This window comes from Orbicella faveolata, unplaced genomic scaffold, assembly GCF_042242905.1.
Source record: "Orbicella faveolata isolate gen_17 unplaced genomic scaffold, um_ofav_v1 contig_27, whole genome shotgun sequence".
Taxonomy (NCBI): domain Eukaryota; kingdom Metazoa; phylum Cnidaria; class Anthozoa; order Scleractinia; family Merulinidae; genus Orbicella; species Orbicella faveolata.
In genome coordinates this window covers 7,037,661-7,159,556 of record NW_028301555.1, presented here as the reverse complement: position 1 = coordinate 7,159,556, position 121,896 = coordinate 7,037,661, and the positions used below count along the sequence as shown (strand labels likewise).

At 39.5% G+C, this 121,896-nt stretch overlaps 9 protein-coding genes and 5 pseudogenes across 16 annotated transcripts; 4 read left to right on the top strand and 10 right to left on the bottom strand.

Moving 5' to 3' along the window:
• Positions 1-717: 717 nt before the first annotated feature.
• On the top strand, positions 718-23,293 carry LOC110049492 (uncharacterized). Of its 2 annotated transcripts, XM_089296580.1 has the most exons (28): positions 718-835; positions 2,530-2,718; positions 4,922-4,972; positions 6,907-6,954; positions 7,523-7,582; positions 8,070-8,138; positions 8,502-8,573; positions 8,790-8,920; positions 9,215-9,260; positions 9,600-9,615; positions 10,661-10,711; positions 11,500-11,566; positions 11,681-11,721; positions 12,096-12,163; positions 12,829-12,910; positions 13,378-14,289; positions 14,622-14,723; positions 15,250-15,273; positions 15,769-15,793; positions 16,414-16,463; positions 17,141-17,201; positions 17,579-17,707; positions 17,892-17,979; positions 18,990-19,089; positions 19,682-19,775; positions 20,857-20,923; positions 21,237-21,303; positions 21,936-23,293. In XM_089296580.1, exons 2-28 carry the CDS (start codon positions 2,659-2,661, stop codon positions 22,802-22,804), a joined length of 3,450 nt encoding a protein of 1,149 aa, XP_089152706.1. In that variant the 5' UTR covers positions 718-835; positions 2,530-2,658; the 3' UTR covers positions 22,805-23,293. The 2 variants fall into 2 exon arrangements, with proteins under 2 accessions (XP_089152706.1, XP_020610945.2); XM_020755286.2 differs by lacking the exon at positions 10,661-10,711 and having other exon boundaries at positions 719-835.
• A 1,479-nt stretch (positions 23,294-24,772) lies between these two features.
• Positions 24,773-35,804, bottom strand: LOC110049498 (hyccin-like). Of its 2 annotated transcripts, XM_020755292.2 has the most exons (12): positions 35,671-35,804; positions 34,374-34,478; positions 33,762-33,896; positions 33,357-33,401; positions 32,880-32,960; positions 32,066-32,193; positions 31,640-31,735; positions 30,663-30,821; positions 30,009-30,096; positions 29,828-29,920; positions 29,081-29,237; positions 24,773-25,482 (listed from the first exon to the last, which is right to left on the bottom strand). In XM_020755292.2, the coding sequence occupies exons 1-12, from the start codon at positions 35,701-35,703 to the stop codon at positions 25,094-25,096; spliced, it is 1,509 nt and encodes a 502-aa protein (XP_020610951.2). In that variant the 5' UTR covers positions 35,704-35,804; the 3' UTR covers positions 24,773-25,093. The 2 variants fall into 2 exon arrangements, with proteins under 2 accessions (XP_020610951.2, XP_020610952.2); XM_020755293.2 differs by lacking the exon at positions 29,828-29,920.
• Positions 35,805-35,965: 161 nt separating this feature from the next.
• LOC110049499 (large ribosomal subunit protein uL10m-like) lies at positions 35,966-39,679 on the top strand. Its single transcript, XM_020755294.2, has 2 exons — positions 35,966-36,178; positions 37,527-39,679. The coding sequence occupies exons 1-2, from the start codon at positions 35,966-35,968 to the stop codon at positions 38,037-38,039; spliced, it is 726 nt and encodes a 241-aa protein (XP_020610953.2). The 3' UTR covers positions 38,040-39,679.
• A 1,300-nt stretch (positions 39,680-40,979) lies between these two features.
• LOC110049530 (cyclic GMP-AMP synthase-like) lies at positions 40,980-45,864 on the top strand. 3 transcript variants are annotated; one of them, XM_020755331.2, is made up of 4 exons: positions 40,980-42,144; positions 42,421-42,473; positions 43,960-44,021; positions 44,613-45,864. In XM_020755331.2, the coding sequence occupies exons 3-4, from the start codon at positions 43,990-43,992 to the stop codon at positions 45,769-45,771; spliced, it is 1,191 nt and encodes a 396-aa protein (XP_020610990.2). In that variant the 5' UTR covers positions 40,980-42,144; positions 42,421-42,473; positions 43,960-43,989; the 3' UTR covers positions 45,772-45,864. The 3 variants fall into 3 exon arrangements, with proteins under 3 accessions (XP_020610990.2, XP_020610989.2, XP_089152710.1); XM_020755330.2 differs by having other exon boundaries at positions 40,981-42,098; XM_089296584.1 differs by lacking the exon at positions 42,421-42,473 and having other exon boundaries at positions 40,981-42,098.
• A 684-nt stretch (positions 45,865-46,548) lies between these two features.
• Positions 46,549-56,734, bottom strand: LOC110049481 (vesicular inhibitory amino acid transporter-like). 2 transcript variants are annotated; one of them, XM_089296583.1, is made up of 2 exons: positions 56,023-56,734; positions 46,549-48,751 (listed from the first exon to the last, which is right to left on the bottom strand). In XM_089296583.1, the coding sequence occupies exon 2, from the start codon at positions 48,664-48,666 to the stop codon at positions 47,344-47,346; it is 1,323 nt and encodes a 440-aa protein (XP_089152709.1). In that variant the 5' UTR covers positions 48,667-48,751; positions 56,023-56,734; the 3' UTR covers positions 46,549-47,343. The 2 variants fall into 2 exon arrangements, with proteins under 2 accessions (XP_089152709.1, XP_089152708.1); XM_089296582.1 differs by lacking the exon at positions 56,023-56,734 and adding an exon at positions 55,157-55,229.
• A 3,501-nt stretch (positions 56,735-60,235) lies between these two features.
• LOC110049533 (uncharacterized) lies at positions 60,236-61,631 on the bottom strand. The gene has a single exon (XM_089297156.1). It carries the CDS (start codon positions 61,564-61,566, stop codon positions 60,991-60,993), a length of 576 nt encoding a protein of 191 aa, XP_089153282.1. The 5' UTR covers positions 61,567-61,631; the 3' UTR covers positions 60,236-60,990.
• Positions 61,632-67,875: 6,244 nt separating this feature from the next.
• LOC149107411 (tetratricopeptide repeat protein 28-like) lies at positions 67,876-72,384 on the bottom strand. The gene is made up of 3 exons (XM_089297198.1): positions 72,286-72,384; positions 68,939-71,077; positions 67,876-68,430 (listed from the first exon to the last, which is right to left on the bottom strand). Exon 2 carries the CDS (start codon positions 71,051-71,053, stop codon positions 68,951-68,953), a length of 2,103 nt encoding a protein of 700 aa, XP_089153324.1. The 5' UTR covers positions 71,054-71,077; positions 72,286-72,384; the 3' UTR covers positions 67,876-68,430; positions 68,939-68,950.
• An 11,452-nt stretch (positions 72,385-83,836) lies between these two features.
• LOC149107410 (uncharacterized) lies at positions 83,837-88,182 on the top strand. Its single transcript, XM_089296425.1, has 2 exons — positions 83,837-86,176; positions 87,506-88,182. The coding sequence occupies exons 1-2, from the start codon at positions 84,560-84,562 to the stop codon at positions 87,554-87,556; spliced, it is 1,668 nt and encodes a 555-aa protein (XP_089152551.1). The 5' UTR covers positions 83,837-84,559; the 3' UTR covers positions 87,557-88,182.
• Positions 88,183-99,223: 11,041 nt separating this feature from the next.
• Positions 99,224-106,536, bottom strand: LOC110049539 (cyclic GMP-AMP synthase-like receptor 3 pseudogene; annotated as a pseudogene). The gene is made up of 2 exons (XR_016209470.1): positions 106,420-106,536; positions 99,224-100,552 (listed from the first exon to the last, which is right to left on the bottom strand). The product of XR_016209470.1 is annotated as a cyclic GMP-AMP synthase-like receptor 3 pseudogene (transcript).
• Positions 101,063-105,872, bottom strand: LOC149107409 (uncharacterized). Its single transcript, XM_089296910.1, has 2 exons — positions 105,546-105,872; positions 101,063-103,007 (listed from the first exon to the last, which is right to left on the bottom strand). The coding sequence occupies exons 1-2, from the start codon at positions 105,700-105,702 to the stop codon at positions 102,700-102,702; spliced, it is 465 nt and encodes a 154-aa protein (XP_089153036.1). The 5' UTR covers positions 105,703-105,872; the 3' UTR covers positions 101,063-102,699.
• Positions 106,537-110,547: 4,011 nt separating the features above from the next.
• On the bottom strand, positions 110,548-112,417 carry LOC149107408 (cyclic GMP-AMP synthase-like receptor 3 pseudogene; annotated as a pseudogene).
• Positions 112,418-112,509: 92 nt separating this feature from the next.
• LOC110049483 (cyclic GMP-AMP synthase-like receptor 3 pseudogene) lies at positions 112,510-114,768 on the bottom strand (annotated as a pseudogene).
• Positions 114,769-116,207: 1,439 nt separating this feature from the next.
• On the bottom strand, positions 116,208-119,008 carry LOC149107407 (cyclic GMP-AMP synthase-like receptor 3 pseudogene; annotated as a pseudogene). The gene is made up of 2 exons (XR_016209542.1): positions 118,886-119,008; positions 116,208-117,783 (listed from the first exon to the last, which is right to left on the bottom strand). The product of XR_016209542.1 is annotated as a cyclic GMP-AMP synthase-like receptor 3 pseudogene (transcript).
• A 1,381-nt stretch (positions 119,009-120,389) lies between these two features.
• LOC149107406 (cyclic GMP-AMP synthase-like receptor 3) overlaps positions 120,390-121,896 on the bottom strand; it is a 4,063-nt pseudogene continuing 2,556 nt past the window's right edge.

The following is a 121,896-nucleotide window of genomic DNA, read 5'->3' as shown; positions in this document are numbered from 1 at the left end:
TACTAGCAAAAGAAGTACCTCTAGCCAATGAGAGGGCTTGACTCTGCTCCCAAACAACAACGATATCCGGCTAAAGTTGAAATGCACTGATGAGTGAAGGAAAAAGCGCGAACGGAAGTACAAAGTGCAAGATCAGAGTAAATATGTATAATCTCGATTTTTCGTACCTGCATATACTATTCACGGTTTTCACCACTCTTCACAAGACATCTAACACGCTAACACGCTTAGTAAAACTGCGTTGTAGCTAAGAGATATCGTATATCTTTCAGCGAAAGCCCCTCTAGATTAAGAACATATCCTGTAGGGTGGAGTTAGGTTTTCGGTCATTCAGCTCTGAGAGGGGATCTCTGTTTCACCCTGTTATGACACTCTTCCCGTGGTATGTTTTGTTCTGGTTAAATCCTTTTAACATAATCCAACCGATTTATTATTATATGAATTTCAATTCTAACATGGGGTGACGCTCCGTTACAGCAGTTTAATGGGTCGTCAGGCAACGTTTACTCTGCGAGACAGAGATTCTTTCTCTTTCTGCTCGGTGGAAGACGAGAGACAGAGAAGAGAATCTCTGTCCCGCAGGGTAGGCAACGTTTCTCTCTACCGAGAGAGGTAGAATGGTGTCACACCCCACCCCCATCCCCCCACGGGAAAGAAGCTCACGCGAGATGTAAAAAATTGATTGATAACTTGATGCGTCTGTCTTAAACCAAAACTCCTTTTAAGTCTACAAGAATTTGTTCTTTCGTAATTGAATCCAACCGCAACTGAAGGCACTAACCTTTAAACTCAGCTAACTCCTCAGTCTCACTGTGGACTTCGGTATATGAGCGAGGTAAGTCTGTTCAAATGCTTCACATGTTCTGCAAGCATGCACATACAAAATACATTTAATGAACTTATACAAATTCAACAACTTTTGGCTCAATTTCTGAGCAGAACATTCTAATTCTTCGCGCTTTTAAATCAATATCACTGATCTTTCCCCTTTTACACTCGTCTTGTTGTTTTACCAACTTCCAAGAATAGAAAGTTGAAAACTCGTTTTCTGTTCACCGGTCATCACGCGGAAAATCACGGCGGCTTGCTATGCTTGTCATTTTAATAGATGATCTGCTTATCAATCCCTTACTTACTGTTTAGAACACTCAGATAAGCTAAATTACTACGACAACTAACTCGAAGCGATAAGACTTGAAATATCAGACATATCACAGACATGAATCAGTGATTATTAACTGGAGAGGAACAATTTTTAAATCTGCGTCATTCTGATCTTTATAACCCAGGACGGGGAACAACAAAGCCATGATCAGCTCTTCCTCTCGGGCGTGTTTAAAACACGACATGGAGAAATGAAGAGATGGCACTTAACTATGTGGGACACGTTAAACCCATACAATTTTTGAAAGCTAACCACCTTCAAGTCAGTGATATTTAGGCTAACTGGAGCGCTATTTAGGCTAACCGGAGTGCTATTTAGGCTAACCGGAGCGCTACTTAGGCTAAACGGGAGCGCTATTCAGGCTAACCGGGAGCTCTATTTAGGCTAACTGGAGCGCTATTTAGTCGAATCTAGGCTAACCATAGTACCATTTCGTAATTTCGTGATTCCGTGTTTTAAATACACCCCTTCCTTTCCATAGTTTCGTTTCGTGTTCCTCAAAACGAAACATTTTTTTTTTATCATTACTATTATTTACTTTTTGTTCCGGTTAGCGTTACTATGCTGAATGGATCAGTAATATTACATTTTACATGTATTATGTCTGTTTACAAAGCACTCAAGAAATGCTTCTTAATTTTAAAAATTCAAGCGTTGTTTGGTGATCCGAACAACGCTTTGTAATTTGCAATTGTAAGAATTATAATTTTGTAAATGGCAGTCATGGGGATATTATATAGCGGATTATGTCAAAGAAAACGTGACCTGGGTAACTCAAACTTGTAACATTTCTACCAATGTGCTAGGTCAACACGGGTCCGCCAGGACGTATCGTATAAATCGTTAAAGCCGGTGAGACAGCAAGCGGAAAAACTCCCACTTCCGTTCGCAAGGAAGTCGAAGACCAGGGCCAAGTCACATTTTTCGTTTCTTGTAATCCATAAACACTCACTGATATAACACTAAGCGTCGTTTTCTAGTGCTATGAAACAGAAGCATTTTAAAAGTCAGGCAAACTTCAATTTCTCTGGGGTAAAATGCTCTTAAAAATTTCATACCGTTATTTCTTGCTTAAGATACATTTATGGAAAGAATTTATCTTGTTACTCCAGAACTGAGTGAAGGATCAATCTTACCTTCTTACCTGTGGAGAATTTTCATTCTCCCTCCATATTTGTTTGGGTGCTCAGCTGAACGGCCAGCTGACTCAGCTGACTAGTTTCCAATCTCCCAGCGGCCGTAAAACGACTGGTTCTAAAAAGGGGGTTGTTTTTCCAATCATGTAAAAATGTTTTGTCACTTTTTTAATTTACAGCCTGGCTTTTTGATTACAATAAAGGCTAGCCATTATTTGCCTTTTATAGGGTCTGATTAAATATTGTCTATACTTCTGTAAATTACGATGACAACCGGAAGTTGAACCTCGCTGAAACGGAAGCGGATGAACGAAAGGCGGAGCCCATATATGGAATGACCTTTGCATAAATTATCATATGATGTTCGTAAACATGGCTGAAACAGCGGAAGAATGTCCAACTTCATCAGAAAATGAGGTAAATTGTCAATCGTTTCCTTTCACAGCAACTTATTGCTACCGATTTATGTTTATGTCTCTGGATTAAGTCTTGAACGTTCCCTGTTGTCCTTCCTTGGATTCAGACATTTGTTTGTAGTGCGAATTTACATGAAAAATTCATCTGGTTGAAAACGCGCCGCATAACGCCGCGTGAAGATGTACGATGAGTGCCAAGTTTGTTGTACTTTTTGAACCAGATGAAAGTCGTAGTGTGTTTATTGCTATCTTGTTATAGTTACCCATGTTTAAAATACGTTTCCATGTAATTTTGATGTGATAAAACTGTACCTTGATAAGCTTTGTTTTTCATAGTCTTAAGTTAGTTTTAGGTTTTGGTACATCAACGCGTATTTAGCATCTTGCGCACTGAAATTACAATCCCCAATTGAAAGTTTTGTCTAGGAGCTTCTTGTTGGCAGGAAAATGGTTTATTTCGTGTAGAAAGCTCAAATTTAATTATATATATTTGAGGAAGACAATATTAAGAGAGCTTTCGTGTTGCAACCATATATACTCCATGTCGGGAGTCAATTCAATCGATAAGAACTAATTAGTGAGGAACTTTAGACTGTACCTTCTGTTCTATTGTTCAACGAAGCGTCCTTTCCAAACCCATTGTTCGTTGTGTCATGTTTTAATAATGTTTATTGTGGGCCTGATTTTTCACATCTTTGTTTATATTTTACGTTTGCGACGAAACACGGTTTGCTATAGTAAACATTGGTATAAGATCGAATTATAAATCAAATATTGTCGACCATTTCATGTAAGTGTATTAATATCAGTATTTGTTTGGGATGTAAGCTCATAGAATGATCTATTTGAAGTCGCATACAAGCGATAATTTTAAGCGTTTTAAATCACAGCACCATATCTACCTGGGTAAACCATGTTTGACATAATCAATGTTAATCGCCTTTGAAATATTAAATGTTTTTAAAGTAGTTAACTGTACATGAAATGTTAACTTTAAGATTTGTGGTAGTATAATTTTGCTACACGTAAACAGCTAATGATTACAGGCCCCTCTACTCAATTTTTTATGTCAAATTTTGCTATCAATATTGCTAATATGACAACCTGCACTGAGACTTTTAGTATCGGCATTTAAGGAATTTGCATATTATTGCTATTATTTCATAACGTGTTGTGCTATATGTAGTCTATTTATCTAATTGTTGTAGTAAGACTTCTGTTATACCGCTATTGGAAATAACAAAATTCCTGATGATTGATGGTGCCATATTTTTTTCAAGCAGTTATGTCTTATATGTGGTGAAAATCTTGAGAAATTTTTGAAATCAAATAATCTGCTACTCCTTGCCTGACATGGTTGAAAGTTCCTGAAAGTTCTTGAAAGTTCAAGACATAGGCAATTGCATGAAAGTTTTAAATAAAAATCTACTTAAACATGGTATGTTCCCAAATGGTCCTTCTAATAGCACAAAGTTCTAAGTAATGACTCATTGAAAAAAGTCTGTATTTAGAACATTGATAGTCCTTGTAAAGTCGACCTTGAATTGTTCCCAAAAGAGGTTATGAACCCTTGATATGGCCTTTACTAGTCTTAGAGATATTGTTTAGTTGACTGGTGTTAAAATTAGTTCAAGACTTCAAGGTTATCAGAACAAAATAGCTATAGATGTATATGAAACTAAATAAATATGGTTAAATTTGGAAATACAGTTGACTATAAAAAGAAGCGAGAAAACTGAACTACATTTTGGTATCATCTTGGCACCATTATCAAGTGAAGAACTCAATTGAACAGATAATTTATACCAAAAGTAAAGGTGTGAAAAAGAATAAACTAATTGAGACTAAAAATAGAAATAAAAATAACTGTTCAGTGTCGATCCAATCCAATCAATTCACGCCTTTACTTTTAGAATAAATTATCTTTTCTTTGCATTCTTCACTTGATAATGGTGTCAAGATGACACCAGATATGAAACTGAAAGTAATAAAATGAATAAGAAGAACTATTTTGAAAAGACTGGTTTTTGAGCAAAAACCCACACTACTATTCCTTAGATTTTGATCGTGAATTTACCAGGACTTTTGAGAAAGGGGCCCTGGGTGTAAAATAAGTTAATAAATGTGTGTACACCACTGCATCCCCCCCGACTTAACATGTACTTTTGCTTCTATAAATGATTTAGTTTTTACTCTGTTTTTAGACTTCAGGCTTGTCAGGTTCCATTGAATCCATAGACTTCTCCTGTATCCATGTAAGTACGGTACAGCTTTTCTGTTATTTAAAAAAAATGCACAGATAGTGACCGATTATTAAGGGTTCCGTGTACTTACAAAAAGCTTTGAGCCACAATGAGCTAGCTTGTGTCCAGGCACCCATGCCACTCAAACAGATCAAGCAAATACTTAACAGTTATTGGACGGTGTTGAGCAAAATATCCTGATCTGTCAGTGGTAAGCGGTTTCAATCAGTTATTTGCCAAAGCTGAAGGCTGATGGAAATAATTAATCTGCGAGACACTGACAAATCAGTATATTTTGCGATACCTGAGTTCAATAATTGTTTCATCATTCGATGATCACCAAGTTTGTTTTCATATTTAAATCATTTGTGCATTCTTCACTTGATAATGGTGTCAAGATGACACCAGATATGAAACTGAAAGTAATAAAATGATTAAGAAGAACTATTTTGAAAAGACTGGTTTTTGAGCAAAAACCCACACTACTATTCCTTAGATTTTGATCTTAAAATATAGCTTCGGGTCTGTGAATTTACCGGGACTTTTGAGAAAGGGGCCCTGGGTGTAAAATAAGTTAATAAATGTGTGTACACCACTGCATCCCCCCCCCCCCCCCCAACTTAACATGTACTTTTGCTACTATAAATGAGTTAGTTTTTACTCTGTTTTTAGACAGATCAAGTAAATACTTAACAGTTATTGGACAATGTTGAGGAAAATATCCTGATCTGTCAGTGGTAAGCAGTTTCAATCAGTCATTTGCCAAAGCTGAAGGCTGATGGAAATAATTAATCTGCAAGACACTGACAAATCAGTATATTTTGCGATACCTGAGTTCAATAATTGTTTCATCATTTGATGATCACCAAGTTTGTTTTCATATTTAAATCACTCTCTGACAAATCAGGGAAGTGATCTGCCATTTTTCATACAAGTGCATGGTTATAATTATACATGAGCAGAATTTTTTTTTTTTCAGCAAAACACATTTAAAAGGGTACCATGCATGAGTGGACCATTTTTTGTAGGCATTTATTTGCAGGTCACATGGTGGGCTCTTGGCCAAAAGGAAGAAAAATGTATCAAATGATAAATATTAGATAAAAAAATATGGCTAAAAATTTGAACTGGCTAGAGGACAACCAGCTGGCTATTTACCATGCTAAGCATGACTGAGCATGAGCGAAACCATACTGGTTTCTACTGTTCTATAAAATAACTGAATCAGATATACTATGTGTGCTCTCATTGGTCGATAGGTGTGTTTAGATGAGAGTATGAAACAGTGTTGTGACGTTTTAGATTCGCTTGTATTTTTGGGAAATATTTTATAAAAGCAATAGAGTACTTTGTCTTTGGTACATAGCTTCATCTAAACACTCAGGGGATTGGGAGAATTCAAGACTTCTCTAGAATCATCTAGAATTCTCCCAACCCCCCTCGTGTTTAGACGAGGCTATATAACCACAGAAAAAGTGCTCTTAAACTTATGCTTACAGTGAAATAGAAATTAGTCTCAGATTTTTCAGAATGACTCAGAAACCCAGGAAAGGGGATTTTAGGGAGTTAGAATCCAAAATATTTCCTAAAGGAGCATCACTCCAGGACCAGACTTTTAAAGCCAGAATTTGAAAAGTGGCTATCTAAAATGTGCTATAGGGCCTGCTCAAATGAACAATTTATAAGGCAATATTTGAAAATGAAGCATTTTTTGTTATCTGACTAAACGCCTACCCAGGACACACTAGAAACATTCATGTTCATTGCTCATTGATTTCGGATGTCGGCCACCATTTATCCTAGATTTGCATGTGTGAGGAGTTGAACAAGGGACTACCAAGAACAAATCCATCTAGTGGCAGAATGTGTAGTACTCATACAGTTGTATGAGCATTCAGTTTTTTTTATTTAGACTTGAAATGAATTGTTGGAATTTTTGGTTTCAGTGGGGATACCTGAACTGCATGTGCTTGAATGATCTGAAGAAAATAAAGGTGAGAGTAGAAATTCATGGCTTAAATGTTTCCGGTGACACATTCGAATTCACTACTTGTGTAAAGTGCTGTACAGTTGGATTCTAACAGCCAACATCCCTGCCCCCAAAATGTTATTTGAGTCTTCATCTCTTACTTGCCCTTTTAATGAACCCTATTCAGGGGTTACCTCTATCAAGCAGATGCCTCCTCAAAAGAAAAAAAAATAAATTTATTGTCCATTGGTAATAATAATTACATTGTCTTTTCGTTAAAACCCTCTATTAAGAAGATGCCAGACTCAATTTACTCTGGCAGTATTGGATTGTGTTCTTGAAAATCACTTGAACTGTGAGCAATTAATATTTTTGGTAATTTTTTTTGGTGACTATAGAAAAAAATGTTCTTCATGTAGATTAATAAGCCTTTTTTTACAGTGTATAAATGCTTAATACTCTTGCTAATATGAAGATTGAGCCCTCATTCAGTCTATGAGTACTAAAAAAATGTACAAAAAAATGTCAAATGTTCAATGTTTGAGTGTACTCGCTGTAACATGTCTGACTCATTTGTAACTTTAATTTGCTAGGACAACGTGTGGCAAACATATTGGGTTGACTTGTGTGGGTCAACACTCAGACTCTACAGGGTAAGATAATGTAGTGGAATGCCTCTCTATTGCTTTGTCTGCATTTCCTGTCCTAAATCTGTAAGCCTTTCTGAATAAACCTTAACAGGGCTCCAAGCTCAAATTTTTCGGAAGAGATCACCTTTTGGTGACCTCTTTCTGTAATAAAAATGTTCTCCACTGGGACAAAGTGCAGGACACTTCATGTCACTTTTGTTTGTAACTGATTGTTGTTGTTTTTAAACAGTCTTAATTGCTATTCAGGAAAGTCAATATAAGTAAAAAGAAACAGAGACAAAAAAGAGACAAGCATACAAAAATTGTGGTTGAATTGTTTGGCCTATAATGATTATACTAAACAAACCTTGTTGATGAATAACTTGTCTTTTGTACAGCAGTTAGTCTGACACCAAATTGGTGACCAGTGCAGCACAAAAGGCACAAAATGGTCACAACTTGGAGTACTGTCTAATTCTGGTCTGACTACCATTACTTGCTCTTTCAACAGGACTTGTCTCTACCTGGAAATTCAGGTGAACATCTACCCCCTTCAAGTCTCGTTGGACCTACAAATGAGGTATGCTAATTTCATAAATTAAAAGCAAGCACACACCTGATACAAGTTAAGTATTTAACAGAACAGCTATTTAAAGACAATTAGACAGTCCTTTCCCACCATCCCACCTCCATAAGCACGTAAAGGACATGACACCTACGTGTACCACAGTACCACTTGTAAGAGGATAGACTACATGCCTGCCACGTCTCTTGCAAGTGGGTACCTTCCAACATCAGGGAGGTGCCACAAGCAGAAGTCTGTAGGTGGACACCACTTGTGCTGTACTTTATACTGTAAACTTCCAAAAATAATGACCCTTTACTTTCAGAATTAGCAGCCTTTGGGGCTTGATGATGATGTTATTTATCTGCTGAAATTTAGAATGAAAAGAAAGAAGCTTTCATCATCTTAAAAAAAGGCACAGAAGTATCAATTGTGGAACCTGGATCTGAGGTGAGGCTACAAGTACATGTACATAATTTAAGTTTGTAAATTAATTTTAAAAAAATCATTTGTCAGTTGACATTATAGTAGTATACAGTACAGTGTATGTAAGTGATCAAGGTTCAGAATCCAAAACACAGACTCTGCCGACCCCTTTTTCCTTGCCCAATTTGCAGTCAGTTTATTTTATTGCAGTTACATATGATTATTTTGTCTTCTCTCTAGCCGTACAAGTCTCGGAAAACAAGATTCAGTGTGAACAGAAAACATGTATTCAGAGTTTCCTTTGCTAGCCGAGGAACAAATTCACCATCTTACCTGTTTCAGGCCCCCTCTGTAGGCAGCATGTATCGATGGTATGTTTTTATAGTCAGTAGCTGTTGTGACTGGGTTGAGTCCATCCTAAGATAAAAACTTTTTCTTCTCTACCATTTGATGTTGGAACTTAAAAAGTACATGTAATCAGCAGCTATACAAAAGATGGGGTGCCTCAACTTTTGCATAATTTTGATTACTGTTGCAAACTCCTGTTTCATGTAGTTTATAAAATAATATTTATGAACAATTAATATTTTTGTCAGATTGCACCTTGAGCTGTTCAAAACAAATTTATTGTAAGGTTTAATATTTATTTATTGGTTGATCAACAGGATTAGTAAAATTGAAGAGGGTGTTGACAAGGCCGACAAACCGCAGGTACATCTAAGTAAGCATTGCATCCAGCCTCATAGGTCTGCAATGTGTGCATAGGGCATGTTTATCTACATTTATAAGCCTTATTGGCTTTCCTGGGCTTCCTTGCCTTATTCATTGATGGTTTGATAGTTTGATAGTTCTTTGTTAGCATAGGCTTGCAAACAGAGATATTCATATATTACGATAAAATTTTATGCTTCACTGTACATTTAATTTTGATCCTTTTATTTCATTCCTATAAATTATATGCATGTTATAAAAATCATTGTTGCTGCTGATGTAAATTTCCTTCTGTATTCTCTCTTTTAACCCTGCCTGGATGGATGACTGCCAACACAGAATGAATCTGCAACAGGTATATTTGTATCTTGAATAATGTGAAAAAGTGCACTGCTTAAGTTACCACATTAGTGTCATTGAAGGTAGCAATTTTTTACATTCATGCACAGAGCCCACAAAAAGTGCCTTCCAATTGTGACAAGTAGATTTTCCTTTGGAGCAAGTGACTTTTCATGTCCACCTGCATGACGGATGGACAGAGGCCCAGAAAAGTCATTTGCCAATTAAGTCAAAAACAGGCATGGGCTTATCCTGGGCAACCAAAATTTGAGAGTGAGTTGTCTAATGGGCAAGCTCAAATTCCAATTATTTTTTAAGCCTTGCATGTATAAAGCAGACCCTTTTCAGTGTTGGTACTTAATTCTATATCTTGTGCAATCTCCATTTTAAAACAGAACTGCACCCTTAATTAAGAGATCTGGGTAGAGAGTCTTAATTGGGAATGACGACATGCATCATCATCACCATCAGTCCTCATCATGCCATCGGATGCATAAGGCCTTAGTTAACATGCGTGCAGTGTGATACTGTATATTCACAAACTAAAGCATTTGGTTAATAACTTTCAAACCAAATCGAGCCTGGTCTTACCCCATGGCATCAAGCCCTTTTTACATATTTTCCCACCCAGCCATCTTACTGTATTCTGTCGAGTTAAGTATGTACTCATATGCTGTGCCTTACGTGCTTTCTGTAGCAAAATTGCATTATTATTGTCATATTAATACATGCATTTCAAGATAACTTTGTACAGTATGTCATTTACTTGTAAATGCTGTATTGAACCTCTTGTAAATGCTTTATGACAACTTTAACTCTTTAAATTACAGGTAGAGGTCCTATGTCAGAATTCATTTAAATAAAATAACAGTTATCATAACTGATTATTGTCGTTGACTCTGAGTTGCAGAACAATCAATAATATTATTGTTACTTAACACTTTTTACTACAGTACATTAATTTGTTTTTAAGACAAGAGCTTCATTTAAACAGAATGAATAATGATTTTTAAACAATTTTGAGTAAATTTAATTCTCTGATTGTTCATTTTTGTTTGTAGTTGTTTCGGCTCTAACTTCTGCGCTAACCTATTTGAAGGGCTTTTCACTAAGTAAGTTGCTTTTGTCAGAGTAATAAGGATCTTGCAATTAATTTTTAATTTTGTTAACACGCTGTTAACAAAAATGTCATCTACTAGTGTTGAGTTTTGTTGTCAATCAAAAGAGTTTGCAGATTCAGTCTTTCGAATTTAGTTAAACTAGCAAAGTTTGCACCCTTAACCTTCTAAATCGGTTGTTAATTTGCTTAACATGAATATCTCTAACCAGAATGTGTTTTACATTAACATGCCATTTGAAATTACTGTGATAAAATTAATCTAATAAACTAACTCGTAGCAATGTTACTGACTGGGCACTTATAAATTTGAGCAGGTGTTATGCATCCACATTTTATATCTTTAATGGCACCATCTTAGGTTCTTTGCTCTAGAAGCTCCTTGTTAGCAGAATCTACTTTCTCAGTGGGTAACTTCAAGGTCGAGCGTTTAACCAAGAAAGGCTACAGAAACTTTGGTGACCACTAGTAAAAGAGATGCCTTAAAATGTACATTCTGTTTTGTCAGTAAGCAAATACATAAGTTGCATATTTTCACGAAGTTTGATGGGGTCCACCTCATGTACATGTCATGTCGCCGTATTGTGGCCATTACGGCCTGTCTACAGCTATTTTGCCACCATTGCTTTACCCTTGAGAATGTAGGTCTTGTAATCAGGGACGTTACTTTTATCTAGTTTCCTTGGCGTTGTGTGACAGTCAAAGTAACGCAACACAGCAGCCAGGGCAACGTCTGTGTGCGGTTAACCAAGTATGTTTTTTTGTGTCACAATCTCTTTTCAGAGAAAAGATTAAAAGAAGCGAAGTTGCTTTCTATGGAGCAACGAAGACTACACATTGCTCCCAAACAGTAAGTTATTTAGATAAAGAAAAAAAGCCAGTCGATCTTAAAAAGAAAAGCATTCTTTATTGCATAGACGCTTGGGAAATCTGGATGCATAATTGTCTTTGCTTTTCGTTTCAGGAGGTACCTTGATAAAGATGATATTGACTCCGGAATGGAAGGTAAAGTATTAATTATCTACCTGCAGTGCAGATGATAACTGGAGGGGTAGGGTAGTGAGTGTGTGTTATGGGAATGAGTGGGGCATAATTCGTATACAAAATCACCTGCAGTGGACGCAAGTGCGAGGTTTAAATTATGGCAACAACAAATGAGCGATGTTTGTGAAGTTTTTCAATTGAAGGCACATGTACATGATCCTTAAAACAAGAGAAATAACAATTTTACTGCAAATTAGTTCTCTGTCAGTTAGTGTCCTGTTTTTTGTTGTTGTTGTTGTTGTTGTTGTTGTTGTTTTGAAACTGGGAATTTACTTTGTTTGTGATCAATGATAAATGTAAATGCGTGGCGTCAAATAGTAGTTTTCGTTTTTTAGGTGATGTAGAAGAAGCTTACGAGATCACCAAACAAAATGCTGAAAATCCTCATGTGGATATCTTAAAGGTTTGTAGGCTGTCTTCAATCTCACTGTAACTGTTTTTCTGGCCGTGGAAGTTTTCAAAAAAGCGAAATTTTGAAAATGCAGGGATTAATCTTTCAATTTATGGATTAAGAACTCGATCAACTTTACTGAGAAATTATAGAAAGCAACTTCGTTTCGGAAAGAAGACATTCCAGTGAAATCCCGAATAAAACTTTGAAAATGTGAGCTTTCCATTTTCACTTTTGTCCGTGTTTCAATCGTTTTGATACATAACGTGCTTTGTTACACCCGCCCCCCTCCCCCCCCCCCCCCCCCAATTCAAATACGTTATCCGATTGGAGAAGAACGTATCAACGTGTCATAGGTCAAAGCTCACAAACTCCCTGGGGAAAAAACAACTTGAACTTTGGACTCGCACGTGATCAGGTCGTGCACCTTGAAACCGCCACAATTTTGTGTGCCAGCCGGCGTCAAGCAAATCATTTTTTCGTACAGTTTTCTCTATTTTTGAGTCGGGAGGTACAACGAAACACTTAATGACTGGCCTCAAGGGAAACAGTGAGTTTTGTTTCCCCTCCCCACTCTCGGGGAGCAGAACTCACTGTTTCCCCTAGGGCCAATCATTAAGTGTTTAATAACAGCCTGTCGAGAAATGTTTAAAACGTTTTCGAACTTTTCATCTTAGAAACGACTGCAAGACATGCAAGACCTCGTTCAACAGTTGGAGATGGAGGAGGAAGCGTTCTTAGGCACAAAGGATGCGAACTGTAAGTAACTGAGACTTCAAGATCTTAGGCTAACTTCTGAAGGACTTGCATCCCATCCAGGGGGTCCAGGGGGGGAGTGGCTAATACCCTAGTCACCTCTCGGGCCAGTAAGGTTCGAAAAGTCTTTATTTTTTTTTTTTTTGCGCCTTTCTGGGTGTGGCAAAGGTAAAAAGGTAAAGCCTGCATAGGAGCCAAGTGGCCCATCAGGCCAGCGTTTATCTCTGGTTCTATGTACCATTATGCGACTAGAAGTATTTCTACTCCCCCTTGGTGGGGTGCTAGTCAATCGCAGGGTTACCCCGTAGGTTACACCCCTCTCCCCCCCCCCCCCCCCTAATTCTAGCATTAAATTCGGCAGTACTCAGTTATACAGCTGGGTAGAGAGAGGCACTGTGAGAGTTAAGTGTCTTGTCTAAGGCACTGACCTATAACTAACTGGTTTCTTTTCCGTTTCAATTTTATTTTAGTGGTGAGACGGTGTGAGTTCCAGTCAACAACGAACAAAGACTACTGTCTCGTTCCCGGTTACCCTCGGACACTAATCCCTAAAGGAACTGAACTAACAATACTTGGACAATTTTCAAACAATCGCTGGAGATGCTACGTTGAGCGTCCGAGAAAAACATCGACGAGACTCACAAACGGACAGCATTCAGGATCCTCCTCTGAAGTTGGGAGTATTTCATCGCTTGATACAACGGAAGATGAAAGCCGTACGGATAATGATATTCTAATCGGAAGTGTTCCCAACAGTTTACTCGTGGAGTTAAGCAATCTTGCTGCTTCAAAACTCAAATTCGAAGACGGAACACCCGTAGCTTCCCCTGGGGATACCCCACAATTATCCCCTCTTCCCACACCCCCGCTGTCCCCGTATTCTCCCCATAAAAACGAGCGGGATTTACTTCCGAATGAACGAAGTTCTTTACGACGATCGATAGCGAGTGAAAATCTAAGTGAGCAGGACGTCTGGGAACAATTTTGCATTCCCTCCCCTCCCTCGTCGCCCGTGACGTCGCGATCAACCTCCCCCTCCCTTTCCTTGTCGTGTTCCTTAGGGGGATCGTTAGAAGATCTCGATGTGGAGAATACAGTAAGTAATGAGAATGCAAGACCTGAGGAGAGTGAAAATTATCCTGAAGTTGCTCTTAGACAGAGGAATGATGGAGGGAGAAACGAACTGAATTTCAGAAGTCATAGAGAAGCTATTCTAATGGACGATGACATACCAGAGACTTACATAGGAAGCGAGTCAGAGGATGATAGAATGGTTACGGTTAATGACGAAGTTCCGCCTCATGAAACTGTGGAATTCGAGAACTTTGAACAAGAACCGGTGAAAATGCGAGTCAAGAAGAAGCATTCAAAACTAGATGCTGGTAGGTTGATGTTAAGTTAAGAAAATTTCTAGCGATCTTTTACGGCTTGAACAGTACTACAGCAAAGGACTGCTTAATAGCTTTCATTTGAATGGTCACACACTAGGGTCTCATACACAGATTTAAAAGTTAGAACTACCTTGTACAGCATAATAAACGGTACCACGTGAAAGTACTGCTCAATAGTTAATTTTGTTGGTCACACTAGGGTTTCATCCACAGACTTTAAAGTTAGAACCGCACCTCACAGAGCATAATTACGGATACCACATGAAGGACCTAATTAAATGCAATAGGAAGTTATTAAATTTATTCTCACCTTCAATTTTCAGACAGTGAATCACTTGGCGGGCAGCAACCAAATTACGCTTTTTTGATAACAAAGAAGTTACGGCAGCGAGGAATTAGCCTAATTGTGGGTTCATCTAGTTCAGGTGAGAAGAAATTAGCTGCTTTTGTTCTGCTGTAGTCAACATTGTTTACTAAAAGTCTCGCGTTTTCAAACTTCACCATGTTGTAATCCTGTTCCATGTTCGCCATAGCTAATTGTGCTCGCTTGTACAGGGCTCCTGTCTTTTCCTGACAATTGTCTACCTGAATTTAATATTTCTCTGGGTCAATGCGAAGGTCCCTTTTGTAAAGAAGACGAGGTCCAAGGGGTCACTTCTTTTGATGAGGCCGGGGTTTCATTAAGGGCCCGGCACCGGGGCAAATTGACCGGCTGTAAGGATGATTTTGCTCACCTGGCTTGACCATCTAGAGGAACGTTTTTTGTATATAAAGGAGCCCAGTTCAAATAGTTGTGCCCGCCAGTGAAAACCAGTTTCCCTCCTGCTGAAAGCGCTAATGAAACCCCTGAGAGACAGGAGAGGAGTGTCTCGAACTAAATTTTTTGTGCTAGGAAATAATGTTACGTCTGTCCATATTGATAATTAAATTTCTTTTATATTTCATCCACAGAAGATGAAGGCGATGACGATAATGGTAATTCTTATTTTTTGGTTTTGTGGTCTTTTTTTTTTTTCTGGTGGTGTATCGCTTACTTCCGATTTTCTGGTAGACAAAGTTTTGGCTTCTTTCTGTAAGCTCTTTTATAAGTTTTCAGGCAAGCAAAGAACAAACAAGCTCCGGTAGAATTATTCGTCGGCGTTTGAGTTCTTTTCCTTCCAGGCTTATGCATTTAACGATGTTGTGCCAATTGTTATTCAAGCCCTAAACAATCTCGTTGTTATGACTTCATTTTACTACGTTGTAATACACCATAGAAGAAACGTGCTTTGCTTCACGATTTGTTCGAGGACTACGCTGATTTTAATCTATTTCAACGACGTTTTTTGGACCTAAATTACATTCTGAAATAAAATGGGACCTGTAAATTAGGTCTAACCCCGGTTTTAAAAACTTCTCTCTACATTTTTCACTGATGGTGCGCCATCCTTTAACAAGCTTCTTTGACAGTTGTTAATCTTTTCTTTTTAGGTCATCCTACAAAATTAACGCGAAGGTAAGTTGACGGCAATTTTTATATTACAAAAGGACAGATTTTTGGCAAATTAGTGTAGTTAAAAGTGATGTAATAATTGGTGATTTTGACCGGTATTTACACATTTTAACGCAGAGTCGTGTTATCATGGGGTGGTGAAAAGTTAACTGAACTTCAACCATGAAAACGGAAACCAAAAGTTGCGACAAGATTTTCGTGAGCCTGCCTCATGATGACTCTATGATGGCCTTGTCGTCGCAATAAATCGTATAACAACTTTGAACGATAGCGTTCGAGATGGTTTAAGTTATATTTCTGTGACGCAACTTGTGATACAGAGTGGTTTTCAATTGAGTGTCGTAAAACCAAAACCAAAGTAATTACTTTAGGCAATTACAAAGGACACAGACAATACATCAAAACTCGAAGTAATTACAGGTAGCTGACGCAAAGCGCGGGAAAATGCATGCGAACGCGTCATAATTGGTTTTGGTTGTACTTCTCATTGGATGAAAAAGTGGCGCGAGTTTTTTAGGCCAATCGTGTGGCGTAGAAAGTGCAAAACCATTTACTTTTCGACACTCAAATGAAAACCGCTCTAATTGAATAATGTTTGTTTTACTACTGGAAATCTTTTTCAGGCGGTTGGACGCTGAATTCGCGCAGTTCGAAGGAGAGGGAACAGAACAGGGTATTAAAAAAAGTCAGCCTTGTGTTAATAGTTCTTGCAAAATGTTATTCCCTTCTTTGTTCTTATCACTATCAACAGTCAAAATCTACAATTACGATTTCTCAACGTTATAAGTGGTAAATGAATTTCTAATCGTCGTTTGTAATCCGTGTCAATCTTCTCCATCCTGAACCATCCTTGTTCCGTTATGGATTATTATTATTATCTATTTGGTGTTTTTCCATCTTACTTATGTCATTTTGAGGTTTCCTTCAATTAAAAGAAATTTTTACGTGGCCAAAACAACTCAAATTATTATATGGCCAGCTCCGTGAGCGGGAAAGATGAATCAAATCCTGTGCTGTGATTGGCTATCCGAGCGGGCAAGATGGAGCTATCTTGCCCGCTCGGGACTACCCGCTGTGTCTCGCAAGAAAAATTTCCGCGAAAGCGATGTAGTAAATCCTTCATTGACCAAGCTCGTTCGGTCAAGATGACTGGATATTGGCCTCGTTCTTTTTTTGCGTGTTTATGGACCTCGTCTCCGTCTCGGTCCATAAACACGCGAAAAAAGAATTTGGCCAACATCCAGCCATCTTGACCTCACACTTGGTCAATAACCCATATATACCGTCACTGAGCTCATTTCACTTGCAGCGGATTATGAAGTTTTGTGGTTGTTTTGTTTGTTGCTGCAGGTATTCGGCCGCACTCTGCATTCGCGCCAACGATAAGAGCGGGAATCAGCTTGAGAACAGGGTTTGTAAATTGAATTTCATTCCTTAAAGCCCCGAGAGGGCAAAAATTAAAGTCGCGCCCACTTACATGTACTTGCTTAGATGATAACATAGTTTGCTTGCCTTAATACTGACAGTCACTGTTGCAGAGAAAGTGTAAGAAAGAGTCGCGCCCTGTAGTCTGAGAAAAGCGCGGGAAAAGTAAAGCGTGGATTTGTAGCTGATTTGTCATAACTGCGTTCTCTTAACTCTGATTGGCTAGAATATTTCGCAAGACCATCGCGCTTTGCAAACGCCAGAATACCAGGAGAACTGATCATTTCAATGTAGCGTTCTATAGAAATTCAGCTGTTTTTTACTTGGTGTGTTTTTTACTAAGTGGCCTCTTTTTAATCACAGGGTTCAAAATTTTGTCCCTCGCAAGTCCACGAAGGACGAGATTCTTCGAGACTACTCGTCACCTCTCGAGAAACCACCGATAATTCGCTCGAACACGTGCACCACAATAGAGACGCTAGGAGACTGGAGGTTAGTCTAACAATTCCACGTGAACATCACGTGCATTGTGCATAACTGAAAAGAATAGTTATACATTGGGGAGAACATCGTGGAATGAACCTTGATGGATGGGAAGGGAAGGGTGGGGAGTAGACATACGAACGTTTATTTCTCATTTATCATATTTTTCTCTGTGTTTTGTTGATTTGCATAGCTCAACAGAGAACGCACCGCCCATTAATCAACGCCGAACACTTCAATTAAGTAAAGACCAAGCAGCCGGATTCGGTTTCACCCTGCAGGTAACGAAATGACAACAATCTTGAGGAATTATAATATTTAACTTACTGCGCCTTTCATGAACATGCGGACTCTAAAATTCAAAGCTCAACCGACAAATCCGTTTTCCGCTACCGTCAATCAAATGTTCGGCGGCGGCTCCTCCCAGCTTCCGACTACTGCCGAGCGCGCGGTAATCAAATCGTTGAGCACAGTTCAGACAAGGAAACAGTGCTCGACAGTAGTCGGAAGCTGGGGGGAGCCACCGAACATTTGATTGACGGTAGCGGAAAACGCATTTGTTGGTTGAGCTTTGAATTTTAGAGTCCGTATGTTATCGAAAGGCGCAGTAAAAGCTTTTGAGTTTGAGACGTTTCTTCGGCACACATTTCATCGGTTTGTAAGTAGCACAGTTTTGGTGTGTCAGGCAATTATCGATGAATGAAACTGAAAACTCGATTGCCAAAATGCTGAGAATTCAAGCTGGTAAAGATGATATGTTTTTACAGTAGAACCCCGTTAATCCGGACACCAACGGACCACACAAATCTGGCCATATTAACGGGGTGGCCGTAAGAAAGGGTTACTTCAAGTAAGAAAATGACTGACTGAGCTTTTGTTCGGGCCAGAAAAAAAGTGGCCGTAATAACGGGGTGGCCGTAAGGTGGGGTTCCATTCAAAAAGTCGTCCAAAAATTCTTTCACGACCGTAAAATATTATGTCGCAGATGAATGTTGGTCTGTTTTCCCTTATTTCTCTTTTGACACTCTCTTATTCCGTCCTTCGTTACAATCCGATAATTTGTCGTTTGCTCATGACAGGTTAACTTTGCTTCTCGAAAACAGATCAAAAATTATTGTACCTCAGGCAAACAAGATCTGTAAATTACAACCTGCATGTTTTGAACTTTTCAGAAAATTAGCTTCTTAGGGGCAAATCTTGATGGATTTTATTTCAAGAGATATGAGGAGAGCAATCAGATTTTATGATTGAACTTGTGTACGAATTGCGGACCTATGTTTGTTTGTTGCAGACCTATGGGATCGTTCAACAGGAAGGTCAGGTGGAGTACATGACTTTTGTTCTAAGCGTAGAGGAAGACGGGCCTGGCTACATGGCAGGACTAAGGCCAGGTAAGTCCTCCACTCGTGTGATACCTAAAAGCTTCGCTCTTCAAGCCTATAACATCCTTGAATTCAACATTCCAACATTGTCATCTTCCCTTTAGCCAGGTGCGCTCTTATTCCAGCTATCCCTCCCCCTCCAGTTGTAACACCTTGTTTATCCCAAATACTGTTATGACCTCCTCCCCCTCCCCCCTCCGTTTTCTATATTTTCTTCACTTGGTATTTTGTAGCTCGCAAAATGGGAATGCGGAAGTCGGAGGTCTGAGAAGGAGAACTTTTGACTTGAGGGCACAGAATGATGGGGGCAGCTGGAGTAAGGGGAGGCTGGGGGAAACATGACTGGGGAAAACTGGAGAAAGATGGGAGTAGGATAACGGCAACATAGAGAGAGTCGGAGCGAGGTGAAGCTTGTTTGAAGGAAACATGGAATATTTAGAGGTAGAGAGGGAGAAGGTTCTTGGGGTCGGGGATCGGGGGTCGGGCGGTAGTGTTGCGACCCACTCTTCTCGTTTTTTAACGTTATTTTCCTTGGATGGGTTTTCATTTCTCGAGTTTCTCTTTGTTTTGTTCTGTTAAGTCATGTAATTGTTACTCGCAGGAGATATTATTCTGGAGGTTGACGGCACGAACGTGGAAGGGGAGGATCATAAATCGGTGGTCACGAGGATTCATGAGGCTTCTGTAGCGGTCAGGTAGATCGACTAACAACTTCTCCGTGCAATATTAATACACTCCCAAGCAGATAGCTGATGAGAATAAAAATAATCATCAACTAGAGGATATTGCTTTGATGTTTTACTAAATTCTCAGAACTAAAAATAAATGAGATGTATGGAAATGTGTAAGGAGAATTGAGATTTCGACAATGGGTCTGAAACTGTCAGAAGAACGAAAGTTATTATTCTTATGGGTCATGTAGCAGCTGTCGTGAGGTCTCACATGAATGGCTCGCTACCCTTTGAGAGAACAGTAGAACAAACAACAGAAACAATGCACCTGGCCCTAAAACAATAACAGCTATACACTATGACGACAAATAGAATTACAAGCTTATGAGAGCTACTACACTTCCGATTCTTATTCGGTGGTACAGGTGCCGTACTTTGATATTCGAAATCTGGTCCTCGAGGAATTTCCTCGTGACGAAAAAGTTGACAAAAATTAGTACTGGTACTCAAATAGACCGCGAGCAGTCTCTCTTTGCCTCAAAAACGTGGGGAAGACAAAACAAGTAACGCAAAACAAGTAAGCGTGCGAGCGTGGCTGTGAGCGTGACGTACGAGCGGCACTAGTAGCGCGGGCGTCGGAAGAGTCACGCTCGCACGCTTTTCTGTTTTGCCTTCTTCCCCACAGTTTTCGAAGAAAAGAGAGGCAGCTCGCAGCCTAGTAATCAAATGGTGGCGAGTAAAATTGGGAAATAATTTCACTAGTATGCTATTTGATTACACTTACACAATCGTGGGTGTTTGACTTGTTTATTGTATTGAGAAATTTCGCGTCAAATATTACCATGGCAATTTCGTAATTTCACAAATTAACGCTGAAATTTTGCACCAAAATTAAGGAGTAATTTGTCACTTATGATATTATTGAGAGAACCTGCATGTCGTCCATGGAGGGATAAGTTCATTCATGTAACAGAAAACGGAGAGTGTACCGCCGGCAGTCCACTAGATTGGTGAAATCTTTACCTACCGTGCCATTGATTCAATATATGTGTTAATCAAGACATGCAATCACTGATTTCTTGTTTCGTTTAATTTATCTGTCCAGACTTGTCGTAGTGTTTGTCGACGCGCTTCGAAAAATGAAGTTGAACACCAGGTTAAAGCTGCTTCAGGTAAAAACTTCATTGTTTGCTTGTTGTTAGGACCTCAATCTTTGTAATTACTTGATTGGCTGAGAGCAGTCCCAATTTATCGTTAATGTTTAATTTGCAACGCAGTGCAAATTAACGCGCGCGCTTTCGTGATTTTCTCAGTCATATAAAAAATGAGTAATCGTATGAAAGCTAGAGCAATTAACTTCTTGTGTTATTTGAAAATTCTTTCAGATTGCACGAGCCTTTTGAGAGAATTTTCACTTGCACTGTAAATTCTTAATTACACTCGCATTCATATGCATACGATTACCTATACTTATATTTCCAACAGGCTGAGCTTGCAGACAAAGAACATCTATTTGAAGAGTTATCCAAGACAGAAGAGGATATAATGAAAGGTTTGTGAAGTTTTGACTTTTCTGTCCTAGAACAACAATTTGCACTATTTCATTTTATTGTAAAATAATAATAATAATAATAATTCTCCGATGATCTACGAAGCGCGCAAGTCGTTCTTTTAAAATTGAAACATCTCCTGTTTAGGCCAGGGATGGAGTATCTTGGAAACATAAGCCAGATTTTTTTCTAATTTGTCGTTCAAAATCCATCTATATCCTTGCCAATCTTTACCATCCTTGATCCTGTTTGGATTAGTTTTGTCCTTTTGATGTTTTCCTACGTCGCTAAGCTATTATTTGGCGATTTACTTCAAGTTTAAGAAATAAGGAACCTCGAAAAGAAATTTATACAATTGTTTTGGGAGAATTAGTTGTCTTTTCGACTATATGAAGGCTTCGTTTTTAACTCGAGAATTGTGTGAATGCACAAAAGCGAGTTATGGTGATAAAGGTGCAAAATGCACTCGCTCTCTTGGTTGCTCGATCAGTCGTTATTCAAATGAGGTGAAGTCGAAGTTGGGTTTAGAATTTCTGATCATTACTTGTTACTTACATTCTGCAAAGAAGTTCGAGAATAATTTAGGATTTTTTTTCAGCTATCAAACCAAGGCTTTTTATTTCTTTCTCGACAGGAAAAGGAGTTGATTCTTTTGACGTCTCTTTACTGGAACTACCACGTGATAGAACTAGTTCTTACCTCTACACAACAGAATTAACAAGCTCGTTCAGTAAAAAATCTCCAAATGTTCATGACAGTCTCTTCCAATACCGCCAACCAGTGCAGGATAAGGGTGATCGACGTAGGTCTCTGCCTGATCAAGCGGAGCTTGGCAAACAAGGAATCTCTTTGACCACGGGTTCTGAAATTTTACAGAAGTTCTCCTCGCCAGACTTGAGCGCTCAGCGTTCCAAACCGAGCAACAAGCTGTTGAAAAGTTTCCGAAAGAAAAAACCGTCCGAAGAAAGCTCCAAGTTTTACGTTGAAATTGACTTGGATGATCGCAACTCGGGCAGAGACGAAGAAACCGGAAGTGAGTATTCGGCTTCCAGTGTATTCGAGCCAGCGATAACCGCCGCTGAACCGACATCAGCGACGAGAACGACGCTCGAACCCAAGACATTACAACGAGAAGCTCCGACAACAAACAACAGGAAATCTTTTAATGGAAAGCCAAATTCTCTTTTACGTGGTGACGAGCAGGACAATTCCAATACTCTTCGGGGGTCTTCGGAAAATCCCGGTTTAACGAATGGCAGCCGAGTTGCCCCGGGAGTCGCCGAGACTAGGAGACGTTTAGAAAAATCGTCCTCATCGAAATCACTGCCCCTAAAATATCCGAAACCGGTAAAGGATCAGTCTCGCGGAAGCACTTTAGACTCTAATGCTCTTCACAGGCCTGATTTACAAAACGCTCGCATGTCGCCCCGACCAGCATCTTATTTGAAAGCTATGGATTCAGCCGGAGATAAACCTCTTATTCCAAAAGAAAGGAAAAAATGACTTGAAGTGGAATGTAGAGTAGCAGATTCTTGCTAAGCGCGATGACGACGTAGCTGCCGTAACAGCGTTTGGAACGCTCGTCACATACGTGTTTGGAGAACATGAGTCGGAATCTCTTCGGGAATAGTCCGAATATTTACGATAATTTACCGAATGCGACTCCGGGATCTACCTTTTGGTCTACTGGAAGAGCGAGCTTTTTAGAAGGGCTAGTTTTTATACAAATATCCTCCGGAATTTTCGAGGTCGCTGCACCCGTAGTTGGGTGAACTGTGCTCGAGTTGTACCGGAAGAATTGTTATCTAATTTTATAGTAAATGAAAGTTCCAAAGTTTTGTACGTCGAATGGTACAAATTTGTAATAATGAAGTTCAAAGAACTTGTGAGCAATGAAAATGCGATGAAATAGAACAACGGTGAGGCAAATAATTAATAGAAAATATAGAATTACCTGAAATACATATCAGAATAAAAATTATCCAAACAGGATTTGAAGTGGGATTTTTTTTCCTCTTGTAATTTCAAATTGTTGTACTGTTAACATTTGGCCCGGGTCAAACTTCCACGCATCGTCGTGTCGAACTTAATGGTATAAGTTTGAACATAGTTAATACACGGGAATGGTTATGAAAGCCGACAAAGTTCTTTGTTGTATGTTTTTGTTCGTTTTTTTTTTTTTTTGGTCTTGACCGTGCACAAAACACAATAGTTTTTACTATTGACTGAGGCACTAACCAATAGAAACGTTTTGGTTGACGTAATTCGGCTTCATAACCATTCCCCTCTATTAACTATGGTTTGACTTTAGTGTGACTAGTTCGACAGTTGATTCAAACGCCGCGCTTTATTCGTGTTGAACTTAGTTGTAGTTCGACATTTGGTTATTCTATTGAGCGTAATTCAGTGGTACTTGTATCTCGGCTCCATTCTCTTCCAGAACCACTGCATTCTGATCTGATTCTGATTGATGAAAAATCCAATTAAGGTCATCCGTATGCATTGATTTCGGGCACAGGTGTAGCTCGACGTCACGAGACGATCTTGTGATCATAGAAGGTAAAAAAAAAGTCAACAAGCCATTACGTGCAATATACAATTTAAAGTGGCAGAACGTGTTAAACTTTCACTGCTCGAAAAGTTAAGAACACTTTTCGATAAATCGCGAAACAATTTGGCAACAAAAACAACGTTAAATTTTAGTGGGCCGTGTACAAGCTGTATACAGCAGAATACGGTCCGCTATTAAAATTGACCAATCACAGCATGCGTAGTAACTGAGAGATATAGTAATCGCTTACTTTCCACTTCCAAATTTAGAATCAAGCATTTAAAAGTTTTGCTTACTGAGTGGCAAGAATTTCCGTTAACTTTAAAGGCCATCTCCAGGAGAGGTTTCGTTTCTTTTTCTTATCACTCGACCGAACATGTTCTTCCGAAGAGTAAAACAATAGTTTGTGATTTAATTTATTTCTTTGATGTCTAAATCTGCCCTCATAACGACGTCTTCACTGGAAGAATGGCAATGACAAAATGATGATCAGACGGGAAAATTATGTTCATAACACGCAAGAGATCTCCTGGGCAATAAAGTAGGCCAATTTTCGCGCCAAAACCACGGCCGCTGCACCACGCGCGTCATGTTTTCTATTCGGTTGTCACATCAAATTTGTCATCCTTAAAGCAATTTTATTAGCTGTTAAAATTGGACGGTTCTTTAATCAGATTTGCCACAGGGAAAGGAAAGGATAACATTAAAGGTAAGATAAAAGAAACTTTAATCTGGAACAGTTCATTCTCAAAGTTTTCAAACCAAAAACTCATGATAGGCAAGTGCAAGACTGACCACAAACTTAACAAGCGCGAGACGTAGAAACATTTCACTAACATTTTGACTCTAGGAAAATCTTCCTCTAGTGCAAGAAGTGCACCAAAAGGGTATTTAAAATGTAACAATTCACTCGGCTATACTTCACATAAGGTCACACTTTATTCTGAAGGATTTGACTTAATATTATACACCAATGTTATCATAAGTATGTGTACATCCAATAATTTTATAAAACATACTTTTAATACCTCTGTATTGGTTACAATGTATACGAAAGCTTTAGTTAAGAAACCCACGCAGTGGCAAACTTGAAATTAAATTTTCTACGGATTACATTCTTTTTTTTTTCATTTAATGTTCAAAAATTTGGTGGTAATTTTGACATTGACATTTTCGATATTGAACGGAAAAATTATGTTTTAACACTATTGGTGAACGAATGATCTTAAGGAGAAAACGTCTTATAATTTGTGATCAAAAACCTCGTCGCTGAAACTTGTCGCGAGTAACTCGACATCTTCGGATTTCTCCGACGGTACATTGACCTCCGACAAAACAACTCGTGGTGATTCGGAGGAGTTCGGCCTCGTCGACCCTTGTATGGGTTGAAGTTCAATATGCTCCTTCGTCGACAAGAAAGGCAGCTTGAAATGCCCCAGGCTGGGGGCCTTCTTGTGCGACTTGCTCGCTTCTTTAGCAGAGTGATCTGAAGAAGAACTGGCTTTCCTTGAATGAACTTCGACTTCAATATCTTCCGTGTCCACAGCATCGTCCTTTGGAAATTCATATTTGAAGCGCCGAGTTACCTCCATTCCACTTGTGTTCAAAGCCAGTATTTTTCCACGAGTCACTAAAATAAACAACGTATATACACAGAGGTTATATTAATCTAGCTTGCTCGGTCCGTATCAGGGAAATGCCTATTCGCCTAGTTCCCTTTTAGCAAGTTTCTGGTTCAAGCTATTTCAAAAATAAATGAATTCGCTATTCTCGGTAAACGCGCGAGGCGACGTCAAAAGTAAAAGAACTTTCGGAAAGTAAGGATATTTTAACGACTTCCCTAGCAACCGAACCAATATTGTTAGTCAATTCTTTTGAACAATGTTTCATAGAAAGAAGTCACCACAGTAAAACTATCTTTCTGGCAATGGCAATCAATTGGAACGTTCCTTGCAACACTAATGCTATTTGCTATTATAAAATAACTGAGCTACTACGCGCGCTCTCATTGGTCGATAGGTGTGTTTAGATGAGAGAATGTAAACATGGTTGTGACGTTTTAGATTCGCGCGTATTTTTGAGAATTATTTTAAAAAAGCAATAGAGCTCATTTTCCGTGTTTACACAGCCTCATCTGAACACTCGGAGGGTTGGAAGAATTCTCGAAAGTTATGCAATTTGCATAACTGTCTCGAATTCTCCCAACCTTCGTGTTTAGTATTAAAATTCACGCTTTAGACAACTCGCGCAGACTGAATTAATTGTCAATTTGACATTTGTAATTGAGTAAGCACTTATCAGTTTCTTTCAAAAATTTCGAGCTCTTTTAATTCAAGAAACCGTAAATGCCCTCCTTTTAGTCTTAGGAATTTTGTTTATTCATTTGTTTCTAAATGTTCTTTCAAAACTTCGGAGAAACGAGGAAACGTTGGAATTTTGTCGACCACACCAAGCCACTGCAAACCAATGGCTGATAGTATGCAATGGTTCACCCAATCAGATTACAGCATTTGTATTAGTATACTAGTAGAATTCTATCAATTGAACTTAGGCATGTAATACTATTACATACACTAACTGGTCAAATTTAGGCTGGGAGTTTCCTAGAGCCAAACTTTCTCAATTTCTTGCAAAATCTCGCCATTAAAAACTCTACTAGTTTTCAACATGTCAAATTGGTCTCGAGGTCAACGCTGGAAAAAAAACTACCATCACAACATCGCCTCTATAATTCCTTTTGGAATGATGCCTTGGAGGGAATCTGGAGTTTAAGCTCCATTCCCTGCGCTTTCTCAAATCCGGTCGACGTTCCTCCTCTTCGGGAAAGGAGCGCGGGTTCTTTTCAATAACAGCGGCTGGTAATAACCCTAGAGTTCTGTTATATATCTAAAGAAGACACCTCGTAATTTTTTGCTTGCTGTTTGTCTACGAGTTTTTTCTTTTGTTTTTTTGTTTGTTTGTTTGTTTGGTTTATTTTTTTACAACTTGATCAAAAAGTCACACCCCACAATTTTACTTAAACGAACAGGGTTTTTTTTTTTACATTATTTTTATTTTACGTTATTTAAATACCACGTACTAAGCACAGACAATTGTAGAATTTACATTACTTTATTTGATACTCAACAATTTATTTACAAAGTTTCACAAACTACATGAACAGTGATTAAATGATTATATTTCACTCCTACAAGCAACATCTTTAAATTACATTTTTCAGAGCAGCAAAACTGTCTTTTCATTAAGAAACGAGATACGTCTTGCGAGAAAGAAGATCGACTCACTCTCACAAGAAACACGATCAGAGTGGACTCTTACTGACTTTGGGCGGAATTATTTTTTCCAGTGCAATTTATATTAAAGAAATACATACAGAGTTTTTCATGTCTAGTCACTATTTCCAACCATGCTGAACCTTTCTACCATTGAACATGTACCTACTACCTACATGAATTAATTGTAGTCATTATATTCACATTATTTTTTAACTTGAGTAGTTTTTTTTTTTGTGAAGCACTTTTATCATGAGTTCCCGGCTCAGGAGAATGGGCAACCACTCCATGTGTCACAATGTTAAATAAATTATTACTATAATAATTATTACTATTGCAATTATTTGCTGTAGATAACGTCCAGGAGAGTTTACCTACGTTCAAAAATTCCTCCAATTTTGAAAGTCTCACTAAGCTTTGCCTGACAGGTCATAGAAGTATTATGTTGTCTTTGTTTTAAATTATTTACATTTTACATAAGTTACACCGAACAGATTCTCTTGCCTTTTTTGACTTAACATTCAATAGTAACTCCACACATCAAATAAATAATTGAATGATTAAATAATATATTTTTATTATCACACACTAGTTTTTATCAGGTTTAATCCAACTCTAAAGTTCTTTTTAGACCAAGTGTTATTAGAATATGTAGTTTTATTTTAAAATAATTTAGTTCAACACTTAACTTAATGCAATCTATTCAAACAGTGTTTTGTAGAAAGCATGGATGTACATGTTCATTCATTTCGTGAATATTGCATTATTTCAAATTTCAACAATAACAAAATAGTCATCTAATCCACAGCAAGAAACCAGAAGTTCCTCCTGTGAAACTAAGTCCAGCAATTACCCAACGTATATACACTCAGATGTGATATATCAAAAGCAAGAGTTAATGTTTCATCACATTCGCAAACAACGAGATGACAGTTGAAGCAATATATGAAACATGAAGACTGTGTTTTGTTTGACAACATTTCCAAACACTGAGAAGAGGGTTGAAAATATGACGCATAACATCTTATTTTCAACTCTCTTCTTGGTGTTTGGAAATGTGGTCAAACACGGTCTTTCGTGTTTGATATTATCTTCTCGATTGAGACTAAAACTAAGGAGAAAAAAAAGAATCAATATCGTAAAAATCTATGTTAGTAATACATATTAACACCAGATATCCAGACACCAGCACGGTCTTGATTTCCTTTGCTTAAACTTGATGAATTATTAATGAGTTTGAGAAAAAAAGATGATCAACTTCAAGATGTTTGAAAATTATGAAACACTGTCTCGAGTTTTTTTATATATCGTCTCAAATGCAAAGGAGAAAACTAAGAAACAAAATTGCTTTTATTCAATTCTAATTTGAACCATTGTCACCGCTATGATCTTGAAGCCTCTTTTTAAAACTTGATGAATTACAAATGAATTTGAGACATTTTTATTCCAAGTTTCATACAAAACTGGAATTTGCAAACAAAATATTTATGTATATATTCCACACAAGTGAATAGCGCTCAGATTCATGCATTCTGATTGGTTCACTCAGAGGTGATAAGCAAAGTACAGTATCATTCACTTCTGGGCAAAGATTTTGAGATTTCCACCCTTTTGTCGATTAATTGTCAAAAAATAGTTAAAAGCACTTTTTTGGCCAGCTAGTTATTCAGCTTGTGTGGTATATTATTCACCTCAGTGTCTGTGAAAGTGGTGGATATTCACCTTGCCTCTTTGTGGCTCAGTAAATTTCAACCAGTATCCACCTTCACTTTGGTGAATGATTGTTTAAATATTGCTTTTGAATACTAAATCATAACCATGTGTTAAGGTATTTAACATTAGAATGATCAAATGCATCAACAGTATCAGTGTAGATTTCACTAGCATTATCACCCTCATCAGCACCAATAGCTTCCAGACAAGACTCATAGGAATCCCCATCTGAGCAATATATACCTGGTGCTTCTGGTACAGTGCCGCTGACTGAGGGCACAGTCTTACTGCTGATGGGTTGGGCAGCCTGTGTATCTGACAAGTACATCTCCAGCCCTAGGGGACCATCCCTGGGGAGGCCATCTGTTTGATCCATTGAATGTTTAATGGCATCAGTCAGCTAAAAATAGCAATGTAACATGATAACATGCAGAGATTCCAGTAGTGTTATGGCTGCATTCGCATCTATAATCATTCAGAGATTTCTTTTTGCAACAGGGTTTGAAAATGTTAGTAACAAGATTAGGTTCACAAGTAGGTACAGATCACAATTTCAGGAGAAGCAATATATCAAACATGAAAGAACATGACTGACCACATTTCCAAACACTAACGCGATAGACGAAAATACAACAAGTAGCAGAATATATTTGAGGTCCTCTGAGGTGAACATTTGGAAATGTGGTCAAACAAGGTCTTGAGTATTTGATATATCTTCTCAACTGAAACTTAAACTAAGGAAAAAACAAAAAAATAATTGTAAAAATTTAAGCTAATTAAGATCAGATATCCAAACACTGTCACAGTCACAATTTCCGCTGTTTAAAGTTGATGAATTACGAATATTAATGAGTTTGAGAACGGGATATGAAATATAGACGGTGGGTGGGAGAGGGGGGGGGGGGGGGTTGGAGGAGGGAAGAAAGGAAGTCACTGTCAAGACACAAATTAGCAGGTGTTACAAGATGATTGTCTTCAAGTATAGATTACCATGATTGTAAGGTTGTAATGCAGTACATTTTTATTATAACTTGCTTTCATCAGCAGTTCACTTGTATGTAATTTTAAGTGAGCTTTCAGCTGCTGTAAAAAAATAAAATATACCAAAATATAAATGTGTCTGACCTCTGAAATGGGATCAATATAAAAACAATGAGTTCTAGACCCTCACCAGATGAGCAGGAGCCAACAGACTGTGTGATGCACGCCAGTGGAGATCCTCCAGAGCCTTGGTAGCAAGAGTCCTTTGACCATTGTACCTATAGCAATATTATATATAATAATTATATTTGTGACCAAATGACGTTGCAAATAATTATCTTTTGCCAAATTCTTCAAATATGCGATTGTTTTCTGGCACTTTTTGAGTATCCACTTGACACTAAATGACATGCCCATGGTTTTTGGACAGTTTACATATAACGCCTGACTATGTCTTGAGGAAATACTGCTGACTAGAGGCAGTTTTGAAAGTGCAACATTGTTGAACAACTTGAATTTGTACAGTAGTTTGTGATTCCCAGATCATGCATAACTGTCAGCATTTTACCATTGAGGCTATGATTGTTGCTGGGAACTTATGAAAAGATGTTTTCCAATTTTCAGAGGGCTCAACCAGTATGGAATCCTGTTGAGGACCCAGATAAATTTCTTTGTTCCACACTCGTGACATGTAAGCTGGACATTTTATTTTTCACCATTTTTCACACTGAAAAAGACATGTTGCTGCAACATGCATCCTATATGCACACAGTGAAGGAGCTTGTTTAAGCTGCACAGCCCAGCAACAGATCCCCTAGTATGTGCCGACCTCAAAGTAACTTACATCAGGAAATATATTCCATATGTCATCTCCTGAATTAGCTCTGTGCTTAGTGTTATCCTGGGATGGTTCACCAATCTTGACAGCTCGTCACTTGAGAAATGAGATTCTATTTCTTCTTTACTCCGTTGGCAAAGTTTGTAAAAGCCACATTTTGCCAGCCTGTTTGGAAATAGGTTTAAAGTGTTGTGCCAGAAAATATCAATCAACCCCTCCCATGGAGGTTTTTTGGTTTGACTTCCACCAATCCCCATTGAAACTCCAGTTTTCATTCATACTCTCCATAATTTTAAAATTTTGGCTTTTGAGACCTCCTTCCCCCTTGAAATTTTAACTAACTTCCTTAGGGGTGGGTCTTTTTTATTTGACATTTAACTTTGCCTAACTAAAATACTTGGGGTGGGTAGGATTATTTTTAAGAACCACAAAACCAACAAAAAATTTTCAAAAAATTTCAAGTGTCATTCTGTGCAAAACTTTGAATTTTAATTAACATTTGTTGATTGTATATTATTATCATTCTAATAGCATTATTTGACTTCATCTATAAACTTGAAAGTTTGCAACATCTTATACAGCATAATAAACACGAAAATACTGCCTAATAGCTTTCATTTAACAGTTTGATCCACTGAATTAAAAGTTAGACTTGAACTTGTTTAACAAGTTTCACACTAAACTTGAGGTTTCTCTCTGTTAGTGAAAGGTCTAAAATTTGGCTAGCTTGAATCATGCTATCTCAAACTCTCAAGGAAGATGAAAAAAAGTTTGGGATAACAAGAGTTCAAGATAGCCGATAGTTAAATGACTGAAAAGTATAATTCAAGGGCAAATAATTTGAAACAATCTGAGATAGTGGGGAGATAACCGAATTCAAGATAACAAGGTTCTACTACAGGTACAATTATTTTTTAAAGTACATTTGGGTGTTCAAAGCAAACTGAGTTACTGACGATCAATAGAAAAGTATGATGGGATACCTTAATGCCATGATGCAAAAGCTGTGATGAGAGGCCTCTGGCATGTAGACAATGTTTGAGTTATACTGGTGCAGAATGACACTAAGCACAGAAAGCCTATTAAAAACATGAAATTCACAAGTAATCAAAAAAGCCTGGTAAGTAATCAAAATTATCGTTCATTAGATTTTACCTTACCTCATCATCGTACCGTAAAATCTCATGTTAAAGCCCCCTCCCCCCTCACAGTTATAAGCCCCCCTGGATATAAGCCTTCTATTTGCTAACAAAGATATTATTCCGGATATAAGCCCCCCTGGATATGAGCCCATCTAATGTATAAGTGTGTTTCCTCTTGCAGCGATAAATTGGCTTGCTCTCAGCCAATCACGACAGTGAAGTAATTTTCTTTCAAAATTCTCTCAGGCAGCAGTGCAATGTCCTGACCTGTGTGTAGCAGTTATTCTATTGAGTTGTTTTCCAGGTCCTGGTAAAGTCACAATTGTCTCACTCTGCTCATGTCGACTCAGTGCTGTCTCAGTTAGTGTTGATGAAGTTGTGGAACTCTGGTAGGGCTAAAAAAGGAGTGCGGCATTGGTTACTATTATAATGTAAGAAATAAATAAATTCAGTTTAATTCTCAAAAATTCATGTACACTGTAGGCCCCTGAAAACTATGCCTCTATTTTCATGGATGCCAAAAGCTGGTCAATAAAATTAATATTCCAAAATACTGTAAGACCAACCCAACCCCTCAAATAAATAAATGACCGTAGAATTTGAAATCAAACAAAACATTGCAGCTGTAACTGTCAACCAGAAATTACCTTGTACATTCGCACTTTGGTTAACGGTCATGTTTTGCTATGCCTTAAACTTTGTTTTAAAAAATGAATTACATTTGCTTGCGAATAAAGTAACTGTATAATGTAACTTTCTGTCAAAGATTGTCAGTAGATGTCAGGTAATTAACTTAAGGTCACGTGTGTGGCGGCATAAGAGGATGAATCACAAGACGATACCTATTTTAATCTATAGCAACCATCTGCGTCACTTATGGCTTGCTGGTGAACAAACTCTGTTTTTGGTTTTTCACTAATCAAAGGTTTATAACAATACTTACAAAACTAGCAATGCTTTACTAAATAAATAACACCCTATGTCAACTGAGGTCAAGTGAGGTCACATTGTCCAGGCTTTGATACAGTCAAACTTACACTACTGTGCACTAAAGTCAACAGCAAACTTTAACAAACTGTACCTCATGGTAAATTGACGGTCTTGAAAGTGACGGCAACCTAAATGACTTGATCTTCTGCTCTCCTTTTTCATTTACTACTTCCTGTAATTGTCAAATAACAAAATGTTGATGAAAAGTTAACTGTCTACAGTGTGTTAAAAACTGTTTTACAGGACGGTGCTGTGTCTTGACTGTCAAGCTGCATTGGAGTAATTGTGTTATTATTTTAGGTGACAGTGAACTAAGAAAATGATGAAATTTAACTTCTAAAACAGACCCTAGGACAGGCAAAAACTTATAGTAACTACGGAAACATGATTTTGAAATGGATGTAAACATCAATGGCATTTAATTGCCAGTTTTACATCAGTACAACTTTTAATTTAAAGTTCCATGCAAATAAATATAAATTTACCACAGATCATTTTTAGCGCAAGCCTGTGGTTGAATTAAAATATTTCAAATTATAATTATGTTATATATAGCACACAAACTTACAGCATTGTAAATAGCCAATAGTAGAGCCTCAAGCTTGCCATAAACCTATTGTAAATATATGTAAAAAAAAAAATTCATATCAAATTTACAAATGCAATACTTCCAAGTATGTTTTTATACTCAATAAAAAAATCACTGGCAGCACGTCATTATAATCATCAATCAACACTTTTTGTAATAATATTTTCAAACCTTAGTTCATGAGACATGTTCCAAACATGAAACTATGACAGTAAAACTGTCCCATGTTAGTTCTGGACCATGTTAGTTCTGGACTGACAATTGTTCCGTGTTACCATTAAAAAATAAAATTCCCTGACTTTCACAACACACACACAGTTAAAATTTTCCCTTTTTCCCACTTTATTTGCTTGTAACAAACTAAGTTAAAAAGGCTTTTTTTACCAGCTCATCCCTTCTTGTTGTGGCTGACAAGTAAGTCCATATTAACACTGGAACAAATTGAAGAACAAAAAGCTGTCCTCCACTTCCACTTTGACGATGCAACTCAAATAGACTGTTATAAACTGGATTACTCAACTGCAAATGAAAATATTGAGTTCTTATTAACCCCATGGGAGGTCTATATTTTGGAAATCTTGACCAAGGTCATGAGTATGCAGCCAATGCTGAGGTCAAGATTCTCCCATACAGTTTGCACAATATGTCTTGTAAGAGCACAACAAAGCTATGAGACAAGTTAAACAGTCAAAATTAATATTGTCTCTTGTAGTAGCACCTTATTGAAGTTATGACACTTCAAGGCCAGCTACAAAAAAATATACAGTAGGACCCCACCTTACGGCCTCCCTGCAGTTAATACGGCCACCTTGTTAGTATTGCCACTTTATTCTGGCCCAAACAAATGCTTAGTCAATCATTTTCTTATAATTTACAGAAGCCTTTTAACATGGTCACCTGGTCAACCTGGTCATGATTTTGGTGGCCTGATGGTGACTGGATTAACGGAGTTCCACTATACTACAAATTCATCACCTTGGAATTCTCTTTACCTACCTCGTGTGCATACAGACTTGGTAAGTTCTGAATTATTCCATTCACAAGGTTCTTATCATTCTTCAAATGCTGAATGTTTGATGCTGATTCAGATTTGCAAAAAGACTAAAAGGCAAAAACAAGACCACTTGGTAGGTAGGTAAAATCTGTACATGAGCCAAGTGGCCCATTAGCCAGGAGCTTATCCCAGTTTCTGTAGCATTAAGTGACTAGAAGTATTTCTACTCCCTCCTGGATGGGATGCTAACTAGTCCATCACAGGGTTACCTCCAGCATTATGTTCTCCAGTACATATTTATACACCTTGGTGGTGAGAAGCACTGTGAGAATTAAGTGTCTTACCCAAGAACACAACACAATGTCCCTGGCCAGGGGTGAGCGAGCTAACCATGAGGCATCGCACCTCCCACGGACCAGTTGGTTTAGATGGTAAAATTCTATATCACAATTTGCAACATAAATTACCAATTGACTTGATAGAATTGACTAGTTTTGCAAAATGTTTTGAGTATCCCAATTTCTAGAAATCTATTTAAATTCCAGGCAAAAATTTGCTGTTCTCATGAAACAGTGTATACTATAGTAGTTGCTCCCCACAGATTTGGTTTGACGTTTATATGTAAGAACCTGCAACACACAATGAAACACTTTGCAGCATTTATGTTTCAGTCAATTAGAAACTAACATCCCTCCAGACACATCTAGTCCATCTACATGTAGTAGTCAAATGTCTGGGATTTGCCCAGGAGAGGGGGCTAGGGTGTGGATATGTTTCTGTTGGCTTCCACAGCTCTTTTATATTCATACATGTAGTCCTTCTTGGAATGGAGATTAAATAGAATATCCCTTATTAGTATAAAACTACTAGCGTTCTATCACAAAATATGCCGTTCTCTTAATGGTTATGCTACTAATTATCTATTGTTGTAGATAGTGAGTAATCTAACAGTGTGTGGTTGTTAACAAAATGGCATTCGCTTCTTTGCATTTTCAAATTGTCTGGTAAGAGGATTCAGATCAAGTTTTGAATGCCTACTGGATTTAGTCTTAATATTAAAGCAATTAGATTATTTGCTCTCAATTTCTATGCATGATAGTTGACTCAGGCTGTGCCCTCGTCAGCGAACATGTAAAAGAAACCTCAAGCTCATAATCTGATTGTTGAATAGCTCTAAACAAATTGCTGTAAGAAAATACATGTGTACAGCTACTCATTGTTACTTATCAATATTATATCAGTTTTAGTGTTCTAAAATTAAATTATTCTATTCTACAATTTCTATTGATTATTACTCACCTCTAAAACTTTTTTTATCGATTCCAGGTCCATAGCAAGGACTGGATCAAGGCCGATGGATACCACTATAATTGCTTAAAAACTTGACCAAAGCTGGCTTTGTCTCACAAAATTTAACCACCCTATGTTTTAGCTGAGAACAATAAAACTAAAGCGCACTGAACGTATTACTGAAGAAAGCGGTCTTCTCTTAATTACATGATGTTAAAATATGCAAAAAGCTATCTCGGTAACAAGAGGGTAATCAACTACAAAAGAAATCTAAACACAGACGTCTGAACGCCATTTTGGAGAAATGAAAGTGAAAGACTGGGCAAGAATTATTTCCCATTGTCTCACGGCCAATGTGTCTTCGAGTTCCATCATGGCGGTCGCGACGTTTGCAAAGAGAACTAACTCCGTTCTTTTACCTCTCCTAGTTTCCACTGTAAGGTTGGAATTCATCCGAAACCAATTTAATATGGCTGAACATTGCAAAGCTGGAAAAAGCAGGCGGAGAACAGTAAAGGTTTGTTGAGAAACCCTTGTTTAATGTTATGGCATAGGGGTCTCCACATGTTTATTTTGGAAATATTGACTAACAGTTGAAGTGTAAGCATGTTTTATAGCTTATTAATTTTTTGATTACTACTGATGTTTAAAAAGGTTGATGAAACATAAGCAACTTTGAAGTTTTGACTAAATTTGTTACTAAAATATATTTTAAATTTCGCCTGCAGTCTTGTACAGAACAAGTTATATATAGCTTAATTTAACTTAAGTTTTAACAGGTCTTGAGCTTTATATGTGTTCATGTAATGGTACGCTGATATGTTCTTATGAAAGTTAAGCTTAAGTCTGATTATCCACTACAAGCTTTCCCTTAAGTAGGTGTTCGTGATGGTACTGTAGGGTATTCATTGCTGTGGACAATTATGAGGGGAAGGGTGACAAATATGTTTTTGGCTATTAACGCCTTGTACTACTGAGCAAAGAAATTGGGAGCAGGCCTATCTTCCTAGAGATTGAGATGCAAACAGCATGACTTGAAAGTACATGTAGTGTTGAGTAGCTTTTGTTTTACTGGGTAAGCCTAGTTCACGTTCGTGACATAATGACATAAACATAGCAACAGAAGAAGGACGTTATGTTTGACATCTGATATAATGACATACACTGTAATAGCAACACACACTGTAACTGCATGAACATAACTACATAAGGAAAAAAAAAACTCTTAATGTGTGGAGGGGGACAGGGGGGCAGGAGCATGGGAGAATAGTGGGCAGGAGGAGGTAGAGGAAAGGGCGGGAAGTGGGAGTTTTAAGAAGATGGGAATCATTTATTTTGCATTAAAATACTCTCACAAACAAGAACCCAAAATTTAATTTGACTCACTTTTAGCCTATTTTGAGACTTCTGAGCCGACGGAAAAACGAAAATTCACCCTTGGCTAAAAAAACTGAGGCTTACTTCCAGTAAAATTGGAAATCCTTTTACAAAGTTTGAGTCATAGGTGATGAAATGTTGTCACTTACGCTAAAAGCAAAGGAAAAAAAGAAAAGGAAACGTCTAAGGATTGTGCGGCTAAATGACTAGGATGGGTTTTGAGCCTCCTTACTTACAGGGAACGGGAGCAAGACGAACAAGGGTGGGAGTTGGGAGACAAAGTTACAGGAAACAGGACAGCAGGGTACCCCTCTTCTGTCAATGTTCACATTACTGACATCAGTGATTGTGTTATTACGTCGTTAGGTTGTTATAACTCTTATTTGAATGTCAAATTCCAAGAGTCTTGCTTTTCTGTATGAATTATTGAAAAAATATTACTTCATATCTTCACATTATAAAATAGTTTCTTTTACTTTTTTTCACAGCCAAGCCCTCAAAAGCTGAGATTAGCAGATCAAATTAGAGATGTTTTTGAGTCCAATAACATGGTAGTTGTCTGCCAATTTAGTGACATGAATACTGTAGAATGGGAAGACTTGCGATATACCCTTGGTAAGGATGAAATCAAGGTGAAGATGTTCCCTAACAAAATCACGTGTAAAGCCTTGGAAAATACCACATACCGCGAAATAACCCCACTATTCCTGGCATCAACGGTTGTCACTTACAGCAAAGAGGCAAAAGTCAAACCCCTTCTGTCAGGAATCAGGAAACAGCCTAAAATGGACGTATTAGGGGGAAAAATTGACGATCGACTCCTTTCAAGGAAGGCCCTGGTGAATTATTCTAAGCTGCCATCCTTGACAGAGCAGCATGTGCAGTTACTGCAGATGCTTTCTGAGCACTCAAAGAGACTTATAACACTTCTTGAACAGAACCAGATGAACCTGTCTGGGAATCTTTCACAATATGTTGAGCAGGGAGAAAACAAGAGCTGATGCTGTGGCATATAACTTGCATAAATAGGTTTAAATATACATGTACAATGGTGAATCCGTAAATGTAACTTCCATGAACATTGTGCTGATATTGATCTAGTTCTATTTAGGTGTTAACTCATGGTTTTCAGTTTAGTGATGTGGTCATTGTGTGACATTGGGCTCTGTAACGTTGAAAAAAGGTGCTGAAAAGTTTGACTGGGCTGAACCAAAAATTGGTTATCTGATTTTTTCTTAACTTTTTTTCCTACATGCAGTTAACTTTTGCCTTGCAGACACCCTGCTATCACAGATGCTCACTATTACTGACAAAATCCAAATGACTCCTGCTATTACGGACTCTCGGTATTACGGAATTACAGACACTTTCGTGGTACCAAAATGACAATTTTATTGTTTTGACTCTCAGTAAAGCAGACACCACATACTTCTCATATAACATAATTATGTAAAATTACAGTCTGCTGTTCATCATTTGTCAAACTACACTTCACAAGACTTCTGGAATGTTTATTTTCACATCAATTCTTTGTTTGCCTGCACAATAGTCCTTGCTTTGCAGACATCGTCTATGTTATTTATTGCATGTTAAGGGCACGTTTTATCTCACACCCAGCAATTACGGACCCTCACTATTACAGACACTAAATGACATCCCTGAATGTCACCGCTCCATTTTTTAACAAGTTATTCCCACTTTCTAATTCCAGTCTCACCAACATGTAATTTTCTCCCTTCCATTTTAATCATAACTATTGAGCCAGGAGCAGACAAAGAAGTTTTCAAGGAGGGTAGGGTGGGGGTGGCTGGAATTGTTGGGTTACAGAATCAATGGGGCATGTCCCCACAATGCGGTTTGGAGAACTGGAACCTAATTGCAAACTGTTCCGCCAAAAATACTAGCAATGTCCCAAAGTAGAAATTACAATGAGGTACGTGCCCAGAGTGATTGCCTTTGTTTTATCCATGATATTATCAATAGTTTTTCAATTTTTTTTTTTTTTTTTATCTTTTTGTTCCTCCAAAGAGGGGGGTAGTTAGCCACCCCAATCCAGCCCCCCCTCTTATTCCACCCCTGATTGAGAAATGTTTACTGTACCCCATAGCAGCATTGACTGGCTATAATCTTCTTTCTTTTTTTCCCCACCACCACCACCACCACCCCAGGTAGGTCTGAATTTCCCAGTTTCTGCACCCTTCCCTCTCAGTGTCTGGATATAATTGTAATGGATTATTATTAATTTATTTAATTTATTCAATGATGTTTGCTTCTCTTTTCCCACTGTCTCAGAGGCCTTCTTTGCATTATTTCCTCTCCCATCTTTCCTGATCTTTTTGACCCTCTTTCTACCAGGTTTTTAACAGCTAGTAACATTCATGCACCTCCAAAGAATGTACTAAAGTAGTAATGATCATTTTTCTCACAAAAATCCCTTAATAATTATTAATTATTAAGTTAGTAATTTAGATATGCTTTCTCTACACTTGTAAGCTGTTTATTCTTTAAATCTGACATAGGTTAACTAAAATAGAGGTCACTATAATTTTACAAACAAAACCTGCCACGGGCTCATCATTATATCCTCAGAAAATTTGCCAACTTATTGCAAACTTATTAAACTCAAAACATTATTGATTGATATAGCGGTTAATGTGAAATCAATGATGATTCGGCAGAAACCAGCCATCTTGTTCCCTTTCTTGGGAGTCTGCTTTGTGCTTATGTGGCTTGCACATAATTATCGGATTAACTTTGGTATGACATGCCCAGGGTATCTTGACAGGTCTACTGCACACAAAAAAAGTTAGCGATGACTTTATTATATGGCTAGTCCCCTGGTTGGCTGCTCCACCAGGAAGCCTGAAAAGTGCCTGAGCCACAAAGACCCTGCTCGCAGGCTAAAGAAGGCGCTATCTTTTCTGCTCAGGATAAACCCAACATAAATTGCAAAAAGATAGTGTTCTTTCTCCATATGATAAATCCTTTATTGACCAAGCTTGTTTGGTTAAGATGGCTGGATATAATATTTGGCCTTGTTCTTTTTTTACGTGTTTATGGACCCCAACTCTGTCTCAGTTTATAAACACAAAAAAAGAACTCGGCCTATATCCAGCCATGTTGGCCTCACACTTGGTCAATAACACATATAATATGCCCTCCAGAGAATGGATAACTGAACAACATCTCCCCATTCCTCCCCACCCCCCTAAAAAAAGATACCCTCTGTTTTTATGTTGTAACATGGTGTGAAAATCATGCAAAAACTGCATACATGATTACTTTAACTTGATATTTAAACAACTGAAAATGATAAATAGGGGAAATAGCTAAATGAAACATCTGGCATCACTCACAATTTGAGACTTTCGAATTATTGGGAGTTTTACTTCATAGGAAATCTTTGTTATATCCACTGAAACTGTATACAAATTATGTGGATTTGCATAATCTGTGGCATGTGTCCTCTTGGATGTTGGACTAGCACAAATTATACACAGATAAACTTACAAGATCAGCAATTATTGCTGACTTTGCTTGTTTGTCAAATGAGAAATTCAAACAAGCATAAAATTGACTTAGAATTCTCATCTCAATATTGAAAGATGGGAAATCTGCATGAAAAGGGAACCAATGAGTACTAAAACCTTAACATCAAATGTTACAAAACTGTTTAATCAACAGCTCATGTTTCTTCACAAAATTTAGATGGTAAAGGTGGGCATTTACTTTTAGGAATGCTGAGTGATGTCATTCTACATAACCAGTGGTGATCAAGTTGATTCATTTAAATGCCCTAGTAGTTGATATTTAACAAATCAAATATGGTTTAGCATGGTCTGTACTCTTATCGACAATGATACGCGTCATCACAGTGGTCAAAATGTTGTGGACACAACAAATTTTGACTACTGTGTTGACGCATATTGTTGTCGATAAGAGTACAGACCACGCTAAACCACATTTTGATTTGTTTTTTAACCACAATATCAACATGAAGGAAAATGTTTTTTTCAGAGCATGAGCTGAAAAAGACATTGCGTGACACATTGACGCGAGCAGCGTTGTGTAGACTCTTACCGAAAATGGCAAATAAACCAATCAGATTACAAGATTAGTAGCAATTGTGGTAAAAAGCATATTGGGGCACCTCTTCATAGGTGTACATAACACATTGCCAATTTGCAACCGCAAATGCTGCAACTTTGAATCGGTCTCAGTTTCATTCTCTGTCACTCACTTTATTACATTCGAATAATGGCCGAGATGTCTGTGACCAAACTTTCATTTAAGCCTATAAATTTTCAAAATTTAACACTTCTTCACAAGAATTCTTACATGTACAATACAAATATATCACAACTTAAGTTACAAAGTTTATGCCACCCACATGCATGTAATGTACCCCTTGCATGGTTAGAACTTATCATCCTTGATTATCGATTAATAAAGTAGGTCAACAGCAACAAAAGTCATCGAATGAAATCAGTCCTAATCCAATTTGAAGAATGAGTTCCAAGAGTGGTTTGATGTGCAAACAAAGTTCTTCCCAGGTTCCTTTGTACAAAAATATCTCTCACTGGATGCATAAAGTAACTTCTTCACCACGCAAAATCGGTAAAAGTATTTCTTTGAGCTGTAAAGAATTCATTGGTGTCAATGATGTTCGCCGTGATCGTCTGGTTTTTCAAACAACTTTTCAATTCCAATGGCGATGACAAATGCTCCCACTCCCCACCAAAATCCAGGAAGAAAATTACGCATGTTCGCCCGCTTGTTGATAGCTGGATGGTATCTCCACGCCTCAAATCGCGCCCAGGGATCTTTTCGAACTCTCGCCTCCTTTCTTTGGGAATCCATTTCTCCAGAGATCGTCGTGAAAAGGAAAGCTTCTACCACAATTTAAGTTTACTTGCCTCTTCGTCAAGTTCCACTACAATCTGCTTAGGAACCAAGCCTGGCCGGGCCTTCTTGTTTGTCGCAAAGAGTTCTGGGATACCTGCGAAACATTTTGTCAACAGAAGCGGCGAGTATGAGTTGATAAGTTAATATTTGACCAGGTGAGTGTTCTATATCTGTGGAATTATCGACTGCCAATGATATTTGGTGAGTGAGTTTCACGATTTCGCTCTGAGTTCATTTGTCAGTGTTTGGCAAAGTTCTCTGGCTTCAGTGCTCGAGTGCTTATAAACCAGAGTACAAAAACAAAATAAATCGCCGGGCTTTCTTCATGAAACCTTTATTGACACAAGCGCTTTATTATAAGAACAGGTGTCTTAGTTTTATTTTGTTCAATCGGAGACGCTACCAGCAAAGGCAGCATTTTTGCCAACAACCCTTATCAGACTCGGTGACTCGGTTTATTTTCATAATTTTCTACAGCACTGATGAAACGAGGTGGACCTTGCTCTGACCTGTAAAGTACCACTGTAAACGTAAGTTGTTAGTATAAGCTTAAAGTTTATTCAGTAGTACTATTCAGCATTTTTATGAGCTTTTAAAGAAAGAGTCGAGATGAGATTCTCAAACCAGTTTCAGTTTGCTTGAAAAAGAAACAATACGCATCGTAATTTTGTTAGATTCCGTCTTCTGGCCTCCGAAAAATTTGCATGTCAAAAACTTAAATTACTAAAATGCAAATGGCTAAAACCAGATGCGTAATATGCGCTTAGCACTGTTGTTTGATTCAGAAATGACTTGCAATGTAAAAACCAGTGTGTTTTGTGAATTCTGATCTCGATTCTACATAAGTGTGTGACTGTCTTTAATTTTCCACAATATTTCAAGTTGTCAGTTTTAATAGCCTCGAGGCACGGGAAAAATTATCTTGCCCGCAACTTAGAATATCGTCTATTAATCAAACGACTTCTAAAATGGTTGAATAGTTGAAGGCGCTATTCTCCAAGGTAAGCGGGGCGTGGAAGACTGACCAACTCATTGTTTCCACTGAGATTTCCTAACAATAGGTCCAGACAACTGGTGATAAATCTGACATGTTTTGTTTTGCAAATGTTAAATTTAACGACAACTCGGCCGAAAATCCCATTATTACACGCTGAATCCAAAAATTGACAAGAAAAATATATATAGCACATAGTTAATTCAAGTGTGATCTAAAGTACTTTGCACGGATACAACGTTGAGTAAAGGTCGGCACACACTAGTCCCTGCAACAAGTCGCGGGGACAAGTCCCATCGAGTGGACTAGCTAATTTTGCTTCAAAGTCTAGTCGCAGGGACCAAAGTTTGTTCCCTGCGACTAGTCCCACGGATTCAAACTGGTTTGAATTTTTGGGACAAGTCCCTGCGACTTGTTCCTCAAAACGCTTCGTGTGAACTGTACGTGGGACAAGTCCGTGCGACCAGTCCATTCGTGTAAACTCTTCAGGGGACTAGTTGCAGTGACTAGTCTCCTCGTGTGTGCCGACCTTTAAGGTCGACCCTAGTTACGAGATTGTCTCGTTTTACTGCGCCTCCTTTGGAAGAGATGTTGTTGTGAAACGTGATGTAACCTTCTAACGACAAAATTTGACGGTGTAATGTCTGATTCAGTCTGTCTACAGACTCTCCATTTTGTTCTATTTTGTCTTGAGTTCGTCGAGATCGAAAGAAATTTGAAAGAAGCCCGAACACAAGGGGGTGACCCTAGGGAAAGACAATTTTTTTCGCCTGCTTCGCGGCTGCTCAGCGTGCTCGAGGAAAAATAACTCGTAGAAAAAATAAACGTCTGTGGATAGACTATGTCTGATTTAACTCGGCGACTATTCGGTTCCAACCTCAATCCAGGGACCGTTTCCTGCTATGTGATTGGCTGAAAAATGCGCTTGCATCAGTTAGGGTAATAATGGCTGTTTACAAAGCTTGAGCCAACATTATGAGCAGTATAAAACTTCATGAACAATTCATTCACTTTCTACTTAGAGCACGACAAAATTCAATCCCAGTGGAGACATGGGAGGGCAAGAATCGACGATGAAGATAAGGTAATAGTTTTTGCTTTTGATGTCTCGCCACAGAGTGTTCTCACATGACGTCACGGCGGCCATGTAGGGGTCCCAAGCCAATCCTGTGGGAGTTGAACTCTTCTTTTCTAAAAACTTTATTTTGTTCCAGTGAATTTGCATAGTTGCTGGTCACGTGAGGGAAAACCCTCTATACCTGTTTTGCCTATTTTGAAACAGTTAAAATTGCCTTGAAACCTGAAAATGCCAAGTTTATAACAGGTAGAAAAATGCCGAGAGAGTAGCAATTGTACAGTTTTTAGGAGCTCAGTCACGGTATTTTAGTCAAGCACAAAATTGACTTTAAATTGAACGAAACCTGAAAATAGTGTTTACTGTGGTGGCAAAACACCAAAGAGATAATAATAAACCATAAAAGAAGAAGGATGGTTAAGGATGGAGAAGATTAACACGGATTGGGACAAACGACAAACTTGAAATATTTACGCTAAATTTTTCAAGAGATGCGCAAACCGTCACTTAGCTCCTTTAAGTACCAGGAATGGTTAAAATTGACGAGGATTATGATGGATTGCGAATCATTATTTGATCATCTTGTTCGCTGCGTTTTAGAGATGACCAAGTGACGAAGTCTTTTGACGACATCAGCAGGGCTTCAGGATCCCTCAGCACCAGTTCCCCGCAGTTCACATCCACCGACCACCTGTATTCTGCGGCCTCGGCGCCAGAACTGAGGGTCAACCCCATAAGACCGAAGGAATTGCTAAGAAACCTGCGTAAGTACCATCGGGAAAAAGTTCGTTTGCCAGCTAGCGACACCCAGTGGGCCAAGCAACTCGTTTACAGCCAAACTCAGAAACTGCTCGAGTTCTGCAAGAGAGAGACTGGGGTTGTGCGTAACATGGAATACACTGGCTGCATGTACGAAAGACTGGAAACAAGAAAGAGCAATGAGTTTGAAGTGATGGTTGTCTTGAAGACGGGTGACGAAGATGTTACAGTTGAAGAAGTCGTTCCAAAATTGTACTCGAAGCTAAAGCTGGTAACAGGAGAAGCCGATACGAAGCTTGTGAAGTTTACAGACACGTATGATTATCTACGCCCGGATAAGATGCAAAACTGGCTTGACAAGCTAGCCCAAGCGTGGATCGAAAGCACCAAGAGATTCTCCGACGGAGCGAGAGTGCGGGCGCATAAGAATGGGTCAGCGGTCGAGATGATCATCCGGGACACTAACAGGGGAGGCTCTGTAACCGCGCAGCTGATTCCTTGCGTCAAAGGGGAAGACGACTCTGGAGTTATGTATTACTTTGTTCCATGCGCCTTTCAAGAATGCACAAAATTCGAGCTGGGGAGTAACGCGGGGCGTTCGGTTTTATGGCGGAGAACCTTCTCGCTGAGGGAAAGAGAGATTCTGTCCACCCTAGATCGTTCCGGTAATGCCTGCCACACGGAATGTCTGAAAATTCTCAAGTTTTTTTTCAGCTCGGACAGAAAGCTGCGCGTCTTTCCCTTCTACTTGCTGAAAACCGCCTTTCTACATTATCGAAATTTTAGCGAAGAGTGGCGTTCTGATCAGCTTGGTGAGCGGTTCCTGGGAGCGTTGAGATACGTTCAGGAGTGTGTTAAGAGAAAAGATCTGCCACACTGTTTTGTACCGAGTGTTAATCTTTTGAAAGGATTGAGCAGCTCGTCCCTGAACGGCATCGAGACAAGGCTACAGCAAGTACTTACCGATGAAAAACAGCTCTTTTATGCAATTTCTGTATAATTTCCAGCTGGAACATGTTAGGTAGCCCCCACACATGCATCAGTTAACTGGCCTAGTATGAACAGTTTTGTTTCAGCAAATCGGTCCCTCCCCCCCCCCTCCCCCCCCCCCCACCCTGTCAACTCTCCTGTTTTGCGCTGGCGTCCAGTTCTCTCGATATTCTATCCGCGTGTTCAACGATCGAATAAAAATACGAGAAAGTAGAGGGCTGGGAACAGTCTACAGCAAGACGGAGTTTATGGATCAGAGACTCCCCGTGGACGTGCTGTTGGGAATCCTTGAGCGATAGAAGGCCAGAATGCTAACATCTTGAATTTGCGAACGGACTTTGGTGCGATGATCAGCGAGTTCACCGCTAAGTTCAAAAATGTCTCTGAAGAGTCTCTCGGCCGGGAGGAAATGCCGCGTCAAACTTGCCAGGAAATGTTTTTTCACAAGTATTTGATAATTCTTTTATTTTATAAACCAAGAGATTATAATCATCATTTTCTCTTGAGAAACCAAATTCTGGCCTCATAATGATAATGGTAGTGCACTTCACGGTAGCCTCATAAATGCACGAGGTATTGCCTGTTATCGTGCAGGGTCGCCAGAAGCATAGTTTACTTCTGTTCACTGAGCTGATGCAGAATCTAAGTTTACTGCTTTCTGATGGTGTGATTTTTTTTTTAATGTAGAGGAAAGCATAAAAAGTTATGTAAGATTTTTTGTGCGTGTTGCGCTTTGCCCAAATGTGAAACATTTCTTTGTTTGTTGATTATTTTAAAGAGACTGGAATGTCGACCGAAATTTAATGTTTTCCATTCGCAACTATTACCTGTAAATAAGTGTAAATACAAAACTTCAATCCTAACAATTTGAATGGAACAGATCTTTCTAATTTTGAACGGTTTATTTGTTACCGAAGGATGTAATCTTGTATTAATGTCTCATAAAATTGTCAGTTATAGATTAATTTTGACCAAAATGTGTCTTGTGTGTCTCGTGTCAGGGTGGTCCCTTCAAATAATAATTATCGTGCAAATTTCCGGTAACTTTTCCACAATAATGGTAAGTTTCGTAATATAACGCATATAATCAAGAGAGCATGAAGGGTGAGAGACTTAATGGCCCATATATGGGCCATCCCTCTCAAGTTATTTTTAGAAATGGTAACCATGGTAACTAAAGACCCACGAACATATTCTGGAACAAAACCCGACTTTATTGCATCCTTACCGCTGCTTTCAGAAGGAAACGGCCTGAAACCTTGGTGACCCTATAATGACCTAAACTACGCGATATTATAAGTGCTTGTGCGTCTATTAAAGGAGCTCAGTCACGATATTTTGAGTTATTTTGGCCACGTACAAAATTACATTTAAATTGAAGGAAACCTAAAAATACTAGTTTACTAAGATAGAAAAACACCAAAGAGATAGTAATAAACCATAAAGGAACAAGGATGGGTGAGGATGAAAAAGATTAACACGGATTACAAACGACAAACTTGAAAAATTTAGACTGAACTTTTTAAGATGCGCAATGGAACCGTGACGTAGCTCGTTTAAGACCAAGGTCATCTCTCTTTTTTCAGTTTGAGGTATAAACCTGGAGCAAAGACTTTCCAGTGAAAAATAACCCAAACAAACCTGCAAGAATTCCGATGAATATTATTGATATATCAAAGGTGTAGTGATAGAATTTTAACACCTCCTTTTTCAGAATAAGATGAAAAATTGGCGGGAAAATTAACGCCACGCATGATCCTGTGAAACTGCCGATAAATGCCATAAAAAGCGCGAAGTGTGGAATGGAAATTGCAGGAAGGAGTGTCAGAAAATTGATGAGTAGTCGAATACCAATAAACCAAACTAGATCAGGTATTTTGAATGGAAATGAATCAATTGTAACAGATTCTTCGATCGTTTGGATAATGGTGATGACCCGGAAAGGGTATGAGAAAAAGACGTTTAAGATTAGAAATCCGTTGACAAGGATGCGAATTACACCCATGGGAAGACTATTGACGATAACTTCTTGGATATTTGAACTAAATGGCAAGAAAGCGCAAACGGAAAAGGCGATCTTTAAGATTGCAACTGAGGTGTAGGACAATGCTAACATGGTGTTGAACTGTGATCTGTTTTCCATGCTTGCCTCTACGCCAGGCAAAACGGTATGGGAAAGATAGCTGAAAATTATAATTCCTAGAGCGACCGGCATTTCTGTTATGTTCCAAACTAAGAGGTCTTTAATATCCCACGAGGAGTGATGTGATATTCCGACAGCCAAAACAGCGATGACAGCCACTAATAAAGCCACCACACTCAATAAGCTTAACCAAGCAACCTGGGAAAGATTCTTGAGGAATATTGTCGGGAGTCCAATCACGGCTGCAATGAGCATCCAAACCTTGTCGGACAGCGGTAGCCCAGGAAAAATGCTGCTTGAAAGCGAGGCGCATAAGACGAGGTACAAAGACGCAAGAAGAAAGAGGTCGACCAACTGGACAGCGGCAACAATAGCACCACCAAAACGAGGCCAGCAGGCTTCGCCGAGTTCCCTGTAGTTAGACCTGATACGCACTCTTTCGCCTGCATGGTTCTTGTCGTAAAGACAGTCTATCAATATAGCTCCTGTATAGAAGGCCATGAAAGGAACCACAAGTAATGCCGCAATGGCAGCCAAGCCAATGTGAGCTATTACATACGGAAGACCCAGGAGGCCGGTACCTTCCATATCACTCATAAGGTTTACCACCGTTTTCCACAAGGAAGATTTTCCTGCAGTCTCTTCGCTGTGTTCAGCTGAATCTTCTTCTGCGATCGATACTTTTTCATCTCCTGTTTGTGGTGACGGTTCTGGATCGTTTTTAAGCAAATGGTAACTGACGGAATTCTTTGATTTTGACATATTTTTGCATCAAGGCCCAGCAATTCTCCAGTGATGTAGTGTGAGGGTTCAAAAGTTGTGTTTGTGTTCGCCTTTGTAGCTGTGCCTGAAAAATGACAACCAATCAAGGATTAATTCATCGTTTAACAAATTATTATTTTGTTTAACTTCCGAAAATCACACCGCGAACTTTAATAAATCAATAGCAAGTTGTCAAGGTTTCCACTTTGTCGAGTGGTCTTTCCTCCTGCGTAAAAATAACGTGTTTAATTTTCTTAAGGGATATAGGCTTAGTCTACCTACAGAGAGCTTTCACAGCTGCTGAATTACTGTTCCTATACAAGAGGAAGTTTTTGCATAAGAAAACCTGAGAACTGATTACCTTAGGAATAGAATTTCATCACCGCACAGTACTGAAAAAAAAAAACGATCGATCGCTGAGAGGACTAAAGATGTTCGTCAGTTAAATTTGAGAAAAAAAACAGCAATTCAATTCTTTTCACCGTCCTTGCATGCCGTCTTGCGAAAGAACACGTATTTATGGCCTAGCTTCAAACAAGTCTTGTTTTTTCAAGGAAGTCATGTAAGCAATCGTTGTCGGAAATATTGCTTCTTTTAACTAGATCATTTTTCATTTGTCCCGATGGGAAATTTGTATTGAAAGATTCTAAGACTCTTGGTGAGAAAATCCTGTTGTTGTTCAGATATTTTCCTTCATTTGTTAAAGATTGTAAGGATGTTTTTTTTCTATAGACAAATAACCGGGTCGTCAGTTGTTTCAAGATGGCGGGGAATTTTCACAAATGCGTTTATTACCCGGCCTCCTACCTGCGCCTGTCCCAGATTTGAATGGCTGTGTTATTGAAAACTGAGAGGTTCATTTCGACTTTGGAATTGGAGGACGGAAGCCAATTCAGAAATCGCTGTGGGTTTTCAAATTAAAACTAAGAAAGGTAACGTATATAACAGGAAACACTGGATTAAATTGTAGTCCATACGTTAATTTTTGTTCCTGGAGTAGAAAATGACGAGGAAATATCAATAGAACTTTAAACGCAATAAAAAGTTTTTCAATTTCAATCAACGAAGTGACAAAGCAATGACTATTTTTACGATAACTGCAGAAATTCTCTCGCGCTCATTGGCTAATTTTCATTGTCAATAAGCGGTCAGACACATGAATTTATAATTTATGCGATGCGTCAATGAGCGAAAGCAGACAATTTGACAATTTGTTATCTTAAAAAACAAAGTAATGTGCGGATCCACAGCTACTTTGACAATGTTATGACGAAAGTCATGATCAATAACAGGACAGAGGCATGAAAAACTGACGTCAATTTGTTAAACTTATCTTCAGAACATAGGCCCCTTATAATGCTGGTGCCAAAAAGACTAGAAGCGCGTAGAGGATATGAAATACTTCAGTGCTAGAAAAAAAAAAAAAAAAACGAGCGAAGCTAGTAAAACTATAAAACCTAACAAAATTTCGAATTCGAAATAAAAACACAACAGCATGCTATTAAGTAGCCTTATTTGGTCGCATTTATGTTCCGAGTAGACCATATTCGTATTCCCGGTACTGGACTGGAACTAGCTTGCAACTGAGGCTAACGCGGGGAGTCGTTTCAAATACAAATGACGAGCCTGGAAAAGCAAGACTTAACGCGCAACCAGTTCTAAAACTGGGAAAAGTTTCTCCCTCGTAGATTCGCTTGTTTGAGAAAAAAGTTAAGACGAGATTCGGCCGTGGAGGATAGAACAGGCTAATATAAGCCACTACCCGTGGAGAGAAGGGAAGATTGTCGGCTACAGAACACTTCGGGTCTAAAAAGGCCAGCAAGGAAACGACTGTTAAAACAAAACAATAAGAATGAACGCAGGGAGTCGCCGGGAGTGCGAGTGTTATGAGGCACCAGCCCTTGCATTAATTGAGCCGCGCAAAGGGGAATACCAAGACAAATAACCCATGGGGTAAAAATAGGGGCTTGGTATAGGCCATTGAGGATTAGGCGTAGGCGGAAACAAAAAACTAACACACAGGGGGGGAGGAGGAAGGGGGGTGGGGGCGCTGCAAAAGAGAGAAAGAAGACCGTGAACAGAAGTAAGAGAGGCACCAGGCAGGGAAGATTTATGCCTCAGTAATCGGAGAGGGAACATGTACAAGTCTCCCTTATAAAACTGCCAACCCAGAGCGGGATAGAAAGATAAACAGCAAGGCGGAGAAAAAACAGAGACGCATTGGCAAAAATCAAAAGTAAACTAATAAAAGCGATTGACAAATAAGCACCAATACAAACGTATACGTGCATAAAACGACAGGTAGCGCTGTTAAGTAAATACAAACTCGCGAGACCGCAAAGAAACAACAAAGGTCAAAATAATAAAACATAAAAATGAATCAGTGGCAGCAAAAATTAAACCCTTGAAGAGCACAAAACAGCGTGGACTGAGCGAAAACGTTTTGGGGCCGCACAAATGAAATCGAAACAGCGAACGGGATACAAAGGATGACATGATCACGAGGAAAAAAATGATAACGCAAACTACCATGATAAGGTTGAAAACCTTTCCCCTCAGGGCCACTGCAACAAAAAACAAACAGCGTATGCAAAAACAATACACCACTTTCGATATACTAAAATTCATCTTGATAGTGAGGCTTAGAGGACACAAACAAAAGAAATGAATAAACATGGTCATTCAATTTTCTTTGTTTGTGTCTTCTAAGCCTCACTGCCGAGATGAATTTTAACATATCGAAAACGGTCCATTTAATAGTCGCATATGTATAGCCAGAGCGGAAACTTTTTCAAGGACCACCCAAACAAATACAAACAGCATATGCAAAACAACAAGTCTCGAGGAAAACAAAAAACTCCAGTTAGACTCATAACTAGCTAGCTAGAGCAGGCACCTTTTAGGACCGCTCAAATAAAATACAATTAACATATGCAAGAAAACAACTGACAAGTCATGACGAAAACGAAAATGCTTCTAATCTCATGACCAGAGCGGAAACCCGCTTTAGAACCGCTCAAATTAATACAAACAGCATACCGTAAACTTCCGATAGTAACGACCCCACCCCCCGAAAGTAGCGTTTCCCCCGAAAGTAACGTCAAAAAATTGTTGCCTGTAGTAAATCCCGAAAGTAGCGACCCCCCGAAAGTAGCCAACCCCCCCCCGAAGGTAGCGACCCTCCCGAAAGTAGCGAGCCCAGCCCCACGCCAACTCCACCTACCCACCAAAACTAACGAGACCAAGAATAATACAACGGTATAGCTATTTCTCCCATCGATAGTCAAGTGAATAGGAAAATGAACTTTTCTTCGCATTAAAGTTTAAAATTCTTCATGTCATTTTCAACGGGAACGTAGCTAATAACGGAAACGTTTCAGCTTAAAAAAAAAAAAATTGAAAATCGACTGGTTCCCCAATGCGGTAGTCCGGTCAAAGCAGGAATGCGCCTGAGGGTGTGTGGGTGCAAGGAGCTTAAGGAGGAGGAATAGAGATTCCTTGTTTCTATGATGTCGCTGTGAAAAAAGGAAGGTGATTAAAGGGCTGAAAAAGGACTCCGGAGGAAACTTGCACAACTTGTGGCCTACAACAGATAACACGCTGTGGACATTTAGAGGTCACCCATATGTTTGTAACATGAAACTGGAACAATGACGAATTTTTACCTCGTTTTGAGATAAGTGTTTTGTTATGAATTGCCATCTTTTATTTCGTAAAAAAAGGTCAGTTGTTTCAACTTTATATATCGTTTTTAGCTGCCCGAAAGGGGATAATATATAACAACCCCCCCCCCCCCCGAAAGTAGAGTAGCGAGCCCCTTAGGCTGCTAATTCCGAAAGTAACGAGGGTCCAAAACAACAAAAAGGTTACGAGGAAAACAAAATCGCCAATTACAGTCGAACCTGTATATAACGGCCACCCTCGGGACTTGAGGAACTGGCCGCTTAATACAGGATCAATAAAAATACTCACTGGGAGTCGTCTAACTTCAAATTTAATGGCGTATCTACAAAAGCACTTCATGCAAGGAAACAATAGGACAATCAAAACTCTTTCAAGCGATCAATGCTTTGAACAAAGTTCAGTGCCAACTTATAAAATAACAGTGTAATATTCGTAACATTGCGTAAAAGTACTGTGCAATAAATTGTCCTCTACTCTTCTACGGTACACAGTACCGTATTTCTATGACTTACAATTCACAGCAAAATATCTCATTCCAGCATTTCATAGTTGTTAAGTTCAGTTTAAATTCATAGTTGTTACGTTCAAAGTGGCCGCTTAATACAGGTAAAAATAACAAGGAAAGACAAACATAGGACTGCTACAGGGTGGCCGTGGCCGCTTAATAGAGGTGTGCGCCTAATACAGGTAACAAATACAGCCTTTGTATGAGCGAAAATTCGGGACTTTGAAAACTGGCCGCTTAATAGAGGGTGACCTCTTAATACAGGGCCGTTATATACAGGTTCGACTGTCCGCTCGTGACCAGAGCGGAAACCTTTTGGAACCGCTCAAATAAATACAAACAGCATATGCAAAACAACAAAAGGTCATGGGGAAAACAAAAGCGCCAAATTACGCTCATGACCAGAGGAAAATGAATAATATAAAGGCCAGGGCAGAAATAGCTTTTAAGCTCAAATGAAAACAAAATGTATAACGACCGGGCAAACAGAAGGCAACATAAAACTAGCAAACCGAAAACAGAGAACTAGCTAGGCCAACAGGTAGAGAGCCTTGGCACGCACACTACAATAGAAAACTGGGATAAACAAAATTTAAAAAGTTACCTCAAGGTTTTTGCGCTAGATGGGATTAAGAGCAGCAGCAGGAGCAAAACAGCAAAGCAAACATAATAATGTTGGCGACTGGGTTGACCGGTGCTTGAGGAACTCGCTCTAAATCCAATGTTAACGGAAATAGCTCCAAAGAGAGAGATATATATTTAGGGGCGCACATTCCGCAATTTTAGTTCGAAGTGATAAAATGTTAATTTGTTTACTGTTATATACGCTAGGGTGAGACCGTTAAAAAAAGAGAGGCTGTCAACAGTCTAGTGTTACTATTACAGGACCATTTGTACGAGGAAAATAAGCCGCAGATTACACAGGATGCAAACTTACATTACCGTATAAACGCTTAAATAAGCCGGGGGTTGTTTAAGGCGAGAATGTGAGCTCCGCCGCTTGAACAAGCAGCGATTTATGTGAGGCGCGAAATTTGCAACGCGACTTGTTTGAATTTTTTGCCAAATACTTGAAAAACATTAGAAGTTTTTTTGTTTCCTTATATATTTCCGGATATTTCTTAAGCGGTTATCCACCGAGATCAAGGCTCGCTAAAATATTTCAACACTACACCTGTCTACTTGTGCTCAGCGCGATATTTCACTTCCTGCGCGCCCAGTCTAATTCATGCAAAGTTAGCAAGTCATTTGTTACAAGAAGCAAGAAGCTGTCATACCTATTGTTTCGTTCACAAAAGAACGGGCGTTATTTTGAGCCCGCGCGTGCTTAGATATGCATGAATCATCGCTGTTTACGTATTTGCGTATTCTATCAGTCTTTCGCAATCAGCGTCCTTGTAACGGTTACCGTAGATTTTAGCTGTAGTTTCGTTTTGCTGTAACTCTCTTGAGCCACCGAGTAAGTGTTACCCATCACGCGTCGAACTGCTTATGTTTCTTTCGTTTAGTTTCATGTTAGGCCAAGTTCAGACATCGTGCTTCTGCCGTGCCGAACTAAATTCAGGAATTAAGTTCGACAAAAGCACGGCAGAAGCACGGCGTCTGAACCGAACTTTTGAATTAAGTTCGGCAAGCAATTAAGTTCGACAAGCTCTGCCGTGCTACACGACTCTGGCACGGCAGCGATTCAAACGTCGTGCTTCTGCCGCGCTAAACAAAATTCATAAATTATGTTAATGTATTTTGGCGGGATTGCGTTCCCACGGGGAGTTAGGAGGAGAATTGTTACGAGGCATCAGTGAATTCTGAATTTGGTTCGACTATGTCACGACGTCTGAATCAGAGTTGTTTTCTTGCCGTGCTACAGTCGAACCTAATTGCAATTTAGTTCGGCACGGCAGAAGCACGTCTGAACTGGGCCTTAAGTTTGGTCACGCCTTTGTATATATTTCTAGGTTTCGAAGTAATTACCGACGAATGGAATTAAATTGTTGTGACTAAAGTATCGACTGATACTTTGATAACGGTGAATTGTACAGCGAGCGAAACACCTATCGTTTGTTTGGATTGATTAGTCTGAACCTTACGTTCAATGTTTTTCTTCAACTCGTGTCTCCCTTGCGCTCGAGATGCTTTCGCGCCAAAATATCAAGTAGTTCGTGGACTTAGACTGAACGACAAACTGCAGATATAAAACGCAGTCTTATTCAATGCGCCTTTAACTCGTTTGCAAAATTATCAAGTCTCTTGAAAGAAGCTCGCATCTTTTACCATCTACACATTAACTTGAATTATTCTTACCTGTGGAAGCTCAGAAGCACGAACTTGCTTGAGACGCTGTGTTGACTGATAGATTAGAGTCGACTTCATAAGTATTTAGAAAATTAAAAATAGCCCAAAGAAAATATGCGCGCTGATTGGCTTAAAATCGAGTTTCTATTTGATTCTATTTAACGATTAGATTATGAGCTCATGGTTATGGTGGGTGATTCCCGCCAAAATTCAAGTCTTATTTGCTATTTGAATTGTAAATTTTATGTAAGAATGGATCTTATTTTGTTGTTTTATTTTCTAAGCAGGTTTCTGATTTCCTGTCCTCTTCAAATTTTGTGACAAAATCAATTGAATCGCGTACGGCGAATTTTATGCTACGCCAAATTTTATGATTGCTACACCAAATTTTATGATTGAGTAACTTTGTGTTGAACACAAATTTGGTGGTTCAAGGCATTTTGGAAACAGCAGCCGATGTACGGTTTTCTAAACTTCGTTGTGTCTAGATACCCGGAAGCCGGGAATTGTTTTCAAAATATTACTAACCTGCAAACAGCCTCCCAGTGAGGGCCGAAAAAAACTCCGGCGAGCGAAGTGAGCCTTTTAGCGCCAAATAAAGAATTCCGCGAGCGAAGCAAGTGGGAGCGGGGACCACTCTCGGTTAGCCCCGCGCGCCCTAGACCACTCTCGGCTAGCTCGCACTAAACCCAACGGGGAGCCTGTTCGCGAGCTAAAATACTACATACATTTCTAAACAAAGATCTACAGTTTTAAGAAGGACTGGACGGGTTTTTCCGTGAAAATTCTAGAATAATTTCAGACTGCCGGGTATGTAGTATTTTGAAAACACTTCCGGCTGCCGAGTATCTAGACACAACGAATAAAATAAATACCTTATTAACTTGTGGTTTCCGTCGATGTGCCATAAAGCGAGTGGTCCATAAACCTGGTAACGCCTTCTGTGTATTGTACGAAGTTCAAGCGCTCGCAAGAATACCCCAGCTGGATTAACTCTGCGCATTGCTTCCCGTATCCTGCTCTGCTGAATACGCAGCCTTCGTCCTTGCAGAAAAGCAGTCATGCGCCTGTAGCCAATGTTCGGGAATTCTGTCAAAATGTTTCGCACAAGGTTGTCAAGTGCATGGTCGCTTATATCTGAATACGTTCACCGTGCCCTCAAGCCAAACTTGGAGAGTCGTCGTTCTAATGTGCGAACGCTAACACCCAGTAGACTTGCAATGTCAACTATACTGAAACAACGTTCCAGCAGGAATTCAACTTGTTCTCTTGATATCAAATATCTCGGGCGACCTCGGTCTCCGAGGAAAATTCTTGGAGGTACAGGACTTTCTGAAGATTGTGGACGATTGACATGATTAGCAATTTGGTCGCGAGCTGTACCTATCAGGTGCACAGCTTCCTCGCCAGGTTCGTATACATCGAAATAGCGACAAATTAAGCCATGTAGCCAATCCAGTCGAAACTACTAAGCATCGGTCATATTTGAATCAAGGTCACCTGCCTCAAGATGTCGAATGACTTCAAGTAGGATCGATCGGGCATTTCTAAAAGCCTGAAGGTCCTTGGCCCGTAAAGAGCTTTGATCCACCATTTTGCTTCTGATAACCGGATTGTATTTTGGCGGGAAACGTTTTCTTGTCTAGTCACCATTCCCCAACGGACGATACTTGTCAGCGTCATAAAATTTGGCGAAGCATTAAATTTGAGGCAGCATTAAATTTGAGGCAGCATTAAATTTGAGGCAGCATTAAATTTGATGCATCATAAAATTTGATGAAGCAAGAAATCTAGAAAACCGTACATCGGCTGCTGTTTCCAAAATGCCTTGAACCACCAAATTTGTGTTCAACACAAGTAACTCAATCATAAAATTTGGTGTAGCAATCATAAAATTTGGCGTAGCATAAAATTCGCCGTATGCGATTCAATTGATTTTGTCACAAAATTTGAAGAGGACAGGAAATCAGAAACCTGCTTAGAAAATAAAACAACAAAATAAGATCCATTCTTACATAGAATTTACAATTCAAACTGCAAATTAAGACTTGAATTTTGGCGGGAATCACCCACCATACATGATTCTTCTAAAGATATCTTTACATCTTGCGTGCTCCATTGAAGCTTGCCAGGCTTTATAACTAAAGTCCTCCCTGAGCTTTGTGCTGACAGATGCTTCTTGCCAATGACAATCGGCTTGGTAAAGTAAATACATTATCACTTATTGAGAAACTTGGCGCAATATTTTATGATTCATTTCGTATACCGTAAATCCTAGAATTAGAGTAATCCCTGGTTTTCACATGACGTCACGAAAATTCGAACTACAAAACTATTGATCTTCCTGATATTTTACTTAAAGGATGTATAAGAGCAGCTGAAAACTAATATTCATACAAATTTTTGCTCCGAATGGGTTCTTGGTTTTGTAATACACTACACTTGAATTTCTAAGCTTTTGCGTGACGCGGCATTTACATGACGGCCTAGAGAGCTGTCATGATGGTTAAAAAAGTGACTTATTTCGGGGAACTTGGTTATCTGAACAGTTCATGTCTTAGAAAAAGTATTATTTTGATGTTTTAGAGTTCCTCGAGGGATAAATTCACGCTTTTGTAGCAAAACTCATAGACAGATGTTTCTGTTGGTTTCCGGCCGCCATGTTGGTGCCCATACGGATGGGCACCGGCATGGCGTCTCCATACAAATCTTTATAAATTTGGGTAAAAAATTTCTCCGCATATCTCGCATGAGAAAAATTGCTGTGACCAGAATTTTGGCGAGAGTCTTTGCATATTTACCTTCTTTCATTTCTCAGATTCTGGACTTTATCTAGTGACCGGTTTTGATTTTTATTTTGGTCTATTTTAAATTGCGTGACACTGAAAACCAGCAATTAGCGCCCGGGACGCTTATTTCAAATTTAGGAGAAGACGGGGGGAGCTTATTCGACGGGGGCGCTTAATCGACGGGAGGCGCTTATTAAATTTTACCCAAATTGTGGCCTGGCATGATCATTTTTTAATACATCATCTGCTAATAAACAGCAACATAAGCTGGTTATCGACATAAAAAGCTGACCCTAAAGTTTAAATCGCGGCACCGTTAGTACTTTTAATACTTTTTCCAAACTTAACGTGTTCACAAACTGAAACAATGTACAAATCTAATACTACACGACGAAAACTATACATCCTTTGTTGTCTCATTACTCGTCCACAAAATGGGGGGAGGGGAGTGGGGCGCTTATTTGAAGGGGGCGCTTATTCGAGGGGGGACACTAATTCGAGGATTTACGGTAATTGTTCAAGCAGTCACACAACACGTGTTTGTATAATCGCGATGTTCCTTGGATAACTCTCATTTGCTAATTGACGGCTTTTAATCATTTCAGTTACACGTGTTTTCTCATCCAAGCCTTTTCATAGACTCGCTGAAGTCTTTTCACCAGTCTTTTCTCAACAACAACTAGCTTTATTTGCACAACTATAAATACAGTGTCGCAAAAGCTTTTGTAAACTAAAACTAAAACAGTAATGATTATCATAAACATATACTAAGGTTATGATATAGCAATCAAGGTACCTCGGTTTGATTCAAAAAGAGAATATTGCGCAGATCAAAGCAAGATGAAATGAATTTTGCTAATTTAATATTTTAACATAATGATTTGCAGGGGTCATAAGTTCGCGGATGGCTTGTAACGGAGTGTTAAGGACACTAGATAAAGGTCAATTTTGATTAGTTAATAATTGTCTCTTTATCTTAGTTACGAACGTAGTTACAATGTTTACTTCTTTTTCATTGGTTGTGTAATCGGACCTTTAAGCGTCACCACGCGCATATAAAAGCTAAGTTAGCGTCCCTTTAAAGTAGTTTTTCTTTCCATCTCGCGTGGTCTTGTCAACGTTGAACTCTTGATGCTTTTTGATTTCCTAACCCTTGGCTCAAGCGGGACCGATATGTGAGTACCTTTGTCATTTTGATTAGGTTACGTTTTTTATAGCTGTGTGCTAAGGAATACAAAGAAAGATTTGTACAATGTTAATTGATCTATAATCGTCTAAATTAGAAAGTGTTCTGAACGTTACTAGAGTGAACGCCCACCTTTTAGGTTCGAAAGCATTGAGCTGTTAATTAGTTTCTTTTGTTGTGTACTTCTGTATCGAATCTTATTTAGTATCTTAGCGTAGTATTTACTCTGGCTATTTTTGATGTATTGTTATTCAATTTCGTTATGTTGTCGATTCCAAATCGTTAGTTTGTCTCGTGTAAGTTTTGACTATTTGTTACGCAACTTTTCCGCTAAATTGATAGAAATTCGTTACATATTGTTATTTCAGTTTACGATCGTTTATGTTGATGCAATAAATCGCCGATAACCGTCATCTTTGGTTTTCCGTGGTTTACTTGTCTACCCTTGAAGACGACCTGTAAAGTAGTCCCACCCACTAGTTTGTCGCGACACGCCTAGAGCTTGTTTTGTTTCGTCTCGCTTGGAATTTGCCAGTCGCTGCAGACGTTACACGGAGATAATATATTGTTTAAAAGTCTGAACGATATTTTCTATTCTTCCATAAAATTCATCTTTTAGAATAATATATATTTCGCAATACATACGAAAGTAAGATTCATCTTCACTGGTTTGATTAGATTCAAAAATAGAGCAGAGTCTGTTAACCCTTGTGGAGGCGCGTGGACCTCATGGCTAGTGCGCTCGTCTCCAGATCGAGCGGTCCGGGTTTGAGCCCTGGCCGGGGACATTGGGTTGTGTTCTTGAGAAAGACGCTTTACTCTCACAGTGCCTCTCTCCACCCAGGTGTATAAATGGGTACCGGCGAACTTAATGCTGGGGGTAACCCTGCGATGGACTAGCATCCCAACCAGGGGGGAGTAGAAATACTCCTAGTCGCTTCATGCTACAGAAACCGGGATAAGCTTCGCCCTGATGGGCCACTTGGCTCGTATGCAGACTTTACCCTACCTTTACCTGTTAACCCTTATAATTTGACAATTAATATCTACCGGTTTCAATACTTAGTTTGTGATTGCCTATCCAACAATTTCACTGGTTCATGAATGTAGTAATTTTACAGTTATAAAGCACGTTTAATTTTATTTCTTCAATTGATACTTCTCTCAAGAATACCGATGAACGATGATTGTTCTCAGCCCGAGTGACTTATACTCGTTTCCATCCACGAAAACATCTTCGCAAAGCGCGTGGCAACATTATCCGCGGAAGACTGACTGGATTCAATTTTCTTAGAATTACGGGCTACACGAGGGATGAACTATCTTACTCATCACACTCTCTTGGTTTTTGCTATTATCGTATATTACATTTTACCATCTGATTTTCATTCTTTATATATGACAGAGTAAGATTACTTAGTCCTGAGTTATACAGGCAAAGCCCAGGGGCGGATTTGGGGGGGGGGGAGCACCCCACTTCCCCCCCTCTTGGTGAAGCAAGAATGAAAAAAGAAATTAACAAGATTGTGAATATTTTGGCAGAAATAAAGGCAATCACCCTGGGCAGGTACCTCACAGTAATTTCTACTTTGTGACATTGCTACTATTTCTGGTATAACAGTTTTCAATTGGGTTTCAGTTCTCAAATTGCAACATTTTGGGGGCATGTTTCATTGATTCTGCAACCACCAAGAACTAGCCACCCCCCTTGAAAAATCCTGAATCTACCCCTGAAGTTCCCTCTCCGTGTTAGTTTGAGCTCGTTTTGGCAAAGTACACTGAAGATTCCAAAGTCAGGTTGACCCGAGCGCGAAGGTTCCCGAAGACCATCCGACTGCCGAAGACGATGCATATTTTTCCAGTGTTTCTCAACATCTGCAAAATATTTTTCTATTCAGTTGCTTTACCTCTTCACGAATTTCCCTCAATCTCCAGATGTAAAGCAACGGATTCACTGAAGAAGTCATCAACAGGAGAGTGGTTGACAAGTGAAGCACTGCGGTTGATGTTTCGTTGGACACGTTTAAAAGCTCCATTAACACGGCGGAAAATGCATACGGGGAGAAACCCAGCGTGAACATTGCCATTATCCACAATATAGTGTACACCGATTTCTTGTACTTCTCAAGATTGAAACCAGTTGGGCCGCCGTAGATGATCTCAGTGTTCGTATGAACTTGTTGTTTATGCTGGCGAATAATGCGAAATACTTTGAAGTACGCCACGGACGAAACTACGAGGCAAAAAAGACCGATAGATCCCTCCATGATATGGACAATAGCTGTAACAAAATACGCCTTCATTCCAGGCAATCTGCGAAGCGCCATGTAAGGTATCGGTATAAGTAAAAGCACGCTTTGTATTATATAAACACGCCTTACAGTTAAGCGTCGACGACTCATTGAACTTGTGATTTGAGCAAAAATCAAACGGAAGGCTGTCATAAGAGTTGGATTGTTTGGGGCCAGTATGATTCATTTTGGCCCAGTTTTGTCTTTGATTCAATCATAGACGTGTTTTATTTTAATTTGACTCTTGTTGCGCAGGAATTAAATTGCATTTAAATTGCATTAATGCATTGGCAAACAGATGAAAATGTGTTTTAATATAGAAGGCAAGATTATATTTAGAAAATTTATTCCAAAGGAACGATATTTCAAAATCATTTAACTGTTAAGCCGCAAGTGCAATTAAATGTGACAATAAAAAAAATAAAATCCAATTGAACTTAACGTGGTTACCATTGAGTGTTGCAAAATGGAGAGAGATTTTGAATGAAGGTAGGAAAGACGATTCAAAATGGTAATTTGTTAAATTTATCTTTCATTGAATTTTGAGAAGATTGTTTGGTTTATTCCTGCTGCATATGCGTAATATTTAATTTACATTCAGTTTAGAATAAAACTTGTATAAACAAGTTGTCAGCAAAAGGATGTTGTCAAGCTAGTTTCCGACATCTAGTAAATCTCGAAGCAAAATTTTAATTAAAAAAGCTTTTTTTCGAGGAACATAATAACTATATTATTGTCATTATGGTGGGCGACCGCAGCTGTAAAGCAAATGGACAGTTGCTTAAATACCCGGCGGGGGTGGGGGGGGGGGGGGGGGTACTCCCGGAAAGTTCGGTGGGGGTGTGTGGCCTGCTTCCCAAAACAATTACCCTATGTAAGATCAAAATCTGCGATTTTCCCTACCCTATTTATGACCTAACCAACAATTCGATACCCTATTTAAGACCTGACCCTTACATTTCTCTGATTCAGGCCACTGTTAAAGACAATGTTTATATGCTTTTATCAGCTAGGATGTTCCTTTGTACTCCAAACCAAACCCCTGGAGGCCCTCAGAAATCTGGTGAAATGTTGAATCTCGTAGACATTATTAACTTTTCTTTTAATTCAAATTACTTTCAAATTGCTTTCAGCAATTTTGACGTTTTCTGCTCTCTATTGCAAGATGACGAAGCAGGTTTACAGCACGTTCTGAGCATTTTTTAAAATTATAATTAAAACACGATATTTCAGCCGGAAGGTCACTGTCTCTTTAACTTTACCCAGCTGCAAATCATCCGATTTACAATGTCTAGACCTGTGTAATGCAAATCAATTGTTGAACATTTTTGCGGGGCATTTTTGATCAAAAGCAAAACGATCCATTTTAGTCATACTTCATGTTTAAAACAGCACAAAACAAAAACAAGAAGTTTTCACTTGCGCACGCTATCTATATTTCATTATGAAAAAAAAAAAATTTTAATGTCAAAGAAGCGTTTTTCAGTTTGTTTTTCTTTTTTTGAAAAATGAAAAATTCTCAAGCACAAACGTATTCCGACAAAAATGAGATTAAATCAAGAAATGATGTCATCTGGTAATTAGGCCCTAGAAAGGATGCAGAAGAAGGCAGTGTGGCCGAGTGGTTAGGGCGCAGCACTTGAAATCCAGAGGTCCCGGGTTCAAGTTCCACTCTGGCCACTAAGCTGGAGTTGTTTCTCGGTAGACCCCAGTTCAACTGCCCGGTCATGCTTGTAAATAGCCAACTGGTCTGTCTCCCGCCACTTGGGATTTTTAAGCCTGTTATATTCAGTTGATGTATTTGTTTCTTTCAGTTTAAGGTTACAGTATACCTTCGGGTCGGCAATTTTCTTCAAATTTGGATTTTTGGGTCAAAATAGAGGTCGAAGAATAATCTCTAATTTCTGAAAAAAAAATTTGAAAAAGGCTAAATATTGGCGGAGAAATGGCGGTTTTACGTTTTCACCGGAAGTAAAAGTTTACCTCTTGATTGACAGCCCTATGGCGCGTATGCAATCAACCGAGACGATTTTCGCGGGAATTACCTATATGGATGTCACGAATTGACTACTCAGTTGATCAGCATTGTTGTTCTGACTACCCAGCATTTTTGATATTAGGCGTGTTTCTATTAAGTTATAAGTAAACATAGACCACGTTTAAACCATGGACCGGTTCGAAAAAGCGAAAACAGCGAAGAACGAATGAAAATACATCTATGAGTGAAGAAGCGAAAGTTCGCCACGTGGATGAAGCTATAGTTATCGTATAAGGCAGGCAAATATTCGTGGTGAGAGAAAAGAAAGGTTCTGTAAAAATTTCGGAACTTGACAGCAATAACAGGGATGCTGACAGAGACTCTTCTGATGAGTCCGATATCGACGAATCGTCGGACTCATTGAGACCATTTGAAATATTATCCATGCACAGTTGCCCACACACAGTTGCTCTCCGCGCTGTCTTTTGTTTGTTTCGTTCGCTCAGCCACTCTAGCGTTCGTATCCTTTTTAGTCTTCCCCATTTTGCCAGACCAGCTTCAAGAAAAACCGAGCTACAGAAAAATTCTCTCTCTGCCTTCGGTTCCTTGAGCGCATTGCGAAACACAAGAGTTTTAGAGATTCGCCCGTAAATTTCACCAGGAGGTTAACGGTAGTAAAGTTTCCCTGCACTGATTGGCTTAGTTACCTGAGAACCCAGTTGAAGGCGTTTGTGGGCGGAGTTTGTTCGCGAAGCAGAAAATTTTTCTTAGCGCTGTTTTCTCGAATAAATTTTTTCGCTTGAAGCAGACACTTTAAAGAGTTATAACTCAAAAGGAATTTGTTCAATTGCTCTTAAATTTGAACAGTGGCTAGTTTAACATATAAACTACAAAAGCGTGTCTGGGAATTGTTAATTTCGAAATACTTTTTCTTCGAGAGCGATTTTTTTACGATCACTCCACATTTTTTTAATCCTATTTCGAAAATGTTTTGTAACTTTTTACTGCAATCGAATATGCCAAAACGCAGACACGTTTTTTAAGCGCTTTGGGCGCTGAAACCGAGGAAAAAATTAAATTGGCAAAAAACGAAATTCGGTTTGACTTGTAGCTTTCGAAAGGTGATTCGGGCGCTCGCATTTAGTGGTCGTGAAAAATTCGACAATTCATTTTCTTTCAAAATTCTTGGTATAGTTTGATAGCCAGCTCCATAAGCTTTAATTTGGTATAGGGGTTTAGGTATCTACAGCTTAAACTGCACGCGCTACATCGCTTGCGCGCGAGACACCCCTGAAGGTATACTGTAACCTTAAGTGGCATGCCTGTGAACTAGCTAGGTTCACACTGACCACTATAAACAACAACATTTGAACAACATTTTTGAACATTTTGATGCCATACACTCGCCTGCGGTTCGAGACTTTTGCTTGAGCTTTGATCATTGACTCATTTCTACGGCCTATTTAACAATTAGACTACGAGCCCGAGTTTTCTATGACTTAACAGTGATCGAGGCGAAGCCGAGTTGACTATCGCTGATAGAAAGCGATCGCTAGTAGCCGAATTGATTTAGTAGACACTCAAAAGGATTACAGCACAAAACCTACAATTATGCGCATCTTTAAGCCAAACAAAAAATAATTTTCAGTTTCAAGAGCAGCCGGGTGTGCACGATCGTTGTCTGTAACCAAACGACAAGAGAACCAATCAGATTCGCAGATTTCGAAAAGAACACAGCTGAGTGGCTACTAAAAAAATGTGCACAACGGCAAAATATGGTTGATTTGTCAACAAGATAATGTATTCGGTCAAAAAACGCTTTTTAGTTTAAATCTGCCTTCTGCAAAATTTAATGATAGCATGGCAATGGGTGAAATTTCACTACTAATAAGAGCACCACCCTACAGACCCTTAAAAAGGGCAAATCAAACCATTCACTCAACTCGAAGTTGATCAAAATCATTTTGTTCAATTCTTAGATAAATGCAAGTTTTAAGTTTACTGGCAATTGATTTTTGCAAACAACATTCCTAGCTTTATAGTGTCGTAAATCATTGTCTATTTGTACAATCACGCCCCGTTTGCACGGACGCCTTCCAATGCAGCCATTATTTTGGTTGTCACGCAACGTTCCTCTCCTACCAGCCCAGAAGGGGAGGATGTTTGCGTGACGACCCAATAACGGCTGTATAGGAGACCATTCATACCTAATCGTATGTTGGAGCTAAAATACCCATTGCGAGACCAAACGAGCCTAGTAGATGTTTACCGTACCCGCAGGATATTAGGACAGTAGCTACGGCTTCTGATTGGCTAATTGAGAATTTGGTTACGGTAAACGGGTAGCACTAGTTTTTGTTCCGTTTTTCCTGCAGAGCTATCCAATCCTTAATATCTTATCCGGCGCCCGGGAGGGGGGGGGGTGGAACCTAGCAAAGCCTCATCCTCAGCATGAGAAACTGACAGACGTTCGGAGATTTGCCAGAGACACGATGTTTATTCTCAGCTGGTGTGTACTTCCGGAATTCGTCCATGTCTTCATCATGATGAATCTACTTTAGCGAGCTCCGAATAAATCTCATGACATCAAAATTTTACTTTCAAATACGATCACGAGATGATAGAAGCCAAAAATAGCACACCTCATCATCTGATGTTGTGTAAGTGTTGTTAGAAGTAGATTTGTGGTAGTTAGCTTAATATGGTATAACGGCTCGAACACATCGAGTATATCTAGTACGTATGAAGTGAAATTAAAACTAGGACAACTCAAATCATCGTTTACATAAAAAAAAATGTTTAACCTACAATACACAAGGAAATTTAAGTTGTTTCGACTATCGAACCAAGTTTTCGAAAATGAAAAACTCAACCACGAAATGCTTTTTCGGATATGGAAAAAAAAATAATAGTGAAAAAGATAAAACACCAACTCGTCAGACTTTTTCTACGCATTCTTGGGCACAGCAAAAAAGATCGTAATGATTTTATTAAAAATAATCAGGCCCGTTAGATTTCTGGAAAAATCATGTGTCTCTGGAGGCTCTCCGTTGGTCTGAGAGTGGACTCATAGTCGCTCAGAAGAGGAACTGACTACAATATTGTGGAACTCTTCTGTAACTGACACCAATTTAACAGTTAAAAAGCAAACTTAAAAAAAATAGCTACCTTGCGAAATAAAAATGTTTCAGATTAACTAATCTCTAGAAGTTGTGGAAATCATTGGACTAGAGTCTTATAGCTTTCCCCTTTTACCAACCGTGCACAAGACACCTTACATTACACTATTATTTTTTTAATGATTACTGATCCTAGAAAGCTAAGATAATTGAAATCGACTAAAATGTAGTTAAAATCTAGTTAAATCTCCTTAAAAGTAGTTCATTCAAATCAACAGACAAAAGCTATGTAAATGTTCTATTATTCTATGACTATTCTGTATTATTTTAGACTTAATTAACTAGCAAACAGTGCAAAAATTTAAGAATGACATCCGGCTAAAGACCGTTCTAAAACTAGATCATCTAATTAGCTATATTCAAGAGCATGGAATAGCAAAGCTAACTTTATCTTTAAAACAGTAAAATGGATGCCATCATATCCTCCTACGAAGACGATTTTAAAATCTTTTTGAACAACAGTATCATCTCCACCAAAGTTTGGTCCTATTTAAGATTATACCATGCAAATACAGCCATACTATCTCGCGAATTCTTTGATGACGTTAAATAAGAATTCCCCCCCACGGGAGTGCTCCCTTATATGGGCTATATAGGTATGTGCGGCCCCAAAGGGTATGCTTATTTTTAGCCGTTTTGGTCATAAATAGGGTATTGATTTTTGGCCATTTTGGTCTTAAATAGGATATAGTTTTTCGCTCTAGTCTTGAATTGGGTATGTTTTTTTTTAAAGAAGAAGCTACTCTTTCACTATTATCGATAAGATCATCAGCAAAATCATTTCACAATGCTTTTAGCATCGGTCTGAACAAGGTAACTAATTATAAGACAGGTCTGAAACAGGATACTGATTTCAAAGATCAGGTCTTAGATAGCTAAGATAGGGAAAATCGCAGATTTTGGTCTTAAATAGAGTACGGTTTTGGAAAGCAAGCCGCACATCCCCACCCAAATTTTTTCTAGGAGTACCCCCCCCCCCCCGATAAATGCATCCTGCCACTCATGTCCAATAAAATGTTCTCGAACTTGCTAAACGTTTGAAGTTCTAATGTTTCGATCTTCTTTGCACGCTAGCATCATTTTCTGATTGCCATTTTCTTGTTGGAATTTGGACTGTCTTTTGATATGGCTCATTTCTTATATAAGATCAACTTTGCAGCCCCCTTAGATGTTTAGGGTAAAGATAAGCATTTTTAGATTAAAATAAACAATCAATTTTGCCCATTTTGAACTTTCGATACTTTGCTATGTTACCTCTAATTTCTAATTTTTTTGTGTTTTGTGTTTTTTGTTTTTTTTTTCATATTTTGAAGTTTTCTTCGTTTTTAAGACATATTACAAAATCACCTAAAATTGCTTTTTAAGATTAGTCAGCTGAATTTTGCGTGGCCTTATAAAAGATAACGGCATATTGCATATTATGTGACCAGTAAAGTTATATAAATGTTTTCTGACTTATAAACATCCAACGTTTGCTTAAAAATGTTTGCCTGGCCAAATTATCAGTGCATTATCGATCTTTAACGGAAAATCACAGGCACTGTTTTACGTTATTGCAAGATAAATTCACTGTTTGTTTGCACAGTTCATGTCTTCCGCACTTCTACTGTAGCTTCGAAACTCTGCCGAAGGAAACATGTAGTTGCTGGACATGAATAACTTTAAAAAAATCAACACTAGTTTCTTATTCGATTTTACGTAATTACACTAGTGGCCTCGCCTGTGATTTCCCTGGCAATATTTACAGTTTTTGTTTCGGATATCAGGAACAGTTTTCTTCAGCTGCTTGCATTTCATCATGAGCACAGCTTGTCATCACTTCTTCCGTTGATAACTGGAAAGTCTTGCTTAGTTCAGCACCTGAATGAAACCAAAAGATTTTGATAAGCTGGCAGGGAGACAATGGAATCCCTAACTTCCTCACCAAAAATCCGTGGACAATAAAGGCGACTGGTGAAGAGTCTGTGCACTAAAAAGTTTAAATAGCTCCTGGTTTTGTAAACTTACGATCTTTTCTTGTAGACTGCGTACTTCAATGGGAGGAAAATGAAACTGATAAAATTGAAATCCATACGTAGGTAAATCCGAAAGGAAAATATAGCCGAAAGAGTTCAGAGAAAGTGAAATAATATAATAAAAACAAGAAAACTAGATAGTGCTAGCTTTTTCTAGCATTTCTTAGGAAAGATCGTGGCTTTTGGTACAAGTTATAATTCTGTTCAGAATATAATCCCCAGTCAAGCCTCCTCAATTGAAGTTCAGAATCGTTTCTACTTACTATTCTTACATAAGTTGTTGTTTGTTTAATTTCGTACAGTAGAGAAAATTTTCAAAAGGGACATTGTAAGACACATGAATGGTTACTTACCATGCACTCTCCTCACAACTCCAAATGAAAGTCATCGCCAATGAGTACAAATGGCGCCCAATGCTTTTCTTCGCAGAACTTTGTTGAAACTCTCAGATGCTGCCGAGCCTTGTTGAGAGCTTCACTGGCACTTTTTCCTTCCACCAGGTGTTGGTAGAAAGACATCATAAACTCCAACGCAGCTTCATCGTCAATCGCCCACAGGGAAACCAGGACAGAACGAGCACCAGCGCCGAGAAAACTGCGAGCAATGCCAACCACACCCTCAGCCTTTACCTCCCCTCGGCCACTGTGACAGCAACTTAGAACAACCAGTCGCGCTTGCAGCTGGATACCTGCTACATCTGCCATGGTCAAAAGGTAGTCTTCCTTTTCTGGGTTTTTGAATGGCCTGCCAGGGTTTGGGGCCAAGTAAATTTCGCCGGTCTCCATACAACCATGTGCAGCAATGTGAACTAAATCCACCGCGTTGAGACGAAGCAACACTTCTTCTTTGGTCGCAGATTCTCCAGTGAGTGGTTTGATCTTGAGAATCTTTCCAATCGCTTCAACTTCCTTCTCGGCACCAGGAAGCGGTGTCAGCGTTTTTCCTCCCACTACGATATTCTTAACTGCAGGATTTCCCACGAGCAGTGCACCTTTCGTACCGTGGTAGGCTACTGAAAGATCTGTGATCATTTTCAGACAGGACAACGAGGGAGCGACTCGGATTCTATAAGATTCACATAAGAATTTTTTAGAATCGCTATCAAACAATGCGGGAAAAGGGGCCAAGCACAAGGGACCATCCGGGACAATGATGATGTCCTTGTCTCGAAGAACTTTTGAAACAGGTCTAATGATCTGGTCATACATCTTTTGTAATGCATCTTTGTCACGACGTGGCGGCTGTGAGCTCTCTCCAGGCCGATCTGTAGAGGGTTTGTCATCCCTGATAGCATCCAGTGAGCGATCTTCACACCTCACGGGAGAACGAACATTAATTTGTTTATAGGCCTCTTCTTTCAGCACATTCAGATATTCGACGGCGTCTTTGTCTAAATACTTCTTTTCAAAATGAACACCGTTTCCTTGGAGTAGCACCCAGAAATAAATTTCTTTTCGTCCAACTGCCATGAATACAGTGCTTGGTGGAAGAGTTGATAACATCTCGACGGCTGATTCTTGTTTTCCAGATATTCGATACTTCGATTGCAAAAGCTCCATTAAAGCTTCTGCACGGCTCTTCTCAGCAGAAAAGAGAGCCTGCTCAATCTTGTTTTGCTTTATCAGGATTTCCCACAACGCAATGTTCACAAGCTGGTATTCATTTCGCAGGTTAATTTTCCACTCCTCTTTCAACTGATGACGATGTCGAGCTCTGATTGCGTCAAATTGCTTTAGGCTGCGTTCATAGCAGCGCAATGCATCGTCTAAAGATCTCAGAGATTCGTAACTACAACCTAGTTGATAATATGCATTACCTTGTTCAGCATCGTCCCCCTGTTCTTGGGCAATGCATAGAGTCTGATTTTGGCATTCAATGGCTTGCTTGAGATTACCCTGAGCAAGATAAACACTGCCAAGATCGCCATAAGCTCTGGCCTCGGCTGCTCTGTCCTTCGATTCCTCGGCGATACTCAGGTATCGGCTGAAGTGTGCCAAAGCATCCTTCCATCTTTTAAGAAGACTATACATCTTGCCAAGATTACGGTTGGCACTGCCCTCCAAAACTGGGTCTCCTACTTCTTTGGCAATTTCAAGAGCGGATGTATTGTACTGTTCAAGAAGCTGCAACGGTGTTTCGGGAGCATATGTACTTCCAAGAGATGCGTTGGCTCTTCCCTCCTCAGCCCTGTCTTCCACTATCTTGGCAATGCTTAGTTGTTTTTCGAAGCAATTTTGAGCTTCGGTTAATTTTCCAAGGCTGCGATAATCCATTCCAAGGCAGCCATATGCACGGCCTTCACCAGCTTTATCTCTTGCCTTTTCGACCGCCTCTAAGTACTGCTTGTGGAAACGTAAAGCTGATTTGAAATCACCAAGGTCGTAGTGGCAATCGCCAAGATCGCAATATGCAGCATTATCCTTGTTTGCCACATTTCTAACACCGTCAAGTAGAGCGGAGTTTTCCATTGGTCGCGGCTAGGAACAATTAAGCTGTGAAATATGTATAAGAATAAATATGAAAAACATTGTGAGACAAATTGACAGTTCAACTCTGTATTATTCGAGAGAAGATCGCGATTATTTGCTTATTAGACGGTGAAGAAAGAAATCAGAACCTAGCAGGCCTGCTGTTCAGTTTAACAAATTTTTGAACAGTTTATTCACCTCGTAGTGAAGTTAAATAGGATTCATTATATAAACACTAGTGAAATACCAGGGTTTCTCCTTTCACTAAAAAATCATATCTTCATCGCGCGCATTGAAGATACTATTTTTATCTTTCACGTGTGAGGGTATTGGTGTCGCCATGGTTACTAACATGATAATCGCTTAAACTGAACTTAGATGTGTTGCTGTGTGATCGAAACATCATCGGATCTTCCTCGGATATCTTCGGTTATCTTCGGAAATCTTCGGTAATCTTCGAAAATTTTCGGGAAATGTTTGCAACCGTTTGTCTGGCCTTCAGACAACGTTTGGAGAATCTTCGGAAATCTTCGGGAAGTGTTCGGAAATCTTCGAAAAATCGTAAAAAAAATTCGTCATTAGCATGTTTATATAATAAACAGAATATTACATGCCCGCTTGTGGATACGAATTTTATCTTCTCGTGTTCAACTCGCTGCGTTCACTCGTGAGATATCGAGAAATAAAGTGAGATAAAATAAAGAATATATTAGAATATATAAAATAAAGAATAATAGAATAAAATAAAGTGAGATATCGAACAAAAAAAAGCTTAACCTCTGATATATTATTTTTAATCGTTCAAAAAGATTACTTTTTGCGTGTACCCCGATCGAAATACTAAGACAATTGCTTTAAAATGGAGTTGAAAGTTAGTTTCCATGGTCAAATGAGGTGTGCGAGAATTACTGAAGCGACAAACTCTCCAGACTCTCAAGGCATCTGCAGCATTCAAATCATGCGGATTTTCCGGTTATTTTATAACCTATTTTCCTTTTCACCCTGCAGTTGTAATCAGACGGAATTTTATAGGCAACAGTGACCATGGTTTTACATGCCAAGCCCCTGCTACTGTCAGTCATGATAAATATTCTGCACTGTGCGTAGATTCCATCGAAGGGAACACAGCAATTTACACGGCCAAACATGTCGAAAGTGGGTTTGACCTACATCAAGATCACGAGAAGAAATTATTGTTTCAGTTAAAAACAATGAAAAAGTGCAATACCTACCAGGATTTTGACAGAATGCCACTACATATTTCACACCAGTTGAAACATTGTGGATATTTCCGGGACAAACTTTGCCTACACTCATGAAATACGGGACGTACAATAGAGTGACTTCTTGAGCGTGTGGCATTATACGTTATGAGATTTCGTCATTTCGATACAAATGTTGATTTAGTAATGAAAGTAGTATGACAAAAATGAAAGGGTAATTCTCGTAATGCAGTCAAGTGACGTCATCACGCACATCATGTGCTATGTATTAATGTCAGCACAGTTCGCAGGAAATTCAATGTTTGGAGCTATTTACGGATATATATAATGGACACTCTATCGATTGGGAAATTTGTAGTCACGGGGTTTGACTGTCATATGTCTATTAACACACATGTCAACAAGATTTGCAAAGCAGCATTTTATTATTTATACAACATTATTTGTCGGGGATAGCGCAGTGGTGAGAGCGGTCGTCTCCCACCAATGTGGCCTGAATTCGATTCCTGCCCGGCATCATAAGTGGTTGAGTTTGTGGTTGGTTCTCGCCTTGCTTCGAGGGTTTTTCTCCGGGTTCTCCGGTTTTCCTCCCTCCACCAACTGACCAACATCTGCAAAGTCCAATTCCACCGGGATGGAGGAACGTCATAAAAACCAGCTAAGGCTGATAGGACCTGAGGTGGTTTCCTCTCTAAATATTGTAATTTATTTTATTTTTAATTTGTCCTTTGGATAACTGTAATGCTCTGCTCTACATTTTACCTAAAACTGTCGAGCAGAGGTAAACTGTAGAGCAGAGCGGGAGGTAATCACCTGAGTGCGAATGCTGATAACTGCACGAGCCTTCTGGAGGAGTGCAATTGGAAAGAAATTTCAAACATCACGAATAGTGTAAATACTGCCTGAAAAATTACGCACGGGCTTGTAAGGTGGCTTCAACCTCGTTCCTAGGGCCTTTTCTCTGGGCAAACCATGGAAAAGGTCCTGGGAAAAAAGTTGAGGTCGCTGACAGCAGCCTTCAGCTGTTACCATCACTTATACTTTGATAGATCAATTGACCATTCTTTGTAATATGATCCTACAATACTGATGGTACCACACAAATACCCAAACAAGGAGTGGTCATCTTTTTTAAATCACCAGTTACCATGGCAACAGTAAAGAGTGTTAAAACACTCTTACCTTGGATACGGCGTCTGCTCCCGCAATACGAGCGACAGTCAAAACTTAGCTGTCCTACCGAAACGACATGATAATAGCTTTTTTTTCTTCGAAGCTAACAAAAATAAAGGCAATGCTAAAGTTGTTTTGGCCTCTTCTAATAGTTAACTTGAGAATTCTGGGTTTAATTTGACGAGGAGCAGCATGTTTTGTTTAAAATAACGCAAATAATACCCTTCTTGGCGACACTCGACGAACTACGAGCGAGTTTCCATGCCGGACGCCGGCGACCCATTTTTGGCGCCAAAATGGAAGCTTGGAGAAACAAAATGTTTCATATTTTTCACTTTTAACAATCTGATATGGTTTTGGGAATTGTAAATCCCTTTTCTTGAATATTTAATGCCATCTCTAGTGAGAAAAGTTGCCTGATTTCAAGGCTATTCCTGTTAACTTACATTGACGACAGGACAGTAAAGTTTTTCCCGCCTGCTGAATCCTGATTGGTCAATTCAAATTTCAGGCGCGCCAGCCGTGCGGAAAGTAATTAACAATAGAGAGTTTAAGCATGACGTTTACTGCAAACGGCAAACGGCAAAAATGAAACTTTTGCCCTCTCTCTTCAGCTGTGTGTACACTAGAGTGAAATTATTTGTATTTGCAATGAATAGTAGGAAACGTTATGCTATTTTTGTGTGCTTTATCTACGGATTAGAAGAAAAGAACTCAAAATCAGAAGTATCTTCGCCGTTTTCCATCTGCCGTTAACGTCATGCTTAACCTCTCTAATAACTAACTAATAACTCAGAAAAGAGCTCTGTGACTCTCATTGTTTTATTATCGATTATGTCGGGTTCACCACTTGAAGCTTAAATTAAGGGTGCTTTTAACAGGTTGTACCGTCACTATGGCAACCTTTTATGCCATAAAGACTAGCATTGTTGGCTTACCAATGGCTGGGCATTTGTCTGATACCAAAATTGAAACATTAATTGTAATATCGATTCCTTAAAGTAAAGCTGTTGGAAAAGTACTGGAAACTGCTATCAGCCACGATAAAGTTTTGAAAATTTAAGGTGGCTCTGAACACTATGTACAGAATTGTTTTAGACTTTGCCAAACGTTTCGTGTTATCCTGCTCATCACAATTTAATAATGAAAAAAATCTAGCGTGCCGTTTTAGAATTATAAGCCCTTAAAGCTATAATTAAGAGTGTTTAAGCAGGTGATATTGTTGCTACGGTAACCTATTGTGTCACGAAAATGATAACAAATGTGTTTACCCATGATTGGGCAGTTTTTTTGATACCATGATTGTAGCAGCAAGTGAGAAAGAGTGGTTATTATGACCCATCAAAATCCAAGTGGTGGAAAGTGGTCAGAAACTGTTTTGAGCCACCTTGAAATGTTTTCATAACAGCCACACTTTACTACATTAACCTTTTCTTGTCAGTTGGAAACTGAAATGAAGTGATACTCAAGTGTAGTGATGTCATCAATCATATGTAGACAACTGAATGATAACTCGTAAATTTTGTGAACTGCGAAGTAAAATCAAAAACCCCGACACTGAAAGCTAAGCACCAGAAACTGGAATCTAAAATCTCAAAAAAAACTTTAAGTGAAGAAGTTTAAAATGCCATGTCGTCAAGACACACCAGTAAAAAGTGAAAAAGAAATTCTAGTTCAGGTACGTGCAAATTTCGTTGGCCGATTTTTATAAATAAGACGTAAGGATGTTAAAGAATAAGATTCATAATCATGCGAATTTCGACATGATAACACGAGGAAAATGTCGTAATGAATTTCAAATCTGCCAACTTACAAAGTAAATTTGTTTTGTTGGATTTACCGATTTCTTAAAGTAGCAAGTTGGAACAATCATTTCAAAAATAGAAAATACAAAAAGAGTGCAATTAATCTACAGTAAGAAACTGAAAACACTGATCTCGTTAAAACTGAGCCCGCGAGAACATCCGGTCTTTCTGGAACCTAAAAAAACCGGATGTTCTCGCGGTTGATAATGAAAGGTACACTGAAAATCTGCAAGTTTGGCCGGACAGAGAAAGCTGTCAAATCAAGATTGTCACGGAACAGTCAACGCACACCCAATTTTTTTTTTCAGAATATTTATTGGGAGAAGTGACACAATTTGGTCATAATTGCATTAAAGGTGCCCTACTTCCCTTGAACAGTCCAAAAAGGGTTGATTATTTTTAACGGTGCACATGGCCCAGTTCGACTGTGATATCACAGTAGTGTGATGTTTCGATTTCGAAATGAAACGAAAGAACTCCATGAACTGAACTCTGTATTCGAAAGACGAGTATTGACGAGGCAGAAGTTATGGAATCGAAGGATCGAATTGATATTGTGGAGGAACATAAATCTTACGCGTTATCTACCACCACTGCAACACTAGAATGTGACGATGTTACTTCACGAGGTAAGATGTTACTGAATAATATAAACACGACAATCTATGACCTTGCTATTGTTGCCTATGTTCATTCTCAGTCATTGATGTAAATGCGGGTTTCAAGGTATGTCGAGGTGCGTGCCCTGTGGTCTCTTCAGGGAGTTTAGAAAACTTTAGTTACGACAACGGCGGCCGCGAGGAAACCGCCGTGTAAAAAATGAATTTGTATTTTACCTTCGAATTTCTCAATTGTCTAGATCTGTTCAGTGCACCAATTGGTTTCAGAACTTGCTCGAGCTAACTATGTAACACCAGCGTTCAATTCCAAATGAAAGTACGAAAAATTAGCCGCCGTCGTTTGCGTTCTCCAAAATATGCAGAACCTAGCCATTTCACGTTGTTAGGGAGCGTAAGAAACCAAGACGACGACCCCGAGGACAACGTCGATTAAAAAATGCATGATTTTATATTTTACCTACAAATCTAGCGGTGCCCTAGAGTCATTTGCTTTGTTTATCACTGTCAAAGCTATCACAAAACTGAATTTGAGACACAGCGATAAATCTGAAATAAAAATTAAAAAATTAGCCGTCGTGGTTTGTGTTCTCCAGGAAACGCAAAACCTGGTCATTTCACGATGTTGTTTTGCAGAGGACGACAAAGAAATAAACGAAGAATTATAATGCACGTGCACAGCCATTGTTCTCGTCATTCAACGTTTTGCTTAGCGTTGTGATTTTCTTAAGCTCTCTGTTGTTTTGCAGAGGACGGCAAAGAAATGTACAAAGATTCAAAAGGCACGAGCAGAACCATTGTTTTACTCATTAAACCTTTTGTTTGGTGACGTTCTCGTTGCCGTCGCGGTCGTGGTTTGCTAAAAATCCCTGTTGTTTTGCAGAGGACGACAAAGAAATGTACCAAAAATTATAACGCACGTACACAACTATTGTTCTCCTCATTAAGTCTTTGTTTGGCGACGTTCCCGTTGCCGTCGTGGTTTTCTTAACCTTCCTATTAACTCGTTGCCGTCATCGAGGTGGCTTGCATAAACTCCCTTACTCCCAGACTGCTTTATTGAAAGAAACCTGTTTTCTGTTTTGAACCAGCATCCCTACCAGGCTAGTTTTTCACCCTCTTTTGGAAATATATTTTTTAAATTTATGTCCTGGTTTTTGCCTATCATCGTTCTTTTGTTGTTAATTAAATGTCGTATCGATCCCACCTGTTTGAACGGCCCTCAGAAGGGTAACAAATTCAAATTGAACATTGAAATTAATTGCGACGGGCATTTCGGCTGCCGAGACATGTCCTCGAAACCGGAAGCATATCATCTAGCATATGCTTCTGTCGAAACCTAATGAAATTTTTACGTCTTAAAAATTATCACTACTTCTATCATGGTCCTGAGTAACTGTAAAGTCATAGGAATTCGTAGGTTCGACAGAAAGATGTAATTGTATGCGGTGTGTACGTCTTTTGTGTTTTAGCAATAGCCGAGGGGCACAAAACCAAAGGCGATGAAGAATTCAGAAAGCAGGAATACAACAGCGCAGTTGATTTCTACACAAAGGGGCTACAAGTTAAGTGCAAAGATGAAGAATTCAATGCCAACCTGTACAGCGTCAGGGCCACTTCGCATTATCTTTTGGGTATGTATTTGAAGCATAAACTACACTCTTGTTGACGAGAGTATTGTTTTTCCGGCACAGACTGAATATTCTTGTGAATGTTCGTAGATTACAGGAATACAGAGCGCGTTATGCCGACATAACGTCAGATTATCTGACCTATCATGACTTTGAGAGAAGTAATTTGATGGAAGTAATTTTTGAGCCAGACTGTGGGATATAAAGGCTGGTGTGACGCACATAACGTCTTGAAAAAATGTTATTAGATCGAACATACAGCTAGTGCTGTTTTAGTCAGAAATATATAACTGTATTGTATTTGCAAAACTTGATGTTGAATTTTCAATTGTTTTAAACTTTTTCTTATATTAGTATAGTAATATTATTATTATTTTTTTTTTTTTGAAATTAATTTTTTAGTGCAAGTAATAAAACACTGTATGTTAATTAAACCTCTAGTAATGTATAATGTATGGTATTTCTGACACAAATTTCTCAAACTCATTAATAATACATCAAGTTAAAACAAAGAAAATCACAACTGTGAAGGAGGTTTGGATACCCGGTCTTAATTAGCATAGATTTTGACGATTTTACTTCTCCGTTTACTTCTTAGTTTTTGTTTCGATCTAGAAGATATATCAAACACTCGAGACAGTGTTTCGTCGGCTATCCAAACACCTCAAATTTCGTGAAACACTGCTTGAAATGAGTAACTTCGGAAAAAGTCCGAATCGGAACGAATACGGGTCCGGCCACCCAATGAACACGTTGTGTGTCTTGAATCGCGGTACCTCCCAGTATGTCCGTATTTTCGAAAAATACGGGTCCGTATCATATGATTTCAGGACCACGACACCGCTCACTTCACGCAGTGAAAAATACTCCGCTGTGCGTCGTATTTTCAACTCTGTTCTCGGTGTTTGGATATCCCGATGAAACACTGTCTCTCGCGTTTGATATATCTTCTCAATCGAAACTAAAGCTAAGGAGAAAACGGAGAATTAAAATCGTGAAAATCTTTGCTAATTAAGATCAGATATCCAACTACCTATACCGTCACGGTCGTGATTTCCTTTGTTTAAACTTGATGAATTATTAATGACTTTGAGAACTTTATTTCTCAAACTCATTAATAATTCATTACTGTTCTCTTTATGTTTTTTATTTAACTTTCAGGAAATTACAGCGAAGCAATCAGTGATGTAAAATCTACGAGAGAGCTTCAACCATCAAACTTGCAGGCCATAATAATAGGTGAGGTCTGATTATAACTGAGTAGTTTTCTTTATAGATGTTGTTAATTAAGTTAAACCCATAGTGATACAGATTTTGTAATCAAAATAATGAGACTTTACAATCAGTGCTTAGTTAAGCCTTTCGTAACAGGGCTGTTTTGGCTGAGGCTAATCGTGGTGGGTTGATTCCTAACTACTCATAAACCGAGAGTGATGTCTTTACGGGAAAATCTCAAACCGAGACTAATTAAGTTAAACCAGGAGCCATAATCGGGGACGGAGACCGTAAGCGCGCGCCATTTCTAGTATTAGGGTTGTCCCCATGATATGGGACAATAATTCTATTTTTAGAACAAATTGCGCCATCGCCTGCGGCACACGCGCGTACATGCTGCGAGGATTTTTGCGGATGTCGCGCGGAGGAAATGGCGTCCGAAATTCCCGAAAATTTTCATGTTTTTGGCCCACAACTCAACGCGTTCACGCCTGTTGGAATTTTGCTTAAGTATTTTCGTCGTAAGCTGCTCCAGTTTGAGTGAAGTAAGACAGTGTCGCATTTAGGTATGTTCCGCTGTAAGCTTATATATATCGCTGACCAAGTTGTGTTCCGACGGATGCTTCTTTTACTTGAGCTGTACATTACTCCACTTTAAATTTCACATATGTTGAAGATTAACAGCTTTTCCATTACACAGCAGAAAACTAGCTGGATATATTTAGATATAGCAGAGCTTCAGGGCTTCATAGTTTCCTAGCTCCTCTTGCCACACACTTGCGAGGAATTTGTCAGTCTATCGCGACCGAAAAGTAAAACAAAATAATTGCTAGTTTGAGTTTCGCTTGAATTTTAAGCAACGCTTGATGTTTCATCCAAGGCCCAATAACTTTACGTCCTTAGATACTGCTCAGTTTTATTCGTGTAAAAATCCAGTAAATTCTCTGTTGTCAATGAATGAGAGCGCCCGCTGATGCGTGTTTTCAGTACAGTCAGTAAACATGACAAATTGTACTTCCGCCGCTCTTTCGTGTGAAAGCGTACATCGAACTCAAACAATAACTCTATAGTTTTTAAATATGTTTAAGATTGATAAATGTTTGAGAACATATAAAAGCTAAGCTGGAAATATGTGAATAAAGCAGAAATAATCAGCAAAGTTACGATGGAATAACGATTTCGAGTTTGTTGATCGAGTTATCAAAACTCCTTGTCTATTTTCATTTTCGCAGTGTAAAACTTCACTATGCTCATGTTGAAGGAACACACATGATGTTAGTAGCCTTTTTTGCGTTCGTGAAATTTGTTACAGCATCTCAGCACAAAAGATAACGAAGGAAATCTTTGTCAAGATTTGTTGACAATTCAAACACCGACTCGGCCTTGAAAGTGCACGAGCTGTACTATGCAAATGAGCTAATTGTACGCGTCAGACTTTCCTTTCAAAAACTTTTGCAAACTCACCAAACAAGCAGAAACAATAAGAAACCGTCAAAACAGGTTTTGGTTATGATGAACCATTGTCTGAGAAACTCACAACTCGATACCAGAGTGTAGAGTTTTCTTGCTATATTCTTAAGTCAGAACAAACGCAAAAACATACGCGTAAGCTTACAACTAGCGTGAGCAGATCTCAGTATTCATTCCCAGCGCGAGATTGAAGTCTTGTTTTCGACCCTGAAAAACCCACCTTTTCCGTTAGCTCAGAGCATAAAACTACATATAAGCGCCCTGGTTCGTATTCCCTGTCTTATTCCCTGCCATCGCTGTGAAAAATACGCAAAAGAATCTCTCAACTCTCACCATTTGATCACACAACGTGACAACATCCACGCGAGAGCCCCCGACACGTGCGTGAATCCGCGCGGATATATGACGTCAGGATGGCGCAATTTGTTCTAAAAATAGAAAAATTGTCCCATATCATAGGTACGCGCGAATCCCGAGACTTACGGTCTCCGTCCCCGATTATGGCTCCTGGTTAAACCCATGTTTGATTACGAGCCTGCAAAAACAAAGCAAAAAGCCATATAATAAACTACTTTTCGGTCTTTTCAAACATACCTATCGCTCGGTCAATACGGCAAGGTCTCGGTTGGAGATTTTCCCCTTAAAAACATCACGCTCGGTTACCGTAAATCTTCGAATTAGCGCCAGGGGCGCTTATTTCAAATTTAAGAGAAGACGTGGGGCGCTCATTCGAGGGGGGCGCTTAATCGAGGGTTGGCGCTTATTTAATTTTCCCCAAATCGTGGCCTGACACGATCATTTTTTTAAATACATCATCTGCGCGTAAACAACAACGTAAGCTGTTTATCGACATAAAAAGCTGGTCCTAAACTTTAAATCGCGGCACCGTTAGTACTTGTAATTTTTTCCAGACTTCACGTGTTCACAAACTGAAACAATGTACAAATCTAATGCGACACGACGAAAACTATACATCCTTTGTTGTCTCATTACTCGTCCACAAGATGGGGGGAGGGGAGGGGGGCACTTATTCGAGGGGGGCGCTTATTCGAGGGGGGCGCTTATTTTAAATTTTGGCCGATGGGAAGGGCGCTTATTCGAAGAAGGCGCTTATTTTAGGATTTACGGTAGTTGCGTTCGCAGAACGCAGTTCATAATCTTGGGTGTCCTGTGGTTTCAAGGGTGACTTCTTTTGAGACTTTTTCGTCGAACGTCTGCATTTTCTGCACCATTCTGAACGACGTCATAAGTCATACGTCATACTTCTCGGTGTTTGGATATCCCGTTGAAACACTGTCTCTCGGGTTTGATATATTACATAAATACAAAGGAGTCAATTCAATTATCATTTCGAATATTTTGTTATCCGCAGGAGCAAGAGCTTGCAAGGCGTTGAATCATCTTGAAGAAGCCATTAAATGGTGTGATGAAGGATTTGAAGTATCCTTTGACAACGTGCTGCCGGATATTCCATCCATTCTTTGGTTAAATAACTTTAGGTTAATGTGTAGGGGAAGGGAAGGGGTACGGGGAGGAGGAAAGCATCGATAAGACCACGGGAGGTGCGATGGCCTCGTGGTTAGTGCGCTCGTCTCCGAATCGAGCAGTCCGTGTTCGAGCCCTGGCCGGGGACATTGTGCTGTGTTCTTGGGCAAGAGACTTTACTCTCACAGTGCCTCTCTCTACCCAGGTGTATAAATGAGTACCGGCGATAGACTAGCATCCCATCCAGGGGGGAGTAGCAATACTCCTAGTCGCTTTATGCTACATAAATCGGGATAGGTTCCGACCTGGTGGGCCAGTCGGCTCGTATGCAGACTTTTTCTTTACCTTACAGGCATTCGGAAAGGCTGTACGTACTCTTGATGTGCAGAACCTGCTGGACAGTGCATGTTGCTGTTGTATATGTCTGTCTTAACTAGCACACATTTTAGCATTATAACATATATCGATTACAATTTACTAATAACTTTCGAAAAATAATTTCTATTTACAAGGCGTTCGGTCGACAGCATTTATGTTGTGGTTAGTATTCGTAATTTAAACCTGTTTCTGCCTATTATTGAGTGAAATTAATCAGAAAATCGACGAAGTGCCAGTGAAGTACAAATATTTGAATGGCTTGTAAAAAAACTTTCGGTTTTACCCCGAAATTGTCGTATAACTCCCCTGAATATCCGTGCATGGAACCTCCGTGATGGAACCTCAAATTTTGTAACAACATTGCTCGAGATATTATTACTGGCTATTAATTTGTTTGTTTGTTCTAGCGCTTTTGTACGCTTTTACGAACTAAAGTCCCGTGCCTTTGGTACACCAATAACACCATGATCCGAGTGATCTCAGATCATAAATCCTGATCCGAGAGTCCCAAAGAAACGCAACCACATAGGAAATAAAAGGAAACCCATGAATTGATTTTCCCGTGGTTGTCATGGCTAGCGTTACTGCTCGTGGGCGCGTACACAGATTGGTTTGTAGCGTCCCTCTTTGATATTAGACGTCCATGTTATGGTCAATTAACAAGGTATACGCTGACCAGCATCACGTGACCATATCGGGGGCTCAAGTTTAGAACTCATGTGTGTCAAGTTTAGAGTTCACGTGTTTTTTTGAAGTTGACCGCTGATCAAGTGCTGATTTTTGATTGGATTGCGGACTCATGTCAGGTTAAATTGTTGTAATCTGGGCCAGTTTGTTCGGAAGCCGGTCAACGCTAACCTAGGATTAAAAGTTAGCCGAAGTATAAATTTTTCTTGTATACAAATGTTTTTCGCTGCTTATGTTTTGTCTACTTTGGCATTGTTCAGACTCAAAACAGAAGGCCAAACAATGTAACAGAAAATCTCACTGTAAAGTTACAAAACTCAAATCAAAATTCTAACTAATCCTGGGTTAGTTTAATCGGGCTTGGAATAAATCAGCCCAGGAGCTCCACTTTTAGGCTTGACTAAATCTATATATTAAATTCATGTGTCCGTCCGCTTATTGACAATGAAACTTAGCCAATGAGCGCGCGCGAATGTCTGCAGTTATCGTAAAATACGCCTTACTAAGGTTAGGAAAAGTCCCAGAGAACCAAAAGTAGTCTTGTCTGAAACGCGATTACAAAAATTTGTTTTTAAATGTTCAAGTGAACATGTTTGTAAATGTTCAAGTTAACATCAGTAAATTCATTGCCTTCTATTATGTTTGATGTCGGGCTGCCACAGTTTGTTTCAGAAAACACAGTATTATTATTAATAATTAACAATAAAAAGATTGACCCAGGAGAGAATATACTGATGGAACTAAAGAAGTCTATCCATAGACAGTTAAAGGGTTTGAAAACAGAACGAGGCACGATGGACCAAACAGAAACTGAAACCGTAAAGGACAAGGTATGGAAACAATAAAATGACGCTAAAATGGGATGACGAGTAATAAAACTTAACAATTAGTATATGCCCTCTCGAGTATTCTCTATCTCCCTCTTTTTCTCTTTCCATGAGGCAAAAGTTGATGAAGCCTATCAACTCGCAGAGATCGAGCCGGAGAATAATCAAACTGTTTAGCATAATTCTCACTAAATTTCGTGATAATTTCCAATTATTCCTTTACATTTTAAGATTAAACTTAACGCTTTGGCGGAAACGCTTGCGAACTGAATTGCTGCTGTAGGTACACCATGGGTGATAATCATACGACGTAAACAAACCACATGAAGGTCGCTCCCTACCCACTCCCAATTCAATGTTGTTTTGGTTTTAAAATCAACACGTACAGTTCCTGTGTTACCCAAACCAACATTGCAAGAAGGGAAGGGGAATAGCCATGATTCATACAAGATTTTCATTCATATTTTTACAATGCAATTTGGTACTGATTGTGTCCCGCAATATTTTCTTTCATTTTGTCTTAGGGAAGCGGACAACCAGTTACAAGTCCTGTGGAATTCGTTCCACTAAATCTCGATATTACCAAAAAGGTAGGAAACAGAAAGAGAGGAGGAGAATGTTTTCTCAAGCTTGGTGAGGATTACTTTAAAACTGGCAATTTTCAGGAAGCAGCTGAGAATTTTGAACAATATGCAAGTATTTGCGAAGAACTTGAAGACGGGGCTGGAGAAGGAAGTGCGTATGGTAAACTTGGCAGTACTTACAACAGTATCGGAAGCTATAGGAAAGCTCTGCAATACTTTTACTGGCAACTAGCAATTGCTAAAAAAGTGGGCGACAAAAAGAGTGAAAGAAGAGCGTGTAGCAGCCTCGGCAGCATCTATCAAGGTCTCAAAGATTACCGTAAGGCCACCGCATATCATCAAAAGCATTTAGAAGGTGCCATAGAATCGGGGGACAAGGCTGGAGAAGGACATGCCTGTGGTAACCTTGGCATGGTGCGTAACGGTCTTGGAGACCTTTCAAGTGCCATCAAGTACCTCGAACTAAATCTAGCAATTGTTAAGGAGCTTGGTGACCGGGTTGGAGAGGGAACGGTTTGTGGTAATTTAGGCCGTGTCCATCACCGGCTCAAAGATTTTGAGCGAGCCATAGAGTACCACGAGATGCAGCTACGTATCGCTGAAGAAGAAAAGTGCGAGATTGATGAGGCCCGTGCGTACTATCACAAAGGCTGTAATTTAGAGTCCATGGTGTGTTTAAATGAAGCTTTGGCTTGTTACAAGTCAAGTGCAAGACTGTGTAATAACATAAGAGCTAGTCTTCAGTCTCGGAAAAACGACGTTTTCACCGATGAATGGCAAATTAATTTGTTTGACGAATTCAACCCTGTGTACATTGCTTTATGTAGAACGTTGTTAAAACTTGATTTTGTTCTGGAAGCTCTTTGGGCGGTCGAACAAGGTCGTGCCCAGGCTCTCGCACACGCTATTCAGTCCCGTTATGGAATTCTAACTTACCAACTTAAACAACAAGAAACAGTGTCAGATATATGGAAGTATATTTCAACGAACACAGTTTTCTTTGCTACAGACAACAAAACCATAAGAATTTGGCTGCTAACACCAGACCAAGGTGTGCGATTTGAAACAACTGCGCTCCCTCGCGATGCCGAAAGAAGCATTCTGAAAATGTTACGAAATTTCCAGCATGACCGCAACTGCCCTGAGCTGTGCAGAACCTGGTATGATCTAACTATTGGCCCTATAGTAAAACATCTTAAAGGTGATGAGCTCGTTATAATTCCTTGTGGTCCACTGTGGTTGGTACCTTTCGCTGCACTTGTTGATCCTGATTCGAAGTACCTGCACGAATCTTTAAGAACCCGACTCGCTCCTTCACTGACGACTTTGAAACTGATTACAGATTGTCCACAAGGTTATCTCAGAGGCGCTCTGCTCGTGGGAGATCCAGATCTCAGCAAGGTGGTTAACATTTTTGGGAGCCCACTTCCTCCAAATCTTCCACATGCAAGGAAAGAAGTCGAAATGATCGGGAAATTAATCAACACTCAACCTCTAACTGGAGCAAACGCTACAAAAATGGCAGTGCTGAAAGGATTGAGAAATAGTGCTTTAGTGCACATTGCAACTTACGGTAGTGCCCGCAGGGCTGCAATTTTTTTGGCCCCGAATTATCCAACACCGCCATCCATGGGGCCATTGGAGAAAGACTACCGTCTGACAGTGGAAGAAGTGTTTAAGGTGCGAGTAAAGTCACTATTAGTCGTACTGAGTTGTGGTCAGAGTGGTCGAGGGATGATCAACGCCGCCGAAGGTGTGATTGGCTTTGCAAGGGCTTTTCTAGCTGCAGGTGCTCGATCGGTTCTGGCGATATCGTGGCAGATCGGGGACGAGGCCACTTTTGAGTTCATGGAAAGTTTCTACTACCACCTAGCTGAAGGAAGACGATCGAGTGAAGCTTTAAACAAGGCCATGAAACGCCTAAGAGAATCAGACAGGTTCAGTGACGTCGCGCAATGGGCTCCGTTTGTGCTCATGGGTGATGACGTCACGCTGGAATTTCTTCAGAAGCCTCCCATGCGATTGTCAGTAAGTAAAGTTTACGGGCCAATTTTCATTCCACAGTCCATTGAATGCTCAGGTTACTCAAGCTACTGAATTATTTTAAAATGAGTTTCCAAAGGAACGTATATTTCGGTCTGGGGCAAATTTTTTGAGACAGCCAATGTGTACGCCCTGGGGGAGGGACTCCCCACGAAAAGATCGGGCATGCTTGTCGAAAAATATGAAATAAACCCCTAAAAGAAACCAATATGGGCTTGGCTCGAGCTTTATTTGACCCCTTGAAGATATCACTTTACAACAGACAGACAGCGTTTTTTTTATTTCTTCGAGTACAACCCTAAAAGGTCCCATGACGGCTAAAAATAATAGGGTTTTGTCCTGAAAATCCTAGGGCGGGGGGGGGGGGGGGAGGGGGGACAAAGTTCGTGATTTACGACGACGAGCATCCCCGACTTTCACAAGGAAGCCCTCCCCTCTGCCCCCCTCCCCGATTGCATACGTCGAAATGTTAAGATTAAGAAGCAAACGGTTTCAAAGAATAGGCCTTTAGACTCTTCTTGGTACTTGGGCAAGAAATTCCACAGTAACGCCAATTGCAAAGGGTTTTGAGGGGCACGAAAGCGGTGATCATGAGAGTAAATCGTGGGACTACTAGGGCATCTCGTTTGTTACTGTATAAGGGAAGGGCTCTACATTTTGATTTATTCTAGTTGGTACGTGGTCTTGACCAGTTTCCTAACACGCCATCAATCAGAAATCTCTGACTTCTCGTACCTTTGTGGTGGAGGAAGATGCTTTGTGGGAAGCACAAAGCTGGCACAAATGGTTAAGAGAAGTCTAAGGTTTTAGAAGCGCTTTCTAAGCTGTCGTAGAAATTGGTTATTATGGGGATTTCACAATTGTGCCATAATAACTTGATTTGTATCCCGGGCTCAGTCTTGAAACATTTTAACCTTTTTAGCTATCCTTGCCCTACAAAATTCCTTTAATAGTCCAGTTTCGAGATCGCCATGACCGCTGATTAAAAGCACTGAGAACGAATTTGCACAGGGTTCGCCTCGACCTAGAGTAACATATTTACAAATTCCAGCGAAAAGATGACCTGTTTACAGCTCTGAGTATTGTTTAATTTTTAAATTTGTGGCGCCTTAACTTCCCACCCGTATTTGTGAATATTTTTTTAGGTCGAGGCTAACCCTGTGCAAATGCGTTCTCAGTGCTTATATTCAGCGGTCATGTCGAACTCGAAACTGGGCTATAGTGGTGCCCTGGCATCACTTGGTTTGTTAATTTTATTTGCCTAAAATGTCCCTCAAAAGGTTCTAAGTAAGTTTCAATGATTTTTTTTTTCAGATAGCGGAGAATCGGGCTTATTACCAACACGACACTTCGGATATCCGATGATGCTACGACTACGAAGTTATGAACCAACACGACACTTCGGATATCCGACGATGCTACGACCACGAATTGAAGTTATGAACCAACACGACACTTCGGATATCCGATGATCCTACGACTACGAAGTTATAAACTACTGGATCAACCGTTTCCGGCCGTAGTGCTTAAGGCGTTTTTGCTTGGCCGGCTAGGTTGATTAGTCGGCTTTGGACGATAGGAGAAAATCGCATCAAGAAGTCTCCGTTTTCGAACGAAAACGCAATAGTGTGGAGAGGTGAAAACAAAACGAAAACGCTAGCGTGGGCCAAAATACTTTGCTTCGTTTTGTTTTGAGACAAAAACGGATACCTTTAAAAACGCATTAGTGTGGACAGGGCCACAATTCTAAAACAGACTCGTATTAGTTGGACAATTTGTGGCTAAGTTTAATGTTTACTGATCTTGAGGCTAATGTTTCAAACGTTAAAACCGTGAGCCGTAACATTAAATTTCAATCTTGAAAGCTTCTGGAAGTCTGTACTCATCAGACGAAACAGTTTAAAGAAATAGACTAAATATAAGTTCAAAGAGGATCAGTTGATGTCTTCTTCTCACTATAGCTCTTAGAGAAAATGAAAGCAATAAAATAAAATAAGACTTTCGAAGTCGTCCGGTTGAGTCAAAAAACCTTCGCCATCTAAGTACCGCCAAAATGGCTTTTGGAACTCGCTGGCTAGGGGCGGATCCAGACTTTGAGCTAAGGGTGGGGGGGGGGGGGGGCGGTTTTGTTTTACTTGCCCTGCCGGCTTTTCTTCCTTCAGTCATTTCTTATTTTTTCACCCAAAATAGTGGGGGGGGGGGGGGGGGGATGGGCGTGCCCCGGGCTCCTCCCCTAGATCCGCCACTGCTGGTTGTTTCAAAAATTACACTATTTAGAGAGAAAACCACATCAGCCTTAGCGGATCCTCTATCCTGGCCGATTAAGAGAGTTGATTTTTGCCGAGAAATTGATAGGAAAACCGGAGAACCCGGAGAAAAACCCTCGAAGCAAGGCGAGAACCAACAACAAACTCAACCCGCATATGACACCGGGCCGGAATCGAACTCGGGCCACATTGGTGGGAGGCGAGCACTCTCACCACTGCACTATTCATGCTGCCTTGTTTACTTTCAACACCGCGCTAAAAATTATGAGGAAAAGAGGGACAAGATGGCTAGGTTAAGCCCGCCTATGAATGCTATCGTAGAGCTGCAAGGAGGTTAGCTCGACATTTTCTCGTCCGTAGTGCCCATAATACTCATAATCGATTGTCTCTAGTGATCCATCTCAGCGATCGTCGTAATCATGCGGAGCACTCCTTTTTATATATATAAGAATATATTTTATAAGAATATCGAGGTCGAAAGTTGTGAAACTTTTAGAATATTTTAGGACTTAATATAAACCCGAGGCTGAGATCTTTTTAAAACATGATATAATTTTGTGTGTTGAAAATACAATGCAACTATATGTTTTTAATTAAACTGTGTAAAATTCTTCCTTTCTCTAAACGGCAAAACTAGCCAAAAAGCAACAAAAACATCACTAGCCTTATGTTCGATGTTAATAACATTTCTGCAAGAAGTTATGTGCGTCACATCAGGCTTTATTGTCTGCAGTCTGGCTCATAAATTACATCAACGCCATCCAGAGAAATACATTCGAAAACAGAAAAGCCATACGCTATAATCTAAGAATATTCACAAGAATATTTTCAGCCTAAAATCGGCAGAAAATAAGAATATTTAGCCTCGGCTGGCCGAAAAACAACATTCTTAAAAAAAAACGGGGGGGGGGGTAGCTACTCTTTAGCGATCGTAATGCCTGCAGCGACGTCTGCGATCGAAAGAGAAATACCACAATTGCCTGTTTTCATGTGACGTCATCATTTTACAGAATACAAAATTACCAATTCTTCTGAAGTTTTAAGAATGGCTGACTGTTAGGATCGAGAAATGCCGGTCAACGTCCCATTTGACAAATCGCTCATATTTTGCCCAAAGATACCCTTAGGTGACCTAATTCTAAAAATCATATTTAAAGGTTCCAGCGAATTTTTATTTTTCAGAAATTCGCGAAAATTTGAAAGCGCGGTCAAAGTGCGGTTTTTCGTGTAATAAAATGACCGAAATAAGGTGCGAGGACGAAGCGCTGCTAAAGTCTTAAAGTAAACTCAATTGACTTCAAACTTCACACAAATGTGGAACAACCACTCTAATTTATTCCTCGCTTTAAACTAATCTCAGATATGTTGATATAGTGGTTTTCCGAACCATTTTAAAAACAGCTATGAAGCGTGTGAAAAATAACAGCAAAATATAGGTCATGTTTAACAGTATAAAAATGCATCTGGTACCTCACTTTCCGATTATTTTGCTTGACAGCCTTAAAATATCATTATGAAAGATATACCATGCCAAGTTTCATGCTCGAACTCGCAGTATTTCCTTTTGTGAAAAACGAAAATCTATGTCAATGTGTTGGGCGCAAATAACACAATAATTATGCACGAACCAGAGACAAATCAATTTCAATGACGAAAGTAACAGGCTTTCATTAATTAGAATCCCGTCAATTCACTGCTATCAGTAGAAACATAATGTCCACTGCATAAAAACTGTTTTTAGACGTTTTCGAACCATTGCGCGTTAACTTTGTTTAATTTCGTGTCCGCCGTCATGTCTAGTTTGTCATCGTGTGTATTTCCTTAATGTCAACAACACGTGAATGGTTGTCATAACAAACGCAAGAGATTTCCTGGAACCTAAATGTTTTCGATTCACCAAAACGCTTTAAGTTTGTTAAGACACAATAATGGGTCAACTTGGAATGCTTTTTAGCATCAAGGACGTTAAAGGACTGTAATTAATCGAGTTGAAATATCTTGAAGCAAATCAAAATCGCGCCCTTATTCTAATTTGGTAAACAGCCGATCTCCGTTCAAGTTCAAGAAGTCGAGAGGTTAATCCGGCAATGTATTACCGGTACAACAACAAAATCAAACCGAGGTCATCAAAAGTGTAAGTTTAAAAGTGTAGTGGCAAGTTCCAAATAAATTTCGCCTATATAAATTGGAAACAAGATGTGAAACGGTCTGACCCAAAACAAATAAACAAAATATTAATACGACTAATTTAACCCGAAAATGTTACAGAAAACATACCTAAAAGCCGTCGATTCCCCTCGATACCACTCCGCATTGCCTTAAAGAGCCCAAGCTTTCTGCTGTAAGAATCAGGGGCCTCATGAATCTGTATTTATTATATCGGCAACCATGCTGCGTGGCTGATATTCGAGACTCAGTAAAAGTTGTCACACAACCGTACGAGCAGCCCAGTCACGCTTTCACTGCTCTTGCGCAAATGTTCAACATTTCGCAATTTACATAAACCGACTACAAGTTTAAAGTAGTGTCAGTAGATTGAAATGCGCTTTTTAAAGCTGTCCTATCGAGGAACAATTATTTCTTGTTTTTGAATGGCTCTTAGTTGTAGCTACAGTCGGGGAGGCGGGGAGAGGGTATTCCCGGAAATTTCGGAAATCTGTATGCCGTGGAAGATTAAGTGGTCTCCAGCTCTTAACGCCAACACTGAAACACTAGATGATTCTCGAAGTATCACAGGGGTCACTAAGCTAAATAATTTTGAGTGTAGCTCCACTGAGTCAATTAACCGTTGGCGTGCATATTGCGTTGACCGTGGACAGGTGGAAAAACAGTTAAACCGGAAAAGCCTGTTGCACATTGTAATTTAGCGTTGTCCAACACGCAGTCGGTCTGGTTGTAATGTTAATCGTATTTGAGAGAATCTCAAGTTTTCTTTCGACACATACTGGGGTGACATACTACTAGATGGGCGTGGCCGGGAGCCAAGAGTCAAGTCAGTCAACTCGCCATGCTTAACCGAGAGGAGTGACTGCGACCTTAACATCAGTGCCATTATCAACGGGTGTGACCGAGGAAGCGTCTGCTGAGGTTTCCATAGATAGTAACCATGCACGGTAGGGGTGTATTGATGTCTTCAAGGCCGCTGCATTCGTGTCTTTTATAGGCTGTCTACTTTAGAGAGGCACTTGTCGCTGGAGAAATGTACTCAGTCCCTGGAAAGCTATTCCCTTATGGACTTAGCCAAAATGTGCTACAAACCTTGCTTGGAGCAGGCGTTGGCGCTTAACTCAAAGCCACAATAGGTCACCAGGAAGCCCTCGTTGTTTTAAAAAAGGTTTGGGCTCTCAGGGCAGTCAGTGACAAGGAGCAATCGTATCTTATGGCAAAATTCCGCGTTGGTCAAACGACAGGCTGAAAGGTTGACGCCGAACTGGTGGCGCGTGAATGCGCAGTGCCCGGGATCCTTATAATATTCGTCTTTTTCAGGTGCTAGTTTTTCTCTCACCTAAGTGCCGCAATGCGCCAAAGTGATCCTGATGAGATGCATGTTCAGGCATCTGAAGAGGAGAGAAATTTTAGTCAGGCAAAGAAAGTTGTAGAAATACTCCAGCTCCAGCATCCTTTGGTACACGACCAGCAAGACTCCTGTGCCTTGGCGATGGAGGGTGACCTAAAGAACCTGAAACTGTGCATGCTACCGTGCGGGTGCGAAGACATGGGACTAGATATACCTCTCCCACTCGTGTGCGGAAAAGCTCCAAACTCGGCGCCTCTGAAGTATTTTACTAACAACTGCACTTGGCGGAGGTATGTTTAGGAACTGCCGGTGTTTGGCTTCTTCGGTATTTAGCAAGCACCTCTTGCGGGGGGAAGGGGGGAGGGGGGAGGATCGTTAAATTTTTGTAGAGAAGGGGAGGGAGTAGAGGAGGAAGACACTTAAGAGGAAAAACTAACGGTCGAATCGTCTCAACCTCGTTCCCGGGGTCTCTCATCTCACCACCCCACTGGAGCGAGCTCAGCATCAGTTCATTAGAATAACACAGAGGCCTATTAGGGTAAAGCGTAGGGACAATCTGCAGTCCTTCTACTAGTGGCTCACTATCACTCTTCCCGGTTAAGCATAGCAAATTGACTGACTTGACTCGTGGCTCCCGGCCACGCCCATCTAGTAGTATGTCACCCCAGTATGTGTCGAAAGAAAACTTGAGATTCTCTCAAATACGATTAACATTACAACCAGACCGACTGCGTGTTGGACAACGCTAAATTACAATGTGCAACAGGCTTTTCCGGTTTAACTGTTTTTCCACCTGTCCACGGTCAATGCAATATGCGCGCCGACGGTTAATTGACTCAGTGGAGCTACACTCAAAATTATTTAGCTTAGTGACCCCTGTGATACTTCGAGAATCATCTAGTGTTTCAGTGTTGGCGTTAAGAGCTGGAGACCACTTAATCTTCCACGGCATACAGATTTCCGAAATTTCCGGGAATACCCTCTCCCCGCCTCCCCGACTGTAGCTACAACTAAGAGCCATTCAAAAACAAGAAATAATTGTTCCTCGATAGGACAGCTTTAAAAAGCGCATTTCAATCTACTGACACTACTTTAAACTTGTAGTCGGTTTATGTAAATTGCGAAATGTTGAACATTTGCGCAAGAGCAGTGAAAGCGTGACTGGGCTGCTCGTACGGTTGTGTGACAACTTTTACTGAGTCTCGAATATCAGCCACGCAGCATGGTTGCCGATATAATAAATACAGATTCATGAGGCCCCTGATTCTTACAGCAGAAAGCTTGGGCTCTTTAAGGCAATGCGGAGTGGTATCGAGGGGAATCGACGGCTTTTAGGTATGTTTTCTGTAACATTTTCGGGTTAAATTAGTCGTATTAATATTTTGTTTATTTGTTTTGGGTCAGACCGTTTCACATCTTGTTTCCAATTTACATAGGCGAAATTTATTTGGAACTTGCCACTACACTTTTAAACTTACACTTTTGATGACCTCGGTTTGATTTTGTTGTTGTACCGGTAATACATTGCCGGATTAACCTCTCGACTTCTTGAACTTGAACGGAGATCGGCTGTTTACCAAATTAGAATAAGGGCGCGATTTTGATTTGCTTCAAGATATTTCAACTCGATTAATTACAGTCCTTTAACGTCCTTGATGCTAAAAAGCATTCCAAGTTGACCCATTATTGTGTCTTAACAAACTTAAAGCGTTTTGGTTAATCGAAAACATTTAGGTTCCAGGAAATCTCTTGCGTTTGTTATGACAACCATTCACGTGTTGTTGACATTAAGGAAATACACGCGATGACAAACTAGACATGACGGCGGACACGAAATTAAACAAAGTTAACGCGCAATGGTTCGAAAACGTCTAAAAACAGTTTTTATGCAGTGGACATTATGTTTCTACTGATAGCAGTGAATTGACGGGATTCTAATTAATGAAAGCCTGTTACTTTCGCCATTGAAATTGATTTGTCTCTGGTTCGTGCATAATTATTGTGTTATTTGCGCCCAACGCATTGACATAGATTTTCGTTTTTCACAAAAGGAAATACTGCGAGTTCGAGCATGAAACTTGGCATGGTATATCTTTCATAATGATATTTTAAGGCTGTCAAGTAAAATAATCGGAAAGTGAGGTACCAGATGCATTTTTATACTGTTAAACATGACCTATATTTTGCTGTTATTTTTCACACGCTTCATAGCTGTTTTTAAAATGGTTCGGAAAACCACTATATCAACATATCTGAGATTAGTTTAAAGCGAGGAATAAATTAGAGTGGTTGTTCCACATTTGTGTGAAGTTTGAAGTCAATTGAGTTTATTTTAAGACTTTAGCAGCGCTTCGTCCTCGCACCTTATTTCGGTCATTTTATTACACGAAAAACCGCACTTTGACCGCGCTTTCAAATTTTCGCGAATTTCTGAAAAATAAAAATTCGCTGGAACCTTTAAATATGATTTTTAGAATTAGGTCACCTAAGGGTATCTTTGGGCAAAATATGAGCGATTTGTCAAATGGGACGTTGACCGGCGTTTCTCGATCCTAACAGTCAGCCATTCTTAAGGTCGGCATACACGAGGCGACTAGTCCCTGCGACTAGTCTCTGCGGGGACAAGTCCCATCGTGTGAACTGGCCATTTTTGCTTCAAAAGTTTGGTCCCTGCGACTAGTCCCACGAATTCAAACCAGTTTGAATTTACATTGATCGTTTAGTAAGGAAACGTCCTCTCATTGTTTCATAATTTCATTGTTTGAGAAACTCACAAATTAACCCGATACCAGAGTAGAGAGTTTTCTTGCTATATTCTTAAGTCAAAACAACTAGCGCGAGCGGATCTTATTATTCATTCACAGCAGGGCGCTTATACGTACCCGGCCTTTTTCCGCCCTGTTCACAGCGCGAAATTGAAGTCTTGTTTTCGACCCTGAAAAACTCACCTTTTCCATGAGCTCAAAGCTTAAAAATACATATAAGCGCCCTGGTTCTTAGTCCCTGCCTTATTCACGCCATCGCTGTGAAAAATCCGTAAGAGAATCTCGCAACTCTCATCGTTTAATCACGCAACGTGACAACATCCACGCGAACACCCATGACATATGCGTGGATCCGCGCGGATATATGACGTCAGGATGGCGCAATTTGTTCTAATAATAAAAAAATTTGTCCCATATCATAGGCGCGCGTGGATCCCAAGACTTACGGCAAGGCGCTTATACGTAGGGCGATGAAACGAGCGGGTCCGAGCAAAAAGGTGTGATGCAGTAGACTGGGGTCTACTAATACGAGCAGATTCCGCTTACTTACACTCAAACATAGATTTCTAACGAAATTCTACGAGACTCCCTTCTATATGAATTAGCAACTTCTTTTAGAGCACTTTTTGTTCTGAGGCAGTGGGAAAAGGTGAGTTTCAAGTTTTCAGGGTTGAAAACAGAACTTCAAATTTCGCGCTGTGAATGAGTAAGATCTGCTCGCGCTAGTTGTACGCGTAAGCTTTTGACTTAAGAATAAAGTTTATGCAAGAAAACTCTCTACTCTGGTATCGAGATATTTCTCAGAACAATGTTTAATCACAACCAAAATCTGTTTCGATAGTTTCTTATTGTTTCTGCTCGTTTGGCGAGTTTGCAGAAGCTTTCAGTGGAAAGGAAAATAAATCTGACGCGTACAAGTAGCAAAATTGCATCGGTACAGCGCGTGCACTTTCTAGGTCCGAGTCGGTGTTTTCATTTGTCAATATAAAATCTTGAGAAAGATTATTTTCGTCATCTTTTGTGCTGAGAAGCTGCAACAATTATCGCCAACGCTATAAGGCTACTAACATCATGTGTGTTTCTTCAACATGGTGAAATTTTATACTGCGAAAATGAAATAGACATGGAGTTTTGAGAACTCAGACAACAAAATCGTTATTCGGGTTGATCAATGAAAGCGCTACCGTAACCGTGTGCTGATTGTTTCTGTTGTTTTCCCATATTTTAAGCTAAACTTTTAATGTGTTCTCAAACATTCATCAGTCTGAAACATATTTAAAGCCAGAGATATTGTTTGAGTTCGATGTACGTTTTTACACGAAAGATTGGAATTCCAATTTGTTATAGCTACAAATTAAAACACGCATCGGCGGGCGCTCTTTTTCATCGACAACCAGCGATTTATCGGATTTTCACACAAACAAAACTGAGCAGTATTTACAGACGAAAGTGTTTGTGCCTTGATGAAACATCACGTGTTGCTCGCAATTCAGACGAAACTCAAACTCTCAAAATTTTATTACTTTTCGGTCTTTATGGCAAAATCCAAGCAAGCGTGTGGCAAGAAAAGGGAAACTTTGAAGTTCTGAAACGCTGCTATATCCAAATATATCCAACTGGTTTTTTACTATGTTATGTAAAAGCTATCGATCTTCAACATATGTAAAATTTAGAGTGGAGTAATGTGGAGTACTCGTAAAAGAAGAAGCAGATCACGGCTTGGTCATGATGAGCGGGACATACCTGCATTCGACATTGTCTTACTTCACTCAAATTTTGGCAGCCTAAGACGAAACTACTTAAGCAACATTAGAACAGACATAAACGTATTGACTTTTGGGTCTAACGCATCAAAAAGGCCTTTGAAAATGCACCACTGGTGGCTCAAAAATAATGAAAGAAAAGCTGATTTCCGGTTCGTAGAGAGGAAATTTTTGGCAGCAATTAATCTCAACGGAAGCGCGGAGGAAGCGCTCGTGCCAGTCCTTCTCCGCATCACACATTGGACCAAGAGCGGACTGCCCGTTTCACCGCACGGCCTTTTCCCGCCCTGCTTACGGTCTCCGTCCCCGATTATGGCTCCTGGTGTAAGGGGTATCAGGGGTATGAGAGGTATTAGAAGTATTAGGGTTAATAGGGGTATAAGGGTATTAGGGATCGTAGAAACTCTTATTCTTCGGCCATATCAGCTTGAGTAAATATAAAAAAACAAACCGCGGTCACAAACATAACAAAACAATGCATGTTGTAAAAACCTTGATTTGAGAACTTAACGTTTCGTATGCTTCTACATACACAGCACATACATCATCAGAAGTATAAAATGGTTAGCTGCATTACAATAAATTTAAACGGGAAGACTGGTACCTAATAAGGAACGAAATGACAAGTGGATATAAATGAAAACAAACAGACTTAAAATCTGCTGAAAAAAACATATAAATGGCTAGTAGAGAAGAAGTTTCTCACTGCCAACATCTCCTTTAAATCTATTGTAATGCAGCTAACCATTTTAAACTTCTGATGATGTATGGAGAAGCATCACGGAAACGTTAAGTTCGCAAATCAAGGTTTTTACAACATGCGTTGTTTTGTTTTTTTGTGACCGCAGTTTGGTATTAGGAATATTAGGGGTAGTCAAAGGTATTAGGGATATTAGGGATATTATGGGTATTAGGGGTATTAGGTTTATTTGGGGTATTAGGGATATTAGGGGTATAAAGGGTATTAAGGGTATTACGGGTAATTAGGGGTATTAGGGAAATTAGGGGTATCAATGGTATTAGGGGTATTTAGGGGTATTAAGGGTATTAGGGGTACTTAGGGGTATTAGGGGTATCAGGGGTATCAGGGGTAATTAGGGTATTAGGGGCATTAGGGGTATTAGGGGTAATTAAGGGTATTAGGGGTAATTAGGGGTATTACAGTTATGGAATTCATGATTAAGAGGCGTCCGAACTAACATAATTCAAGGTACGCAAACAGATTAGCAGTTCCTTCTTCTAACAGTTATTATATGAATAACTCCATTGCCTATCGAGAGCCGTCAATTGGAAACTCCTTTCACCTCTTGCAAATGGCAGAAGAATCAAAGCCTTCATAAAGAAGGCTTGGCAGTCCACAAAACTTAAGCAGTTGAACTTTTCGGCCGAGTCGCCTTCTGTCATGCAACAAATGGACCCAAAAGCTATATGGACCCAGATTTTGCTTATCTCTAATATATACTGATCGGTGAGGTACGGGTGGGAAGGGAGTGGAATATGAACTAAATAGATTAGGGGAGGTTCGGAACGGTAAAAAGAAGATTTAACAATTGTAGGTATAAGTTTCAATTGTACGATTTTTTAATAACATATTTTTGAATTAATTGTAATAGTAGCATGTTACAGTATTTATTATTTTTTTCTTTTATTTTAGTGCACGGCTATTTTAGTGCCATAAGCTTATAGCTTTAATCTTTACCATGGATGAATAAAGTCTTGATTCTTGATACAATCTGAGGGGAAATGAAATTCTAAAATTAGATTGCCAAAGGTCAACACCTTTACCTACAGCCTGAAATGGTGGCGTTACCCAGCGCCAAAGCTGTGGAACTTGTTACCAGATCACAACGAACTATCAGAATTTTTCAGGTCCTAAAAACAGTATGAAGAACATTGACCTTTAGGGCCTTTTAACCTAACTTACTACTTAGTATTAATTCCTTGATTGTCAGGCTTTCGGGTCTTTTTCAGCAGAAAGTATAATTACTTTATAGTGTATTTCATGATCCTGCCTAAGATTTTCGTGTATTATATCATTCACTTTTAATTTTAATTTATTGGAATACCCGTAGGTCAGTTGGTGTGTCATCGCATGTAAGATAAAATGACATATCTTCCATGCAGCCTAAGGCCTCGGAATTTAAAAGAGCAACAATCACCGGTCATTTTGGATTGGTGTTTGAGGAAAACTCGGTCAGGGAAATCACGTGATCATCGCGTCATCTTTTACGAAAACCTGCATTTTCAAAACGTTTTCTGTCCACAGGAAAACGCAAAGCTCCTGCGCGGTTTGAGGAGCGTTTTCGAAAAGCTCCGTTTCGTGACAGATTCAGAGCGTGGACGGTAGGCCTAGCCGTAGAAATAAAGCTGCGTTTTCAAATTTCTCCGGCGTGGTGTGCACGCTGCATAAGTGTTTTACTTAATTTATTGCTATTTATCATATCGTATTGCGTTGAACCTGTTTCGTGAACAGCTTGACGTCCGTCAAGTATTCAATATCCGGTGGAATGACAAAGCAAGTTAAATGTTAAGCAATGTCAGTCTTCGTTGAGATAGAACAGGATCGAGTTAATTGGTTTACAGAGAAACAAACATTTAGCAAGCCCTCTGCTGAGCTCCCTAGGGAGGGGAAGGTGGTAAGGGAGTGGAAATGCGCACAAGAGACAATGGACCCTATATCCATGCAATATCTCAAATGGAGACCTACTGACACCATCAAATTCTGCAATTCTGCACTTTTAATCTTACAAAGCTTTTTTACACTCTCTGGAAATAAATAGCAAGTAATTAACTCCATACTAATTTTGTGATCGATTCGATTTTGAGATTATTTCCCAGTGGTTCAAGCAACACAAAGCTTTCGAATTAATCAAGCTTGACCTAGCTAGATGACGTCCTTCACTATATTTCTCAGTCTAGCGACTTTTGTCTTAATGTCACAGCAAGCTATACGATTAAACTGTTAATACACTGCTAATATGATTCAAATCTCGAGTGTAACCAAATCTATTCAATCCGATTCATGCAAGAATTTTATTCATTTCCGCGTCGCTGTTGAGAATCCTCTTTAGACGGTCCGCCATGTTTCTGGTTACCACTGGGTTGATGTCTTCCAGAAGATTTACGCCGGGCAGCCAATAATGAGGAAGATTACTCATCTCCAAATAGCTCTGCAACGCCCTGAGAAAACCAAGGAAATGTTTCTCCAATGCGTTCCCGCTACTCCAACCCTGGGCCTCTCTCTTCATGTAATGCATAAAGGCCGTCTTCAAGTGGTATGACTCCAGACTCCCGAAGTACGTCGGATTCCTCTTTACAATCGTCTTCACGATTCTGAGGAGCTCGTGCCTACAGCCATGATCTCTATCCATGTACTCCAGGATTCCTTTTTCCTTCAATGAAAACGACTGTCTCCAAAGAAGATCTCGATTGGAAACTGGTCTGCGCCCTGTATACGGCTTGGCCACATAGTAGCTCATGTCTGGCCCGACCTGAAAGCAAGGAACAAGATCTGCCGATAGTAACTTCTGGTTTGTTCCCTTTCTGACGATATCAAGCTGAACTGCTGGGCCATGGGCTCGCACAACCATGTTTACATTAGAAGCTCTGAAATTATTGACTGCTTGGACAACAAGACTGTAGAACCAGCTATTTCGAAGGCGTTCAGGATTTATGTAGCCCTCCGCGTTTGCATAATCACGGGTGCGAAACGTTGAGTCACTTCTTGCCTTGAGCCGGGCATAACCAGGTACTCCGCAGCCTTCGAGTACAACTTCTGACTTAGTCGTCTGCAGCACTACCATGACGTCGACTTCATCGGCAGCTTCGGTTTTCAGCCTCTCATACACGCTCCCAGTGTACTCCAGCCTCAAGATGGGAAGTGTGGAATTCTGCTGACAGTACTTCATGACCTGGTCTTCAATATAATCTTTCACCACTCTTCTACTGTCAGACACCTCAGGCTCGGAAATCTTCACGTACTTTACGGAATAATTACGAAGCTTTCTCGTTAACGAATCTCCTCTGGCGGCCTGTGCTTGTGCCATTATCTAATAAAAAACAACAACAACAAAAACAAATCAAGCATGTAAGTCAGGTAGTAAAAATCACTAATTAAATCAATGACAAGATGTTCTCGAAGGAAATACTAAAACAACATATTTTGTTGGAGATGCCAGTACAAACGAGGCTGTGGCTCTATCCAATACTCCGTAGGAAAAAAGATGGCGATGGTACATTTACCCATAGTTCTTAGCGAGTGAAAGCCTTAACAACGTTCATAAAAACACACAGAAAAGTTACAAAATCTTCAAACCTAGCATACACAATGTCCTTCGTACAGGGACAAATATTGTGATAATTTGGCTTTCTTTGTGCCTTACAGGCTGTGTTAGGTTCGCAAGGTATTGTGGTAAAATGTACAGCCGCCATCTTTTTTCCTACGGTGGATTGAGGGGGGGGGGGACGGGGGGGGGCGGTGATGCGGGTTGGTTGGCGGGGGATGAGGTATACAACCCATTTCGCAGCCTACTTTTTGCCCAAATCCAGATACATTCCCATTTTTGTTTTTTTTGCGATTCCCCGTCCTAGTGACCCAAATCACATTTTTCCAGTGAAAATATAAGCAAATCCCAACACCAAAAGGATCCCCTGTACCATTCCTCGCTCTTCTCTCCCTATCATGGCATCTTTCTCCAATCTTTTCATAGTATAACCTGCCTCCACGAAAGCACATAAGTTTACACTCGAGAAGCAAAATTTACGTGTACCCAGGAGGGAGAGGTCAACTTTGCTTCAGTGGCCATGCGATTGCGCGCCCGATGATCTTGGCCATTATGACGTCACTCGTGAGCCGGTCCGTGAAGTTTCAATGGCCGCTAAAAAATGATACCAGAAAAGTTTTTCATCTGATGATTGCTCAAAGAATTTGAAAGAAAGCGATCAACAGCCCACAGGAATAAGATAACCTGTTAGTATTATGTCCAAAAATACTTTGAATTTCAAAAATTAGTCGTGAGAAGGCACAAAAACACGCAACATTTCGAGATCGCTCAATTGAAAACGCGATTGAAAAATGAAGCTTTGCGCCTGTTTCTTGGGCGATATCTGGAGAACCCAACGATGAACAACACGAACACAAAAATATGATCTTGATATGGTTTAAAACGTTTGAATGGTGATGAAAACGAATCATTAAACTTATGCATAAAAATGATCAGTGGGTTTAAACCCATTATTTTGTAGACGATAGCATGGAGGACCTACTGATCAATACTGGAAACCCTCGAAATATGAGAAAGTATTAGATGGAAAATGTTCCCTTACAAAGACATTTGAACTATAAAGTCATATGCTGGGTTAGAAAGTAAATAATGCACCAAAGAATTATTTTTCCGCGCTAAATTATCCGCAAAACTGTCAACGATAACATTTTCTTCTGCGAGGCCAACCAACTGACGCAAGCCGAGCAGACGTGTGGATATTTTTATAGATGGTAAGATATAAAATCACTGTACGGGAGACCTAAATGAAACAGATGATATTCAGAACAACATGGACGAGACCTCTTAGCAGAAAGGTGCTTAATTTCGTGTAAAAATGTTCGTGAAATATGAGATCGGAGCAGGATCTGTTTCCACGGGCGTCCGCATGCAGTGCAGAGATATTTCTTGTCTCGCACCTCTGACAAGAAAGGTATCCTAAACTGGTGCTTTGAGCTCTAATTTTATATATATATATCTCAGTAAGTTCACTTAAACTTGTATAGACTGTAGAGGAAAACTGTGTAGGATGTCATATGGAAAGAACTAAAAAATACAGAATCTGGTTCCAAGCAGCAAGAGAATTAAATAGGAAAGAAAATATGAACAGGGACACTTCCTATGCTAAGCCATTGGCAGTAAGGGTTAACTTATCCAGGAGAAACTTGTTAAACCAAAATGACTTATTGCCAAAACAAAGAGTTCAGTAAGGAAGGTTATGACAAAGCTGGAAAGATCAATATCAGGTGATCTCTTATTATAACCAAACCCCTTGTTTTCGAACAGTATCTGTCTTGAGAAACTGTAATAACTTTACTACCACTAAGTTTGAAATGATAATCAGTTATTTTCTTTATACTTAATGCTTTTAAATTTTCATCATAAATCTTATGTAAATAAAGATAGCTCTAACAATTATTTTACAAAGAAATATTCTAGAGAAGAGTGTCAGAGCTTGTACTTGTAAACATGAACCCCAACCCTGATTTCTCCCCAGCTTCATCCATCCCAGGTTCCCTGTTGCTTTTTGCATTGATGAGTTTATTATTGGCTTCAAGAGAATGATAAGCATACATTTTCAGCAAATAACAAAAAACACAAACAAGATTGGGTTTTACATGTAAATGTTTAATTGACAGCACAATGACAACACATAGATAGCTTTCCATGGTGGTTGAATGTATTTTCAGAAATGGGGCCTCAGTGCTTGAATGGTCTTGCAAAGGTAGTGGAGGATGGTAACCTAAGGTTTAAAAAGATCAAATAAGACTCCTCTTAATATTCACCAGTTGAAAACTGGAGTAAATGTTTATACGACCTCCCTTCCCTCTTTGGTTTTTACATCTCCCCCAACTCTTTTCAACAGCAAGTGTAAACTATAAGATAAATTTCCTAATGAGATCTAGCACTAGGAACTCAATATGTATTTACGATTAAAAAAAGTAATTCTCACAATTAAACAATCCAACCCCATCCACCTTTTAAGTCCTGTCCAAGCAGATACAATGCGGTAATGTACAAGAGCTAATATTTTATCATAATTTATAAAACATAAAATAGCTCATTTGCAGTATCAATGTATTGAATTAAGGTTTTCAGATTTTCACATAGAGAAACTTTTTCAGCACCCTCACCTGCACAAAGAAAAAATAAAATTTCTGAAGTGTGTCATATAAACTACATCAAACACTCTCCATAAAGCATTTTTGGATCCTTACTTAAAGAACAGCTACAATATTGTTTTGGAATTAAAATAAATCAAACTTCAAATTCCTAAGTTGTTGATCAACTGTGCCAATTTTGTACACATAACAAGATCCAGCAACAGGAACTCAAGGTGACCAGAGTTTGGAACTCAAGTTTTGTTATATAAGCATACATGATTCCAGCCAACTGTGAGGCCCCTTATTTGGTCTCAAGTAACCAAGAAAGCCATTACCCCATTGACCCTAGCCAAGTTAACTTTCACCATTTTGTTGAGAAAGTGAAACACAAGTCACCCTTAGCAACATAACCAGGGTAACCCTGGTAGGCCTGATAACCTTTTTTCGTCAAAATACTATGACTGGCCTACCTGGGGCAACTCATGGTATGAAGAAATCAAAATTAACTCACAAAACCCCACAGTGATCAAATGACTGAAAGGAAGCCAAAGGAAGAAGGATAACTGAGCACTGGAACATGAGGAGGGACAACTTCGTTTCATATAAACACTTGATAAAGTTGCCTCAGAAGGGTCTGAAAGGGTTGTCTTCAGTACCCAAGACCATATAAATGGGATCTTGTACTCTCCTCCACAGAGGCTCCCTATGGGAAATTGAACATACTCCAAACTACCAGCCTACAGTCAAAGCAGCACAAAAGAGGTCTATGCTGAGGAGAGAGTACCTTGTATGTCAATATGTTTAAAGAAAAGTCTTACAAGACTAGACTGCAAACCATGGGTAAAATGTAGACTGCAGGCTTTTTAAGAACATCATATTCCCAGAGAGAGAGATTCAGCTAACCATACACCGGCTAACCTGAGCCGTAAATTTCAGGCTAACAGCACTTAGATCTCTTTGAAATATAGATAGGACCCTGTGGGCACTCTGATTGGTCAAAAATCCATGTTTTATCAGAGTTTATTATACGGCTCTGTCTCACAAGGACTGGGAACTACTGAATTCATGAGTTTGATTGGCTGAAATCGATATTGAAAGCGTTCTGGATTTTCCCATCTAGACAGGTAATATTTTGCGGTAAGAAAGTTGCAAACTAAAATACAAAGTCATTGACTGTTTTCATCTAACAATATATATTTATGGAAGTGCCATAAAGCCTGATGAGAAAAAAAAGTAAACAGGACAAGCAAACTTTAGCAGAATTAATTCAGCTTATCGCCGATTCGCAAGCAAAAAATGATAGTTAGTACAAACCAGTTACATTAAACGAATTACATTATTCTTGTTTGTGCCATATAATGAACATCTTATTAACTGAGCTTAGTCGGCCTGTATGGGAGAATCTTGACCTCTCTTGTGTGTACAGACCTCACTGCGTTCGGTCTGTACTCACGACCTTGGTCAAGATTCTCCCATACAGACTTCCTGCTCGGTTAATAAGAGCTAAATATAACATAGAAAAGGCGTGTTTTATTGTTTTGGGTGTGTAAATCTATATCATAAAGCAAATAAAGAAGCCTAAGCCATGTATTACACTGTGATAAAACACTCCAGACATTTGAGAACACTCCAGAAATGTAGAAAACACTCGCCTGTTTTCTACATTTCTATCACAGTGTAATAAACGGCTTAGGCTTCTTTATTTGTTAAATAAAGGAAATGGGAATACAATATATTTCGATTCTTAAAAAGTCTGCAGTCTGCATTTTAACCACCGCTGTGCAGTAGGCAGGCTTTAAGTCTCATTTGAAAAATTGAGCTTATGTTCTTGTTTGTGAAAGTTCTCATTTCCATCATTGTGGATAGTATTTCTGTTTGTTGGGCCTGTTGCTGGATATGTGCCGAGTACGAGATCGCAGATATTTCTTACTCAAATGAACTGATCACTTTTACTGCCGATTCTTCAAAATCGTCTTCAATTACAATGTTTCCTTCTACATGTAAGCTATTCTGTGACCAAGTTACACGTTTCTTTAAGCTACCGATCACGTAAAAAACGCAATTTTACAGAGCGAATTGTCAAAATTTTGCCCCACATTTCCACCGGAGAGCGATGACAGTAACACTTGAAATACACTTTAAGCAAGATTTGTCAGTTATAATGAAAATCTGCGTACCTCTCAAGAAAGAAAAATGATAATGACTCCTTGAGATCCAAATACAATACCATTTGAAGCTGGAATGATTGGAGAAATCCGCCTCAAACAGTTGTATCAGCGAGAGACGACGACGACATTTTCGAAAACTTTGTGCATTTGCGCGCCTCTTCGCCATGACGTCATAATGGCCATGATCATAGGGTCAGTCAAATCTGACGTGTTCACCTCTCCCTCCTGCGTGTACCAAATCTCCGACATAAATGTTCAGGTTTTACTCCCAACCTTTCACCAAGCGTCTTATCAGAACGAATGTTTTAAATAGTCTATTTTCTGCCAAACTGGTCGCTGGAAATTTACAAAATGTGAACGGTTTAAAGCTGTACTGAGGGCGAAAATAATGATAATAATTCTAAAACACAAATTTATATCTACCCAGGATTCGCTGTCATCCGCCGAAATGAAAGCGAATATCTCGACTAAACGAGTACGGCTCATTATATTTGTCATATTTTAGGATCGATCAAAATTACTGAACAATAGCGGCGCTACAACTTCGAAGGATTAAAATGGTGTTTATAATTCAAAATAGTCGAAGGCGAGGATTGATTTAAAATCACCTTTGAAAACAGTTATATATACATCGTAAATTCTCAATCAAAGCTGCCTGCCCAATCAAGCAGCTAAAATTACAATTAAGGAATTAATAGAGACCTGTATGTTCTATACAGAAACTGAACTTATTTAGTTCGTTTACTATCGAGCGATGGAAGAAAGACTTGGTAGTAAGCTACCATATTTAATAGCACATTGTAAACGAGTGACGGTAGTTTCTGTTGAAAATGTGTGCTCTTCTTTCAAATACAGCGGTAAAGAACAGTCGCTAACAACTTACCTGATTTTTGCAAGGCGTGAAATCGCGAAATGGTGAAAATTAGTCAATCCAAAGCAAAAAGATCTTAGGTAATAAATGTATTGATGTCTTGTGTAAAGTACAAAGTGCCAACTGGTATTTTCAACCAATCCGAGTCTCTCTCAGAGCTTGTCACGCTACTTCCGGTTTTTCTCGGAAAAATGTTCATAATTTCTAGAAATCTAGTCCGTCACTTGGGATAATAATATAACTGAACAAAATAATCTCCAGCTTATAATGCTTTCAAAGCGCTAAGAAGCTTCCAAAAAATCCATTTTTAAACATTTTATGGACATTTATAAGGACCTGGACCACGTTATCGCCCTAGTTTTTGACTTGACATGTTCTTGTATGTTCACTGTTTGTATTACGCTTGGTTTATACTAATGGAATTACGACATGGACCGATAAGATAAAATCTGTTTTACGCTTTTAGCATTCTGTTCCTCCTATGCCATTATGTTGAATTGTTCAATAATAAAATCCCTGTTTTGCGGTTTCTAATTTTCTTTCCTATTTTTCGTTCTTCATTTTCCCTGCCAATATCAGTAATTTTCTTGCCCTTTTATTTCTTTTCTGACGTCTTCTTCGTCTCCATCCGGCTAAGCCCATCCATTGCCTCATGCGGTTCAGGAGAGATTGACCGCTCAATCGATATAAGGTTGTGTGTATAGTATATATCCCTTTGATGAGATAGAAAACTGATCTTCAGTTAGGCATATGCGATCGTAGGTTCTGGGGTCTCAATTCCAGGTGCGGGCTTCGAAATTGTTTTCTTTCTCCGATTGTTATCTTTTAAGAGATGTAATGAACACTATATCGAGGCTTCTCTAATTAAGTGAGTAATCTTAACTCTTTCTGATTCGCCAATTTGTTGCTTAACAATGACGTCATCCGTTTTTACACGTGGACGTATATAGATAGTGTTAGCGACATATTCCCGCCAGTAGTTCAAGTTTCAGTTATCGTGCGTGCACAGTACGTGTTTTCAAGTAAATTAAGTTTTAAGCTACCCTTGACTATTTAGAGTGCAAGCGGGAACCGATGTGTAAGTACAAACTATTTTCTATGCTTGCTTTTTAGTATAAGTTTCAAGTTTTGACGTTTTTTTAACCTTAAGTACCTTTAGTCTCGGTTTTTTTTATACAACAGCCTATTGTACTAAGTCCAACACGTAGCAGAGCCCCAGTTTTCAAAGTTTTTATTTCATCTTGTTTTTAGCGATAGATCTTTATAGTTCACATTCCCCCTAGCTTAGGTTTCTATTTAGCAACTGTCCTATAAGAATCTCTGGTAATTCAGTTAAGTCCTTTCCTTGCTAGTAAATTCCCACATCGCTTTCAGTGGCGCTCACGCAAGCACGTTTTTATCGCATCGTACAAATTTATTGCTTTCAAGTTTTTAAAGTATTGTCATTTATTGTATTAGGACAGTTAGCAGTATGCGTATCTGCTTGGGATCACTGATGATTTTAATTGTAACTTTACTGGGAAGTTTGACTGGAAGTATTGTCATATCGCAGTTATGATTGGAATGTTCGCTATTATTGTTTCGTGACTCTTGTCATCTTGTAATCTTCTATTATCTAGTAATTAGTTTATTCATTACATTATATTTCAGTTTACGTTCGATTATCGTCAATTAAATCACCGTCAATCACAGTTGATTTTCCGTGATCTCTGGCTTTATTCGATTAGTAAAGCATCTCCCACACACGCTAGTCTCATCGCGACAAGTTGTCTAGCAAGTGACAATTCGGCCTTTCAACAGTCGCTGTGAACCTGACGTTACAAGAGATCTTAGAAATGAAAAACTGTGTTCGGGTTGGAATCACTATACCACAAGGACAGCGGCGCGTCTCGTCAGATCAACCAAACTCAGCCCCCTAAGGCTGGGTTCCTACTTGGTTGGGTAACCAAATACGAATACTTCATGTTGTAATTATTTAATTTCTTCATTTTCCCTTTTCGTTTTCTTTTTTCTTCCCTTTCCAAGACGATACCAGTGACTGCAGAACACCCAGAGCCGTGAAATGTCTTTTCTACTAGTCATCAACTATTTGTTCATATTATTTCGCCATATGTCCACAGTTTAATATTTACTGTAACCCTGGAATTCCGTGTAAATAAAAGCGATACGCGTCGTTCGAATTCTCCTCAGTTCTCCTGTCCGCTTCTCGTCTAAAAAGTTTTATCACGCCTTGAATCACTCGGAAATTCATACAGCTCATCAATTTTGTGATTTCAACATCTTATTTTTCGGTAGTCGAGTACAGCCAAATCTGCATTAAGCGGAGACCAACAACAACAACAATCCTTTATTTAAACACGATTTTGTTTAAAGCAACAGGTTGGCTTGTGGAGTCTTGCGTCTAGCTTAAAAATTTAAAACAACATAAATATGTACAGTACCTTCGAGATGGGCGCTATTTTATGAGGATAACGAAGCTCATCAACAAGGGGATATTGTCTTGCTTTATCACCAAATTCTCAGAACGAATATTAGTTCGTATAGTGTGATCGTCCGGGTGAGTGTAGTTCTGAAAAGAACTGTTGTTGGTGACTGACGTTTCGACAACCTGAGCGGAAGTCATCTTCAGAGTCAAGTGAATAGTGTTTGTCAGTCGATGATGTTATAAGTCTGGTCCGTTGAACGTGATTGGTCAGTATAGCCATGATGGTATTGGCTGAAAGACTCGTGTAAAGTTTGTCATCAGTCATTGGTGAGTTTCGATCCGTCTATTGTTAGTGAAATAGGTCGGTTTTTGGCCCGTGTATTGTTAAGACGGTCTGTTAGAAGTCCGTTTGTCGGTTTCGTTTCTGTCGTGGATAAGTCGTTTGTAAGGCGCCGGTAGTTGTTGACATCTGTTAAGAGGCGTCTGTTCTAGGTTAGTGTACCAGCTTTCCAGAGTCAGTCGTTGAAAATAGTTTGTACTGTAGGTTAAGCACTGAGCAGAGTCCCAGTCAATGTTGTGGTTTGTCAGTTGATGATGTACAGCAATGTGATTGTTGGCATCACCATTTCTCGTGGCTCGTTTGTGTTCAGTAAGTCTCGTGTTAAGGTTTCTGCCAGTCTCACCAATGTAGGAAGCCTGGCAGTCGGAGCATTTGATCTTGTAAACTGCTCCTTGTCTGTCGTTAGGTTCGTCTCTGTCTTTCACGTTGGTCAGTAAGTGTCGTAACGTAGTTGTAGGTTTGTGGGCTACACGAATGTTGTAGGGCTGTAGGATCCGTGAGATGGTCTCAGAAGTGCCCTTAATGTAAGGTATAGTCACTGTAGTAACAGGTGTAGGGTTCCTGTTCGTAGCGTCAGCTTCAGTAGGTCGGTAAATGTTTCGTCTAATAAACTCAGCGTTGTAGTTGTTTTTGTGAAAAACACGTTCAAGGTATCTGTTTTCGTCACGTAAGCTGTCCGGTGTGTCACAAACTAGTTGCGCTCGTCTCGTCAAAGTCTTTATAGTCGTGGCTTTGTGTGAAGTCGGGTTGTAGGATGATTCGTCAAGTAATCTGTCGGTATGCGTCGGTTTTCTGTACACTGTCGTTCGTAGTTCGTTGTTGTCGCGGCTTACCAAACAGTCTAGAAAAGGAAGTTTTCCATTTTCTTCGATCTCTTTAGTAAACTGGATGTCGGCGTTCTGTTCGTTTAGGTGGTCGTGAAAATCGTCAATTTCGTCTTTGTGAACGGCGGTAAAGGTGTCGTCAACGTAGCGTAACCAAAGCGGTATCGTTTGTCGGCAAGTTGCAAGGGCGCGTTCCTCCACGTGTTGCATCACAATTTCTGCGACAACAACAGAAACAGGCGACCCCATTGCTGTTCCATGCAACTGTTTGTAGTGTTTATCGTTGTACTGAAAGTAAGTCGATGTGAGGCAAAGGTTCAGTAAGTCCATGATGTCTTCTGTAGGTAACGGTAGTTTAACAGTAGATTGTTGTATAGCGGTCTCGGTACACTGTAATGCCAACTGAAGTGGAATACTGGTGAACAGTGATTTCACATCAAAAGACACAAGTTTATAGTCGTCAGGAATCTGTACTGTCTTAATAGCGCCAATAAAGTTCTCCGTAGATTGTAGTTTGCGTCTTGATTTGTCAGTAAGGGGTTGCAGTATGGTCGTCAATTACTTAGATAGTTGATACGTAGGGGACCCACAGAATGACACTATAGGTCGCATCGGTATACCAGGTTTGTGCAGTTTAGGTAGTCCGTATTTCTTTCTCCTTCAGTGAAAACGACTGCCGCCAGTGAAGCTCAGAACCCGAAACAGGTGTCCTAATGTAGGGCTTGGCCACAAAGTAGTCACCAGACTGAACTTGAAAGCAAGGAATGAGATCAGCTGTCAACAGTATCTCATCAGTTTGCTTTTTGATGACGTCAAGCTCAACCACGGGCCCGTTGGTAGACACGGCTAAATTGACGTCAGAAGTTGATGACCACCTCTCTCTGCTATATTGTACTGTTTGGGCAACAAGACTGTCAAGCCAGCCACTTGAAAGCTGCTCAGGATCTACGTATCCTTCAGGATCTGCATACTTGCGAAATTTCGAGCGCCGACGTGTTTTGAGACGTACGTACCATGGCACATAAGTGAAATCTGTTTCCACTTCTTGCCCCCAGAGCCATGATTTTGTTGTCTTGAGAATTACCATGACACTCACTTTCTCAGCAGCTTCAGTTTGCAGCCCCTCGTACGTGCTGCCAGTGAACTCCACTTTCCGGATTGGAAGTTTGGAGTTCTGTAGGCAGTAACGCATGACCTGGCCTTCAATGACGTCTTTCACCAGAGAAATCCTTCCTTTAGATATGCCTTCCAGGACATGACCCTTCATCAGCAAGCCGCGCAAAGTGCTCATAAAACCAAGGAAGTGTTCTCCTAGTGCGCTGTCACCATTCGAGAAACGATCGGGAGGAGTGAAGCAGCAGTACTGGTCTTAGGCTTGGTTTACATCATGCTACCTCAGCAAATAAAGGATACCATCCCTTTGAATGACGGTTGTGACAACCAAAAAGAGCTCGGAAAAGAGCACGACCATGCACTTACGTTCATCGCTGTTCAAGAACTGCAATCTCTGTAATCCGTGCGAGGAAAACAACGCTTTCTCCACCGCCCTGCCATCTGTTACGTGTCTAGTTGTCGAGTGCGTGGCGGAATATTTACGAAAATTCTGGCTCAGCAGGATTTTGTCGTAAGTTTCTTGAAAGCTTGTTGCCTTTCTCTGTTTAAGATGAAAAGAGTTAAATGCATCTAACTAATGTTGTAACATAACATAAAACCTTTATTTTGACACGGTAAGAGTTAAAGCTTCACAGCTTGTGGGGTCGTGTACGCTACTGAACTAAAATACATTAATTGAAGTATATAAATATAAAATACTAGATATAGAGCTAAGAACAAGGTGCCCAAATGTAGTCGCATGTAACAGTTATTATCCGCTCTGAAGTATAGATAAGATAAGATAAGATAAGATAACTTTGTTTATTCACGGTTTTACCATCAGTCAACAAAGTTACTGGACTATCTACCTATCTGCCTAACTACAATAAATATTAAAAAAGGAAAAAAAAACTGCTTTTCATGGAGGCCGTGTCTAAAAATTTACTTAAATTAAAGATATTACTTTAAACTGTGGCGACTTAATTTAGATTTGAAATCGGTCAGTGAAGATGCTTGTCTTAGGTCTATAGACGTCTATAGGTAAGTTGTTCCACAACTGAGCTCCGCTGTACGAAAAACCTCTCTTAAGATTTACAATTTCGAGGTTGTGAAAGAACTAATTCAGTGCGGTATTCCTTAAACGACAAGCATTTACGTTGTCACGATATACGAATCTTGATCTCAGATAATCAGCTGTCATACCATTTAATGTTTTATACATTAGGATAGACTTCCGTTCCAATCTTTGATAGTAGAGTCTTCGCCACCCTAGTGCCCGGAACAAATCATCCAAATTACTATCATAGTTCAAAGACATTAGAGTGCGAGCTGCGCGATTTTGAAGCCTTTGCAGTTTTTCAGAAAGGCCCTTGTTACAGTTACCCCACACTACATTGCAATAATCAAAATGTGGTTGAACAGGGCTATTATAAACTTTAATTAAAACATTAAATGGAGTGAGATGCCGAATTCGTTTAATTGCACCAATGGCACAAGCTATCGTCTTAAAGGTATTTTCAATATGACACTCCCAGTTTATATTTTGATCGACATAAACTTCAAGGGATTTAGCGGAGGTTACTTGTTATTTTTTGCCTAAAAACATCCCTTCAGTATCTTTTGACTGTTTAAATCGAGTCCTTTGTCTGTTTTAAGTGAATGGGTGGTTAAAAACTTCTATCTAATTTTAAAAACCCAGCGGTGATTCTTTAGTATAGAGACCAACTCCAGCTGTCCGTTTGAGGCGTCTACTAGAAGTGCCGTTAAGAGAGACTACTTCCGGCATTGAGTGCGCTACAAGAAACTAGCCCCCGGGGAAACTCCCATATAAAAAGGACGGGGGTGTTCGTTGGAAATTTTGAAAAGAATCCTTGAGAGGTACCAAGATCCTGTTTTGTGGACGTGGCTTGAAATTTCTTTTTTGACCTCTAAGAGGTACCAATTCTGAAAAAACACATCCTGTGCACATCTTTGAACATACTTTTATCTTTGCTAAACGAGAAGCCATGTGCTCAAGTACTTTTTGGTTTAAATCCTTCAGGAGGTTCATTCGTGGCTGCCAGTAGTTAGGTAGTTGTCTATCCGTCAAAGAGCTATGCAGTTTTCCGAGAAAACCTGGAAAGTGTTCCTCTAGCGAACGGTCTCCAGACCAATTTTCAATCGTGTTAGTCATGTAGTGCATAAAGGCGGTCTTCAAGTGATATGATGTCAGTGTTGCAAACCTCGTTTCTTTTTTTAGGATGGTTTTGACGATTCTAAGGAGTTCGCGTCTACAGCCATCTTCTTTATCTATTTTCTTCAGCATCTTTTTTTCCCTGAGTGAGAGGAGCTCAGCATCAGAAACAGGTCTTCTCCCTTCGTAAGGCTTGGCCACGTAGTAGTCGCCGGACCCAATTTGAAAGCATATGACAAGATCAACTGATAACAGAGTTTCCTTCGCTCCGGTGGCATCAAGAATGATATCAAGCTTGACAGCGGGTCCGTGAGAGGACACTCTTAAGCAAACAGGTGACAGTGGTAACTTCATCTCAAAGGCATTCTTAGCTTTGGTGACAAGACTGTAGAACCAAGCCAGTCTAATCTGTGCAGGAATTATATATCCCCATTGGTCAACGTATCTACGGAGAAGTGTCGAGTTGATGTCTTCTTTAATCTTAGCATAGCCTGGTACCTCTTCAACTACCACTTCTAAGTCGGTCGTGTCCAGAACTACCATGAGATCCGCTTCATCGGCGGCCTCGCACTTTAGCCCTTCGTAAATGCTGCTGGTGTATTCTAGTCTCAGTAGAGGCAGCGGAGAGTTTCTTTTGCAGTAAGGAATGATTTCGTCTTCAACGTAATCTTTCACCAGCTTTTTGGCGCGTGGCATCTTCTCTTTGCTGATCTTTACATTGTCATTGAAAATTTTTCGAAGAGTTCTTGTTAGTGAGTCGCCTTTTCTAGGCTCTTTCGGTAACGCCCACATGACCTAATGCATAATGGACGAGAAAGGTTTCATAGATACGCAATTCTCTCCGGCCATGTTAAATATTTACATCGAGTAAAGATATTGGTTCGCGACTCTGTAACAGACATAGTAAGAAACGAGAGACGGAAGCAGAGTCAATTTTTTAGCGATCACAAGCTTTCGACGCTGTCAATGTGCGTCTTTCTCAAGTGAATATGGCGGGAATCGACACGTTCCGCCGTTTAACACCTTGTGGACACAGTCCACAAGTTGGAAGAGAGTAAGGCGGCTATCATAACTTGAGAAGAAAACAACTTTAGAAGGAGAATTCGTGAGGCCTTGGAAATTCTGAGCCAGTCCCCCACGCTCAATCGAGACCGTGGATTTGAACTTCCAGCCCCATACGGGAATGTTTTGGCGCATGACTTGGTTCAACCAAGCTCACGGGACACATAGATTTCCGCCATACTCACTTGAGAAAGATTTTTTTTTACACTGGAAAATCGACCAAGTGACTCGTGGAATATTTCACAACACATCACGAAAAAGGCCAGCCACCTTCTCAGCAAAAATTATGTACTTTAAATAGCAAATAACTAATGGACACTTCAAACTTTGACTCTAGCCAAAACAAATCTTGCCCTTGGTTAAGGTGTCATCTCATCACAAGATTGTTTTCATTTCTACATACCAGTTTAGTCAGGGGTGGATAGCGTTATCCATTTATATCTATCCATTTTTAGTCTAAATCTTCTGGCGTTCTATCACGGATGGCGTTCTCTGATTGGCTACGCTACTTACTATCTATTCTGTGATAGATAGTGAGTAGCGTAGCATGCAGTGTGCGCTCGTTAACGAAATGACGGCCGCTTCTCGGCGTTTTTGAAGTGTCTGTGAAGAGTATTTAGATAAAGGTTTGAACGACTAGTAGATTTTTACTAAAACAATTAGATTATTCGCTCTCGATTCTATGCGTGATAGTTGACGAGGGCGCAGCCCGAGTCAACTATCACGCGATAGAAATCTCAAGCACATAATCTAATTGTTTAATATCTATACTTAACCTTTGCAATACACTGTTGCATTTTTTTTAGTTTCAGTCTCCCGATACCCGATATTTTCCTGCCAAAATTTGCTCTTTCTCCGAATTGATGTAATCTTGGTATTCGGCAAATCCAGCGTTTGATTCAAACGATGCAGTTTCTCTGCTTTATCTCTTTTTACAGAACTGATCGCTAGAAAACTCATGTCTACTTTAACAAATACCAACCTAATGATGCAAACAACAGAGATTCTCAGGGGTAACTTCCACACAGAAAGATCCTTGGTTTCTTCCACCACTCACGACTTACTACTGCTGTTAGCTACTGCTTCGGAACATTTTTAGACACCAGACAAATAACTTGATCGATCATACATAGGTCATGGCTGGTTCTTGTATGAACTTGCTGTTGTCCTAGAAAACATAAATGGGATTCTGGAAAGCGCTGTATGCCCTAAGTAGGAAGATCTCATCGACATTGTAAACAACGCGTGGCAAAAATACACTCCGTTGAAATTACCCCTGTCAACAGCTATCTCTAAATTTGCTTTAAAAGAATCCCCCACAACACTTTTACATGTAATATGTCTAATTTTTTTTGTTTTAATTTTTCACTCATAATATAATCCGAAAACACCTTGGCATTTCAGCTAACAACAGCAGAGAATCCTCTACTTTGCTTCTTATTATTACCTTACGTTCTGACTTCGACTGTTAGTGTTAGGAGAACACCGATCGTAAGGTCAACTAACTGATTAAAATACATGTCACGTCATCCCCTGTTTGGTATCGTTTGGTTGCCACGTCATCTCTAGTTCGGCATTCGGAAAAAAGCCAGCCGCATATACGATTATATCAGACAAGACACAAATGTATCGTTTTCGACCCCAGAGCTCTTCTCTTTTGTGCATGACCCTGTCGAGAAAGCCAAGGGTCTAGGCTCTAGAATGCTAACGTATTTCTTGTATGGTTTTCACGCACGGTTAACTGTAGTTGCAATTCGAAATGTTCGTTAAAATGATATCATTAGCCCTTCTAACGAATTTTACAATAGCTCATATATATAAATTAAATCCCTGATTTGTTACTTTGTCTTGTGACGTGGTAATAAGCTACACAACAACAACAACAACAACAACAACAACTAGCTTTATTTGCATGACCATAATTACATACAGTGTTGCAAAAGCTTTCGTAAACTAAAATTGAAACGGTGACGATTATCGTGATCAAATAATAATGTTATGATGCAGCAATCAAGTTACATTGGTTTGATTTGAAAGTAGAATATTGCGCAGATCAAAGCAAGATGAAATAAATTTTGCTAATTAAATATTAATATAATGATTTGAAGAAGTCATAAGTTCGCTAATGGCTCTTAACGAAGATAATTGTTCAAAAGTCGGAATGATATGTTCTATTTTTTTCATAAAATTTGTTTCTTAGAATAGAGTATTTATTGCAATATATTAGAAAGTGAGATTCGTCTTCAATTTGATTAGAAGCACAAATAGGGCATCCACCAGTCTCAATTCTTACTTTGTGATTGCCTTTCCTAAATTTCACTAGTTCTTTTCTTTCGCTTAGTTTGCTTGTTAGGCCTAAATAAGAGGAGGGTGTAGAGTTCGATGAGATCATTGTCTGTTTGAAAACAATGAAAAATAGCGAAACTGTTCGCTATTCAAGAATCCGATCCCTTTCTACTTCGCTATTCAGGATCCTTTTCAGACGATATGCCATGTTCTTCATCACCACCTCATCAATGTCTTCCAGAACGTTTACGCCACCCAGCCAGTAGTGCGCAAGATTTCCATTCTCCAGGGCCTTCCGCAGCTCCCCAAGAAAGCCGACAAAGTGTTCCCCCAGCGAGTTCCGGCTGGTCCAGTTTCCACGTTTTTCTTTTATATAATGCATGTAGGCTGTCTTCAAGTGGTACGACTCGAGTCTACCGAGCGAGGTTCGCTCCCTGTTCACGATGGTTTTGACGATTCTGAGGAGCTCGTGCCTACAGCCATGATCTCTATCCATGTATTCTAAGATACTTTTTTCCTTTAATGAAAACGACTGTCTCCACAGAAGATCTCGATTGGAAACTGGTCTACGCCCTGTATACGGCTTGGCCACATAGTAGCTCATGTCTGGCCCGACCTGAAAGCAAGGAACAAGATCTGCTGATAATAACTTCTGGCTTGTTCCCTTCTTGACGATATCAAGCTGAACTGCTGGGCCATGGGCTCGCACAACCATGTTTACATTAGAAGCTCTGAAATTATTGACTGCTTGGACAACAAGACTGTAGAACCAGCCATTTCGAAGGCGTTTAGCATTTATGTAGCCCTCCGCGCTTACATAATCACGGGTGCGAAACTTTGAGTCACTTCTTGCCTCGAGCCGGGCATAACCAGGTACTCCGCAGCCTTCGAGTACAACTTCTGACTTAGTCGTCTGCAGCACTACCATGACGTCGACTTCATCGGCAGCTTCCGTTTTAAGCCTCTCATACACGCTCCCTGTGTACTCCAGCCTCAAGATTGGAAGTGTGGAATACTGCCGACAGTACTTCATGACCTGGTCTTCAATATAATCTTTCACCAGCCTTCTACTGTCAGACGTCTCATCCTCGGAAATCTTCACGTACTTTACGGAATAATTACGAAGCTTCCTCGTTAACGAATCTCCTCTGGTGGCCTGTGCTTGTGCCATTATCTGATTAAAAAAAAAGACCAATTACTATTCAAAATCATTAATTAAATCAATGACAAGATGTTCTCGAAGGAAATACTAAAGCAACGTATTCTGATGGAGATGTCAGTACAAACGAGGCTGCGGCTCTATCCAACTGAGGGGAGGAGGTGATGCGGGGTGATGCGGGGCGGATGGTGGATGGTGGGGGGGGGGGGGGGGGAGGGGGGAGGTATACAACCCATTTCGCAGCCTACTTTTTGCCCAAATCCAGATACATTCCCATTTTGCGATTTCCCGTCCTAGTGACCCAAATCACACTTTTCTAGTGAAAATATAGGCAAATCCCAACAGTAAAAGGATCCCCTGTACCATTCCTCGTTCTTCTCTCCCTATCATGGCATATTTCTCCAATCCTGTCATAATATAACCTGCCTGTCCTATACATACGTTTACACTCGGGAAACATAATTTAAGTGTACCAAATCTCCGAAATAAATGTTCAGGTTTTACTCCCAACCTTTCACCAGGCGTCTTATTAGAACGAGTGTTTTAAATAATCTATTTTCAGCCAAACTGATCGCTGTAAACTTACAAGATGTGAACGGTGTAAAGCTGTACTGAGGACGAGAATAATAATAATAATTCCAAAACACAAATTTATATCTTCCCAGGCCAGGATTTGTTGTCATCCGCCGAAACGAAAGCGAATATGTCGACTAAAGGAGTACGGCTACATTATATTTGTCTCACTTTCGGATCGATCAAAATTACTGAACAATAGCGGCCCTACAACTTCGAAGGATTAAAATGGCGTTTATAATTCAAAATATTCGAAGGCGAGGATTGCTTTAAAATCACCTCTGAAAACAGTTGTATTTACGTCGTCAATTCTCAATGCTGTCTGCCCAGTCAAGCAGCTAAAATTAAAATTAAGGAATTAATAGATATGTTCTATACAGAGACAACTTATTTAGTTCGTTTGATATCGAGCGATGGAAGAAAGACTCGGTAATTCGCTACCATATTTAATAGCACATTGTAAACAAACGTGACAGTAGTTTCTTTTGAAAATGTGTGCTCCTCTTTCAAATACAGCGGTAAAGTACAGTCGCTAACAACTTACCTGATTTTTGCAAGGCGTGAAATCGCGAAATGGTGAAAATTAGTCAATCCCAAGCAAAAAGATCCTAGGTAATAAATGTATTGATGTCTTGTGTTAAGTACAAAGTGCAAACTGCTATTTTCAACCAATCCGAGTCTCTCTCAGAGCTTGTCACGCTACTTCCGGTTTTTCTCGGAAAAATGTTTATAATTTCCAGGAATCTAATCCGTTACTTGGGTTTATAATATAACTGAACAAAATAATCTCGAGCTTATAATGTTTTCAAAGCGCTAAGAAGCTTCCAAAAAAAAATCCACTTTTAAACATTTCATGGACAGTTATAAGGACCTGGACCATGTTATAGTCTAGGTTTTTTATTTACTAGTTTCAATTGTTAGACTTGATTCGATGCTTTCCTTTTTAATATTTTAGTGTGTCTCATATTTTAGTTTTTTATATTGTCGTTGCCGGTATCTTTGAGAAACTTTCCATATTGTTAATCTTTATAGTTCATCTTTTTATTCCGTAAATATTTATATGAGGGCCACTGGTTTTTCACTCCTTCCATCGTTCATTTGTTCGCCCATTGGTCAATCATCATTAACCATTTTATACGCATTAGTAAGTTATGAAGATGACAGATTTAACAATCTTAATGTGTACAGTGTTTTAATTTTTATTATACATTGAACTCACTATCTCTTCTCTGGTTGGCCGAAAGCGTACAGTGAATTTTCGAAATCAGCGCCTGTGACGTCATAACTGCAGATTATACAATAATCATGTCAAGGACACTCAAGGTCACGGGTAGTCATGTCATGTATGACCACGGTGCATGATTTCTAAGGGTAATCATGTCAACTTCGCTTCGGCTTCGGCTGATAACCCCTACCTGGACCTTGATTATTCTGGATATCACAAAAACCTCATCAAATAATTGTTTAACATCTGCTAGGTAAACAAAGACCAAGAAAGGACTGTTCGCAAAAATAAGGAAAAAAAAATTGTGTCACCATTTTCTCTTAAGTATGATATATGCCTTTGATAGTTGTCTACCTAAAATATAAGCACATGGGGAAAAAAAATGCTATTCTAAGAGTTTTCTGTAAATCATTTTTAGGGATTTACTCACAGTGTAATTTCATATTCGAGGGTTCTTACTTTCGGATAAAATCACGAACGCTTTTATTAAGTAAAACTAATTAATTTGTTTAATTAATTAATTAATTAGTCAATCAATTAATCAGATGGCGCCCCATGTCAATCAAAATTACCAGTGTTTTGTTCATATTATTTCGCCATATGTCCACAGTTTAATATTTTCTGTAACCCTGGAATTCCGTGTAAATAAAAGCGATACGCATCGTTCGAATTCTCCTCAGTTCTCCTGTCCGCTTCTCGTCTAGAAAGTTTTATCACGCCTTGAATCACTCGGAAATTCATACAGCTCATCAATTTTGTGATTTTCAATATCTTCTTTTTCGGTAGTCGAGTACAGCCAAATCTACATTAAGCGGAGACCAACAACAACATCAATCCTTTATTTAAACACGATTTTGTTTAAAGCAACAGGTTGGCTTGTAGGGTCTTGCGTCTATCTTAAAAATTTAAAAAAACATAAATATGTACAGTGCATGCAAAAGTACGCTCGTGCAAAAGTCTATTCGATGTAAATTATTTCTGAGGCACGATATTGAGTACTTGTGTCAGAAATGCAAAGAACAAATGAAAAACATTGCTAAAAAAAAATTTTTAACTGATCACTCCGTGAGGAAATCTCTTCACCTTCAGGTTGATAACTTGAACTTTGCTACGATTGCCATCGCAAAAAGTCTATCAAGAAGCGAATTGAATATCCGATTCCTACCTACAACTTGGATTTTCCAAGTTAAAAATCACTAGCAAAAACAAATTTCATGACAAAACCACGCGGCTTTAGTCGTTTTCAGCTGTGAGTAAATTTCCAACTCAAATGTATTCTGTCCATCAATCTCAAATGTTTTTTCCTAAATTTAATTAGTTTGATTTACATCTTACTAAACAATTATTGCATTCTCTAGGTTAACTTCATGTACCCTGGATTAAAACAGGTTAAAGACGTAGCCAAAACAAACATTTGAAGAAAAAGCAGTCATGATTTCTGCTGATCGCACCTTTTGTTTTATCCAGTCTTTTATAACTTATTTAACTTTCACAACTTCATTGAATATAAAACTGCACATCGCTTTGGCTGAAGATTGTTGATTGGATATTTCAGAACTAACAAATCTTTTTGTGATCTTCTCTCTTTAAGACCAAGTTCTTTCGAGTTAACATTGCAGATCAGCATCGAAATTCTCTTTACAATTTCAGAACGACTAAAGGTCCACAGGTGATGAGGATAACGAAACTCATCAACAAGGGGATATTGTCTTGATTTATCACCAAATTCTCAGAACGAATATTATAGGAAATGCATGGCAATCAACAATGAGAATTAGGAAACCAATATGTTTGTTTGGCCAGAAAAACTTTGTTCATTTCTGCCCTACTGTTCAGGATCCTTTCCAAGCGATTTGCCATCTTTTCGAGCAGCTCTTGGTCGATTTCTCCTAGAAGATTAACGCCATGTAGCCAGCGGTGAAGAAGGTTTCTATTCTCCAGAGCAATTTGCAGCTCCCCAAGGAATCCAAGGAAGTGATCGGCTAGTGCGTTCTCTCCATCCCACATCTGATTACGCTTGCTTATGTAGTGCATGAGGGCAGTCTTCAGATGGTATGAAGGTAGTCTTCCCAAGGGCCCTGGCTCCCACGTCACTATCGTTTTCACGATCCTAAAAAGTTTGTGCCTACAGCCATTGTCATCATCGTCCATGTTCTCAAGCATTTCTTTGTCCTTCAGTGAAAACCACTGCCGCCAGTGAAGCTCAGAACCCGAAACAGGTGTCCTAATGTAGGGCTTGGCCACAAAGTAGTCACCAGACTCAACTTGAAAGCAAGGAATGAGATCAGCTTTCAACAGTATCTCATCAGTTTGCTTTTTGATGACGTCAA

What these genes read in the sequence shown, in the direction of transcription:
- LOC110049492 (XM_089296580.1), top strand. Translation starts at nt 2,659, where the DNA reads ATGATGTTCGTAAACATGGCTGAAACAGCGGAAGAATGTCCAACTTCA. An exon ending in CTCATGTGGATATCTTAAAG is followed by an intron (nt 12,164 to 12,828) that starts GTTTGTAGGCTG and finishes TTTTCATCTTAG; the next exon opens with AAACGACTGCAAGACATGCA. An exon ending in CATGGCAGGACTAAGGCCAG is followed by an intron (nt 19,090 to 19,681) that starts GTAAGTCCTCCA and finishes TGTTACTCGCAG; the next exon opens with GAGATATTATTCTGGAGGTT.
- LOC110049498 (XM_020755292.2), bottom strand. Translation starts at nt 35,703, where the DNA reads ATGGACCTGGAATCGATAAAAAAAGTTTTAGAG. An exon ending in CGATAAAAAAAGTTTTAGAG is followed by an intron (nt 34,479 to 35,670) that starts GTGAGTAATAAT and finishes TTTGCCTTTTAG; the next exon opens with TCTTTTTGCAAATCTGAATC. An exon ending in GACCGTCAATTTACCATGAG is followed by an intron (nt 32,194 to 32,879) that starts GTACAGTTTGTT and finishes CTCCTTTTTTAG; the next exon opens with CCCTACCAGAGTTCCACAAC.
- LOC110049499 (XM_020755294.2), top strand. Translation starts at nt 35,966, where the DNA reads ATGAAAGTGAAAGACTGGGCAAGAATTATTTCCCATTGTCTCACGGCC. An exon ending in GCAGGCGGAGAACAGTAAAG is followed by an intron (nt 36,179 to 37,526) that starts GTTTGTTGAGAA and finishes TTTTTTTCACAG; the next exon opens with CCAAGCCCTCAAAAGCTGAG.
- LOC110049530 (XM_020755331.2), top strand. Translation starts at nt 43,990, where the DNA reads ATGGGAGGGCAAGAATCGACGATGAAGATAAG. An exon ending in GAATCGACGATGAAGATAAG is followed by an intron (nt 44,022 to 44,612) that starts GTAATAGTTTTT and finishes GCTGCGTTTTAG; the next exon opens with AGATGACCAAGTGACGAAGT.
- LOC110049481 (XM_089296583.1), bottom strand. Translation starts at nt 48,666, where the DNA reads ATGTCAAAATCAAAGAATTCCGTCAGTTACCATTTGCTTAAAAACGAT.
- LOC110049533 (XM_089297156.1), bottom strand. Translation starts at nt 61,566, where the DNA reads ATGACAGCCTTCCGTTTGATTTTTGCTCAAATCACAAGTTCAATGAGT.
- LOC149107411 (XM_089297198.1), bottom strand. Translation starts at nt 71,053, where the DNA reads ATGGAAAACTCCGCTCTACTTGACGGTGTTAGAAATGTGGCAAACAAG.
- LOC149107410 (XM_089296425.1), top strand. Translation starts at nt 84,560, where the DNA reads ATGGTGCGTAACGGTCTTGGAGACCTTTCAAGTGCCATCAAGTACCTC. An exon ending in AGCCTCCCATGCGATTGTCA is followed by an intron (nt 86,177 to 87,505) that starts GTAAGTAAAGTT and finishes TTTTTTTTTCAG; the next exon opens with ATAGCGGAGAATCGGGCTTA.
- LOC149107409 (XM_089296910.1), bottom strand. Translation starts at nt 105,702, where the DNA reads ATGGCGAAGAGGCGCGCAAATGCACAAAGTTTTCGAAAATGTCGTCGT. An exon ending in TCATTTTTCTTTCTTGAGAG is followed by an intron (nt 103,008 to 105,545) that starts GTACGCAGATTT and finishes TTTAAACCTTAG; the next exon opens with GTTACCATCCTCCACTACCT.